Source organism: Aquarana catesbeiana, linkage group LG10 (genome assembly GCF_042186555.1).
Source record: "Aquarana catesbeiana isolate 2022-GZ linkage group LG10, ASM4218655v1, whole genome shotgun sequence".
NCBI classification, from domain to species: Eukaryota; Metazoa; Chordata; class Amphibia; order Anura; family Ranidae; genus Aquarana; species Aquarana catesbeiana.
In genome coordinates, this window is record NC_133333.1 from 17,685,686 (window position 1) to 17,808,176 (window position 122,491).

The 122,491-nt window shown below is 42.9% G+C and overlaps 2 protein-coding genes and 1 long non-coding RNA gene across 5 annotated transcripts; 2 read left to right on the forward strand and 1 right to left on the reverse strand.

The window, feature by feature from the left end:
- The first annotated feature begins 43,102 nt into the window (after window positions 1-43,102).
- LOC141110405 (phospholipase A2 inhibitor and Ly6/PLAUR domain-containing protein-like) lies at window positions 43,103-78,871 on the forward strand. 3 transcript variants are annotated; one of them, XR_012236288.1, is made up of 6 exons: window positions 43,103-43,260; window positions 56,704-56,817; window positions 69,992-70,132; window positions 70,834-70,980; window positions 73,374-73,514; window positions 78,579-78,871. XR_012236288.1 is itself a non-coding variant. In XM_073601741.1 (5 exons), exons 1-5 carry the CDS (start codon window positions 43,206-43,208, stop codon window positions 78,770-78,772), a joined length of 651 nt encoding a protein of 216 aa, XP_073457842.1. In that variant the 5' UTR covers window positions 43,103-43,205; the 3' UTR covers window positions 78,773-78,871. The 3 variants fall into 3 exon arrangements, 1 of the variants encoding a protein (XP_073457842.1); XR_012236287.1 differs by having other exon boundaries at window positions 69,996-70,132; XM_073601741.1 differs by lacking the exon at window positions 69,992-70,132.
- LOC141110406 (uncharacterized) lies at window positions 76,762-91,699 on the reverse strand. Its single transcript, XR_012236289.1, has 3 exons — window positions 91,334-91,699; window positions 83,008-83,164; window positions 76,762-77,048 (listed from the first exon to the last, which is right to left on the reverse strand). It is a non-coding gene; the product is annotated as an uncharacterized lncRNA (long non-coding RNA).
- LOC141110404 (phospholipase A2 inhibitor and Ly6/PLAUR domain-containing protein-like) lies at window positions 90,683-110,670 on the forward strand. Its single transcript, XM_073601740.1, has 5 exons — window positions 90,683-90,806; window positions 99,559-99,681; window positions 102,738-102,887; window positions 105,676-105,816; window positions 108,870-110,670. Exons 1-5 carry the CDS (start codon window positions 90,755-90,757, stop codon window positions 109,061-109,063), a joined length of 660 nt encoding a protein of 219 aa, XP_073457841.1. The 5' UTR covers window positions 90,683-90,754; the 3' UTR covers window positions 109,064-110,670.
- Window positions 110,671-122,491: the final 11,821 nt, after the last annotated feature.

The window sequence follows — 122,491 nt, forward strand, 5'->3', positions numbered from 1 at the left end:
CTTCCCAGTGAAACCCAGAGCTTCAGTTCGCACCGCACATGTGTGAACCCAGACTTATAGTTAGTTATTATTTAGAATTTTCAGATTTTTGAATTTTCAAATTTCTGAATTTTCGATTGAATTTTTAAATTCTTTTGAATTTTCGAATTCTGAATTTCCAAATTTCTGAATTAATAATTTTCAAATTTTTACGAATTTTCAAAAAAAAAACAATAAATGAATGAAAGGAAAACAAACAAATTTTTCAGCAGGGCACATGTCTAGATGGCGGTGTGCTCAGAGACATGCGGGCTACAGCTGACCTGGCACAGGGAAGCACATAGACAATGATCTTGGAAAACAAGGAATACATGACTCACAGGAATGGCAGGAGTATTATGCAGCACCGGGGTGCTGGTCTTATAGGCAGGCAGGGTAGAGCATACTAGTAAGAGACTCTTACAGCAATGGGGTGCAGAGGTTATAGGGAGAAAAGAGTATAGGAGTAACCTATAGTGGGATGCTAAGCTTAGAGGAAAACAGGGATAACTGTATAGTACAAAACTATCACTTCCAGTGCTCGGGGGTCCTCCACTGTTGAATAGGACTGCGCAACAATTTCAAATGCTATGAAAAATGAGGGGAAGGTTTGGGACTTTATATGAAGCATGCAGCCAAGGGAGATGACATGATAACACTGGATCTTTCTGTTCTTATAGGTATAATTGTGGTAATTTTACCCTTTTTTGCTTTCTTTTTTTCCTAATTTTTTTTATTGTTCTATCCTCACACCCGTGCCCTTGGTATTTGGCCTGACTCCATCCACATTTTATCCCCTTTGTTGGGGCACATTATAATAATATATTATTTTATTTCACCATTTCCATACACTATTCAATTCTTGGCACAGTTCTACTTTCTACTTTTTATTTACTTTACTTGGTCACAGCACTATTACATTGTCCTTTAAGAAATAGTCACCTTATCTTATACCCTACATATTTTCTCACATAATTAAATCTAAATATTTTAGAGGTATGATGTTACAATTAACAAATGGGGGTTCACTCCCGGAGACTGCTGTTTATTGCTGCCAATTTCCATCTACTGTGCCATGGGGTTGCTACCTCCGCTCCCGGGGCTGATGACCTTTCCAGCCGGCCTCCAGCTCTCCATGCTTGCACCCAGATCCATAGTTGGTCTCTAAGTATGATTGGGTGTATATATTTTTCCATCCTTTTCTCCCTTCTCTTATAGATAGACCCATTTTTACAGTCTCCATATCATAGGAATTTTCAATATTTTTTAGACTCCTATTTTACTTCTTGCTCCTGATGAGTGGCAGTAGCCACGAAACGCGTCAAGCTATAAAATGCCCCTCTTGGTTATTTTTCAAGATTACTAATAATACACTGATTATGCCTACTGGAATGTACTGATTTATTCATGAGTCTATTATTATACTAAGGAGACACACGATAATGAGTTTGGTGTTTTCTAATAATGTTTACAATGTGAACTAATATGTTGTTATGCTACTGTATTATCATGTTACTTTTTATTCTGTATGAAATTAATTTATGTACTTTATCTCTGTTATGCAAATTGCTATTATGTAACATATGTGGTTCTCATATATATACTTATTACCCACCAGACACTGTTGTACCCCACCCCAAAGCACCTTGTCCCCATGTTGATAGGGACCAGTGCCCCTTCTCAACAACCCTGGGCTGTGGTTGTCGGGGTCTATGGGCGGGGGGCTTATTGGAATCTGGAAGCCCCCTTTTACAAGAGGTAAATCCCACCCCCCCCGCAATGTAAATGGGTATCCAGTACATCGTACCCCTACCCAGTCCCCAAAAAAGTGTCAAAAAGTAAAAACCACAAGAAACCGTTTTTGACAAATCCTTTATTAAAAAAATAATAATAATGTCCCTCGATTTACATCTATCATCAATCACGCCGCCCGCCTCCTGGGAGGCTGTCTGCCCACTCTTCGCTTTGGCAGTTCTTATATAGGCAAGGGGTGGAGCCACCCAGCTACATCACCCGGTGGCACCGCCCCTTCTAAAGTCACGTGATGGCATGTGACATCAGAAGGGTGTGTTGCCACTTGGTGACATAGTGGGGTGGCCCGCCCCTTGCCTATATAATAACTGTGAAAGTGAAGAGCGCGTAGACGGCGGGTTCCCCTTAAAATCAATACCAGACCTGAAGGGCCTGTACATTTGGGCAGGCTAGTCTGAGTTGGAAACTCTACGCATTTCATGGCTTACAGCCACTCATCAGGAGTAAGATGCAAGATTATAAAATCAATTTATATGTATTTATTAAATATTTATTCTTATCATATTTGGTATGTTAATTAATCTTTTGTGGCTTAATGCAATTATATTATTATTGTTTATAATGCATTATGCAAGTCTCAGTCTTGGATTATCTTATTTGATTGTGTTATCAAATTATATATATAATTCATGTATCATCATTGCAATGGCACGCCTCATGTAAAGTCCCATCACCTTTCCTTCCTTTTGTACGTATGAGGAACATGGAGGGTTACAGGGAATGCAGGTATACAGGATACAGTGAAAGTATAACTAAAGGTAAAACTTTTTTTAGTTTTGGATAGGGTGTAGACGGACTAGAACACCTGTCAGTTTTTATTGCTGTCTGTACAAGGAGATTCATCCTCTCAATTTGCCCTGTTTACCCTTAGCATTGAAAGTGAAAGCGAAAGAAAGTTCAAAATTCTTTCCCTAGAAAATGAATAGAAATCTTTCAATGGGGACACTAGTTCTGGTGAGCTGGGGGTCCCCAAGGAATTTCCTTTAAATTTGCAGGGATTTCCTCTTACTTCCTGTTTGGCTATGGGGCAGGAAGCGAAGGGAAATCAATGCTATATAGAGGGCACAAAAAGAAAAAACTGTCAGGGGTTATAACCCTCCCTTGAAATATCGAAAATGAAAAAAAAAATGTTGCCTATAGTTTAAGTTTAAGATTGCTACGGAGTCTGTAAGCAGGGCCCTAATTCACCACCAGCAATAGTCATGCTGGCCAAAAACCCTTCCCACTGTCTTCCTGACACGGGAACAACATAGGGTACCACTCCTTGGAATGTGGAGGAACTCTTAGTTACTCACATTCTCTTGGCCTGAGGCCCTGAAGAATTCATGATTGTCTACACAATCAGCCTTTTCAACTTTTTTTACTTTAAACATGATCAGAGTGCACAGTTCCTTCCAACCCACAAATGTGCCTCTTTCACTTTGCAAGAATACACTGTACAGTCCAAGCTCAACTTTAACACAAGATACTGACCAGACTTTCAGTTTCCTCACTGTAGGTCCCCTTTTAGATGGGGTTCTCCAATGGAGCCTATACTTAACTCGTTGGATATTCTTCGCTTGGGATGTAACCTTACATAGTGATGTTCTGTAGGCCACTTTTTCCCACCAACCTCTGCCCCAAAGTTCTTCCGACCCCAGATCCATTATTGCCCGGGTTGCTTCCAATGATGACCCAACTGCAGGGAAACACCTCTCCAATGAAATTCTGCTCTCTGGACCCACAGAATCTCTTGACTTTTCTCTATGGTATAGCTCCTCATTTACCGAAGCAGTACAGGATGCCACTACTCCCACTTCAGCTGTCACACCCAGAGTCAGTTCTTAAACTGGAAGTAACAGGGGCTCCCCATGGATGGGCTCAACCCCAGTGGTAATGGGGAAACTGTCTGCGGCTCACTCACCCTATATTGGCAGCGGCAGGCAGAGCCTGGGTATTCTGCCTCTAGTTGCTTCACCAAGTCTTCCTCTTCACACAAGACCTCCTCCCAGGCTGCATCCTCTTCCCAAGGTACTTTCATATCTGATGACTGCTCACATTTAGGGAGGATCTCAAAACAGGAAGATGCAACACCTTCCACAACATGCCCAGGGTGCAATGACTACCATTAGCTTTTTACAGTTCAGGCAAATAGGCGCAATGGTTTCGCTCACACCGTAGCAACCCTTTTTGTGGCACCACCCACAGGAAATTAATTATTCTTGTCCCCCTATAGATGGGTACTGATATTCAGGGCTTAGCCACCTCCTCTGGGGCCTTCTTCCATGGCAACTGGAACATGTCTGCAGTCTGTTCACATCTTTGGGCAACTATTGTGCCTACCAGCTATCATGTTCTCTCCACTCCTTTTTGGCTCCAGTTTCTGATCAAGGCACATTCTCCTCATGATGACTTACCCCAATTCTGCCAACTACACCAAGTGTAAGCAGGGCCATAGGCGTGCGCACAGGGTGTGCTGGGTGTGCCTGGGCACACCCTAATCACCCAGTACGGTGCAGATTCCCCCTGCTTCAGGTGCCCCCTGTCTCCCCCCCTGCAGTGATCCAAACTTCCCTCCTCTCATCCCCTTGCCGGCTGCTGCGAGGGATGTTTCAGGATGGAGAGCAGGAAAAGGGGCCAGTAAATATTTTATTTACTGGCCCCTTCCTTTTCTGAATGAATACAGTGAGTGATCTGTACTGATTGCGCCCGTGTTCCTTCTGCACTGAAGCATAGTAAACCATGGGGCTCCTAAAAAAAAATTGAAGAATAAATAATAAAAAATAATATTGTAAAAAATTCAAAAAGTTATAAAACTGAAAAACTACACACACCATCCACTGGCCTACTGACACCAATCTCTGCTCTACTGACACCGTCCACTGCTCTGTTGATATACATGCATGTGTGTTTGTGCTCTGGGGTGCACACCCTAATGCAATAGGCTGCTCACACCTATGGCCTGGGCCCTAATTTGCCGACAGCAACAGTCATGTTGGCAGGTGGTTAACTAGTCTTAAACATTTAGAATTAAAATGGAAAGACACTTATATGACGGAAGAAAAAATAGCTGCACACCCCGGGTAATGATATAGAATGAAAGGATTGTCCCCCATGAGGGGTTTTCTAGGCAGCAAAAAAGGTAGAGAGGTGCTGTATGAAATTGCGTTAATGGCATTTTTTATTTATAACAAAGTATCAAAAAATGCTATAGACATAATTAGTCAAAACATGAGCTGTGGTACAAAAGATAAAAACAACATCATTGACATGGCAGTACACAAAAATATACAGTGCTCAGATACTATAAAGAAAACTGGTACATGAATCTTGTATATGAAACTGACGCGTTTCGACCCCACTGGGTCTTCTTCAGAGGATTTTTGTAAGCTGTAGGAATGTTAACATATGTTAGAATTCATAATTCAGGAGTAAAAAGAAAGAAAAAACTGTAATAAACATTTTCATATATAATTACCAATCACATTGTGTTAAGCCATGTTTAATAGCCTCTAAAGGGGAACCCCCTTTGCTTGATCCCAGCGTCCCCGAACGGCCCGCACAATCACAGAAGGGAGCCAACTGTTCATATGTGCCTTGCGAGGAGTCACACTACAGGCAATCCCAAAGGCTCAGGGAGGCAGCGGAGGGGGATAAGTAGTGCATGCAGTAAGAATATTATCTGTAATGAGTGGACGGGTAAAGAGGATGGTCAAATAGTTTGTATATATGTGTATATATATTATTTATGTATATACACTCTATGTATACTAAAATATCAGTTATTGCAACCAAATGTGTCTAAGTAGAAAAGGAGGGAGGGAGGAAAGGAGGGGAAGGAAAGACATGAGGAAGGTGAGGAAAGAGGGGGGGGAGGAAAAAAAAAAAACAAAACAAACTAAAGGGAAGGAGAGAGAAGAAGGAAGGGAGGGGAAGGAAAGAGGGGTGGGGATAGGGGATTTAAAGGGGGAAGACCAAGGGGGGTCCAGATACAGTGGATTGAATGGTATGAAAATTGTGCTGAGTGTGAGATAGTGAGTGTGAAAACAGTATGAGTGTGAAAGTACCAAGTGATGAAAAATAAGAGTGAAAGTGAAAGTAAAAGTGAGAGTGAAAGTAAAAGAGTACAAATATTAAGGGGGAAAAACCAACCCGTGACAAAACACACTAAAAACAAACACAACCAAACAAAAACAGACAAAAACAAACAAAACACAAAAGCAAAAACAAAAGCAAAAACCGACAAGGAAGAAAGTGATATGGAGGATAAGAGTAGGTGAGTGCCATGAGTGAAAAAAGTGAACTGTAGTGAAATTACCTTAAGTGGTGTAGAAAAACTGGTTCCAGCAAGGGAAGAAAAAGTCACCCTATAGATATTCCGACTGGATATATGCACGGTATAGAAGAATATATAATGTCAAAAGTTGTGTCAGTGAATCAATCAAAATTGTCCATAGTGTTGTGATATAAAAGGACATCCATGGTGTGAAGCACACACCATGGGGTCTAATAGAGCTGTAAAAGTAATCTTACCAGTCCTCAATTAGCGCAGCAAAAGTGTAGACATCCGGGTGGAACATTGGGGATCAAGATAAGATCCCTAGAACGTTCCATCTCCTTAAGTAGGGAAACATATCATTGATAAATTACCCCAATGGTGTGCAGGTGTTTCAGATCCACCCTCCAATTAGTCCTCCCTGATGGGGATAGTGTCGCTTAGTGTCACTCCATGTATGGCTCCCCTGGCGTTCCAGAAGAAGGGAGTCCCGGCTCTGCCGTCATTTCCGTCGCAATCGCGTGAACGTCGTGACGTTACGCGTTCGCGCGCGCAGGCATGGACACCGCGTCTGGAAATGATCCGGAATGCCGCTGGCAGGGAACATTTGCACCCCAGGTGGTGCTACAACCTAGTGGGTGCATAGGGAAGCACAGGGCCCTTGTGCCTTCCTACCCTGCCAGGAAGACACGCTGTGGCAGAGACTTCACATCACATGAACCGGCAGACCGGGGATCAAGGATCAAGCTAATCAGGGGAAAGGGGAAAAAGAAGAAACAAATGATCAAGAATGCATAAAACGTAGATGCCATTACATTGTACATTAATACATGTTGCATGAGCATTAACAGTGACAAATATTCATGAGTATGATGATAAAAGTAAATATAAATCTTTTAAAAGGATCTTTTTAAGCTGTGAGCTGTTAAAATGTAGCAGGGCGTCCACATATTACCTCACTAAAGGTGATTAAATATGTAGCTGGTGGTATTCCAAGTAAATTGGCATTGATATTATAACAAACAAACTGGGACTACATCAATTAATGTCGTCCTAATTGTCCAATTGAGAAAAGTATGTGGGGACATCCAGAAAGTCAATGGACAAAGATATTGGGTAGGGAGTTTGTCTTGGCAATTTATCCAGAAAGTACCTGCACCAGTATGTTTTTATTACAAAATAGGATAGAGAGGAGCATATAGTACCAGAAAGGCGAAAACTGAATAAAATAAAAAATTAAAAGTTAGTTGAAACATTAATTATATTAATTAAAATGACATATCTATCCCTAGATGATAATCCCCAGCCCTAGAGATGTTCAGATATAGAAATGCCATTTTTAATGTGTTTTGCCTGAGGAAAATCCTTGTAAGAAAGAAGCAAATGAAATAGATTCCTTGAGGCCAGGAGGTGACGTGGCCTGAAACTGGAAGATCCATTTCTGTTCTTTTTGTAATAGGACCTTATTCCAGTCACCTCCTCTATCTGGTATGTGCATCATGTAAAGAGCTGCGAAAGTTACTTTGGGTAATGTGTAGCCATGTGCAAAAACGGCATGTCTCCCCGCGGGGAGATATGGATTGCCTATTTGCATACTGTACATATGTTTGGATATACGTCTCCAAAATTCTTGCTTCGTTTTGCCTATATAATAGGCGCCACACTTACGCTCCATGAAGTATACCACACCTCGGGTCTGGCAAATCAAGAAGTGTGAGGGCTTGAATATTTCTCCATTAGGAAGACAAAAGGTCCTTTCTTTTCTTATTAGTGGGCAGTGAGAACAGTGCCCACATGGAAATGAGCCAGCAATAGAGCAATGTTTGGATCTTTTATGTTCGTTTTTATACTCGCTTTGGACAAATCTGTCCTTAATTGAGGTGGCTCATTTGTAAGTTATGACTGGTTGGTTGGGAACAAAATGCTTTAGTTTTTAGTTTTTGCTGTAATATTTCGCAGCAGGGCACGTTCCTGCGCTCAACTAGAGTATCTGTGAGGGGTTGTAGTGTTGTGGCACCAGCACCAGTGCCTAAACCCAATTTTTCTGCCCCGGCGTGTAATTACAATTTTTGCTGTAATATTTCGCAGCAGGGCTCATTCCTGCGCTCAACTAGAGTTTCTGTGAGGGGTTGCAGTGTTGTGGCACCAGCACCAGTGCCTAAGGCCCAATTTTTCTGCCCCTGTTTAACAGGGGCGTGCAATTACAATTTTTGATATATTATCTCACAGCAGGGCCCGTTCCTGCACCCACCAAGAGTAAATGTGAGGGTTTACAGTGTTGTGGCAACACCACACCACCACCAAAAGCCCCATTTTTCTGCCCCTGTTCAACAGGGGCATGCAATTACAATTCTTGATATAATATTTCACAGCAGGGCCCCTTCCAGCACCCACCAAGAGTAGAATCAATAAAAGAGGGAATCACCGCGCTATATGATGTAAACAATGAACAATCAAGTAAATAAACAAATGACAAACAATTGAAAAGAAAAGCAGCCGCTTATATGTGAGATACACACATTAAACAGTAAATAAACAAAAGAAAGCAGCGCTGTAATTTGAAATAAAATAAATCACAAATAGTGAATAGTGATAAATAAAAGTCCAAAACAATCAAGTGCCAAAAAAAGTCCGATAGGTGAAAGGAAATCTTCAAAATGCAATGGATAAACCGGGCAACTGAGCCCCTTGATAGGCAAATAAGGTGGAACTGGATGGACCTTCACCACACCACAGTGTTAAGTATAAAATGGGCGCTTACCAAATGGCAAGCTTAAAGAGCTTGTGACCTTAACCCGGTCGGGGCCTTTCTTGAGAAGGGGACACCGTTTGGACACTTCCTCAGACCGTGGATGGCTCACTATCCTCCGCAAAGGAAACCAGGATGCAGGGAAGGCTATGCCCATAACCTGGAGTTAATCTCACAAACAATGCCCCAAAAAAGAAGGAAGAGCAACATAGCGTAATCCTGGATGGATATTTATTCAAAGACTTTAAAATTACACTTACAGTGTGTTGGATAAAAAACAGCATGGAAAGCCGGCCGGCTAGCACGAACACCCGTCCTACAGACGGTGGATACGGCACGTCAGCACGTCAGCACGCCCGACGTACGTTTCGTCACACTTCTGACGTCGTCTGGGGCACGGGCGACGCACTGACGTGTCGCACATATATACCAAACAAATACAACCAAGCCTCGAAGTCAACAAAGGCCGGAAATCATCTTGCGCTCCGCCAAGTAAGGGCGGAAGATATAAAAACGCCATCTTAGTTAGGGGATCCCATGCTCTAACGGATAACGTTCAGTTAATATAGTAAACGTTGCAAATTAATGGAAATAGAAGGGAAAACGGGAGCAGACAAAGAAGGAACACAATAAGCTCATCGGTAACATATATGGAAACAGATGCCAATTTAAATTAAGTCAGGCTAAATACAAATTGGATTCAATTATATTGGTTTTACGGGGGCCCAGCTTACACCAGTGAGGGGCATACCTGGGCACAGTTACGACGTCAAGATCAGTAAATATATTAATTAATCCCATTGATGTTGGCATAATCAAGGACAAATTCCAGATAGTACAGCCGGAGGGAAAGATGATTTCTCGGCCTCATATACCGAACAGTTCGAAATTGGGGTACTATTAAACAGTAACTATATTATTACATATTAATTGAATACATATGAAAAGCAGGAATAGAAATATATATAAACATAGTAAATGGCAAAAAAACCCCATCACTTAAAATTTGAAATTGGGGACAGAGCTTATGGTAAATTCATAAACAGCAGAACCAGCTCATTGAGATGTGAACCAACCCAAAGAGAGCTTGAACCACACACATAAAATATATAGGGGGTCAAAAGAAATATAAATATATAGAAAGAGTACACAAACACCAGAACCTGCCTACTTGGGATAAGTAACAACCTAAAAAGTCAATCAAGGGAAGTATAAGCCCATAAGAATAAAAACAGCAATAGTTATTAATCGATATTAGAACCAATGAGCTAAACAAAGGAGTATTGTTAGGAGTTGTCGATAAAGGCATTGGTGTCAGTATCGACATTAAGTCCATATGGGACGTAACACCTGATTTTATGTATCCACAGCATTTCAAGTTTAGAAATGCTTCTGGTCAGGGAACTCCCCCTCCAATGGGGCCGATACCTATCGATCCCTAAAAACAAAGTTTTAGAGGGATCTTTATTATGAGAAATCAGATAGTGCTTTGAAACAGAATGTTTGGGAAAGCCATTGATAATGTTGGTAATATGCTCATTCAGGCGAACAGAAAGGGGTCGTCTAGTCCTACCCACATACTGTAGGCCACAAGGGCACTGTAGTAGGTAGACGACCCCCTCCGTGGTACAGGTGATGAAGGGTTTTATGTCATGCTCCTCTTGTGTACTAGAGGAGGTAAATTTGAGGGTACGTCTTGATGGCACAGAATTTAACTTACAGACCCGGCACCTCCCACATTTGTAATACCCCTTCAGATTATCAAAAAGGCCTTGAATCCCCCTAACGGGGGGGTCAAGAGCATTTGGGGCTAATCTATTCCTGAGGGATGGTGCTCCCTTAAAGATCACTTGTGGCTTATCTGGGATAACCCCTCTTAAAATGGGGTCATTGCCCAATAAGTGCCAGTGTTTATTAAACAAGCTTTTAATGTTATTATGTTGGATAGAATAAGTGGTAATAAAGGGCAAGGTGACAGAATTCTCTCTAGGGCCCACCCTCTCGCTCAATAGTTGTCTCCTATCTATAGCTTTAACCCCCTCCAAAGCATGAGTCAGAGATTCTCTGGTGTACCCCTTTTCAATAAACCTATTGGTCAAAATTCCGGCCTGTTGTAAAAACTGGGAATCGTCAGAACAGTTGCGTTTAAGTCGCATAAATTGACTCTTAGGTATAGACCGAAGCCAGGACCTATGGTGGCAACTACTTAGAGGGATATAGGAGTTACGATCCGTTTTCTTAAAAAACGTAGAGGTCATAAACTGGCCGTCCTGAATGGTGATATTGAGGTCTAAAAATTGAACATTAGATTGGCTGGCCTCAAAATTGAGTACAATACCCCTATTATTCTGGTTGAGTTCCTCCATAAAGAGGTCAAGATCGCTGCGATTCCCATCCCAGAGGAGGAGGATGTCGTCGATGTACCTAGCCCACAGCTTAAGCTGGGGCCTCTGGCAAACATGGACGACATCCTCCTCCCACAGGGCCATAAACAGGTTCGCAAGACTGGGGGCATATTTAGCCCCCATTGCGACACCACGGTCCTGTCGGTAAAAACATTGGTTGAACCAAAAATAATTATGGGACGCAGCGTATCTTAAAAGTATCATGATGAAATTGATTTGTTCATCATATAAACCTGAATCCCTTCTTAAGTAGTATTCTACTGCATAAAGACCTAACTCATGGGGAATGATCGTGTATAGGGACGTTACATCCGCTGTAACTATCCACATGGTAGGGGTGGGGGTATAATTGGTAAGTAAATTGATAATATATTTAGAATCTCTAACATAGGAGGGCATTTTTCCCACCAAGGGTTGTAGGAAAAAATCGATATACCTGCCCACCCGGGACGTAAGGGAATCAATTCCACTTACAATAGGGCGTCCCGGGGGGCAGGTAGGGTGTTTGTGTACTTTCGGTAGGTAGTAGATAAGGGGAGTGCGGGGGGCCTTGGGTACCAAATAGGTCTTTTCTTTTTTATTTAGAATCCCTTGGCTATACCCATACTCAACCACCTTTTTAAGTTCTCTAAGATATGGAATTTTGGGGTCTGATCCAAGGGGGGTGTACGTCTCCCTATCTCCGAGAATCCTATACATCTCCTGAAAATAATCTTCTCTGTTAAGGACCACAATACCACCCCCTTTGTCCGCGGGTCTAATAACCAAATTTTTGTTATTGCAAAGGGAATCAAGGCCAGTAAGGAGTTCACGATCTAATTTAGCTCTTTTGACGGGCATCTTTTCTAGATCTCTCAATACCACCTCCTTAAAAACTTTGATGGAAGGTGCCAGGGCTCCTGGGGGATTAAAAAGGGAGGCATTAGCCAATCCTGAATGTTGGTAATCGCTGGGAAATGTATTTCTCTCTTGGATTGGATTAGATAGCATATATCTCTTGATATTAATTTTCCGAACAAATTTGTGGATATCCATATAGGTCTCAAACTTGTTTAGCTTCCTAGGTAATGCAAACTTTAAACCTTTATCTAGCACCAGTTTCTCTTCTTGACTGAGAACCACGGTGCTTAGATTAAAAATTCCTGTCCCTGCTAGAGCTTTTTTCTTTTTTGCTCGATTGCGTTTGCCTCCTCTGGTACCTCTCCCCGCTCTGCTAGTCGTTTGGTACCTTGACCTGGCCTGTGAAAACCCTGGGGGTTAGGAACTGGGGGGCCTGGATAATAGGACGAACCCATCCTGTCAATCATATAGGCTGATGATAGACCAGGGGTACCTCCTTCCCCGGGGTAGGGGGAATCAAGTGGACCTACATCATCCTCTGAAGGACCAACAAGATCCCGTAAGGGGTAAAACCGATTCTGGGTAGTACCCCCATAACCAAAATAGTTATCAGTAGTGGGACCCACCAAAGGACCATTTGTAGGAACCCCTGACATGTGAGAGTACTGATCATTATGGTAGATAGAATAATCAGTACTATTATGGGGGGGAGGAGCCTCTGACATTCTCCCACCAGAGTAATTCCCCAATCGGGGTGGGGGACCCCCCCTGGGGTTATACCCACCACTCGATTGTGGGGTGTCTAAAGGGTAAGAACCCCAACTATGATTGTAATTGGGTCCCCACTGTGTATTGGGTGGATTCCAATGAGAATTACGCTGAGGGGCATTGTAATTTCGACCACTTCTCTTATTATTGTAGGGTTTGAAGGAACCCTTGGGGGGTCCTGATTGGTAATAAGGGGGTGGTGGTGGTCCCCCTCTAATGGGGTATTGTTGTCTCTGAGGGGACTGACGAAAACCTTGTGAGCTAGTGTCTCTAGTCCTCTGTACATTATTAGGCACAGGCAATTTATTTACATTGGAGTTGACAGAAGTGGAGACTTCCATGGCGGTACTGTCTGAGGTGGTATTATCAGCATTGACTGCCAGTAATTTTTTCTGCCATTCAAACACAATCCCACCCTGATAATCAGCAAGATCTCTATTATATTTTTTCTTTTTTTTATATGTTTGTTCCCTATCTTCCTTCTCTAGGAGATTTAATAATGACTGGGACTTATCTTTGTATTCTGTTGTATCCTGTAGAGGAATAAACTTTTCTCGAAGAGTTTTTATCTCTTCGTCTAACCTGGATAATTTGTGTAACTTCCTATCAATGAGGAATCTGAGGAGCCCGACCCCAGCCTCATTGAAATATTTATACCATTCATCCAACTGGATGTCACCCTTCTGGGGACTAACCTCCCATCTAAGGCTCCGAGGTACCATATTAGATTTGACATAGGTCTCCAGGTAGGCCACATCCCATTTGGTGTGAATTTCTGAGATGGTGAGGTTTTTTAATCTAATGAAGAGGCCACCCAAGTCCCCTTCTTCATTTTTGTAGGGTTCAAAAACCCCACTGGTGTTGACCTTCTTGGAGACCCTATAGTCAAAGATATCCATTAAATAAATGTAATGAATAAAGCAGCAGTGTTGAAGTATCAAAGGTAACAAATAGAATCAATAAAAGAGGGAATCACCGCGCTATATGATGTAAACAATGAACAATCAAGTAAATAAACAAATGACAAACAATTGAAAAGAAAAGCAGCCGCTTATATGTGAGATACACACATTAAACAGTAAATAAACAAAAGAAAGCAGCGCTGTAATTTGAAATAAAATAAATCACAAATAGTGAATAGTGATAAATAAAAGTCCAAAACAATCAAGTGCCAAAAAAAGTCCGATAGGTGAAAGGAAATCTTCAAAATGCAATGGATAAACCGGGCAACTGAGCCCCTTGATAGGCAAATAAGGTGGAACTGGATGGACCTTCACCACACCACAGTGTTAAGTATAAAATGGGCGCTTACCAAATGGCAAGCTTAAAGAGCTTGTGACCTTAACCCGGTCGGGGCCTTTCTTGAGAAGGGGACACCGTTTGGACACTTCCTCAGACCGTGGATGGCTCACTATCCTCCGCAAAGGAAACCAGGATGCAGGGAAGGCTATGCCCATAACCTGGAGTTAATCTCACAAACAATGCCCCAAAAAAGAAGGAAGAGCAACATAGCGTAATCCTGGATGGATATTTATTCAAAGACTTTAAAATTACACTTACAGTGTGTTGGATAAAAAACAGCATGGAAAGCCGGCCGGCTAGCACGAACACCCGTCCTACAGACGGTGGATACGGCACGTCAGCACGTCAGCACGCCCGACGTACGTTTCGTCACACTTCTGACGTCGTCTGGGGCACGGGCGACGCACTGACGTGTCGCACATATATACCAAACAAATACAACCAAGCCTCGAAGTCAACAAAGGCCGGAAATCATCTTGCGCTCCGCCAAGTAAGGGCGGAAGATATAAAAACGCCATCTTAGTTAGGGGATCCCATGCTCTAACGGATAACGTTCAGTTAATATAGTAAACGTTGCAAATTAATGGAAATAGAAGGGAAAACGGGAGCAGACAAAGAAGGAACACAATAAGCTCATCGGTAACATATATGGAAACAGATGCCAATTTAAATTAAGTCAGGCTAAATACAAATTGGATTCAATTATATTGGTTTTACGGGGGCCCAGCTTACACCAGTGAGGGGCATACCTGGGCACAGTTACGACGTCAAGATCAGTAAATATATTAATTAATCCCATTGATGTTGGCATAATCAAGGACAAATTCCAGATAGTACAGCCGGAGGGAAAGATGATTTCTCGGCCTCATATACCGAACAGTTCGAAATTGGGGTACTATTAAACAGTAACTATATTATTACATATTAATTGAATACATATGAAAAGCAGGAATAGAAATATATATAAACATAGTAAATGGCAAAAAAACCCCATCACTTAAAATTTGAAATTGGGGACAGAGCTTATGGTAAATTCATAAACAGCAGAACCAGCTCATTGAGATGTGAACCAACCCAAAGAGAGCTTGAACCACACACATAAAATATATAGGGGGTCAAAAGAAATATAAATATATAGAAAGAGTACACAAACACCAGAACCTGCCTACTTGGGATAAGTAACAACCTAAAAAGTCAATCAAGGGAAGTATAAGCCCATAAGAATAAAAACAGCAATAGTTATTAATCGATATTAGAACCAATGAGCTAAACAAAGGAGTATTGTTAGGAGTTGTCGATAAAGGCATTGGTGTCAGTATCGACATTAAGTCCATATGGGACGTAACACCTGATTTTATGTATCCACAGCATTTCAAGTTTAGAAATGCTTCTGGTCAGGGAACTCCCCCTCCAATGGGGCCGATACCTATCGATCCCTAAAAACAAAGTTTTAGAGGGATCTTTATTATGAGAAATCAGATAGTGCTTTGAAACAGAATGTTTGGGAAAGCCATTGATAATGTTGGTAATATGCTCATTCAGGCGAACAGAAAGGGGTCGTCTAGTCCTACCCACATACTGTAGGCCACAAGGGCACTGTAGTAGGTAGACGACCCCCTCCGTGGTACAGGTGATGAAGGGTTTTATGTCATGCTCCTCTTGTGTACTAGAGGAGGTAAATTTGAGGGTACGTCTTGATGGCACAGAATTTAACTTACAGACCCGGCACCTCCCACATTTGTAATACCCCTTCAGATTATCAAAAAGGCCTTGAATCCCCCTAACGGGGGGGTCAAGAGCATTTGGGGCTAATCTATTCCTGAGGGATGGTGCTCCCTTAAAGATCACTTGTGGCTTATCTGGGATAACCCCTCTTAAAATGGGGTCATTGCCCAATAAGTGCCAGTGTTTATTAAACAAGCTTTTAATGTTATTATGTTGGATAGAATAAGTGGTAATAAAGGGCAAGGTGACAGAATTCTCTCTAGGGCCCACCCTCTCGCTCAATAGTTGTCTCCTATCTATAGCTTTAACCCCCTCCAAAGCATGAGTCAGAGATTCTCTGGTGTACCCCTTTTCAATAAACCTATTGGTCAAAATTCCGGCCTGTTGTAAAAACTGGGAATCGTCAGAACAGTTGCGTTTAAGTCGCATAAATTGACTCTTAGGTATAGACCGAAGCCAGGACCTATGGTGGCAACTACTTAGAGGGATATAGGAGTTACGATCCGTTTTCTTAAAAAACGTAGAGGTCATAAACTGGCCGTCCTGAATGGTGATATTGAGGTCTAAAAATTGAACATTAGATTGGCTGGCCTCAAAATTGAGTACAATACCCCTATTATTCTGGTTGAGTTCCTCCATAAAGAGGTCAAGATCGCTGCGATTCCCATCCCAGAGGAGGAGGATGTCGTCGATGTACCTAGATTTCCTTTCACCTATCGGACTTTTTTTGGCACTTGATTGTTTTGGACTTTTATTTATCACTATTCACTATTTGTGATTTATTTTATTTCAAATTACAGCGCTGCTTTCTTTTGTTTATTTACTGTTTAATGTGTGTATCTCACATATAAGCGGCTGCTTTTCTTTTCAATTGTTTGTCATTTGTTTATTTACTTGATTGTTCATTGTTTACATCATATAGCGCGGTGATTCCCTCTTTTATTGATTCTATTTGTTACCTTTGATACTTCAACACTGCTGCTTTATTCATTACATTTATTTAATGGATATCTTTGACTATAGGGTCTCCAAGAAGGTCAACACCAGTGGGGTTTTTGAACCCTACAAAAATGAAGAAGGGGACTTGGGTGGCCTCTTCATTAGATTAAAAAACCTCACCATCTCAGAAATTCACACCAAATGGGATGTGGCCTACCTGGAGACCTATGTCAAATCTAATATGGTACCTCGGAGCCTTAGATGGGAGGTTAGTCCCCAGAAGGGTGACATCCAGTTGGATGAATGGTATAAATATTTCAATGAGGCTGGGGTCGGGCTCCTCAGATTCCTCATTGATAGGAAGTTACACAAATTATCCAGGTTAGACGAAGAGATAAAAACTCTTCGAGAAAAGTTTATTCCTCTACAGGATACAACAGAATACAAAGATAAGTCCCAGTCATTATTAAATCTCCTAGAGAAGGAAGATAGGGAACAAACATATAAAAAAAAGAAAAAATATAATAGAGATCTTGCTGATTATCAGGGTGGGATTGTGTTTGAATGGCAGAAAAAATTACTGGCAGTCAATGCTGATAATACCACCTCAGACAGTACCGCCATGGAAGTCTCCACTTCTGTCAACTCCAATGTAAATAAATTGCCTGTGCCTAATAATGTACAGAGGACTAGAGACACTAGCTCACAAGGTTTTCGTCAGTCCCCTCAGAGACAACAATACCCCATTAGAGGGGGACCACCACCACCCCCTTATTACCAATCAGGACCCCCCAAGGGTTCCTTCAAACCCTACAATAATAAGAGAAGTGGTCGAAATTACAATGCCCCTCAGCGTAATTCTCATTGGAATCCACCCAATACACAGTGGGGACCCAATTACAATCATAGTTGGGGTTCTTACCCTTTAGACACCCCACAATCGAGTGGTAGGTATAACCCCAGGGGGGGTCCCCCACCCCGATTGGGGAATTACTCTGGTGGGAGAATGTCAGAGGCTCCTCCCCCCCATAATAGTACTGATTATTCTATCTACCATAATGATCAGTACTCTCACATGTCAGGGGTTCCTACAAATGGTCCTTTGGTGGGTCCCACTACTGATAACTATTTTGGTTATGGGGGTACTACCCAGAATCGGTTTTACCCCTTACGGGATCTTGTTGGTCCTTCAGAGGATGATGTAGGTCCACTTGATTCCCCCTACCCCGGGGAAGGAGGTACCCCTGGTCTATCATCAGCCTATATGATTGACAGGATGGGTTCGTCCTATTATCCAGGCCCCCCAGTTCCTAACCCCCAGGGTTTTCACAGGCCAGGTCAAGGTACCAAACGACTAGCAGAGCGGGGAGAGGTACCAGAGGAGGCAAACGCAATCGAGCAAAAAAGAAAAAAGCTCTAGCAGGGACAGGAATTTTTAATCTAAGCACCGTGGTTCTCAGTCAAGAAGAGAAACTGGTGCTAGATAAAGGTTTAAAGTTTGCATTACCTAGGAAGCTAAACAAGTTTGAGACCTATATGGATATCCACAAATTTGTTCGGAAAATTAATATCAAGAGATATATGCTATCTAATCCAATCCAAGAGAGAAATACATTTCCCAGCGATTACCAACATTCAGGATTGGCTAATGCCTCCCTTTTTAATCCCCCAGGAGCCCTGGCACCTTCCATCAAAGTTTTTAAGGAGGTGGTATTGAGAGATCTAGAAAAGATGCCCGTCAAAAGAGCTAAATTAGATCGTGAACTCCTTACTGGCCTTGATTCCCTTTGCAATAACAAAAATTTGGTTATTAGACCCGCGGACAAAGGGGGTGGTATTGTGGTCCTTAACAGAGAAGATTATTTTCAGGAGATGTATAGGATTCTCGGAGATAGGGAGACGTACACCCCCCTTGGATCAGACCCCAAAATTCCATATCTTAGAGAACTTAAAAAGGTGGTTGAGTATGGGTATAGCCAAGGGATTCTAAATAAAAAAGAAAAGACCTATTTGGTACCCAAGGCCCCCCGCACTCCCCTTATCTACTACCTACCGAAAGTACACAAACACCCTACCTGCCCCCCGGGACGCCCTATTGTAAGTGGAATTGATTCCCTTACGTCCCGGGTGGGCAGGTATATCGATTTTTTCCTACAACCCTTGGTGGGAAAAATGCCCTCCTATGTTAGAGATTCTAAATATATTATCAATTTACTTACCAATTATACCCCCACCCCTACCATGTGGATAGTTACAGCGGATGTAACGTCCCTATACACGATCATTCCCCATGAGTTAGGTCTTTATGCAGTAGAATACTACTTAAGAAGGGATTCAGGTTTATATGATGAACAAATCAATTTCATCATGATACTTTTAAGATACGCTGCGTCCCATAATTATTTTTGGTTCAACCAATGTTTTTACCGACAGGACCGTGGTGTCGCAATGGGGGCTAAATATGCCCCCAGTCTTGCGAACCTGTTTATGGCCCTGTGGGAGGAGGATGTCGTCCATGTTTGCCAGAGGCCCCAGCTTAAGCTGTGGGCTAGGTACATCGACGACATCCTCCTCCTCTGGGATGGGAATCGCAGCGATCTTGACCTCTTTATGGAGGAACTCAACCAGAATAATAGGGGTATTGTACTCAATTTTGAGGCCAGCCAATCTAATGTTCAATTTTTAGACCTCAATATCACCATTCAGGACGGCCAGTTTATGACCTCTACGTTTTTTAAGAAAACGGATCGTAACTCCTATATCCCTCTAAGTAGTTGCCACCATAGGTCCTGGCTTCGGTCTATACCTAAGAGTCAATTTATGCGACTTAAACGCAACTGTTCTGACGATTCCCAGTTTTTACAACAGGCCGGAATTTTGACCAATAGGTTTATTGAAAAGGGGTACACCAGAGAATCTCTGACTCATGCTTTGGAGGGGGTTAAAGCTATAGATAGGAGACAACTATTGAGCGAGAGGGTGGGCCCTAGAGAGAATTCTGTCACCTTGCCCTTTATTACCACTTATTCTATCCAACATAATAACATTAAAAGCTTGTTTAATAAACACTGGCACTTATTGGGCAATGACCCCATTTTAAGAGGGGTTATCCCAGATAAGCCACAAGTGATCTTTAAGGGAGCACCATCCCTCAGGAATAGATTAGCCCCAAATGCTCTTGACCCCCCCGTTAGGGGGATTCAAGGCCTTTTTGATAATCTGAAGGGGTATTACAAATGTGGGAGGTGCCGGGTCTGTAAGTTAAATTCTGTGCCATCAAGACGTACCCTCAAATTTACCTCCTCTAGTACACAAGAGGAGCATGACATAAAACCCTTCATCACCTGTACCACGGAGGGGGTCGTCTACCTACTACAGTGCCCTTGTGGCCTACAGTATGTGGGTAGGACTAGACGACCCCTTTCTGTTCGCCTGAATGAGCATATTACCAACATTATCAATGGCTTTCCCAAACATTCTGTTTCAAAGCACTATCTGATTTCTCATAATAAAGATCCCTCTAAAACTTTGTTTTTAGGGATCGATAGGTATCGGCCCCATTGGAGGGGGAGTTCCCTGACCAGAAGCATTTCTAAACTTGAAATGCTGTGGATACATAAAATCAGGTGTTACGTCCCATATGGACTTAATGTCGATACTGACACCAATGCCTTTATCGACAACTCCTAACAATACTCCTTTGTTTAGCTCATTGGTTCTAATATCGATTAATAACTATTGCTGTTTTTATTCTTATGGGCTTATACTTCCCTTGATTGACTTTTTAGGTTGTTACTTATCCCAAGTAGGCAGGTTCTGGTGTTTGTGTACTCTTTCTATATATTTATATTTCTTTTGACCCCCTATATATTTTATGTGTGTGGTTCAAGCTCTCTTTGGGTTGGTTCACATCTCAATGAGCTGGTTCTGCTGTTTATGAATTTACCATAAGCTCTGTCCCCAATTTCAAATTTTAAGTGATGGGGTTTTTTTGCCATTTACTATGTTTATATATATTTCTATTCCTGCTTTTCATATGTATTCAATTAATATGTAATAATATAGTTACTGTTTAATAGTACCCCAATTTCGAACTGTTCGGTATATGAGGCCGAGAAATCATCTTTCCCTCCGGCTGTACTATCTGGAATTTGTCCTTGATTATGCCAACATCAATGGGATTAATTAATATATTTACTGATCTTGACGTCGTAACTGTGCCCAGGTATGCCCCTCACTGGTGTAAGCTGGGCCCCCGTAAAACCAATATAATTGAATCCAATTTGTATTTAGCCTGACTTAATTTAAATTGGCATCTGTTTCCATATATGTTACCGATGAGCTTATTGTGTTCCTTCTTTGTCTGCTCCCGTTTTCCCTTCTATTTCCATTAATTTGCAACGTTTACTATATTAACTGAACGTTATCCGTTAGAGCATGGGATCCCCTAACTAAGATGGCGTTTTTATATCTTCCGCCCTTACTTGGCGGAGCGCAAGATGATTTCCGGCCTTTGTTGACTTCGAGGCTTGGTTGTATTTGTTTGGTATATATGTGCGACACGTCAGTGCGTCGCCCGTGCCCCAGACGACGTCAGAAGTGTGACGAAACGTACGTCGGGCGTGCTGACGTGCTGACGTGCCGTATCCACCGTCTGTAGGACGGGTGTTCGTGCTAGCCGGCCGGCTTTCCATGCTGTTTTTTATCCAACACACTGTAAGTGTAATTTTAAAGTCTTTGAATAAATATCCATCCAGGATTACGCTATGTTGCTCTTCCTTCTTTTTTGGGGCATTGTTTGTGAGATTAACTCCAGGTTATGGGCATAGCCTTCCCTGCATCCTGGTTTCCTTTGCGGAGGATAGTGAGCCATCCACGGTCTGAGGAAGTGTCCAAACGGTGTCCCCTTCTCAAGAAAGGCCCCGACCGGGTTAAGGTCACAAGCTCTTTAAGCTTGCCATTTGGTAAGCGCCCATTTTATACTTAACACTGTGGTGTGGTGAAGGTCCATCCAGTTCCACCTTATTTGCCTATCAAGGGGCTCAGTTGCCCGGTTTATCCATTGCATTTTGAAGATTTCCTTTCACCTATCGGACTTTTTTTGGCACTTGATTGTTTTGGACTTTTATTTATCACTATTCACTATTTGTGATTTATTTTATTTCAAATTACAGCGCTGCTTTCTTTTGTTTATTTACTGTTTAATGTGTGTATCTCACATATAAGCGGCTGCTTTTCTTTTCAATTGTTTGTCATTTGTTTATTTACTTGATTGTTCATTGTTTACATCATATAGCGCGGTGATTCCCTCTTTTATTGATTCTATTTGTTACCTTTGATACTTCAACACTGCTGCTTTATTCATTACATTTATTTAATGGATATCTTTGACTATAGGGTCTCCAAGAAGGTCAACACCAGTGGGGTTTTTGAACCCTACAAAAATGAAGAAGGGGACTTGGGTGGCCTCTTCATTAGATTAAAAAACCTCACCATCTCAGAAATTCACACCAAATGGGATGTGGCCTACCTGGAGACCTATGTCAAATCTAATATGGTACCTCGGAGCCTTAGATGGGAGGTTAGTCCCCAGAAGGGTGACATCCAGTTGGATGAATGGTATAAATATTTCAATGAGGCTGGGGTCGGGCTCCTCAGATTCCTCATTGATAGGAAGTTACACAAATTATCCAGGTTAGACGAAGAGATAAAAACTCTTCGAGAAAAGTTTATTCCTCTACAGGATACAACAGAATACAAAGATAAGTCCCAGTCATTATTAAATCTCCTAGAGAAGGAAGATAGGGAACAAACATATAAAAAAAAGAAAAAATATAATAGAGATCTTGCTGATTATCAGGGTGGGATTGTGTTTGAATGGCAGAAAAAATTACTGGCAGTCAATGCTGATAATACCACCTCAGACAGTACCGCCATGGAAGTCTCCACTTCTGTCAACTCCAATGTAAATAAATTGCCTGTGCCTAATAATGTACAGAGGACTAGAGACACTAGCTCACAAGGTTTTCGTCAGTCCCCTCAGAGACAACAATACCCCATTAGAGGGGGACCACCACCACCCCCTTATTACCAATCAGGACCCCCCAAGGGTTCCTTCAAACCCTACAATAATAAGAGAAGTGGTCGAAATTACAATGCCCCTCAGCGTAATTCTCATTGGAATCCACCCAATACACAGTGGGGACCCAATTACAATCATAGTTGGGGTTCTTACCCTTTAGACACCCCACAATCGAGTGGTGGGTATAACCCCAGGGGGGGTCCCCCACCCCGATTGGGGAATTACTCTGGTGGGAGAATGTCAGAGGCTCCTCCCCCCCATAATAGTACTGATTATTCTATCTACCATAATGATCAGTACTCTCACATGTCAGGGGTTCCTACAAATGGTCCTTTGGTGGGTCCCACTACTGATAACTATTTTGGTTATGGGGGTACTACCCAGAATCGGTTTTACCCCTTACGGGATCTTGTTGGTCCTTCAGAGGATGATGTAGGTCCACTTGATTCCCCCTACCCCGGGGAAGGAGGTACCCCTGGTCTATCATCAGCCTATATGATTGACAGGATGGGTTCGTCCTATTATCCAGGCCCCCCAGTTCCTAACCCCCAGGGTTTTCACAGGCCAGGTCAAGGTACCAAACGACTAGCAGAGCGGGGAGAGGTACCAGAGGAGGCAAACGCAATCGAGCAAAAAAGAAAAAAGCTCTAGCAGGGACAGGAATTTTTAATCTAAGCACCGTGGTTCTCAGTCAAGAAGAGAAACTGGTGCTAGATAAAGGTTTAAAGTTTGCATTACCTAGGAAGCTAAACAAGTTTGAGACCTATATGGATATCCACAAATTTGTTCGGAAAATTAATATCAAGAGATATATGCTATCTAATCCAATCCAAGAGAGAAATACATTTCCCAGCGATTACCAACATTCAGGATTGGCTAATGCCTCCCTTTTTAATCCCCCAGGAGCCCTGGCACCTTCCATCAAAGTTTTTAAGGAGGTGGTATTGAGAGATCTAGAAAAGATGCCCGTCAAAAGAGCTAAATTAGATCGTGAACTCCTTACTGGCCTTGATTCCCTTTGCAATAACAAAAATTTGGTTATTAGACCCGCGGACAAAGGGGGTGGTATTGTGGTCCTTAACAGAGAAGATTATTTTCAGGAGATGTATAGGATTCTCGGAGATAGGGAGACGTACACCCCCCTTGGATCAGACCCCAAAATTCCATATCTTAGAGAACTTAAAAAGGTGGTTGAGTATGGGTATAGCCAAGGGATTCTAAATAAAAAAGAAAAGACCTATTTGGTACCCAAGGCCCCCCGCACTCCCCTTATCTACTACCTACCGAAAGTACACAAACACCCTACCTGCCCCCCGGGACGCCCTATTGTAAGTGGAATTGATTCCCTTACGTCCCGGGTGGGCAGGTATATCGATTTTTTCCTACAACCCTTGGTGGGAAAAATGCCCTCCTATGTTAGAGATTCTAAATATATTATCAATTTACTTACCAATTATACCCCCACCCCTACCATGTGGATAGTTACAGCGGATGTAACGTCCCTATACACGATCATTCCCCATGAGTTAGGTCTTTATGCAGTAGAATACTACTTAAGAAGGGATTCAGGTTTATATGATGAACAAATCAATTTCATCATGATACTTTTAAGATACGCTGCGTCCCATAATTATTTTTGGTTCAACCAATGTTTTTACCGACAGGACCGTGGTGTCGCAATGGGGGCTAAATATGCCCCCAGTCTTGCGAACCTGTTTATGGCCCTGTGGGAGGAGGATGTCGTCCATGTTTGCCAGAGGCCCCAGCTTAAGCTGTGGGCTAGGTACATCGACGACATCCTCCTCCTCTGGGATGGGAATCGCAGCGATCTTGACCTCTTTATGGAGGAACTCAACCAGAATAATAGGGGTATTGTACTCAATTTTGAGGCCAGCCAATCTAATGTTCAATTTTTAGACCTCAATATCACCATTCAGGACGGCCAGTTTATGACCTCTACGTTTTTTAAGAAAACGGATCGTAACTCCTATATCCCTCTAAGTAGTTGCCACCATAGGTCCTGGCTTCGGTCTATACCTAAGAGTCAATTTATGCGACTTAAACGCAACTGTTCTGACGATTCCCAGTTTTTACAACAGGCCGGAATTTTGACCAATAGGTTTATTGAAAAGGGGTACACCAGAGAATCTCTGACTCATGCTTTGGAGGGGGTTAAAGCTATAGATAGGAGACAACTATTGAGCGAGAGGGTGGGCCCTAGAGAGAATTCTGTCACCTTGCCCTTTATTACCACTTATTCTATCCAACATAATAACATTAAAAGCTTGTTTAATAAACACTGGCACTTATTGGGCAATGACCCCATTTTAAGAGGGGTTATCCCAGATAAGCCACAAGTGATCTTTAAGGGAGCACCATCCCTCAGGAATAGATTAGCCCCAAATGCTCTTGACCCCCCCGTTAGGGGGATTCAAGGCCTTTTTGATAATCTGAAGGGGTATTACAAATGTGGGAGGTGCCGGGTCTGTAAGTTAAATTCTGTGCCATCAAGACGTACCCTCAAATTTACCTCCTCTAGTACACAAGAGGAGCATGACATAAAACCCTTCATCACCTGTACCACGGAGGGGGTCGTCTACCTACTACAGTGCCCTTGTGGCCTACAGTATGTGGGTAGGACTAGACGACCCCTTTCTGTTCGCCTGAATGAGCATATTACCAACATTATCAATGGCTTTCCCAAACATTCTGTTTCAAAGCACTATCTGATTTCTCATAATAAAGATCCCTCTAAAACTTTGTTTTTAGGGATCGATAGGTATCGGCCCCATTGGAGGGGGAGTTCCCTGACCAGAAGCATTTCTAAACTTGAAATGCTGTGGATACATAAAATCAGGTGTTACGTCCCATATGGACTTAATGTCGATACTGACACCAATGCCTTTATCGACAACTCCTAACAATACTCCTTTGTTTAGCTCATTGGTTCTAATATCGATTAATAACTATTGCTGTTTTTATTCTTATGGGCTTATACTTCCCTTGATTGACTTTTTAGGTTGTTACTTATCCCAAGTAGGCAGGTTCTGGTGTTTGTGTACTCTTTCTATATATTTATATTTCTTTTGACCCCCTATATATTTTATGTGTGTGGTTCAAGCTCTCTTTGGGTTGGTTCACATCTCAATGAGCTGGTTCTGCTGTTTATGAATTTACCATAAGCTCTGTCCCCAATTTCAAATTTTAAGTGATGGGTTTTTTTTGCCATTTACTATGTTTATATATATTTCTATTCCTGCTTTTCATATGTATTCAATTAATATGTAATAATATAGTTACTGTTTAATAGTACCCCAATTTCGAACTGTTCGGTATATGAGGCCGAGAAATCATCTTTCCCTCCGGCTGTACTATCTGGAATTTGTCCTTGATTATGCCAACATCAATGGGATTAATTAATATATTTACTGATCTTGACGTCGTAACTGTGCCCAGGTATGCCCCTCACTGGTGTAAGCTGGGCCCCCGTAAAACCAATATAATTGAATCCAATTTGTATTTAGCCTGACTTAATTTAAATTGGCATCTGTTTCCATATATGTTACCGATGAGCTTATTGTGTTCCTTCTTTGTCTGCTCCCGTTTTCCCTTCTATTTCCATTAATTTGCAACGTTTACTATATTAACTGAACGTTATCCGTTAGAGCATGGGATCCCCTAACTAAGATGGCGTTTTTATATCTTCCGCCCTTACTTGGCGGAGCGCAAGATGATTTCCGGCCTTTGTTGACTTCGAGGCTTGGTTGTATTTGTTTGGTATATATGTGCGACACGTCAGTGCGTCGCCCGTGCCCCAGACGACGTCAGAAGTGTGACGAAACGTACGTCGGGCGTGCTGACGTGCTGACGTGCCGTATCCACCGTCTGTAGGACGGGTGTTCGTGCTAGCCGGCCGGCTTTCCATGCTGTTTTTTATCCAACACACTGTAAGTGTAATTTTAAAGTCTTTGAATAAATATCCATCCAGGATTACGCTATGTTGCTCTTCCTTCTTTTTTGGGGCATTGTTTGTGAGATTAACTCCAGGTTATGGGCATAGCCTTCCCTGCATCCTGGTTTCCTTTGCGGAGGATAGTGAGCCATCCACGGTCTGAGGAAGTGTCCAAACGGTGTCCCCTTCTCAAGAAAGGCCCCGACCGGGTTAAGGTCACAAGCTCTTTAAGCTTGCCATTTGGTAAGCGCCCATTTTATACTTAACACTGTGGTGTGGTGAAGGTCCATCCAGTTCCACCTTATTTGCCTATCAAGGGGCTCAGTTGCCCGGTTTATCCATTGCATTTTGAAGATTTCCTTTCACCTATCGGACTTTTTTTGGCACTTGATTGTTTTGGACTTTTATTTATCACTATTCACTATTTGTGATTTATTTTATTTCAAATTACAGCGCTGCTTTCTTTTGTTTATTTACCCACCAAGAGTAACTATGAGGGCTTAGAGTATTCTGGTACCACGAACACCTAAGACCAAATTTCTGCAGAGTATATAGGGCAGGCCATATAGTATATACAGGCGGTCCCCTACTTTCAAACATCTGACTTACAAACGACTCCTACTTACAAACGGAGGGAGACAACAGGAAGTGAGAGGAAATCTACCCCTAGGAAGGGAAATTTTCTCCTGTAAGAGTTAATATGGGAAAAAGGTGTCTGATGCTTTATCACCAATCCTTGTTTCCCTAAAAAACCCAAATTTTCAAAATCCAATTCTCATTGGGACAGAAAGTGAGGTGAAATCTTCTGAACAGGGACACAGACAGAAAAACAAATGTTACAGGGGTGATGATAACCCTTCCCTATGTTATCCAAAAAGCTTAAAAATAGATTTTTTGGCTGGAGCTACACTTAAAAAATGTACCTGTTCCAAACTACAAACAGATTCAACTTAAGAACAAACCTACAGTCCCTATCTTGTTTGTAACCTGGGGACTGCCTGTATACTGCTGTTCAGAGTATATAGGGCCTGGGGGCCCACGCCTTTTCCTTTTTTAATTTGGGTGCGGGGTTCCCCTTAATATCCATACAAGACCCAAAGGGCCTGGTAGGCTGTGGGGTTACCCATGCCGTTTTTCTCAATAATTTTCATCCATATTGCCAGGACCCGACATTACATTACAGCCGCAAGCAGTTTTAAATTACTTTTATTCCTTTAGAAATGACATTTTGTGCAGGGACTGTTCTAAACACGGGAAACACGCGCCACTTTACAGGCATACTATAGACACCCCCCAGGTACGATATTTAAAGGAATATTTCACTTTTATTTTTTCACTTTAAAGCGGGGGTCCACCCACACCGCCAAAAAAAAAAAATATTAAAAGCCAGCAGCTACAAATACTGCAGCTGCTGACTTTTAATACATGGTCACTTACCTGTCCCAGGGTCCAGCGATGTCTGCAGGGGACGGCGAGAACCCGCTCGGTTCTCGGCAGCTGCCGCCGCCATCCTGGGTGAGGGAATCAGGAAGTAAAGCGTTGCAGCTTCACTTCCCGGTTCCCTACTGCGCATGCGCGAGTCGCGCTGCGCGTCCCTAGTGGTCCCCGCTCTCTCCTGGGAGCTGTGTGTTCCCAGCAGACAGCGCGGTCGGGACAGGAAGAGGCATAGACTCCCATGGGAGTCTATGCCGGAAGTGGGTGCAAATACCTGTCTTAGACAGGTATCTGCACCCCCCTCCCCCCTGAAAGGTGCCAAATGTGACACCGGAGGGGGGGGGGGGTTCCGAAAAGCGGAAGTTCCATTTTTGTGTGGAACTCCGCTTTAAGCATCATTAAAATCACTGCTCCCGAAAAAATGTCCGTTTTTAAAACTTTTTTGCATTGATACATGTCCCCTGGGGCAGGACCCAGGTCCCCAAACCCTTTTTAGGACAATAACTTGCATATAAGCCTTTAAAATTCGCACTTTTGATTTCTCACGCTCGAGTCCCATAATTGTAATTACGCTCCCCTGTTAAACAGGGGCATAAAAATTGGGCCTTAGGCGGTGGTGGTGGTGGTGGTGGTGGCACAACACTGTAAAGCCTCACAGATACGTTTGTTGAGCGCAGGAACAAGTCCTGCTGTGAAATATTAGATCAAAAATTGTAATTACGCGAGGCTTTACAGTGTTGTGCCGCCACCACCACCGCCTAAGGCCCAATTTTTATGCCCCTGTTTAACGGGGGCACGTAATTACAATTTTTGATCTAATATTTCACAGCAGGACCTGTTTCTGTGCTCAACAAAAGTGTCTGTGAGGCTTTACAGTGTTGTGCCACCACCACCACCTAAGGTCCAATTTTTATGCCCCTGTTTAACAGGGGCACGTAATTACAATTCTTGATATAATATTTCACAGCAGGGCCCTGCGCCCACCAAGAGTAACTGAGGGCTTACAGTGTTCTGGTACCACCAACACCTAAGTCCCAATTTTCCGCAGAGTGTATAGGGCAGGCCGTATAGTATATACAGGTGGTCCTCTATTTTCAAACATCCGACTTACAAACGACTCCTACTTACAAACGGAGGGAGACAACAGGAAGTGAGAGAAAATCTACCCCTAGGAAGGGAAATTCTCTCCTGTAAGAGTTAATATGGGGAAAAGGTGTCTCTACTGATGCTTTATCACCAATCCTTGTTTCTACAACAACCCAAAATTTTCAAAATCCAATTCCGATTGGGACAGAAAGTGAGGTGAAATCTTCTGAACAGGGACACAGACAGCAAAACAAATGTTACAGGGGCGATGATAACCCTTCTCTATGTTATCCAAAAAGCTTAAAAATAGTTTTTTGGCTGGAGCTACACTTAAAAAATATACCTGTTCCAAATTACAAACAGATTCAACTTAAGAACAAACCTACAGTCCCTATCTGGTTTGTAACCCCAAACACTTTTTATGACAATAACTTGCATATTAGCCTTTAAAATTAGCACTTTTGATTTTTCACGTTCGAGTCCCATCGACTTTGACGGTTTTGCGTGTTCGCACAAATTTTTGGTCTGTTCGCATGTTCTGCCGCAAACCAAACCGGGGGGGTGTTCGGCTCATCCCTAATATATATTCTATAGTGTCAAAAGTATTGGGACATACAGGGGTAGTGGCGCAAAAACTGTGACATACAATGTAAATGTAAGTCCAAACTGGAGTCCTTTGAGCTGTATTGCTCTGGTGTTAGAAAACAGTCTTTTGTACTTAGGGCTGCCTTGCAAAGGGAGTTGAATAAAACTCCAAAACATGTAGAGAAGGGAACAAAGAGAATCTTCCTGTGGAACCATGTGCAGCCGAGCCAGTGTCCTGTTTACCAGGTTACTTCGTCTTTGAAACAATGGTGAACAGGGCGTCGGCTCGGCTGCACACGATCCCACAAGAAGATTCTGATGTTTCCAGCTAGTACAGGAGATTGACGTTCCACTGGACCTCATTATGCCGTTATAAAGATACCTCCATGTGAGCATTTTTTTTTTTGAAAAATGTTTATTGGCTTTTTACAATACATTAGTACATGGTAAATGTAGTACAAAAGATAAAAACAACATCATTGACATGGCGGTACACAAAGATATACAGTGCTCAGATACTGTTAAAGAAAAATGGTACATGAATCTTGTATATAAATAATGACGCGTTTCGACCCCACCGGGTCTTCTTCAGAGGATTTTTGTAAGCTGTAGGAATGTTAACATGTGTTGGAAATCATAATTCAGAAATAAAAAGAAAGAAAAAACAGTAATAAACATTTTCATATATAATTACCAATCACATTGTGTTAAGCCATGTTTAATAACCTCTAAAGGGGAACCCCCTTTGCTTGATCCCAGCGTGCCCGAACAATCACGGAAGGGAGCCAACTGCCCCTGTTTAACAGGGACTCGTAATTACAGTTTTTGCTGTAATATTTCGCAGCAGGGCATGTTTCTGCACACAACTAGAGTATCTGTGAGGGGTTGCAGTGTTGTGGCACCAGCACCAGTGCCTAAAGGCCAATTTTTCTGCTCCTGTAACCACTTAACAAGCGGCCCATAGCCGAATGATGGCTACAGGGCGGTTTCTTAACCCTAAGAGGGCGTATAGTGACGTCCTCCAAGAATTCCGCTCTCGCGTGCCCCCTGGGGTGCGCACCCGAGAACATCTGTGACTGCCGGGTACAGAGGACCCGGCATATCACAGTAAACGGCCGCTGATCACGGCCGTTTACCATGTGATTGCTCCGTCAAATGACGGAGAGATCACATGTAAACAAACCAGCGTCATGTCATGACGCCGGTTCCTCTCTCCCCTCTCTGTACTGATCGGTACAAAGAAGGAGGGATCGGATGGCAGCAGCGCTGTGGGCTGGATGTGTAGTGCCCACAGCGCTGCTCTGTGACATGTGCAGTCACATCCAGCCATCCATCCATCCATGCTCAGCCATCCCTCCATGCTCAGAAATACCCTGTGCAAAACGCTGCAATACCCCGTGCAATATCCTGTGCAATACTCTGCAATGCCCTGTGCAATACTCTGCAATATCCTGTGCAATACTCTGCAATTCCCTGTGCAATACTCTGCAATACCCTGCAATACTTTGCAATAGCCTGCAATACTCTGTGCAATACTCTGCAATACCCTGGGCAATACCATGTGCAATACTCTGCAATACCCTGTGCAATACTGTGCAATACTGTGCAATACCCCGCAATACCCCGCAATACTCTGCAATACCCCGCAATACCCAGCAATACCCTGCAATACCCTGCAATACTCTGCAATACCCCGCAATACACCGCAATACCCCGCAATACCCTGCAATACCCTGCAATACACTGCAATACTTTGCAATACTCTGCAATACACTGCAATACCCTGCAATACCCTGCAATACCCCGCTATACCCTGCAATACCCTGCAATACTCTGCAGTACACCGCAATACCCTGCAATACCCTGCAATACTCTGCAATACCCTGCAATACAACGCCATACCCAGCAATACTCTGCCATACCCAGCCATGCTCGGCCATACTCGGCCATGCTCTGCCATACTCGGCCATGCTCTGCCGTGCTCTGCCATACTCGGCTGTACTCGGCCTCTGTATGTGGCCAGGCTGTGGAAGTCTCACACATGTGGTATCGCCGTACTCAGGAGGAGTAGGAGAATCTATTTTGGGGTGTCATTTTTGGTATGTACATGCTATGGGTTAGAAATATTGTATAAATGGACAACTTTGTGTTAAAAAAAAAAAGCGTTTTAACCACTTCCCGCCTGCTGTCATATGACGTCCTTGACTTTGTGCGGGGATATCTGAATGATGGGTGCAGCTACAGGCATCATTCAGATATCAGCTTTTTCAGCCAGCAATTCTCTGCACCATAACAATGATCATAGCAGCTGTTCCGCTGCTTGATCATTCACACGGGAGGCAAGAGGGGACATCCCCCCCCTCCCGCCACCCTCCGGTGCTTCTACCGACTCACCGCTACAATCAAAGCCAGGATCGTTTTTTTTTTTATTATTTCAGGCTTCCCAGCCTAGAGGTGAGATGTGGGGTCTTATTGACCCCATATCTCACTGTAAAGAGGACCTGTCATACCATATTCCTATTACAAGGGATGTTTACATTCCTTGTAATAGGAATAAAAATGATCAAAAAATAATTTTTGGGAAAAAAGTGTCAAACTAAAATAAATAAAGTAAAATGAACAATAAGAAAAAAAAATTTTTAAAGCGCCCCTGTCCCCGTGTGCTCGCACGCAGAAGCAAACGCATACGTAAGTCCCGCCCACATATGAAAACGGTGTTCAAACCACACGTGAGGTATCACTGCGATTGGTAGAGCAAGAGCAATAATTTTGGCCATAGACCTCCTCTGTAACTCAAAACATGTAACCAGTACAAAATTTTAAAGCATCGCCTATGGGGATTTTTAAGTAGCGAAGTTTGGCTCCATTCCAGGAGCATGTGCAATTTTGAAGGGTGACATGTTAGGTATCTATTTACTCGGCATAACTTCATCTTTCACATTATGCAAAAACATTGGGCTAACTTTACTGTTTTGATTTTTTTTAAAGCACAAAACTGTTTTTTTTTTAAAAAAACGCATTCGAAAAATTGCTGCGCAAATACCGTGCGAGATAAAAAGTTGCAACGACCGCCATTGTATTCTCTAGGGTCTTTGCTAAACATATATAATGTTTTGGGGTTCTGTGTAATTTTCTAGCAAATAAATGATGATTTTTACATGTAGGAGAGAAATGTCAGAATTGGCCTGGGTGCTCCAGAATGCCTGAAGGTGCTCCCTGCATGTTGGGCCTCTGTATGTGGCAACGCTGTGTATAAGTCTCACACATGTGGTATCGCCGTACTCGGGAGTAATAGCAGAATGTGTTTTGGGGTGTAATTTGTGGTATGCACATGCTGTGTGTGAGAAATAACCTGCTAATATGACAATTTTGTGGAAAAAAAAAAAAGAAAAAAAAAATCTTGATTTTGCAAAGAATTGTGGGAAAAAACGACAACTTCAAAAAACTCATCATGCTTCTTTCTAAATACCTTGAAATGTCTTCTTTCCAAAAAGGGGTCACTTGTAGGGTATTTGTACTTTTCTGACATGTTAGGGTCTCAATAATTTAGATTCAGGTGTGATCAATTTTCAGATATTGGCACCATAGCTTTTGGACTCTATAACTTTCACGAAGACCAAATAATATACACCAACTTGTACTTATTTTTACCAAAGATGTGTAGCAGTATAAATTTTGGCCAAAATTTATGAAGAAAAATTACTAGTTTGCTAAATTTTATAACCGACACAAAGAAAAATTCATTTTTTTACCGAATTTTCAGTCTCTTTTCTTTTATAGCGCAAAAAATAAAAAAACCCAGCAGTGATTAAATACCACCAAAAGAAAGCTCCATTTGTTTGAAAAAAAGGACAAAATTTTCATATAGGTACAGTGTTGCATGACTGAGTAATTGTCATTAAAAATGTGAGAGCACCGAAAGCTGAAAATTGGTCTGGTTATTAAGGGGGTTTAAGTGCCCAGTGGTCAAGTGGTTAACAGGGCGTGTAATTACAATTTTTGCTGTAATATTTCGCAGCAGGGCTCGTTCCTGTGCTCAACTAGAGTATCTGTGAGGGGTTGTAGTGTTGTGGCACCAGTGCCTAAGCCCAATTTTTATGCCTCTGCTTAACAGGGACACGTAATTACAATTCTTGATATAATATTTCACAGCAGGGCCCGTTCCAGTGCCCACCAAGAGTAACCGTGAGGGCTTACAGTGTTGTGGCAACACCACCACCACAAAAGGCGCAATTTTTCTGCCCCTGTTCAACAGGTGCATGTAATTACAATTCTTTATATAATATTTCACAGCAGGGCCCGTTTCTGCTTCCACCTAGAGTAATTGTGAGGACTTACAGTGTTGTGGCAACACCACACCACCACCAAAGGCCCAATTTTTCTGCCCCTCTTTAACAGGGGCATGCAATTACAATTCTTGATATAATATTTCACAGCAGGGCCAGTTCCAGCGCCCACCAAGAGTAACTGTGTGGGCTTACAGTGTTCTGGTACCACCAACACCTAAGGCCCAAATTTCTGCAGGTATATAGGGCAGGCCGTATAGTATATACAGGCGGTCCCCTACTTTCAAACATCCGATTTACAAATGACTCCTACTTACAAAGGGAGGGAGAGAACAGGAAGTGAGAGGAAATCTACCCCTAGGAAGGGAAATTCTCTCCTGTAACAGTTAATATGGGAAAAAGGTGTCTCCACTGATACTTTATCACTAATCCTTGTTTCCCTAAAAACCCCAAATTTTCAAAATCCAATTGTCATTGGGACAGAAAGTGAGGTGAAATCTACTGAACAGGGGCACAGACAGAAAAACAAATGTTACAGGGGTAATGATAACCCTTCCCTAAGTTATCCAAAAAGCTTAAAAATAGATTTTTTGGCTGGAGCTACACTTAAAAAATGTACCTGTTCCAAGCTACAAACAGATTCAACTTAACAACAAACCTACAGTCCCTGTCTGTATACTGCTGTTCAGAGTGTATAGGGCCTGGGGGCCCACGCCTTTTCCTTTTTTAATTTGGGTGCGGGGTTCCCCTTAATATCCATACAAGACCCAAAGGGCCTGGTAATGGGCTGGGGGGGACACATGCCGTTTTTCTCAATAATTTTCATCCATATTGCCCGACCCGACATTACATTAAAGCCGCAAGCAGTTTTAAATTACTTTTATTCCTTTAGAAATGTCATTTTGTGCAGGGACTGTTCTAAGCACTGGAAACACGCGCCACTTTACAGGCATACTATAGACACCCCCCAGGTACGATATTTAAAGGAATATTTCACTTTTATTTTTTCACTTTAAGCATCATTAAAATCACTGCTCCCGAAAAAACGGCCAGTTTTAAAAAATGTTTTGCATTGATACATGACCCCTGAGGCAGGACCCGGGTCCCCAAACCCTTTTTAGAACAATAACTTGCATATAAGCCTTTAAAATTCGCACTTTTGATTTCTCACGTTCGAGTCCCATAATTGTAATTACGCTCCCCTGTTAAACAGGGGCATAAAAATTGGGCCTTAGGCGGTGGTGGTGGCACAACACTGTAAAGCCTCACAGATACTTTTGTTGAGCGCAGGAACAAGTCCTGCTGTAAAATATTAGATCAAAAATTGTAATTACACGAGGCTTTACAGTATTGTGCCGCCACCACCACCACCTAAGACCCAATTTTTATGCCCCTGTTTAACAGGGACACGTAATTACAATTCTTGATATAATATTTCACAGCAGGGCCCGTTTCAGTTCTGGTACCACCAACACCTAAGTCCCAATTTTCCACAGAGTGTATAGGGCAGGCCGTATAGTATATACAGGTGGTCCCCTATTTTCAAACATCTGACTTACAAACGACTCCTACTTACAAACGGAGGGAGACAACAGGAAGTGAGAAGAAATCTACCCCTAGGAAGGGAAATTTTCTCCTGTAAGAGTTAATATGAGAAAAAGGTGTCTCCACTGATGCTTTATCACCAATCCTTATTTCTACAACAACCCAAAATTTTCAAAATCCAATTCTCATTGGGACAGAAGTGAGGTGAAATCTTCTGAACAGGGACACAGACAGCAAAACAAATGTTACAGGGGCGATGATAACCCTTCTCTATGTTATCCAAAAAGCTTAAAAATTTTTTTTATTCGCTGGAGCTACACTTAAAAAATATACCTGTTCCAAAATACAAACTGATTCAACTTAAGAACAAACAGTCCCTGTCTTGTTTGTAACCCCAAGCACTTTTTATGACAATAACTTGCATATTAGCATTTAAAATTCGCACTTTTGATTTTTCACGTTCGAGTCCCATAGACTTTGACGGGTTTCGCATGTTCGCACAAATTTTTGGTGTGTTCGCATGTTCTGCCGCAAACCAAACCGGGGGGTGTTCGGCTAATCCCTAATATATACTCTATATTGTCAAAAGTATTGGGACACACAGGGGTAGTGGCCCAAAAATTGTGACATACAACGTAAATGTAAGTCCAAACTGGAGTCCTTTGAGCTGTATTGCTCTGGTATTAGAAAACAGTCTTTTGTACTTAGGGCTGCCTTGCAAGGGGAGTTGAAGCAAACCCCAAATCATGTAGGAGAAGGGAACAAAGAGAATCTTCCTGTGGGACCGTGTGCAGCCGAGCCGGCGTCCTGTTTACCAGGTTACTTCGTCTTTGAAACAATGGTGAACAGGACGCTGTCTCGGCTGCACGCAGTGCCACAGGAAGATTCTGATGTTGCCAGCTAGGTTACTTTCGTCTTTGACACAATGGTGAACAGCACGCCGGCTCGGCTGCACACAGTGCCACAGCAAGATTCTGATGTTTCCAGCTAGTACAGGAGATTGACGTTCCACTGGACCTCATTATGCCGTTATAAAAATACCTCCATGTGAGAGTTTTTTTTTTTTAAATGTTTATTGGGTTTTTACATTACATTATTACATGGTAAATGAGTTTTGACTCATATACAGTTACGTAAAAACAGAGAGAAAAATCTATAGCACAGTAACTACCTGTATAACAATATTAAAGCATCAGGATGATGTGACGGTACAAACCTTAGTGCCTTTAGGAGCAGAAGCAACGTTTGGAGTATTAAAATAAAGATAGTAACTTTGGATATTAAACTGGCTGTATAAGTGGCGGTGGGTGAAGTTTATAGGTGAGGGTATGGAAGAATCACGGCCGTCAAGGAGCTTCAAAGATTTGTTTTCATGGGTCAGGGCGGCAGAAATGCAGAGGGGTCAGATAGATTGGATAATTTGAGGTTGCCTAAGGAGTTTGTAAGGTCTCGTTTGAGATAATCTGTATAGCAGAAAGGTTGCATGAGTTTTTGTAGAACCTTTTGGGTAAACGTACGTTCCATGAATTTCCGCCATCTTGTGAAGAATCGTGAGGTGGAGCGAAAGTTCAGTACAATGGTGTCCTTCCAGCGTTAAGAGGGCTTTTTTCACCGCCGGTAAATTTGGCGGTGTTGATTTGATTCAATGGGACATGATAGTCCTGCGGGCCACCAGGAGGCAAATATGCGTCCAGTGGGAGATACGAAGCGGACTCTTTATTGGTGGCGTGGATAAGGGTGGTTCACATCCAAATAGACATATAAGGTAATGTCTTGGGATCCGTATTTTAGTGATCTTGTAGATAAAGTTCATTGCAGAGTCCCAGTATGTAATGATGGGTTGGCACTCCCAGAGTTGGTGGAGCAGTGTTAGATGTGGTGTGGAACACCAGGGGCACCGCTCTTGGGCTGGTTCTGCCTTGTTGAAAGGGTAGTATGCCCTGTGGATAATTTTGAATTGCGCCTCACGCCATGTTTCGGGTATGGTAAGTTTGTACACTTGTCTGTATCCTTCAAGATTTTTCTCCAAAAGGTCTTTGTCCTCAAATATTTGGGACCACTTTTGGAATGGTTTAAGATGAAATTTGGCAGTCTGATGGGCAATAAGGTGAGAGTATAGGCTGGAAATGGAGTACTCATCTCTGCATAGTACAGTATCAATAAAGGACTTTTGGAGGGGATCCATACAAGGTCCATAGCATGAGCGTAAATAACTGACCAATTGGTGGTAGAAGAAGGCGTGTGTCTCTGGTAGAGAGAATTCCCTTGATAGGGTTTGGAAGGATTTAAACTCGCCAGGGGTATTAAGGTACATTGAGGTAATGCTGGTAAGACCCTTAGCGCTCCATTGTTCAAAGGCTTTGTGTAGCGTGGATGGGAGAAACATAGGGTTGCCTTGGATTGGCTGGTGGCAAGAAATACTGGAGGTTAACCCCAGCAGCCTCCACACCTCTCTCCAGGCTATAATTGTGTCCTTGATGAGTACACTCGATTTGAGGTATGTTAGTAGTTTGTTAGGATTTGACTGGAGAATGGCTGGTAGAACATGTGGAAAGGTTGAGGCACCCTCGAGTACGGTATTGGAGTATCTAGATCTGCCAGATAACCAGTCAAGGCCTTGTCTGAGTAGGCAGGCAAGATTGTAAAAACATATATTGGGCAGGCCCACCCCCCACCCCCCCTTCAGACTTCGGGGGACACAGTTTTTGTAGGGCAATGCGTGATTTTTTGCGAGACCATAGAAAGGCAGACAGTGCCCTATGAATTTCTTTTACATCCGAGTGCTTTAATTAAAGAGGTATGGTCTGCATAGGGTAGAGTAGGCGTGCAAACGACACCATTTTAAAAAGGTGACATCTTCCAAAGAGCGAGAGGGGGAGGGCTGCCGAAGCTTCCAGCTCCATTACAATTTTTGATATTAACGGTGGGAAGTTAAGTGTATATAAAGTGGACGGTTCTCGGTCGATGTGAATGCCCAGATAAGTTATGTGTTGCTCTGCTATGGCAAAAGGAGACTGGTGTCGCCATTTGGCAGACATCCTGGGATGGAGTGATAGAACTTTGCTTTTGTCAAAGTTAATTTGAAAGCCTGAGCACAGTTGGAAAGTATGAAAGAGTTTTTGGAGTCTATCAAAGTCTGCAAGGGGTTGTGTGGAGAATAACAATATGTCGTCTGCAAATAGTGCGGAACGGAGAGTTTGGTTACCTTTTGTGATGCCACTGACCCCATCAGGTGAGTTGAGTAGTCTGGATAAAGGCTCAATAGCGATGTTAAAAAGTAGAGGGGAGAGGGGGCATCCCTATCTAGTCCCTTTTGTTAGGGGGATCAGATCAGAGATAAAGTCGGGGGTGACCAGACAGTTGGGGATTCATACATTCGCACAATTGGGCCCCAAAAACCAAAGTCTGCCATCACTCTGAATAGCCAGGACCAACTGATATTGTCAAAAGCCTTTTCAGCATCTAGTGACATTATGGCGATGTCTTGTTCAGGGTTCAATCTAGCATATTCTAATGCCATCAGAACCTTGCGTATGTTTAGGGTGGCCGATTGTCCCTGAACAAATCCTGATTGAGCCGAGTGTAATAAAGAGGGGAGTAGGTGGGCTAAGCATGACGCAATTATCTTGGATAGTATTTTGACGTCTACATTGATTAATGAGTTTGGGCGATACGATCCTGGAAGTGAGGGGTCTTTACCTTTTTTAGCGATTAGTTTATAATGTGCCTGCGTCCCTGTAGGTAGATAGGGGCCCCCGTGCCACATGGCTGCATGTACATGTTTCAAGGTATCAGGAATAAAGTCTTTAGCTAGCTTGTAGAATTCAGCTGTGTAGCCGTCCGGGCCTGGGGCTTTAGCAGACGCTAAAGATTTGATCGTCAGTTGGATATCCTCAACGGTGATGGGCACGTTAAGAGCAGCTAAATGGTCCTCCTAAAGCTTAGGCAAGCGGATCTTAGCAAGGAGGGCTTTGACAGTAGGTTGGTCATTCGGGTCCGCCGAGTATAGAGTAGTGTAATAGCCTGCTAATTTCAGTAGGTGAGGTAACCAGTGCATTTTTCATGGCAGAGATATGGGTGGGTTGTCTTGGTCCCGTGCAGAGTTTTGCCAGCAGTTTGCCCGCCTTGTTACCATATCTATGAAAGTGTAAAGTAGAATAGGACGTCTTAGCCATTTCTTGTTGCTCAGCCCATAGGTCAAATTCTCGTTTGGCTTTTCTCCAGACGTGTATGCTGTCGGGTGTACTGTTAAGTGTAAGTAGCTTGCGTGCTGAGCGTAGAGCTTCACTAGCTTGCATGTAGTGTTTTTTGGCATTCCTCTTAAATTGGGTGGTGTAAGAAATAATTTTCCCTCTCATGAAGGCTTTCCCAGCCTCCCAGAAAAGGTTTGGGTCTGTAAGGTGCGTCACATTGGTAGAGGCATATTCAGTCCACACTCCATAGAGCATGTGGCGGAAGTCCTCATTATCCGCTAGGTAAGAAGGGAAGTGCCATATGTGTGAGGGAGAAGAGGGTTGGGTATTGATCAATTGTATTGCGATGGGGATGTGGTCTGAGATTCTGGCGTCGTTGATTTCCGGGTCGCATAGCATTGGTAGAAGTGCGGGAGAGGCAAAAAAATAGTCGATTCGAGAGAAGGAATTGTGGGGGGGGGGGGAGTAGAAGGTATAGTCCCAGTCCGTTGGGTGTGTTAATCGCCATACATCTATTAAGTGCATGGAATCTATCTATTTTAATTGGACACTTACCTGTCCCAGGGTCCAGCGATGCGGGGGATCGAAGCCCCGCTCGTCTCCCCCTCCGTTCAGCGGCGCCGGCATTGCAACTGTGGGTGCCGGGCTGTGGCTTCACAGCCTGGCACCCACCGTGATTGGCCGCTCAGTCACCTGGGACCTGTAATGGGTCCCAGATGATTGACAGGAGGGAGGGAGCAGAGCTGAGCCCTTCCTGCACCGAGGGGGAAGTGATGTCACCAGCCCAGGCACTGGAAGAGGCAGACTACGAGGGACCACCTAGCAACAGGCATTTAGAGGTAAGTTTAAAAAAAAAAAATATCCAAATTTTTTTTTTGTTTTTAGGATTTTTCATGTATTTTTTTTTTGGGTGGAACCCCACTTTAAGTAGCGCTTCTTCTCTTTGTTCCCTTCTCCAAAAGTATTGGGACACCTGCCTTTACACGCACATGAACTTTAATGTCATCCCAGTCTTAGTCCATAGGGTGTGTCTATGGGAATGTTTGACCATTCTTCCAGAAGCTCATTTGTGAGGTCAGGCACTGATGTTGGACGAGAAGGCCTGGCTCGCAGTCTCCGCTCTAATTCATCCCAAAGGTGTTCTATCGGAATGAAGCCAGGCCTTTGTGCAAGCCAGTCAAGTTACTCCACCCCAAACTTGACCCATCCATATCTTTATGGATCTTGCCTTTTGCACTGGTGCGCAGTCATGTTGGAACAGGAAGGGGCCATCCCCAAACTGTTCCCACAAAGTTGGGAGCATGAAACTGTCCAAAATGCTTGGTATGCTGACGTCTTAACCACTTAAGGACCAGGCCTATTTTTCAAACTCGTTGTTTACAAGTTAAAATCATTTTTTTTTTTTGCTAGAAAATTACTTAGATCCCACAAACAAACATTCTATATTTTTTTATCAGACACCATAGACAATAAAATGGTTGCAATCATTGCAATACTTTCTGTCACACTGTATTTGCGCAGCGGTCTTACAAGCGCACTTTTTTTGGAAAAAATACACTTTTTTGAATAAAAAAGAAAAAAGACAACAGCAAAGTCAGCCCAATTTGGTGTTTTATATTGTGAAAGATAATGTTACGCCGAGTAAATTGATACCCAACATGTCATGCTTCAAAACTGCGCCCGCTCGTGGAATGGCGACAGACTTTTACCCTTAAAAATCTCCAAAGGCGACGTTTAAAAAATTACAGGTTAACATTTTTGAGTTACAGAGGAGGTCTAGAGCTAGAATTATTGCTCTCACTCTAATATATATAGATATCTATATATATCTATATATATCTATATATATAGATATATATAGATATCTATATATATTTTTATATATATATATATATATATATATATATATATATAGATATATATATCTATATATCTATATATATAGATATATATATATAGATATATATATATATCTATATATATAGATATATATAGTATATTTATATATATAGATATAGATATATATCTATATATATATATATAGATATATATAGATATAGATATATATATATATATCTATATATATATATATATATCTATCTATATATATATATATATATATATATATATAATATTTATATATATAATATATTAGGGTTGCACCGATACCAGTATCGGTATTGGTGCTGATACTAAGTATTTGTACACATATCGGTACTGGTTCAAATGCACCAATACCTAAACTAAAAAAACGGCTATTATCTGTTGTTAAGGAGCGGGGCCGCCACATCCTTAACAACCGATGACTCATTCAGCTGTCAGTGGGATTCCCCTGTTGGCAGCTGAAGTGTTAAAGAAGTCCGGTAATTGGAGCTGTAAAAAAAAAAAAGCAGCTGGCAATGTTTATCAACAACATTGCTCAGGCGTTGAAACATTGTTTCTTTTTGTATCTTTCTGTTTTTTCATCTGCAGATCAAAGAGATGAACTTCCATCTGCAGATAAAGTCAGTTTAAAGAAACCTGTCAAGTAAAATTAAGTTAAAAATTATTAAATGTTCTTCTGTTTAACCCCTTATTAACCCTTCATTTACTCTAATCAGCCTTAATTAAATGCCCTATTCTCCTCCATTTAATTATTTTCCTGCCCTTTTTTTTTCACGTCTATTTTGTAAACAATAAGCAATTAAAACATTTTTTTCTGTTTGCTTTGTTCATTAATATTCTTACACATTTAACATATATTTGCACATTTCACATTGAAAAAGCGCAAAATTAAAAAAAAAAAAATCAATTTATTTAATTTGTAAATAACTTTTCAATGCTTAGTTCCATTGCTGACAGCCACATTGAAAACAAAACAGTTACGGTAGGTATCGGTAATTGGTATCGGCGCGTATTAGAAAAACAAATATCGGTACTCATACTGGTTGTACAAAAAATGGTATGGGTGCCTCCCTAATATATATATATAGACTCATTTTTTGGGTTGTGAGGTGCTTTGGACCTGGTTGCGCCTCCAGTACATTCTTTCCTTCCTTGTATTGTTTCGCAAACTTCAAGTCTTCAACCGCTTTGCTGTGGTAATCATTTCCCTTCATATATCCCCCCTCCCCCCTCCCCATCACTGTCTCTGCATTCCGGAACACAACCCAGAGAGAGCAGAACATAAAAAACTCCCATCCTCTCCTCTCATCCCATTCCCAGCTTCTCCATCCAGCAAGTCACCATCATGACCAGATATCTTCTTCTCTTTACTGGGATACTTTCAGCGCTTTCCCGGCATAGTAAGTCAATTCTTTCTGTTATTGTACTTATTTATTAGTTTATTAATTAATTGTTATAAAGTCTCAAAGACAAATCTAATAGTTGTGGGATTTGGAAACATTATTTATTTATTTTTTTTAAATATGATTTCTTAACAGATGTGTATTACTTAGGCTGCCCATAAATGGGTGGGAAAGATTGTACTATACTATACAATACTATACTATACCATATACTGTACTATACTATATACTATACATGAAACAATACTATACAGTATACTATACTATACCATACTATACAATACTATACTATACTTTACAATATACTATAATATATACTATACATGACACTATACTATACAGTATACTATACTATATACTGTACTATAATATACACTATACTATACAGTATACTATACACTATATACTGTACTACTACTATATACTATAATATATACTATACATGAAACTATGCTATACAGTATACCATACTATATACTGTACTATACTATACAATACTATACTTTACTATATACTGTACTATACTATATACTAAATACTATACTATACACTATATACTGTACTATACTATACAATATACTATACATTAAACTATACTATATACTGTACTATACTATACACTACACAATACTATATTCTATAATATACTTTACTATGCTATATTCTATACCATACTATATACTGTACTATACTATATACTAAATACTAGACATGTGCATTCGTTTTCGTCCGAATGCGCTTTCGTCCGAATTTCGAGTATTTTCGTTATCGTTTTAATAAACTATTACGAATGAGCAGAATCCGAAAACCGAAAGATCCGACATAAACAAATGCTTTATTTTTGTTTTCGTTGCGACAACAGTTCAATATAGATAGGAGATTCGACATGACGCTGACAATAGTGATCTGTGTCCATCGAACCTGTGGTCGAATGTGCCTAACCTTAGCTCAATTAGTCCAAGATTATTCTACATAGAGAGAAAAGATTCGATATTATAGAGACAATAGCAAAAAAAGGTTGAATGTGCCTAACCTAACTCCAAGATTATTTGACATAGAGAGAAAAGATTCCACATGAAGATTCGACGAAGCAGTCGCCGCGAGCGGACATTTATGGTCAAATGTTCCGCCCATAGGCTATAGAAGAATTCTAATGTTGGTTGACTAGTAATAATAATTAATAAATATAATTATTACTAGTGTCATACAACATTAGAATTCTACTATAGCTTGTAGGCGGAACATTCGACCAGAAATGTACGATTGCGGCGTTGTACAGTTTAGCTGCTCCTTCGAATCTTCTTAGAACATTCGACAGACACCATAAGCCTTCAATGACAGATTCGACCTTAATTATTTTGGATTTTCGGACGAATGCATTTTTTAACGAAACAAAATAAATAAAAACGAATTTCGGGAGTAACTAAATACATTTATTTTTCGGACGAAAACGAAATTCCGAAATGAAATATTTCAGTGTGCACATGTCTACTAAATACTATACTATATAGTATACTATACTAAATACAATACTGTACTATACAATACAGTATACCCACTTGCCACCCTGGCCAATTCTGCCATTTCTCTCCTACATGTAAAAATCATAATTTTTTTGCTAGAAAATTGCATAGAACCCCCAAACATTATATATGTTTTTTTAGCAAAGACCTTAGAGAATACAATGGCGGTTGTTGCAACTTTTTTATCTCGCACGGTACTTGCACAGCAATTTTTCAAACGCCTTTTTTTGGGAAAGAAACAGTTTTGTGCTTTAAAAAGAAAAACAAAACAGTAAAGTTAGCCCAATGTTTTTGCATATTGTGAAGTTACGCAGAGTAAATAAATACCTATGTCACACTTGTGAGATGTAATGCCCTGTACACACGGTCGGACATTGATCGGACACACGGTCGGACATTGATCGGACATTCCGACAACAAAATCCATGGATTTTTTCCGACGGATGTTGGCTCAAACTTGTCTTGCATACACACGGTCACACAAAGTTGTTGGAAAATCCGATCGTTCTGAACGCGGTGACGTAAAACACGTACGTCGGGACTATAAACAGGGCAGTAGCCAATAGCTTTCGTTTCTTAATTTATTCTGAGCATGCGTGGCACTTTATGCGTCGGATTTGTGTACACACGATCGGAATTTCCGACAACGGATTTTTTTGTCGGAAAATTTTATAGCAAGCTCTCAAACTTTGTGTGTCGGAAATTCCTATGGAAAATGTGTGATGGAGCCTACACACGGTCGGAATTTCCGACAACAAGGACCTATCACACATTTTCCATCGGAAAATCCAACCGTGTGTACGGGGCATTACTCTGGTATACTGAAGTATAATTACAAGCATTTCATAAGTGTCAAATGCTTTTATTGACAATTACATGAAGTTTATGCATAGAATCAATATTTGCAGTGGTGACCCTTTTTTTTCAAGACCTCTGCAATTCTCCCGGGCGTGTTGTCACTCAACTTCTGGGCCACATTCTCACTAATGGCAGTCCATTCTTCCATAATCAATGCTTGCAGTTTGTTAGAATTTGTGTGTGGGGGGGGGGGGTTTGTTCACCTGTCTCTTGAGGATTGACCACAAGTTCTCAATGGGATTAAGGTCTGGGGAGTTTCCTGGCCATGGACCCAAAATGTCAATGTTTTATTCCCCAAGCCACTTAGTTATCACGTTTGCCTAATGGCAAGGTGCTCCATCATGCTGGAAAAGGCATTGTTCCTCACCAAACTGTTCTTGAATGGTAGGGAGAAGTTCCTCTCGGAAGATGTTTTTGTACCATTCTGTATTCATGTCTGTGTTCTTAAAGCGGTGTTCCACTTAAAAAAAAAAAAAAAATAAAAGTCAGCAGCTACAAATACTGCAGCTGCTGACTTTTAATAATCGGACACTTACCTGTCCCAGGGTTCAGCGATGCCGGGGAATGAAGCCCCGCTCGTCTCCCCCTCCGCTCGGCGGCGCCGTCATTTTAACTGTGGGCACCCGGCTGTGGCTTCACAGCCGGGCACCCACTGCGCTGGCTGCGCAATCATCTGGACCTGTCACGTGTCCCAGATTGCCTAGAGGGAGGTGGGAGAGGTGATCTCCCTTCCTGCGCCAAGGGAAGTGATGTCAGGAGCCCAGGCACTGAAAGAGGCAGATTTCGAGGGACCACATAGCAACAGCATAAAAAGGTAAGTAAAAAAAAAAAATTTTTCCAAATGTGTTTTTCTTTTTTGTTTTCATGCACATTAATGAAATTTATTTTTTTTTTGGGTGAAACTCCACTTTAAGCAAAATTGTGAGTGAGCAGCTCCCTTGGCTGAGAAGCAACTCCACACATGGATGGTCTCAGGATGCTTTACTGTTGACATGATACAGGACTGATGGTAGTGCTCACCTTTTCTTCCCTGGACAATTTTTTTTCCAGATGCCCCAAACAATCAGAAAGGGGATTCATCAGAGAAAAAGACTTTATCCCAGTCCTCTGCAGTCCAATCCCTGTACCTTTTGCAGAATATCAGTTTGATGTTTTTCCTGTAGAGAAGCGGCTTCTTTGTTGCCCTTCTTGACACCAGGCTTTCCTCCAAAAGTCTTCTCCTCACTGTGTGTGCCGATGTACTCACACCTGCCTACTGCCATTCCTGAGCAAGCTCTGCACTGGTGGTGCCCCAATCCCTCAGCTGAATCAACTGTAGGAGATCCTGACGCTTGCTGGACTTTCTTGGGTGCCCTGAAGCCTTCTTCACAAATGCAGTGGAAATGTTTTTTTTATGGGATTAAAGCGGTGTTCCGGCCGAAATTTTACTTTTTAGATAAAAATACCCCTATAATCCTCATGCTTAATGTATTCTAGTAAAGGTATGCTGTAAACTAAGGTCTGTTTTGTATTTTTGCACCATTGATTTCTTACATTTGTAAGTCCCAGCAGGCTGTGGCCTTCTCATGTGTGGGCATCTGAAGCCAGACTGTCTAGAGAGGAGGATATATTGGCAAGGAGGGTGGGACTTTTTTCACTCCCCCCCTCCCCTTTCTCCCAATTGCCTCCTCCTTTTCCATTACCCTTTCTCACACAGTACGCCCTTTTTTTCCCTCCCATTTTGTGCTCAATTGCCGTGCCTGCCCCTGGTTAGGGATGAGCCGAACACCCCCCGGTTCAGTTCACACCAGAACACGCGAACAGGCAAAAAATTTGTGCGAACACTGTTAAAGTCTATGGGACACGAACATGAGTAATCAAAAGTGCTAATTTTAAAGGCTTATATGCAAGTTATTGTCATAAAAAGTGTTCGGGGACCTGGGTCCTGCCCCAGGGGACATGGATCAATGCAAAAAAATGGCGCGGGGACCCCCACTTCATTTTTTTTTTACATTTTGGTTCGGGGTTCCCCTGTGGGGAATTCCCATGGCGTTTTTATCAATTAACTTTTATGTGTATTGTCGGACCGACAATTCATTAATAGCTGCGAGTAGTTTTAACCACTTGACGACCACCTCACGCTGATATACGTCAGCAGAATGGCACGGGCAGGCAAAATCACATACCTGGTACGTGATTGCCTTCCCGCGGGCGGGGGGTCCGATGGGAGCCCGAGGTGCCCGAGGCGGTTGGCTTTGGTCTGGGAGCGTTCAGAGATGAGGGGGAGGCCATCCATTCGTTGCCCCCCCCCTCGCGATACGCTCCCAGCCAATGAGAATCTTCCCCTGCCTCTGTGTAGTACACAGAGGCAGGGGATGTGATGTCATCTCTCCTCGGCTCAGCATTTTCCGTTCTGGCGCCGAGGAGAGAGAAGACTGCAATGTAAGTGCACAACACCCCCCATTACCCCCCGACCCCCCCGATCACCCCGTAATCACCCCTCCCCCCCCCTGTCACACTGACACCAAGCGGTTTTTTTCTGATTACTGCATGGTGTCAGTTTGTGACAGTTATGCCCTGTACACACGGTCGGATTTTCCGATGGAAAATGTCCGATCGGAGCGTGTTGTTTCCGACCGTGTATGGGCTCCATCGGACATTTTCCATCGGATTTTCCGACACACAAAGTTGGAGAGCAGGAGATAAAATTTTCCGACAACAAAATCCGTTGTCGGAAATTTCGATCGTGTGTACACAAATCCGACGGACAAAGTGCCACGCATGCTCAGAATAAATAAAGAGATGAAAGCTATTGGCCACTGCCCCGTTTATAGTCCCGACATACATGTTTTACGTCACCGCGTTCAGAACGATCGGATTTTCCGACAACTTTGTGTGACCGTGTGTATGCAAGACAAGTTTGAGCCAACATCCGTAGGAAAAAATCCATGGATTTTGTTGTCGGAATGTCCGAACAAAGTCCGACCGTGTATACGCCCTATAAGTGTGGTAGGGCTGTTAGTATTAGCCCCCTTTAGGTCTTGGGTACCCCCCTAACCCCCCCTAATAAAGTTTTAACCCCTTGATCACCCCCTGTCGCCAGTGTCACTAAGCGATCATTTTTCTGATCGCTGTATTAGTGTCACTGGTTCCGCTAGTTAGGGACGTAAATATTTAGGTTCGCCGTCAGCGTTTTATAGCGACAGGGACCCCCATATACTACCTAATAAATTTTTTAACCCCTTGATTGCCCCCTAGTTAACCCTTTCACCACTGATCACCGTATAAGTGTTACGGGTGACGCTGGTTAGTTCGTTTATTTTTTATAGTGTCAGGGCACCCGCCGTTTATTACCGAATAAAGGTTTAGCCCCCTGATCGCCCGGCGGTGATATGCGTCGCCCCAGGCAGCGTTAGATTAGCGCCAGTACCGCTAACACCCACGCACGCAGCATACGCCTCCCTTAGTGGTATAGTATCTGAACGGATCAATATCTGATCAGATCTATACTAGTGTCCCCAGCAGTTTAGGGTTCCCAAAAACGCAGTGTTAGCGGGATCAGCCCAGATACCTGCTAGCACCTGCGTTTTGCCCCTCCGCCCAGCCCAGCCCAGCCCACCCAAGTGCAGTATCGATCGATCACTGTCACTTACAAAACACTAACTGCATAACTGCAGCGTTCGCAGAGTCAGGCCTGATCCCTGCGATTGCTAACAGTTTTTTTGGTAGCGTTTTGGTGAGCTGGCAAGCACCAGCGGCCTAGTACACCCCGGTCGTAGTCAAACCAGCACTGCAGTAACGGTTGGTGACGTGGCGAGTCCCATAAGTGCAGTTCAAGCTGGTGAGGTGGCAAGCACAAGTAGTGTCCCGCTGCCACCAAGAAGAAGACAAACAGGCCCGTCGTGCCCATAATGCCCTTCCTGCTGCATTCCCCAATCCTAATTGGAAACCCACCGCTTCTGCAGCGCCCGTACTTCCCCCATTCACATCCCCAACCAAATGCAGTCGGCTGCATGAGAGGCATTTTCTTTATGTCTTCCCGAGTACCCCTACCCAACGAACCCCCCCAAAAAAGATGTTGTGTCTGCAGCAAGCACGGATATAGGCGTGACACCCCCTATTATTGTCCCTCCTGTCCTGACAATCCTGGTCTATGCATTGGTGAATGTTTTGAACGCTACTATTTACTAGTTGAGTATTAGTGTAGGGTACAGCATTGCACAGACTAGGCACACTTTCACAGGGTCTCCCAAGATGCCATCGCATTTTGAGAGACCCAAACCTGGAACCGGTTACAGTTATAAAAGTTACAGTTACAAAAACAGTGTAAAAAAAAAAAAAACACAAAAAAAAAAAAATATAAAAAAAAAAAAAAAAAATAGTTGTCGTTTTATTGTTCTCTCTCTTTCTATTGTTCTTCTCTTTTTTACTGTATTCTATTCTGCAATGTTTTATTGTTATTATGTTTTATCATGTTTGCTTTTCAGGTATGCAATTTTTTTATACTTTACCGTTTACTGTGCTTTATTATTAACCATTTTTTTGTCTTCATGTACGCCATTCACGACTTTGAGTGGTTATACCAGAATGATGCCTGCAGGTTTAGGTATCATCTTGGTATCATTCTTTTCAGCCAGCAGTCAGCTTTCATGTAAAAGCAATCCTAGTGGCTAATTAGCCTCTAGACTGCTTTTACAAGCAGTGGGAGAGAATGCCCCCCCCCCCACCACCGTCTTCCGTGTTTTTCTCTGGCTCTCCTGTCTCAACAGGGAACCTGAGAATGCAGCCGGTGATTCAGCCAGCTGACCATAGAGCTGATCAGAGACCAGAGTGGCTCCAAACATCTCTATGGCCTAAGAAACCGGAAGCTACGAGCATTTTATGACTTAGATTTCGCTGGATGTAAACAGCGCCATTGGGAAATTGGGAAAGCATTTTATCACACCAATCTTGGTGTGGTCAGATACTTTGAGGGCAGAGGAGAGATCTAGGGTCTAATAGACCCCAATTTTTTCAAAAAAGAGTACCTGTCACTACCTATTGCTATCATAGGGGATATTTACATTCCCTGAGATAACAATAAAAATGATTTAAAAAAAAAAAATGAAAGGAACAGTTTAAAAATAAGATAAAAAAGCAAAAAAAAATAAAGAAAAAAAAAAAAAAAAAGCACCCCTGTCCCCCCTGCTCTCGCGCTAAGGCGAACGCAAGCGTCGGTCTGGAGTCAAATGTAAACAGCAATTGCACCATGCATGTGAGGTATCAACGCGAAGGTCAGATCGAGGGCAGTAATTTTAGCAGTAGACCTCCTCTGTAAATCTAAAGTGGTAACCTGTAAAGGCTTTTAAAGGCTTTTAAAAATGTATTTATTTTGTTGCCACTGTACGTTTGTGCGCAATTTTAAAGTATGTCATGTTTGGTATCCATGTACTCGGCCTAAGATCATCTTTTTTATTTCATCAAACATTTGGGCAATATAGTGTGTTTTAGTGCATTAAAATTTAAGAAAGTGTGTTTTTCCCCAAAAAATGCGTTTGAAAAATCGCCGCGCAAATACTGTGTGAAAAAAAAAAAATATGAAACACCCACCATTTTAATCTGTAGGGCATTTGCTTTAAAAAAAATATATAATGTTTGGGGGTTCAAAGTAATTTTCTTGCAAAAAAAAAATAATTTTTTCATATAAACAAAAGTGTCAGAAAGGGCTTTGTCTTCAAGTGGTTAGAAGAGTGGGTGATGTGTGACATAAGCTTCTAAATGTTGTGCATAAAATGCCAGGACAGTTCAAAACGCCCCCAAATGACCCCATTTTGGAAAGAAGACACCCCAAGCTATTTGCTGAGAGGCATGTCAAGTCCATGGAATATTTTATATTGTGACACAAGTTGCAGGAAAGAGACAATTTTTTTTTTTTTGTGCACAAAGTTGTCACTAAATGATATATTGCTCAAACATGCCATGGGAATATGTGAAATTACACCCCAAAATACATTCTGTTGCTTCTCCTGAGTACGGAGATACCACATGTGTGAGACTTTTTGGGAGCCTAGCCGCGTACGGGACCCCGAAAACCAAGCACCGCCTTCAGGCTTTCTAAGGGCGTAAATTTTTGATTTCACTCTTCACTGCCTATCACAGTTTCGGAGGCCATGGAATGTCCAGGTGGCACAACCCCCCCCCCCCCCCCAAATGACCCCATTTTGGAAAGTAGACACCCCAAGCTATTTGCTGAGCGGTATAGTGAGTATTTTGCAGACCTCACTTTTTGTCACAAAGTTTTGAAAATTGAAAAAAGAAAAAAAAAATTTTTTTCTTGTCTTTTTTCATTTTCAAAAACAAATGAGAGCTGCAAAATACTCACCATGCCTCTCAGCAAATAGCTTGGGGTGACTACTTTCCAAAATGGGGTCATTTGGAGGGGGGGGGGGTTGTGTCACCTGGGCATTCCATGGCCTCCGAAACTGTGATAGGCAGTGAAGAGTGAAATCAAAAATTTACACCCTTAGAAATCCTGAAGGCGGTGATTGGTTTTCGGGGCCCCGTACGCGGCTAGGCTGCCAAAAAGTCCCACACATGTGGTATCCCCATACTCAGGAGAAGCAGCTAAATGTATTTTGGGGTGAAATTCCACATATGCCCATGGCCTGTATGAGCAATATATCATTTAGTGACAACTTTGTGCAAAAAAAAAAAAAATAAAATTTGTCACTTTCCCGCAACTTGTGTCAAAATATAAAATATTCCATGGACTCAACATGCCTCTCAGCAAATAGCTTGGGGTGTCTACTTTCCAAAATGGGGTCATTTGGGGGGGGGTTGTGCCATCTGGGCATTTTATGGCCTTCAAAACTGTGATAGGTAGTGAGGACTACAATCAAAAATTTACACCCTTAGAAATCCTGAAGGCGGTGATTGGTTTTCGGGGCCCCGTACACGGCTAGGCTTCCAAAAAGTCTCACACATGTGGTATCCCCGTATTCAGGAGAAGCAGCTGAATATATTTTGGGGTGCAATTCCACACATGCCCATGGCATGTGTGAGCAATATATCATTTAGTGACAACTTTTTGTAATTTTTTTTTTTTTTTGTCATTATTCAATCACTTGGGACAAAAAAAATAAATATTCAATGGGCTCAACATGCCTCTCAGCAATTTCCTTGGGGTGTCTACTTTCCAAAATGGGGTCATTTGGGGGGGGCTTTGTACTGCCCTGCCATTTTAGCTACCTCAATAAATGACATAGGCAGTCATAAACTAAAAGCTGTGTAAATTCCAGAAAATGTACCCTAGTTTGTAGACGCTATAACTTTTGCGCAAACCAATAAATATACGCTTATTGACATTTTTTTTACCAAAGACATGTGGCTGAATACATTTTGGCCTAAATGTATGACTAAAATTGAGTTTATTGGATTTTTTTTATTACAAAAAGTAGAAAATATAATTTTTTTTCAAAATATTCGATCTTTTTCCGTTTATAGTGCAAAAAATAAAAACAGCAGAGGTGATCAAATACCATCAAAAGAAAGCTCTATTTGTGGGAAGAAAAGGATGCAAATTTCGTTTGGGTACAGCATTGCATGACCGCGCAATTAGCAGTTAAAGCGACGCAGTGCCAAATTGGAAAAAGTCCTCTAGTCTGGCAGCCAAATGGTCCGGGGCTGAAGTGGTTAAATTACTTTTCTTCCTTTGAAATGTCATTTTGCTGTCAGACTGTTCTAAACACGGGAAACATGCGCCCCTTTACAGGCATACTATAGACACCCCCCAGGTACAAAATATACAGGAATTTTACACTTTTATTGTTTGACTTTAAGCATTAATAAAATCACTGCTCCCGAAAAAACGTCCGTTTTTAAAACTTTTTTTTGCATTGATCCATGTCCCCTGGGGAAGGACCCAGGTCCCCAAACACTTTTTATGACAATACCATGCATATAAGCCTTTAAAATGAGCACTTTTGATTTCTCCCATAGACTTTTAAAGGGTGTTCCGCGGCTTTAGAATTTGCCGCGAACACCCCAAATTGTTCGCTGTTCAGCGAACTGGCGAACAGCCGATGTTCGTGTCGAACATGAGTTTGACCCGAACTGGAAGCTCATCCCCACCCCTGGTATCGCCCCTTCCTTGTCCGCGGGACTTTCCACTTCAGCTCCCGGTTGGGAGTTACTTCCGGACTGCCTGTGTGGCCCTACCACCATATCAGCAATACATCAAACTTCAGCAAGTAAGCCCTGGTAATGGGGGATAATACTCTACCCCCAACCTTGTCTTTCTTTATATTTGCTATCTTTCCCCTTACCTCTACATTAATTTTTCTAGACATTACACGTGCTTGCTCCTGATGAGTGGCGTAAAGCCACGAAATGCGTAGAGCTACTGGTTGCCGTGTCCTTACTAATCCACCAAGATCCTTCAAGATATTATTCATTTTTACCTTTTCAGGCTTAGTGAGGCCATAGGTCCTGCAGTTTATACCACTTGTACTATTGTATATACCCCTTCTTTTGAGAGGAATTAAATGTGTTCATATCATGAGAGATTACCATTAATTTCAGCATGTTGTTCAGTGTTTATCATTGTTATCATTACAAGTTTATATGGACTGTACATAATGGTCTATTCAGTATATGTATGTTATTTTGTACCATTGTTACCAGTATTATGTATGCTTTTTATCCAGCCTTTTAATAAAATTCATTTTTATTTATCTAAAGTACTCTCTTGCTGTCTGGTGCTTCATTTAAGGTCCCACCCTCCTTGCCAATATATCCTCCTCTCTAGATGCATATGGGATGGATATTCATGACCTCACCAGATCATGATATCATTCAAAGTCCCTAGGGATGGAAACACATGACCTTACCATGTCATGTATTCCTGAAAGTCCCTACCCCTCCAAAACTTCTCTTTTTATTGAACTGTATCTCTTCCTGTATTCCATACATGCTGGTTACCCAGCATGCACCTCCAGATCTCGCACATGCTCAGAGCAGCACGAGCAGCGTAATAGGTTGTAGGTCGGGTTTACATAGCAACAGCAGTGTCAGAGGAAGTTGCCGCCCCTTAGCTATGGAAACCTCTCCTCCCCCTCCAGGAACCAGGAAGATTATCTACATTTACAAAGATTATAAATCTAGAAATATAAAAAGCTCTTGCAAAAGGTAATTACATTTTTAAAAGATGCTAATTGTAAATGATATCCCTTGTTTCTGTGCAGATTTTATATATATAATCAATCTCTTGTATATATATATATATATATATATATATATATATATATATATATATATATATAATTTATTTTTATTTATTTATTTCAGGTACTTATATAGCGCCGTCAATTTATGCAGAGCTTTACATATACATTGTACATTCACATCAGTTCTTACCCTCAAGGAGCTTACAATCTAAGGTCCCTAACTCACATTCATACATACTAGGGACAATTTAGACAGGATCCAATTAACCTACCAGCATGTCTTTGGAGTGTGGGAGGAAACTGGAGCACCCGGAGGAAACCCACGCAGGCACAGGGAGAACATGTAAACTCCAGGCAGGTATATAATCTCTTGTTATGTGTGTATGTATATATATATATATATATATATATATATATATATATATATATATATATATATATATATATACACACACACACACAGAAACAAGGGATATCATTTACAATTAGCATCTTTTAATAAAGCAATTACCTTTTGCAGGAACTGCCCCATATTGCCCCCATCAAAATTGCCCCATCACAACTGCACAATCATACTGCCCCATCAAATTGCCCCATCAAAATCACCCCATCAAATTGCCCCATCATACTGCCCCATCAAAATTGACCTCATCAAAACTGCACCATCATACTGCCACCATCAAAATTGCCCCCATCATACTGCCACCATCAAAATTGCCCCCATCAAAACCACCCCCATCAAAATTGTCCCATCATACTGCCCCCATCAAAATTTCCCCATCATACTGCCCCCATCAAAACTGCACCATCAAAATTGCTCCATCATACTGCCCCATCAAAATTGCCCCATCATACTGCCCCATCAAAACTGCCCCATCAAAATTGCTCCATCATACTGCCCCATCAAAATTGTCCCATCATACTGCCCCCATCAAAACTGCCCCAATCAAATTGCCCCATCATACTGCCACCATCAAAATTGCCCCATCAAAACCACCCTCATCAAAATTGTCCCATCATACTGCCCCCATCAAAATTGCCCCATCAAAATTGCTCCATCATACTGCCACCATCAAAATTGCCCCATAAAAACTTCCCCATCAAAACTGGCCCCATCTAGTTGCCCTCATCAAAACTGCCCCCATCATACTGCCCCTTCAAAACTGCCCCATCATACTGCCCCATCAACTGCCCCCATCAAAATTGCCCCATCATAGGAACACTGAGATCGCAGCTCCTTCAGCTCGGATGCTCAGACTAGGTCTAGGACATCCACATGTGTTCTGGCAACAAAGGGCTTTCTTCCCTTTTTAAAAATGGCACTGTGGTCCACCTTAAATCGCGTGATTTCCTGTCAGGGAATAATGCGATTTTAGAGCACAGTACTGCCCACAGGAACATAGGCGAGGGAGGAAGTCTTGAGGAGCTCCTCGGACCAGGAATGGGCAGATTAGGAGGACTGCATAGCAACAGGGCATTTAGGGTAAGTATAAAAAAAAATTTCCTCCAAATGTTTGTTTATAGGTTTAAAGCAGTGGTCATCAACCCTGTCCTCAGGGCCCACTAACAGGCCAGGTTTGCAAGATAACTGAATTACATCACAGGTGATATCATTTGCTGCTCAGTGATTGCAGTATTCTAGTCTACATCTCCCCCAAGGTAATACATAAAACCTGACCTGTTAGTGGGCCCTGAGGACAGGAGTTGAGAACCACTGGTTTAAAGGAGTCATTTAAAGAAAAAAATTTGTTTAGGGTGGAACTCCGCTTTAACAGATGCTGCTAAATTTGCTCTGGACATCTAGGCTTCAAATACACCTGGCCATGAAAGGGTTAATCCTCTGAATGTCAGTAACAATTTATCTTCTCACATTGCAGGTTACGCCATCAGCTGCAGGGAATGCTCATCCACAGGTTCTACTTCATGCACTGGTACCATCGTGTCCTGCGCTCCAAACTTTGTTTGTATGTCTTTATCTCGCACTCATCCAGGTAAGGTACATGGAAAAGGATTGTAGGAGATATCTGCTTAATTAAAAAAAAGGTAGCGTGGGGGGTGCAGGGGGTGCCGTGGCCCCGGGTGCGACATTTAAGGGGGCGCCAGTATGTGTCACTGGCTGCCTTCTCCTAATTTCTAATTCCTGTGTCCCCGGGCTCCAGCCGCCATGTTAAGTGTCCGGCGCCCTGTGATTGGGCGTATGGGGGTCATGTGAGGCGTAGGGCTGGCCTGTCCTCAATCACTCCTGAAGTCCCGCCTCCGCACATGATCCCCCATATGCCCAATCACAGGGCGCTGGATACTGAACATGGCAGCAGGCAGAGCGCAGGGGAGAGAAAATACAATGTGAGCCGCCGCTGTCTTCTCCTCCTCATCCGGAACGATGCAGGCCAGGATAAGAAGGTGAGTGAGACTCCCTCGTATTACTGGCCGGGGGGGGGGGGAGAGAGAGACTGTAGGCAGGACAGTGTAGTGTAGTATAGTATGGAGGTCAGTGTAGTGTAGTGGTCAGTATGGGGGGGCAGTGTAGTGTAGTATAGTGGACAGTGTAGTATGTTGGTCAGTATAGTGTAGTATAGTGGACAGTGTAGTATGTTGGTCAGTATAGTGTAGTATAGTATAGTGGTTAGCATAGTGGTCAGTATAGTGTAGTTTAGTATGGAGGTCAGTGTAGTGTAGTATAGTGGTTAGTATGGTGGTTAGTGTAGTGGACAGTATAGTGTAGTGGACAGTGTAGTGTAGTATGGTGGTCAATGTAGTGTAGTATGGTGGTCAGTATAGTGGACAGTGTAGTGTAGTATAGTGGTCAGTGTAGTATGGTGGTCAGTATAGTGTAGTATAGTGGTCAGTTTAGTGGTTATGTAGTATAGTATACTGGTTAGTATAGTGGTCAGTATAGTGTAGTTTAGTATGGAGGTCAGTGTAGTGTAGTGGACAGTATAGTATAGTGGGCAGTGTAGTATGGTGGTCAGTGTAATGTAGTATAGTGGACAGTGTAGTATAGTGGTCAGTGTAGTATGGTAGTCAGTATAATGTAATATGGTGGACAGTGTAGTGGACAGTGTAGTGTAGTGGACAGTGTAGTATAGTGGTCAGTGTAGTGTAGTATAGTGGTCAGTATAGTGGTTAGTGTAGTATAGTATAGTGGTCAGTATAGTGTAGTTTAGTATGGAGGTCAGTGTAGTGTAGTGGACAGTGTAGTATGGTGGTCAGTATAGTGTAGTATAGTGGACAGTGTAGTGTAGTGGTTAGTGTAGTGGACAGTATAGTATAGTGGACAGTGTAGTATAGTGGACAGTATAGTGTAGTATAGTGGTCAGTGTAGTATAGTGGACAGTGTAGTATGGTGGTCAGTATGGTGTAGTATAGTGGACAGTGTAGTATAGTGGACAGTGTAGTATGGTGGTCAGTATGGTGTAGTATAGTGGTCAGTGTAGTGTAGTATAGTGGACAGTGTAGTATAGTGGTCAGTGTAGTATAGTGGTCAGTGTAGTATGGTGGTCAGTATAGTGTAGTATAGTGGACAGTGTAGTGTAGTATAGTGGACAGTGTAGTATGGTGGTCAGTATAGTGTAGTATAGTGGTCAGTGTAGTATGGTGGTCAGTATAGTGTAGTATAGTGGTCAGTGTAGTATAGTGGTGGTCAGTGTAGTATAGTGGTCAGTATAGTGTAGTATAGTGGACAGTGTAGTGTAGTATAGTGGTTAGTATGGTGGTTAGTGTAGTGGACAGTATAGTGTAGTGGACAGTGTAGTGTAGTATGGTGGTCAGTGTAGTATGGTGGTCAGTATAGTGGACAGTGTAGTGTAGTATAGTGGACAGTGTAGTATAGTGGTCAGTGTAGTATGGTGGTCAGTATAGTGTAGTATAGTGGTCAGTTTAGTGGTTATGTAGTATAGTATACTGGTTAGTATAGTGGTCAGTATAGTGTAGTTTAGTATGGAGGTCAGTGTAGTGTAGTGGACAGTATAGTATAGTGGGCAGTGTAGTATGGTGGTCAGTGTAATGTAGTATAGTGGACAGTGTAGTATAGTGGTCAGTGTAGTGTAGTATAGTGGACAGTATAGTATAGTGGACAGTGTAGTATGGTGGTCAGTGTAATGTAGTATAGTGGACAGTGTAGTATAGTGGACAGTGTAGTATAGTGGTCAGTGTAGTATGGTAGTCAGTATAATGTAATATGGTGGACAGTGTAGTGGACAGTGTAGTGTAGTGGACAGTGTAGTATAGTGGTCAGTGTAGTGTAGTATAGTGGTCAGTATAGTGGTTAGTGTAGTATAGTATAGTGGTCAGTATAGTGTAGTTTAGTATGGAGGTCAGTGTAGTGTAGTGGACAGTGTAGTATGGTGGTCAGTATAGTGTAGTATAGTGGACAGTGTAGTGTAGTGGTTAGTGTAGTGGACAGTATAGTATAGTGGACAGTGTAGTATAGTGGACAGTATAGTGTAGTATAGTGGTCAGTGTAGTATAGTGGACAGTGTAGTATGGTGGTCAGTATGGTGTAGTATAGTGGACAGTGTAGTATGGTGGTCAGTATGGTGTAGTATAGTGGACAGTGTAGTATGGTGGTCAGTATGGTGTAGTATAGTGGTCAGTGTAGTGTAGTATAGTGGTCAGTGTAGTATAGTGGTCAGTGTAGTATAGTGGTCAGTGTAGTATGGTGGTCAGTATAGTGTAGTATAGTGGACAGTGTAGTGTAGTATAGTGGACAGTGTAGTATGGTGGTCAGTATAGTGTAGTATAGTGGTCAGTGTAGTATGGTGGTCAGTATAGTGTAGTATAGTGGTCAGTGTAGTATAGTGGTCAGTGTAGTATAGTGGTCAGTATAGTGTAGTATAGTGGACAGTGTAGTGTAGTATAGTGGACAGTGTAGTGTAGTATAGTGGACAGTGTAGTATGGTGGTCAGTATAGTGTAGTATAGTGGTCAGTGTAGTATAGTGGTCAGTATAGTGTAGTATAGTGGACAGTGTAGTGTAGTATAGTGGACAGTGTAGTGTAGTATAGTGGACAGTGTAATATGGTGGTCAGTATAGTGTAGTATAGTGGTCAGTGTAGTGTAGTATAGTGGACAGTGTAGTGTAGTATAGTGGTCAGTGTAGTATGGTGGTCAGTATAGTGTAGTATAGTGGTCAGTATAGTGTAGTATAGTGGACAGTGTAGTATGGTGGTCAGTATAGTGTAGTATAGTGGTCAGTGTAGTGTAGTATAGTGGACAGTGTAGTATGGTGGTCAGTATAGTGTAGTGGTCAGTGTAGTGTAGTATAGTGGACAGTGTAGTATAGTGGACAGTGTAGTATAGTGGTCAGTGTAGTGTAGTATAGTGGTCAGTGTAGTGTAGTATAGTGGACAGTGTAGTATGGTGGTCAGTATAGTGTAGTATAGTGGACAGTGTAGTATGGTGGTTAGTATAGTGTAGTATAGTGGTCAGTGTAGTATAGTGGACAGTGTAGTATAGTGGTCAGTGTAGTAGGGTGGTCAGTATAGTGTAGTATAGTGGTCAGTGTGGTATAGTGGACAGTGTAGTATGGTGGTCAGTATAGTGTAGTATAGTGGACAGTGTAGTATAGTGGACAGTGTAGTATGGTGGTCAGTATAGTGTAGTATAGTGGACAGTGTAGTGTAGTATAGTGGACAGTGTAGTATAGTGGTCAGTATAGTGGTCAGTGTAGTATAGTGGTCAGTGTAATGTAGTATAGTGGACAGTGTAGTATAGTGGTCAGTGTAGTGTAGTATAGTGGACAGTGTAGTGTAGTATAGTGGTTAGTATAGTGTAGTATAGTGGTCAGTATAGTGTAGTATAGTGGACAGTGTAGTATGGTGGTCAGTATAGTGGACAGTGTAGTGGTCAGTGTAATATAGTGGACAGTATAGTATAGTGGTCAGTGTAGTGGACAATGTAGTGTAGTGGTCAGTATAGGAATCAGGTAGGTCAGTACTATTGTATTTGAAGGGACTCAGGGATAGCTAAAAGTCCGCAGGTTGGGGGGGGGGGGGCGCAAATTACTTGCCTTGCCCCGGGTGCTGACAACCCACGCTACGCCACTGGTCCAAACAAGCTCATTTGACTTCTCTTTGTGGGTTGGGCTAGCAGGGATGACTCAGAGTGCATTAGTAATCTCCCGAAATAACAAATTAATGTTAAAACAAATTTAAACAATCTTCTGAAATACATTTTGAAAATACGAATTGATTCGGAACAAATATACGAAACTAATTCGAATATACAAAGCAAATGCTGAAAAGGAATCAATTTAAGGTAACGAATATGACAAAACAAAACTAACTTTTCCATGATGCACATCCACTTTAGAGGCTTATCCCACCTACAACAAACATTTTCAGCTGAAAACCAAAACTGAAAGTGGCCTCGCACTCTTTTTGTACCAATTCAATGGTGATACTGTCACTTTAACCAATAAACTATAACCAAAAAATGATTGAAAACAATTATTGTGATATCAGAATGTCAGAAAAAGGTGTACATGAACAAATGAATAAATACCTTCAAGCCCTTCTACTATATAATAAGATCATCAGCTATTTAAGTGTGGAGTCCATCCAAGAGACAAGTGCTACAGTCTTTTGTTGTATGACAACCAGCAGAATATAGAAATATAACTATGATTTTCTAGGAATTACCACCGGATGTGCTCTCTCTAGTGGGATATGACCAAAAAATGGTCACTATGCGCCTTTTCCCCACCACTGGGGATATAATTGATGTGGACACCTCCAGAGGAGATAAGAGCCTGGAGGTGTCCACATCATTGGATCAATTATATCCCCAGTGGTGGGAAAAAGGCGCATAGTGACCAATTTTTGGTCGTATTCCACCGGTGAGGGCACATCCGGTGGCGGAAAAGTCACTGCTGTTTGAGTTGATGAGTTACACAAAGCGGTGGTAATTCATAGAAGATCACGATTATATTTCTACATTCTATATTTCTATATTCTGCTGGTTGCCATACAACAAAGGACTGTAGTACTTGTCTTTTGGATGGACTCCACACTTAAAAAGGTGATGATCTTACAATATAGTAGAAGGACTTTTTTGTTCATGTACACTTTTTTAAAAGTTGTATGTCACTGGGTTTTTCTGACATTCTGATGTCGGGATAATTGTTTTCAATAGTTTTTGGTACCGTTTATCACTTAAAGTGACAGTATCGCCATTGAATTGGTACAATAGGAGAGTGGTACCACTTTCAGTTTTGGTTTACAGTATACACACATTTATGAGAGGGTGTTTGGTAGTGATCCAAATAATAATAAGATATTTTCACATTTTTTTTGAGCATAGCAGAGCGCAAGTACACACATTGTTCTGCATCACAAACATTTTCAGCTGGTTATGTCTTTTGGACCTCATACAGCAGCAATACCAATAGTTGGCTTTATATGGCCATGGTGGAAGTGTGGAGGCAGGAATTAGTGGGCAGAACATGACCTCAAAAAGTCAGTGGGTGGCTCACTACTAGTATCCATCAAATCCAATAATACCAGTGTAAAGCTGTAGTATTTTTGCCTAATTCCTTTGTATGCTTTTCATAGCCAGTAGTGTATTCAGTCTAACTGAACTTCAACAGGAGAGATTCTCTAAGCATGGAGTGCATTTTTCTTTGCCACATTCTGTTTAAGCTTGCTCCAGCAGGGTGTGCTAGAGAGGTATCATTCTGTGTTATGGATGTTTGATGGTCTAGCTAGCCCAAGGGTCTCCAAACTTTCTACACAAAGGTCCAATTTACTGTCCATCCAACTTTATAGGGGCCGAACTGTGGCCACTGGGAGTAGAACATATCCTGGTATCAGTGGGAGTAAACAATGTCCCATCTTTGGTATTAGGGCAAGAAATAACGCCCCATCACTGGTGTCAATGAGAGAAATAGCACCCCATCCTTAGTGTCAGTGGAAAGAATAGTGCCCCATTGTTGGTATCAGCAAAGAAACCATTGCTGGTGTCAGTGGGAAAAAAAATACCTTGTATTAGTGGGAGGAATAATGTCCCAAGAGCTAGATAAAGGCAAGCAAAGGGCCGCATCTGGTCCCGGGGCCACATCGCAGTGCATTGCTGTCTGATGATTGGACAAGCATGCACTATGACCCGCATGCTTTGGCCAATCACAGTGCCGTCAGCAAAGAGAGCCATAATTGGCCAAAGGCAGGGTGCCTTTGGCCAATTATGGCTCAGAGGAATAAGTCCACGCCCCAACACTATATAAGGCTGCCTGCACGTCGGCCCTGTGTAGTGTATTGCTGGTGTTGACCGAGAGAGTGTCATTTCATTTAGATTGAGCAGGCAGGCGATTCAGTTAGCTGCAGTGTATGATAGATAGATAGATAGATAGATAGATAGATAGATAGATAGATAGATAGATAGATAGATAGGATACAGAGAGAGAGAAAATTGGATGTAGGTGCGGCAGCTACACTGGATACAGTGGTTATTTATATATATATATATATATATATAAATAACCACTGTATCCAGTGTAGCTAGATCTGACTGCAGGCTGTTCCTGGTGTACTTTTTCTAATATACTGTCAAGCAGGCAGGTGATTCAGTGAGCTGCAGTGCATAAAATATATATACTGTACAGTCTCCTACATATATATATCCACTGCATTCCAGTCTAGCCAAGCCTATATTTGACTGCAGGCCATTCCTGGTGAACGTTTTCAAATATACTTTTAGGCAGGCAGGTGATTTAGTGAGCTGCAGTGCATAAAATATATATACAGTCTCCTACATATATATATATATTCACTGCATTCTAGTCTAGCCAAGACTATATCTGACTGCAGGCCATTCCTGGTGTATGTTTTCAAATACACTTTCATGCAGGCAGGCAGGTGATTCAGTGATCTGCAGTGCATTAAATATACAGTGGGGACGGAAAGTATTCAGACCCTCTTAAAGTTTTCACTCTTTGTTATATTGCAGCCATTTCCTAAAATCATTTTAAGTTCATTTTTTTCCTCATTAAATGTGCACACAGCACCCCATATTGACAGAAAAACACAGAATTGTTGACATTTTTGCAGATTCATTAAAAAAGAAAAACTGAAATATCACAGCTGAAAAACACCCCCACAGCATGATGCTGCCACCACCATGCTTCACTGTTGGGACTGTATTAGACAGGTGATGAGCAGTGCCTGGTTTTATCCACATATACCGCTTAGAATTAAGGCCAAAAAGTTCTATCTTGGTCTCATCAGACCAGAGAATCTTATTTCTCACCATCTTGGAGTCCTTCAGGTGTTTTTTTAGCAAACTCCATGTGGGCTTTCATGTGTCTTGCACTGAGGAGAGGCTTCCGTCGGGCCACTCTGCCATAAAGCCCCGACTGGTGGAGGGCTGCAGTGATGGTTGACTTTCTACAACTTTCTCCCATCTCCTGACTGCATCTCTGGAGCTCAGCCACAGTGATCTTTGGGTTCTTCTTTACCTCTCTCACTAAGGCTCTTCTCCCCCGATAGCTCAGTTTGGCCGGACGGCCAGCTCTAGGAAGGGTTCTGGTTGTCCCAAACGTCTTTCATTTAAGGATTATGGAGGCCACTGTGCTCTTAGGAACCTTAAGTGCAGCAGAAATTTTTTTGTAACCTTGGCCAGATCTGTGCCTTGCCACAATTCTGTTTCTGAGCTCTTCAGGCAGTTCCTTTGACCTCATGATTCTCATTTGCTCTGACATGCACTGTGAGCTGTAAGGTCTTATATAGACAGGTGTGTGGCTTTCCTAATCAAGTCCAATAAGTATAATCAAACACAGCTGGACTCAAATGAAGATGTAGAACCATCTCAAGGATGTCAGAAGAAATAGACGGCACCTGAGTTAAATATATGAGTATCACAGCAAAGGGTCTGAATACTTAGGACCATGTGATATTTCAGTTTTTCTTTTTTAATAAATCTGCAAAAATGTCAACAATTCTGTGTTTTTCTGTCAATATGGAGTGCTGTGTATATATTAATGAGGAAAAAAATGAACTTGAATGATTTTAGCAAATGGCTGCAATATAACAAAGAGTGAAAAATTTAAGGGGGTCTGAATACTTTCCGTCCCCACTGTATATCAATGCTGGTGTTTAGAATAGATTAATAGTGTAAAAAACGAACATATGCAACATTTATATTATGTCATCCTGATTGTCCACTTGGAGAGAAATATAGAGACTTCCAAACAGATGACAAAAAAGGGTATCTTATCAAAAGAATATCTTATAAAGAGCAGACAGGAGCATAAGAATAACCAGAAAAGCAAAAAGAGAAACATTAAGATGGCAGATGTAAAAATAGGAATAGGCGATAGCCACCAGCCCTGAAGATGTAACAATATAAATGCCATTTTTAATGCGTTTTGCCTGAGGAAAATCCTCTTAAGAAAGGGGCGAACGAAATAGATTCATTGAGGCCGGGAGGTGACATGGCCTGTAACTGCAAGATCCATTTCTGTTCTTTTTGTAACAGGACCTTGTTCCAGTCGCCTCCTCTGTCTGGTATGTGCATTCTGTAAAGTGCTGTCAAAGTTACTTTGTGCACTGTGTAGCCATGTGCAAAAACGGCATGTCTCCCAACAGGGAGGTATCAATTGCCGATTTGCATGCCATACATATGTTTAGATATACGTCTCCAAAACTCTTGCTTGGTTTTGCCTATGTAATATGCGCCACACTCGCACTCCATGAGGTATACCACCCCCCCGGGTCTGGCAATAAAATGTTTCATTTCCCTTGAGAAAGTCACGTGACCTGTGACACAATGCATTGGGAGGAGCCAGTGGCGTCATCCTCGGTGTTTCACTACACCGGGCGTGTAATGAGGAGGAAGATGGCGAGCATTACTGATCGTTCAAAGAGCGTGATTTACCCCGCTAAATGTGAGTGAACACAATAATTGGGGGTGTATTAATTATACAAGCAATCTTGCGCAATGATATGTTTCTATTTCTGCAAGCAACTTTTTAGAAAGAACCAGCTGGGAGAAAAACAGACCCTCTGAACCACGGGAATCCACAAGCTCATCGGAGTGGGGATATAAGCTCTGGAGAGTATGACTGTGACTTGGTGTTTGTTTTATTTATTCGAAGGTGTTTTGGACTATTCCCTTTCAGGTGGTAATTTATCTTTTTTGGGACCTTTTTATAGACACACATTTTCTAGTTTATGCAATATATTGTGTGCATATTATTGATTATTTCTGTTCATAGAGGAGGAAGCACGATCATTTAATAATCTTTGGAATGCAATTTTAAGATTATTGAATATTGTATTGTTGTGCGACATTTATTGATATTTGGGCTCAAGTGCACTGTTATTTTTTGTATTATTTTTCATGCGGTAACAGAGCACGTCTAATTAGCTGCAGCTGAACCAGTTTTTCACATTAGGTTCATATCAGCGCTTTAGTATCTTTGCATTTTATATTACAACTTTCTAGGTGACAACATCGTCACAACTAGGGATGTGCCGAACCCCCCCCCCGGTTCGGTTCGCGGCAAACCATGCGAATGGACCGAAAGTTTGCGCGAACATTCCAACACCATTAAAGTCTATGGGACCCAAACGTGAAAAATAAAAAGTAAGATTTTGAAAGGCTAATATGCAAGTTATTGTCCTAAAAAGTGTTTGGGGACCGGGTCCTGCCGCAGGGGACATGTATCAATGCAAATAAAACTTTTAAAAAAACGTCTTTTTTTCGGGAGCAGTGATTTTAATAATGCTTAAAGTGAAAAAATAAAAGTGAAATATTCCTTTAAATATCGTATCTGGGGGGTGTCTATAGTATGCCTGTAAAGTGGTGACTTGATAGACGTCACTTGACAGAAAAACACTGGGGTCCAGTTGTCCTAAGGAGAAATGGAACACATCTATGCATACGAGAAAGATCTTGGACTTTAATGTCCATAAAAAATTTGAAAAGATCGTCCGTAGGCATTGGCCCATCCTTAAACAGGATAGAGTACTGGGTCCGGCACTTCCCGAGTATCCCGAGTTCGTATACAGGAAGGCCCCTTCCCTGAGAGATAAACTGGCCCCAGGGGTCATTAATCCTCCTGTTCTTTTTGAAAATAGGATCTTCAGTTTTCTGACAGGGTTTCACACCTGTGGCCGCTGCCCCTCATGTAAACAGGCTAGGGGTAATGTAAAGAAACGTAAGGAATTTTTCGCTACTGCCACTAACAAGGTGTACCAAATCAAGGAATTGATAACATGCTCAACATCTGGAGTAGTAAACATCTTGGAATGTGAATGTTGGCTCCAATACGTAGGAAGATCATCTAGACCACTACATGTAAGAATTGGGGAACATGTGAGTAATATTAAAAAGGGCCTGGTTACTCACAATGTCTCCAAACGTGTTTCGCGATCGCAGCCCCGCCAAATTGAAATTTTTTGGGGGGGGGGGGGGGGGGGGGTTGAGAAGGTGACTCAACATTGGAGGGGGCAATTTCATTCGACAATTGAGCCGCCGTGAGTCCTTCTGGGTCTATGAGACCAAAGTGGGGGGTACCCACGGGGCTCAATGTCGAATTCGATTTAAATTGTTTCATTTCGGATCGTTGAATGTATTCTCCCCTTTATGGAATTTTATATATAATTTTCTTTTTTGGTGCATATCTGTGATTTTATCAATTGACGTAATTGAGTGATGATATTTATGAGGATGTATGTTGAGCATTTATAAGTGGTACTGTTATTGGTAGAGGTGGCTGCATGTCATTTTAGCAATTTTAAAAAATTGATACATTTTATTTGCTGATCACATATCATTTCGGTACAAAAATACTGGCTCTTGTCTGTGTGTTTTTTGCTGGAATCCCTAGTGCGGGTTGCACATGACCATGTGCACTGTCTGGCTTTGGTGCCCCCTATTGTAAAGCCGGATGTGTGCTGGTGGAGTGCATAGCCGCACAGGAGTTGTATCCAGGCAATGTTTTTTACATAGAGGGCTGGTTCACTTTCTGATCATCCCAGTGTGAGGTCTGAGCCATGTGTTAGTTGTCACATGACCTGGCGTTGTGCCGTTGTTGATGCCGATGTTACCATGCCGATGGATTGAGCTAACAGGAAGTGAACACTTAACCTTCGGGTGTCTTGAAGCTGATTGGTCTGAGTCATGTGTCAGCTGACTTGAGCTAACAGGAAGTGAATACTTAACCTTCGGGTATTTTGAAGCTGTTTGGTCTGAGTCACGTGTCAGCTGATTTGAGCTAACAGGAAATGAATACTTAACCTTCGGGTGTTTTGAAGCTGATTGGTCTGAGTCACGTGTCAGCTGACTTGAGACCCCGCGTCGTGCCATTGTTGATGCCAAGGTTGCTATACCAACGGACGGAATGAATAGGAAGTGAACACATAACCTCCGGACATTTGAAGCTGATTGGACAGTGCACGCCTTAGGAGGAGGAGTGTATAGGTGCAATTACATAGGTAGCTTAATATATAAAGGATAGATGTATGGGCCTCCATTATCACTGAGGAAGTCCCGCTTAGGGACGATACGCCTGCGAGAGGACTTTATGACGTCACTGCAGCCACCTTATCCACCTATGTATACCGACAATATTACATGCCATTCATCCTAGCACTGGGGTTACAGTGCTTTTTATGTGAGTACCTGATTTTTATGAATAAAAAGAAAGTATTTTAGCCACACAGTGTGCACTATATATTTTTTCATTGGTTTTTACATGGTACTATGGATAGAATTTAAGAGTGACAACGTGCGGTTGTTAAAAGTGGTTGCACATCGTATCTTATTCATCTGTACATGCAAGCTTCCATCTGTGACCACTGTAGGTGGCGAACGCCTGTTTGACCCATCTGTTAGCTCAGGGGCCCAGTGATTGAGGTGAGCGGTTTGGCTAGCTGGTGAAGGAATCACTGATTAGGAGATATCACATGAATGTCTATGAACACCCTTATCACCGCTGAGGAGATCTTATCTGTAAACTTTAATATCCATCTTTTTATACCAAAGGGGACTTTTTAACATCTTATGCTATGAGCAATCTGTTATTTTGTTTCTGTATATATTCTTACTGCTGCACTGTTATTTACCTATTACACATCCATTTACCATTCCCAGTATTCAGTATTGGAAGTATATATCATATCCCTACTAGCGTTAAACAAAAATACACTCATAGCATGGTGATTTGATGCCCCAAATGTAGGTGCTGCCCATCCGCCTCCGCGCCCCTCCTAGGCTATTGTGTGACTCCTCACAAGTGTGACTCCTCACAAGACACGCATGAGCATTTGGCTCCCCCCCCCCCCCTTGTGGATGCACTGGCCGAACGGGCACTCTTGGATCAAGTAAGGGGGTTTCCCCTTTAGAGGCTCTTGAGACATCGCACAATACAATGTGATTGGTAATTATATAAAAATGTCTATTATTGTTCTTTTTACTCTATGATTATAACTATGAATGCCAACACATGTAACACATCCCTACAGCTTACAAAATCCTCTGAAGAAGACCCGGTGGGGTTGAAATGCATCAGGATTCGTATATCATCTCTACTTTAGTGTTTGAGCACTGTGTATCATTGTGTACAGCTATATTAGGCCCCTTTCACACTGGGGCGGGGGCGTGGTCGGCGGTAAAGCACCGCTATTGTAAGTGGCGCTTTACCGTCAGTATTGGGCCGCTGGCCTGGCGGTTTTACCCCCCTGCTAGCGGGCGAGAAGGGGTTAAAACCACCGCAAAGCGCTTCTGCAGAGGCGCTTTGCCGGTGGTATAGCTGCGCTGTCCCATTGATTTCAATGGGCAGGAGCGGTGAAGGAGCACTTCGCTCCTTCACCGCTCAGAAGATGCTGCTGGCAGAACTTTTTTCCCATCCTGCCAGCGCACCGCTCCAGTGTGAAAGCCCTGGAATTAAAGTAGCGGCACTTTCGGGTCGGTTTGCAGGCGCTATTATTAGCGCAATAGCGCCTGCAAACCGCCCCAGTGTGAAAGGACCCTTAGTGATGTTGTTTTTATCTTTTGTACCACAGCTCATGTTTTGACCGATTCTGTCAAATTTTTGATACTACGTCATAATAAAATCTTAATGAATTATACTTCATGTAGTATTTTCTCAACCTTTTGCTGCCTAGAAAACCCCTTATAGGGGACAATCCCTTTTCTAATTTTCCCAAAACATTTTATTATTTCCCTTGAGAAAGTCACGTGACCTGTGACGCAACGCGTCTGGAGGAGCCATTGACGTCATCCTCGGTGTTTCACTACACTGGGCGTGTAATGAGGAGGAAGCCCGCGAGCATTACCGATCGTTCAAAGAGCGTATTTTAGCCCGCTAAATGTGAGTGAACAGTCCACATTAATTGGGGGTGTATTAATTGCACAATGATATGTTTCTATTTCTGCGAACAACTTTTTAGAAATCAACAGCTGGGAGAAAAACAGACCCTCTGAACCACGGGAATCCACATGCTCATCGGAGTGGGGATATATGCTCTGGAGAGTATTACTGTGACTCAGGTTTTGTTTTATTTATTCGAAGGTGTTTTGGACTATTCCCTTTCAGGTGGTAATTTATCTTTTTTGGGACCTTTTTATAGACACACATTTTCTAGTTTATGCAATATATTGTGTGCATATTATGGATTATTTCTGTTTATAGAAAAGGAAGCACGATCATTTAAATATTCTTTGGAATGCAATTTTAGGATTATTGGATAGTGTTGTGTGACATTTATTGATATTTGGGTTCAAGCGCACTATTATTATTTTTTTGTATTAGAAAGTTGTAATTTTGTACAATGAAAACCTGTGGCTTTGTGCAAATAAAAGGCAGACTTGATCCACCTACTGGTTTGTATACAATTTTGGGGTATTTTTCCAAGGCACCTCTGAAAAAAACTTAAAGGCTAGTCTAGCCAATAAGAAGGCCTGCTGATGCATGATGGGAGAAATGTTAAATATCTGGGATAGAACCTCTAAAAGTAGAGAAAACAATTTACATTTCTAAAAAAAAAAAATATTTTGCTTTTTTTTTTACAGAGGAGAAGGAAAGAACTGAATTCACAAGAAAGTGTGGAGATAAGCATCTTTGTGGAAAATCTGGAGTGTTTGCTATCACAAACCAAAAACACAAATTCAGCATCACATGCTGTGAATCCGATGGTTGCACACCGCCCATTCCTAATTGTATGTATATAGCAGCATTGATGTCATCTACCTAAAGTATGACTGGTGTGTGTGTGACTGGTGTTACCCCTGCATCTCTAAAGGCTGGGTTTACAATAGTGTGAATTGGATGCGAGTTTACCCGCATCCAATTCGCCCAGCAGGAGATTGTGTGTTTTACTAGTAATAGCGGCGATCTGCGATTTTTATCGGGGCTGCGATATTACGGCGGTCAGATCGGAGACTTTTGAAACTATTTTGGGACCATTGACACTTCTACAGCGATCAGAGTGAAAAATAGCCATTGATTACTGTATAAATGTCCCTGGCAAGGAAGAGGTTAACTGTGTTCCCTGGATGTGTTCTAACTGTAGGCGGGATGGGACTGGTTAGGAGAGGAGAGAGATCGGTGTTCATACTTAGTATGAACACACAATGTCTCTCCTCTCTCCTGAGAGAACCGGATTTGTGTGCTTACACTCACAGATCCCGGTTCTCACTCTGTCACGAGCGGTCGCAGGTGCCCGGCGGTCATCGGGCACGGGCATCGGCTCCAGGGACATGCGCCGTCACCGGTGCAGTACAGCATCATAATATGACTGGTGGGTTGGTGATCAAGGATACTGTGACGGAACTATCCAGCTCGGGTGCTTCCGTCAAGATAAACTGTAGCTTCCTCCAGTCTGGGCCCAGGAACCAGGTAATATAGTGGAAAATTGCATAGCACTCAAGAATCTAGCTGACATTAGCTTAGGTGCTCTAGGACTCGAACCCTTTATTGAACAGAAATACAATTTTTTTTATACACTTTAGAAATAGGGGCAGTCCCCACATGAACTATAAAAACAAATATTACACTTTGGGATAAACACCCCACACTGATTAGGTAATGAGGTATAGTTAACAAAGGACTAAGCCCATCATGTAGGACCCTCCATGAAGATTAGCCAACAGGCAGAAACAATAGGTGACTCAATTAACAATGTGAATTCACATCTAGACAAGGCTTTACCTTAATCAGGGGTCCCAGACTGTCTGGCTCCTACAGTGGAGCTCTTTCAGTGAACATGTATAGTTCCAAATCAAACAAACCAGGAATAGTCTTCAGGGCAAATACAAGAAATAAGTCCCTCAAAAATGTAACAAAAAATAGAAATATAGCAATAACAAATAACAGGTTGAATGTGGGCAAAAAAGGTCTGTCAGTGACACATACCGACTGGTGACAGTATGTAAAAAAAATGTAAATAATTTGCATTCCATTTTTTAAACATTTTTTATATATATAATTTTTTTTTATGTATATAAAAAATGTAAATGATTTGTATTCCATTTTTTTAAACATTTTTTTTTCTTTTTATTAATGTATATATAAATGTATTTTATTTTTTATTTTTTTACATACTGTCATCAGAGTGGTTCAGTACTACTCTGGGGGGATGATCAGGGATTTTTTTTTTACACTATGATTGTTTATAATCGTGATGATGACTTATATAAGCAAAGGCTTTACTGTCATGAGTGGCTTCCATTCATGACAGCTTGTTTACTATTGTGATGCTGTGATTGGCTAAAGCTAATCACATGGTACAGGGTGCCAGGTACCACGTGATAGTTGTGGACCAATCACAGCATCACAATAGTAAACAAGCTGTCATGAATGGAAGCCGTTGATGACAGTTTTGCTTACATGTTATCATCATATGATTTGTTATAGCGATCACATGATACTCTGGCAGCTCACAGCAGTCAGATACCAAGCAACGTGATCTGCTGTATCCATCAGACACAGCAGTCACAGGATCGCACCTCTGCACACCCCAGAGGGCGCGCCAGTGTGCATGTGAACCGCGACATACAGTATGAGTATGACTCGGTGACTGGGGATGCTTGACCAGCTTAAAGGGACATTTTTTTCAGGACTTACGGGCCTTATAGGTGGGGGTCACTTTTCAATGTAACACCCTTCCCTTACTTTTTGGAGAATTACATTAGGACATTTTAGAGGTCTGACGCTGTGCTCCCAAATAAACATTGGGAGAAAATGTGATTTTATTTTTTTTTTGTACTCAATATAAAGTATTTTCATTGGGGGACACAGAAGCCACCCATTGTTTTTGTGTTTTCTGAATGTTTGGCATAAAGCCATAGTTAAAAATATGCTTTTTGAAGGTTCTGCGTTCCATTGTAACCTTTTTTTACTGCTTGCTCTGTTTGCATTCTGTGTGTTGAAATGGACACTTGTGGTCTCCACAAGATGCCTTCACAAGGACCTTTATGGCAGAAGATTAGTTTATTGAAAGCTGCGGATTTAAAAATATTGAAAGTAACTTTTGAAATGACATTATCATGTTAAAGCTTATATGAGATTTTAGAGATTGGGTTTAGATATATGTTCTTTCTGTTAATTCTAGTGCCACTTTCGAACAACACAGAGAATGGTAAAAACTGTCCATACTGTGTGTCCACTAATGACAGGAGCTGCAGTGACACTGGGAACATGGTCTGCACAGGGGATGAGAATATATGCGGATTGTTCAAAATGGAAGCATCAGGTGAAAATTAATTAAAATTTTTCTAATTCTTTAAGTCAGGTACATTTAAATTATTGCATATGAGCATTTAATACTTACAGCCAGCAGGAGGAGCTCTAGGTTAAATTTTCCGCATGTCTGCCCATCTGTTCTTAGCTGCTCTGCTGATAAAAGTCTGCTTTTTACTCAGTAGTTCAATCTCAAATTACACACAGAAAGCTGAGGAGTGACTCAGTAAATCAGGCCCACTGTGTAAACGTTTAAGATTTTTTTTTTATCCTTTCCAGATGTGAGTTTAGGTTATACAAACTCTGTATCCCCTCTCACCGTTTCTCAGTCCTTCTCTTTTTTCTCTGTTCTCCATTATTTCACCCCTCTTTCTATGTCATTCATTCAACTGTCTCTCTGTTTGTATATCTTATTTTCTCTTTCTTCATCTCCTCTCTCTTTCTTTCTGCCTCATGTTTTCCTTCTCTTGTCTGTATGATTGGGAAGGAGAAAAATTGTGCTAATTACAGTCCCTGTATCAAATTACAGGGCATAAACAGTTCCAATGGTTGCACAAGTGGTTGAAAAACTTCAAAGAAGGACACCCCAGTGATATATCCACAGATAAGTGTACCGCCACCTCATAGAAAACACACTTACAGGATAGCAAGCAAATTGGGCAAGTGGCTTAAACCCAGCCCAGGCCTTTGCTTTCCACAAATTCACAGGAATACTGCATACATGATGATATACAGTGGGGTGACGGAAAGTATTTTTTTTTTTTTACATATATAATTGGCACTTGATGCAGGATAACAGCAATTGTCCCTTTTCCCCTTCTTTCCCCTTTCTTTCTCATATACATAGGGATGGAGACCTGTGTACTGGATGGTCATGGTCTCATATAAAGTCCCAACACATTTTTCTTGTTTCAAATGTTAATAGGAATGGAAACACACACTAATTATCTTATCTACTTTATTATTGCTGTTGTCCTGCATCAAGTGCCAATTATATATGTTACTTGTTATTTCGGAATATCTTTGTTTTACCTTAGTCTATTTTTTTTAGGTCAACACCCGGGGGGTGGATCTTTTGCATCCCCGGGAGCTGCGACGCGCACCATTGCTATCCCCCGATCCCCCTGATCCTTTGGTCACGGGATTGAAGGCGTGTTTCCGCTGTGCATCGACGCCACGCCCCGCACGCCGGCACGTCTGACGTCACTTGATGCCACGTGCTGACGTGACGCTGGTTTCATCTGGCGTGCAAACTGACGGAGGCAGAGGTTGCCTATATAGGCGCTAGTCGCCTGTAGGAGGCTGCTTCCCTTCCTCCCTCACAGCACGTCCTAGCGTGACGTTGGCGGTACCTCGCTGGCTGGCCGGCTGGTATTATGTCATCTCAGGTAACCACGGACTTCTTATTCTATGCACCATGCTACTAATATCCCCATTTCACTTGCTTTCTTTCACATTCACTGCTATGCACTGTCTCTTCACTCTGTCTACTCTGTATTTTTGGTGGGCTTTCCCTTTTCTCCTGTTTCCTCCCTTGTCACACTGGTTCCCTTGCTATCACTTGTCTGGTCTCCTTATGCCTTTTCAACTGTTGCTACACTTCAATCTTACACTATATCTTCCATCTCGTGGTCATCCAATATAATACCCGTTTTTGCTTACCACTATACACCTATTTAAATTATATTACAGCTACCTTTGGGTTTATGTTCTATTCTACACTACCATGTTGGAAACAAGGGGGGACTTTCCTGCTATCTATCTCTCTACGTGTATCCTGATTTGCCCCGCCTTACCGCCGCTTGGTTACCTCCTCAGCTCCCGCGGGGATGCTATATTCACCCCTGACTATCTCCTACCACCATGAACATTATTATATATGCTCTACCATCATTATACTGCATATCCACAGGTAAGAGTGCTAGGACCGGCGGTTCTGCTCCCCCTCTTCCTGTTGTAATTAATTACCATTAATTACTATTTTACACTATATTCTAGATACTTCCAGATAGCTCCTCCTGATGAGTGGACAAACTTCCACGAAACGCGTCGAGCATTTACAGCTGAGCATTTACAACTTTTGACATGTCACAGCAATTATGCATCTACCATGGGCATTTTAGTGTTTTAGTCATCAGCTTGATTTTAATACAATATTGATTATGTATACACATGTTGGGTGTAATGTTGATGATACTGTTACTTACCTTGTGCTACAGTGTTTAACATGTTACTATGTTACTATAATATGTTTTATTATCATGTTTTACTTACTCTGTACCATATCTATTGATTTTATGTGAGTATCATCTATTGCACTTTGCTTTCATGAGGTATCAATAAATCTAATATTTTTTCTATACTTGACGACTCAGCCTGCCCCAGTATTGTGTTTCATATAAAGTCCCAATTATCCCTTTTCCCCTTGTTTCCCCTTTCTTTCCCATATACATAGGGATGGAGACCTGTGTACTGGATGGTCATGGTCTCATATAAAGTCCCAACACATTTTTCTTATCTTCCCTTAGCTCAGCCTTTTCTTCTCCCACCCCCTTCTGTCCTTTTCTCCTTCTTTTTGTCTCTCTTTACCCCTCCTCTCTCTCTCTCTCTCTCTCTATTTCTTTTCTTCTCTTCACCCTTCCCCCGTCTCATTACCCCCCCCCCCTTTAACCAACCAACCAATTTCAGTTTTTCCTCTCAGTTCCCTATTCTCTCTCTTTCTCCTTTTTCCTCTTTTTCTGTTTCTCTCCTTCCCCCAGTCTTCTTCTTCTTCTTCTCCTTCTCCTTCTCCTTCTCCTTCTCCTTCTCCTTCTCCTTCTCCTTCTCCCATCATCTTCTTTCTATTGCTCCTTCTCCTCCTATCTTTATCCCATTTTTTTGTACCCCTCCCCTTCTCTCTTTCTATATATCCCTTAACCTCCTTCTCCCCTTCTCTTTACCGTGGGGTTGCCACTTTTTCTTCAAGCCAAACCCGGACACTTTAGCAGCGCACAGTAAATTTGTTTTGTTTTAGTATACACTATAGGATTGCCACGGACCTGGGACATCTTTGGGCGCTCCAAAGAGAATAGCAAGGCAGAGCACATAGTGCCCCCTCCCCCTCCTGTCAGGCCCTGTTCTGAGCTACATTCTTGTCTGAATAATGTGTCCGGGTTTCAGGTGGACTGAAACCTGGACACATGATTCAAAACCCGGACTGTCCGGGTGAATCCCAGGTGGCAACCCTATTCCCCCCCCCACACACACACACACACACACACACTCTCTCTCCTCAACCTCTTCTTCCTGTTTCTGTTTGTCTCCCATTCTATTTCTCTCCTCCCCTCCCCATCTCTCTTATTCTCTGCCCCTTGACTCCCTCCACTTTCTCTCATTCTTCCTTCCTCTTTATACCCCCATTTCTCCTTAAGGGGATTGTAAAAGTACAAAAAAGTAAAAATTAAAATAAAATAACAAAACATGTCTATGCTTACCTATTCTTCTCGGGTCCCCCACCGACACTCCTGGCCCCTCCCCTCTGTCCAGTGCCCCCATGGGAAGCCGCTTCCTATTGAGAGAGAGAGGGGAGGGAATCAAGTGGCAGAGAGAAAGAGAGGGGGAGGGGAGGAGAGAAATAGAATGGGAGACAAAAAGAAAGAGAAAGAGGGGGTTAAAGAGAATGGGGGGTAAAGAGAAGGGGAGAAAGGGAGATCAAGGGATATAGAGAAAGCGAGAGAGGAAAAAAGAAAATAGGACAAAATGTCAAAAATAAGTCCTTTATTAAAAAAAACAAAAACAAAAAACAAACAATGCCCCCCCGATGTAGATCGAACGTCAATCACGACACAGACTCCGCAACCCGAAAAAAGAAAATAAAAGCCTGCTTTGCCATTTGACAGTTCTTAAATAGGTAAGGGGTGGGGCCACCTGGTGATGTCATCTGGTGGCCCTGCCCCCTTGTGACATCACTGACCAGTGCATGCTGGGTTGGTGATGTCACATAGGTGAGGGCCAGGGTCTGGGGCTTCCAAATTACGATAAGCCCCCTGCCCACGGACCCCCACAACCACCAGCCAGGGTTGTGGGGAAGAGGTCCTTGTCCTCATCAATATGGGGACAAGCTGCCCCAAAGTACCCCCACTCCATGCTGAGGGCATGTGGCCTGGTATGGTTCAGGAGAGGGGGCACTTGCTTTCCCACCCCCTTTTCCTGGTCTGCCAGGCTGCATGCTCGGATAAGGGTCTGGTATGGATTTTGGGGGAGCCCCTCGCCATTTTTTTTGTAAATTTTGGCGTGGGGTCCCCCTTAAAATCTATACCACATGGTATGGATTGGGGGGGACCCCCATGCCATTTTTTTCTTACGTTTTTTTTCCATTTAGCTGTTAGCAGGGAAGCCCGTTGACAGCTGATGACTCATTCGTTAAGGACATGGCGGATGGCCTCCTGGCCTGCTCCTTAACAACCAGCTATTCACTGATTGGGCAAAGCTTTGCCCAATCAGGGCTTAGAATTTACTGTGCAGCACACAGCGCATTGTGGGGTGCTCGGCGGGTGAACATCCTGCCAAGCGCCCTGAAAATTTGGGTGTTCATCGAACCGGCCGAACATTTGCTTGGCCTAAACCGTTTGCCCCACTATACTGCTGGCTGCTGGGAGACACCCATTGGTGACTCCGGAACTGCAACCTCCCACTTTGGAAATCACAGTGCCACCATCAGGTGAATCAGGTCCTCACATCCTATATCTGTGTCTCCCTTTCTTTTTCTCCCCTTCCCCCTTCTATCTTTCTCTCTACCCAATGGCCCCCTCTCCTCTTTCCCTTTCCTTCTCCCCTTCTACTTTTTTCTCCCCTTTCTCCTTCTCCCTAACCCTTCCTCACCCCATCTCTGTCTCTTCTTCACCCATCCACTCTTTCTCCTTCTCCTCTCTGTTTGTGTCCCCTTTTTTTTTTTTTTTTAATATATCCACTACCTCTCTCCCATCCCTGCCTCTTTTGGTGATGATTATTTTTATTTTTATTACGTAGAGACTCGTTATGTACCTCCCGATTTTTTTTTTTCTGCTTTGGATTAATTTTTTTTTCCTTTATATTTCAGTTGAACCATACGGTACCACAGATATTGTCCGTGGTTGTGTCTCTAAAGGTTTCTGTGACCTGGGAACATGGACTATGAAATCTAAGCATAATAACGTTAAAGTGGAAGCTATATGTGATGCCAGCACAGCATTATATTCTGCCTTAACGCTGCTGATATTGCCCACCGCCTCACTGATATTGAATGTCTTTTAGGTTCCTCCCTTTTTTGATGTCAGATATTTGTCTGCTCAAATATTAAGTTTGGAGGGGGAGCCCCAAAATACAGTAATAAAAAGTATAAGTGGAATACTATTCATGTGTCTCTCTGTGTATTTTTGTGAACCGGTTGAACATTAAATTGATAAGACTTCATACATTTTTTTGGGCGCCTGAGATGAAGCCATCTTGTTAAACTTGGTACTTTTCTGACAACAAAATTTAAGTCAGCCCTTCCCAGTCTACTTGCCTTGGTGATGCTATTGAGTAGCCCTACCTATAACTAGCCATAAGCCAAACTTCCCTGGGTTTGGTTTGAGCGTTTTCCGGTGAACTTCAGGTGCCAAAAAACTGAACCCCCTTGAAATCAATGGGAGCTTAACCTGTCAAATTAAAAATATCCAGTTTCTGGGCTAATTGGCTAGAGGGTGTCAAGAAATAACATGAGGGTGTGGGCGCTGCCCTGGGGAACATGTGCAAAAAAAAAAAAAAAATTCAGCCAGGAGTAGTATTTGTTTTTTAAATGCTTAAAGTGAAACAGTAAAAAATAGACATGTGCACAGCCAAAAAATTCCTTCATTTTGGTTTTCGTTTCATTAGTTTTTTTTTTTTTTTTCGTTTTTCAGGTCATTCGTTATGATCGCTATTCGTAAATTCGTTCATTCGTAAATTCATAAATTCGTACATATGTAAATTCGAAATTTGAAAATCCAAAAACCCGAAAATTCAAAAATCTGAAATAGTAACTAACTACTAAATTATAGGTATTGTAGTTTCCTTTCAAATTTGGCTGTCAGTGAACGTAACAAATACGAATTTATCCGAAGTTACGAATTATCCTAAATAATGAATGCTGCATCTAAACAAATGGAACAAATTAATAATAAATAATAATAATACAAAGTTTATTATTATTGTTATTTATTATTATTAATTCATTACGTTCCATTCGTTTGGATACGGCATTCGTTATTTCGGATCATTCGTAACCTTCGGATAAATTTGTATGTGTGTTACGTTCACTAACAGCCAAATTTGAAAGGAAACTACAATAACTATAAATGTTAATAGTTACTAGTAATAGTAGTTAAGTTATTATTATTTCAGATTTCCGAATTTACAAATTTACGAATTCACTAATTTACGAATGTACGAGTGTACATTCGTAAATTGCGAATGTATGAATTTACAAATTTTTCGAATTTACGAATATTCGGAAAAATTTGTTAAACGGGTTTTCGCTAATTCGGATATTTCCGAATTAACGAATTTATCGAAATTCGTTGAATAAAACTAATTCGGAACTAAACGAATTGCACATGCCTAGTAAAAAATGCTCAGTTCCTTTTAACCCCTTCATGACCTGGCCACTTTTTGTGCACTGCGTTACTTTAACTGACAATTGCGCGGTCGTGTGAAGCTGTACTCAAATATAATTTATATACTTTTTTTTCCCACAAATAGAGATTTCTTTTAGTGGCATTTGATCACCTCTGCGGTTTTAATTTTTTTTGCGCTATAAACAAAAAAAAAAGACAATTTTGAAAAAAAAGAAACACTATTTTTTACTTTCTGCTATAAAACATATGCAATAAAAAAAATGTCTTCAGAAATTTAGGCCAATATGCATTCTGCTACATGTTTTTGGTAAAAAAAAAAAATCCCAATAATAATAGTAATAATGGTGGCGATCAGCAACTTATAGTGGGGCTGCGATATTGGATAATCAAACACTAACTGACACTTTTAACACTTTTTGGGGACCAGTGACACTAATACATTGATCAGTGCTAAAAATATGCACTGTAACTGTACTAATGACACTGGCTAGGAAGGGGTTAAACATCTAGGGTGATCATAGGGTTAAATGTCTGCCTAGATGTATTTTTTTCCCTTCCCACCTGCCAGAACAGCGATCTGCCTTACATGTAAACCTTGCAGATACCCATTCTGTGAAGTTTACCGATGATCGGCAGGTGCCGGAGGACATCGAGTGCCTGGCACCTGCAGATCAGCTTTTGTTGTGAATATTGACAGCAGAAGCTGCACACTGGCTGTGCGCACACGCCCCCTGCAGGCGGAAGTGTGGGATCACATATACTGTAGCAGTAAAACTGCTATAGGGCGGTCAGCAAGTAGTTAAATGCCTGGGGGTGCCTTAATCCTTCTAGTGAAAGGGCACATCTCTGTGATGTATAGAAAGTGCCACAGCAGCACTGACATTAACAAAGCGAAAAAGGTGTTTAAAATTGAAGGCAAATTATATTCCATTGCTGGCTTATTTAACCGGTTCCCGACCGACTCACGCAGATAAACTGCGGCAGAATGGCTCTCCTGGGTGAAATTATATATATATATATATATATATATATATATCTATCTTTGCCCAGGAGAGCCACCAGAGAGCGCGCGAGCGCTGCCAGGGGCACGAGCGTGCGGCCGCTGCACAGCGGGGGGCCCGATGCGTGTGGCCGGCGGGCGCGATCGTGTGCACGAGTTTACACACACAAATCCCTGTGCCGTCAGAGGAGAAGAGACAGATCATGTGTCTCTACAAAGTAGAAACAACGATCTGTCATCTCTCCTAGTTAGTCCCCTCCCCCCCCTCACAGTTAGAACACAGTCAGGGAACACACTTAACCCCTTGATCGCCCCCTAGTGTTAACCCCTTCCCTGCCAGTGTCATTTATACAGTAATCAGTTCATTTTTATAGCACCGATCGCTCTATAAATGTCAATGGACCCAAAAATGTGTCAAAAGTGTTTGACGTGTCCGCCACAATGTCGCAATACTTCTAAAAATCGCAGATCGCCGCCATTACTAGTAGAAAAAATAATAATAAAAATGCCATAAATCTATTTCCTATTTTGTAGATGCAATAACTTTTGCACAAACCAATCAATATACGCTTATTGCGATTTTTTTTTTTTTTACCAAAAAAAATATGTCATATGACGCCCAGTCAGGATAACTGAACCACCACCCGGCCGTCAATCTGCTATTGGCCGGGTGGGAAGTGGTTAAAAAGGAAGTAAACCCTGATGGGTTTTACTTCCTCTTTATTTCCCTGCAAAGGTAAAGCATAATGGTCTACTATGCATCGCATAGTAGCCCATGATGTGTCACTTACCTGACACAGGAGCCTCCGATGTCACCGCTGTCCCCTCTTCCACAAAGCATCCATCTTTCTTCCGGGTATCGCGGCTCCGGCACTGTGATTGGCCGGAGCCGCGATGACGTCACTCCCGCGCATGCGCACGGGAGCCGTCACTAACGGCACGATCGGTGCCAGTATTTTGCAAATATCTCCTAAACCGTGTAGGTTTGGGAGATATTTCTTGCACCTACAGGTAAGCCTTAATCTAGGCTTACCTGTAGGTAAAAGTGGTCTGTAAGGGTTTACAACTACTTTAACACATTTATGATTACCCAACACTGACCTGACTCCCCCCCCGTGGATTTTCATTCACCACGCCCAAAACCTGTGCGGGGAGCGATGCAAAATGAGTCAAACAACGACCAACATTCAAAAAAAAAAAGGAAAAGTAAATTTGGGACTTTAAATGAGGCTGGCACCAAAGGGATGCTCCATCCTCCATCCCTGTCATTGGTTTAAAAAAGAAAAAAAAGAGAAGAAGTGGAACTTTAAATGAGCACACAGCAGCACAAAAGCAGGTCAAGTGACCAAAATTCATTTATTTGGTATAATCCATGGTATGTAAAAAACATTTTGGGCATCCAACATCTAAAATGCTGTGGGCATCAAGCCTCTATATAATAAACCATGGATTAATTATACATAAATTACACATAAATTACACAATAAGTCATGATCCATTGTCACACAGAGAGCAAAGATAACAATCAATATACATGTGTACATTTGTTACTATAATTGGACCCAAAAAGAGCCATAAAAAATAAAGACAAAAAATTAAAATAATAAAAGAGACTTAATGCCATAACAGATACTTATAGAGGTAAGTGGAATTATTGAAATCTTTGTATTCCATGATAAAGGAAGATTGATAATATTCAAAGCTCTACACGTTTCGCGGTATAACAACCACTCATCAGGAGCATACGTCATGTAATGATTCTAAAAATTATATTTAAAAAAAAAAAAAATTAAAATTTTTTTTATATTCAATAAATAAGCAGGAAATGAAAAAAGGTTTTTTATAAGAATAGTTTAGTTGTATAGAATTAAAAGTTGTGCGTCCAAACTCACGTTTGCATCAACGATCCAGTAAAACAGCATCCAGAATCGCAGAAAGCTGCAAAGCAACGCCGTCAGACGCCAGGGTGATCTGCGGGAGTGAGAACAACCGCCATAGGCAAAACCATAGCTGGTGGGTGCAGTGAGTGCGGACCTCCATGTGGGAAACCTAGATGGGGAAAAAAAAAAAAAAAAAAATCGCAGTGATGTGTGATGACCCACGTTGATACAATGCTCTCTTAATTTCCGGGTATAGCATGTCATTATATAGAGTATACAAACAGGATATAGTCGAGATTGCCCACCCAATCCTGGACGGACTAAACATCTCCTTCATATGTATATAGCAAAAAGAGAAAGGTTGGGACTTTAAAATGAAGCATGCAGCGGGAAAGCAAAAGGACACTATGGGGGTTATTTACAAAAGGCAAATCCACTTTGCACTACAAGTGCAAAGTACAGGTGCAAAGTACGCTTGAAATTGCACTGAAAGCGCACTTGGAAGTGCAGTCACTGTAGATCCGAGGGGGACATGCAAGGAAAATGAAAAAAGCATTTTAGCTTGCACATGATTGGATAATAAAATCAGCAGAGCTTCCCCTCATTTCAGATCTACCCCTCAGATTTACAACAACTGTATTTCCAAGTGCAATTTCAAGTGCACTTTGCACTTGTAGTTTGTACTTGGATGCGTGTGACCTATGTGCTCAGGCAAAAAGGGAGAACAAAGGTGACTTGTTGCAGGCCAGTCTGTCTCCCTGAAATCCTGAAATGACCTAACTGTATAAGCCTGGTACCACATGCAAACAATATCAACTTTAGGATAGACGTTACAGTTCCTCTTTGTGGGTATAAGTGTGACACCAAGTTCCTGCTAAATGAAGAAGAGACGTGTCCGCACAGTGAACATGTTCAGTATCTTCAGCTAGCTCTTTGGTGGTGCACTTTAGGTGTTCTGACAAGCAGGGTGGAACAAAGTAAGTTTAAGGTGTCCTGGCCGTCAGAGCGATGCAAATTATGCTTGCGGAGTTCTGGCAAACAGGAGGAATCCTGATGCTGCTCAGCAAAGAGTAAGCGTAGCACAAGGTCTCCCTCTAGTTTAGTTAAAAGGTACAATTTATTATGAGAGGATGGGCAAGTGCCCACTCACCAAGCCTGTGAGAGAAGGCCTAAAGTGGAGATGTCCTGGAACAGACTATTGCAGGTTGCCCGACTGGCGATCGGAACACCTGGCAACGTCTGTACAGATGCGCCTAGTGATGAGCTGGCAAGATGTCTGCGACCGAGCATGGAGCTGTTGGCGGAGTAGTCACACCGACCCTGAAGAGCAACACCCTTCTTCTGCGTCCGTTCTTCTCCCTTGCCTAGTGGTAGTTCCCCCTCTCCTAGGCAGCCTCCTGGTGTCCTTCCTCCTCTTGTCCCCCTCCCCCCTGCTGGGGATTGTAGTCTACCCCCCCCCCGGGGATTAACAAAGGGGCCGCTTGTCTTCGAGACTACATGTCCCAGACTCCTTTACTCCTGCTGCTGTAGTCCCTGATTGGCCATGGCCAGAACCAGCACAGGAATAGAGCAGGCGGCAGTCCTGATCCGCCCCGCTCTCTCGTTTGTGAAGAGGAGAGGGAAGGGGAAGAAATCAGCTGCTGAGAGACTGTCTCTCTTCAGAGCCTGTCTGTCTCTGCGCCACTGTTTGGGGTGAAGGAAAGTGACTGGCCTGCACAGAGTCCTGACCCCAACCCGATAGAACACCTTTGGGATGAATTAGAGCGGGGACTGCGAGCCAAGCCTTCTTGTTCAACATCAGTGCCTGACCTCACAAATGCACTTCTGGAAAAATGGTCAAACATTCCCATAGACACACTCCTAAACCTTGTGGACAGCCTTCCCAGAAGAGTTGAAGCTGTTATAGCTGCAAAGGGTGGGCCAACTCAATATTGAACACTACGGACTAAGACTGGGATGCCATTAAAGTTCATGTGCGTGTAAAGGCAGGCGTCCCAATACTTTTGGTAATATAGTGTATATCTTGCTTCTAGGTTTTGTTACCACCGAAGGTCTATACCCTCTCATATTCACCCCCAGTCTGTTGCACCATGAAAGAAAGTGCCGCACCCTCGGAGGTAACCTGTGAATGGCAACATTGTGTTACAGCACTGACAGCTGTATCCCTAACCTGCTCTTTAAGGCTAATGTTTCCACTATTGCGTCCCCAAAGTTGCGCAATTTTCCTGCGATTTTTTGCCGCGACTTTAAGCTATGCCTGTGTCTATGGACCTCAAGTCGCATCAAAGTGGGACCAAAAGTAGTGCAGGAACTACTTTGAAGTCGCTGCGACTTGAAGTCGCACAGATATGAACGGTACTCATTGGAAATCATGGGGTATGACTTGTCATGCGACTTTTTCAGTCCCAAGTCAAATAAAAAGTCGCACTAGTGGAAACATAGCCTTATAAGTGATTCCCGCTGTTTTTTTTTTTTCTTGCTACAAAATATTACATAATTGATAACAAGCATTCAAAGTAACCCAAAAGAATATACATCACAAAAGAAACAAAAACAAAAGGGAGATAAGAACTGAAACCTAAAGACCCCTTTCACACTGCCGGCGCTCGGGAGGCGCTATTTTTAGCGCCGCTTTACCATCACTTTAGCAGCGCTGTTCGGGGGTTAAAACCTCCCCGGCTAGCGGCCGAAAAGGGGTTAAATCCGCCCGCAAGACGCCACCGGAGCAGCGTTTTGCTGGCAGTATTGCAGCACTGCCCCATTGATTTCAATGGGGAGCAACGGTGGAGGAGCAGTGAGTTCACCGCTCCAAAGAAGCTGCTGGCAGGACTTTGTCTGACGCCCTGCCAGCGCACCGCTCCAGTGTAAAAGCCCTCAGGCTTTCACATTGGAGTGAATGGAGCAGCTGTTTTAGGGCGGTTTGCAGGCGCTATTTTTAACGCTATAGCGCCTGCAAAATGCTCCAGTGTGAAAGGGGTCTAAAAGAACATTTTCTTGTATCTGTACCCACCTACTTCTGCATCTCATGGTCTTTTATATCAGTCTCAGCTGGGGACAGGGACGGGGGGGGGGGGGGGTGTAGTTTGGAATTTTCAACTTGAGTACCAGAAAACCTTGTCCTGGCACTGCTCCTGTGTAATAGATTTTGGAAGCGAATATAAAGACTGATTCAGTTTTTTGGGTTTTTTTTAGCTGCATTTAGAAGCACAATTACACGTTTAGTTTTTCTAATTAATTGGCCAGCACTTGATAAAATAAAATGCACCTGGTAATACTCAGCTCTGTCCCATGCAAAAAGTCCACTAGGTGGAGCTCTTCTTCTGAGTTGAATAACAGCCGCCATCATCCACTTCCACTTCCTGTTAGAGAAAATTGAGTACTGTCCCTTATTTTATTTGCACTAACAGATCATTGTTCATGGACGAGCTTTCGGGGTGCGTCCCCTTCTTCAAGGTCCAAGCAGTAAAGTTTTAGCAGAAGATAAAATGTTAAAAAAATAAAAATCTGAGGGAAAGGAAAAAGAAAAACAATCACATACAAATCAATAGTATGGCAATGGTAATAAAGCTATCAGCAAGTGAGAGAAGACAGAGGGAAAGCTATAGACTGGAGGGGGGGGGGGGATTATAGTCACAGAGGGGGGTCATAAAACTTTAGTATAATGGGTGAGGAAACTATAAATGAACTATAAAAGAATATTGAAATTTAGGCCATTGTTACTGCTTGGACCTTGAAGAAAGGGACACACCCCGAAAGCTCGTCCAAAATGATCTGTTAGTGCAAATAAAAAAAAGTATCACGGACAGTACTCAATTTTCTCTGTCACAATTGCACTAATACGGCTTCAATAACCTCGAGCACTTTCTGTTAGTAATGGACACGTCTGTGGGCTCATAGCACAACACTGCAAAGAATGGCTCTGACCACCCACCACCGAGGACGGGTGTGGGAGAGAATGGAGGAGGTGATGGAGGCAGAGATGGATGGGAAAACTGGAGATGGACCTTGAACAAATGCATTCACATACTTAAAGTGAACTGTAAATCATAACATCTGACCTGTAGTTTATATAACCTTAGAGTTCAGATAAAAATGTCTTAAATGTTTCTTTAATTTTTGTTTCAGGAGGCCTATCCTCAGCCATGAGTGGGCGTACCCCCAAAATATATCTGTTATTTTTCATTGGCAGTGGCATAACACCACACCTCCCAACTTTTTGAGATGAGAATGAGGGACACCTATCAGCAAAAGTATGCAGGCATAGGACACACCCCCTGCCACGCCCCCTTAAAGGAGAATTGTACAAAAAAACAAGATTGGTTAAACCCACAAGTGCTTTTTTTTTTTACCATTACTATTTCTTTATATTGGCTTTTGGAATTTACAAATGCAGCAATTTAGAAATCAGGTTTAGCGCTGGAAAACACTTTTTGATAGATAAAAAATGCATTTTATATACATCTATATAGATCAGACCAAAATGAGGGACAGGGGGACATTGTTGCCAATCAGGGACAGTCCCTCGAAATCAGGGACAGTTGGGAGATATGTAACAGGCCACTCTTACTTTATCTGCTCTTGCTGAACACTGTTTACATTTGCGGGCGCGGCTTACGTATGCGTTTGCTTCTGGAGGGATGGGGAACTTTACATTTTCTTAAAATGTGTTTATTTTTTTACACTGTCCCTTTAATTTTTTTTTTTTTTTTTTTTTACTTTTATAGCTGTCAGAAGGAATGTAAACATCCCTTGTGACAGTAAAAGGCAGTGACAGGTACTCTTTATGGAGGGATCTGGGGTCTATAAGACCCTAAATCTCTCCTTTGAACTTAAATGCATTCAAAACGCCAAGTTTGGCTGTTTTGAATGCTGTCATTCTTTCAAATTTTGGTGCCTTTAAGTCTTCTGGAAACCAGAAGTGATGTCATGACAGGGTTACTAGATCCGAGACCTGATCGAAGCCAACTCCGACATCACCCCGGTACAACCCCTTTAAGCCGAGGCCACATATTTGCGTACGGTCAGCGTGAAGGGGTTAATTACAGCTTGCATCATTACATCCTGTTTTCGCTCCTCTAAAACCTCACTGAGTCTGAATGAAACCTGACCCTGACCACTTAATTCTGCATCTGTTAAAGGAGAAGTACAGCCAAAGCTCATTTGGCTGTACTTCTGTGGATCACAGGAGCACAGATCATTCTGCACTCCTGTGACCCGTTTTCAGCAGACAGCGGGCTGAAGTCCGCTGATGTCACAGAGCCGGTCCAGGCTCGGGTAAGATCGCGCCCATAAAGTCGGGATCCGCCCACATGCCTGGGCGAGCTGCTGAGAGCCTGAGACGGCTGCTCCCGTTCCCTCCACAGCCTAGTGCTCCAGTGATATCGTTTTGTTTCACACAAATAGAGCTTTCTTTTGGTGGTAAAGTATCACCACTGGGTTTTTTTATGTTTCGCGATATAAACGAAAAAAGATCCAAAATTTTGAAAAAAAAAAACAAACAAAAAAAATGTTCTACTTTCTGCTATTAAACATATCGAATAAAAAAGAAAAAAAATCCAATTTCTTCATAATTTTTTTGCCAATATGTATTCTGCTACAGGTCTTTGGTAAGAAAAAAAATCCCAATAAGTGTATATTGATTGGTTTGCATGAAAGGTATAGCATCTACAAACTATGTGTGTTTGCCAGTTACAGTGGAAGTAAACCCTCCTATTGTTTTCAGCCAAGGAAGCCGCCATCTTGGCCTCAGTTTAATCTACAACTGCCATGCTGCTGCACATGTGCACATGTGATCAGTCATGACACCAGCCATTGGATGGTTTGACAGTTTGGTTGAGAGCACAACCAATGGAAGTGTTACATTTCTGGCACGTGCCGGAAAGGTAACTGTTTCATGGATGGGTTTACTTCCGCTTTAAATTAGCACAGTACGGAATAGCAAAAAATGGCCTGGTCATGAAGGGGGGGGTAAAATCTTATGGTTAAAGGCTGATGTCATAAAAGGTTATTACCTGATGTTATCAATTAAAATACCACATATAGTACGTTAACTATCAATACTATCTAATAGTATGTAAGGGCAACTTTAAAAGTCTCAACTGATATCAATCCTTAAAATACTATAAGCTTTTGACTTGTAAGATCGTGACGTTCTATGGGAGCTACAGTAGATATTGGGTATGGGTGAAACTTGGTTATGAACTACTGCCGCTAAATGACAGATTTCTGACTGCTGTTTGTAAACACACAATGTCACATTTAACCACTTGTGCTCCAGGAGATTTACCCCCTTCCTGACCAGGCCATTTCTTGCGATACCACACTGCGTTACTTTAACTGACAATTGTGCCACCACGCTACACTGTACCCAAAATAAAGCTTTCTTTTGGTGGTATTTGATCACCTCTGCGTTTTTTATTTTTTGCGCTATAAACAAAAAATGAGCGACAATTTTGAAAAAAGAACGTTTTTCACTTTCTGCTTTAATACATATCCAATTAAAATAAATAAATATAGCATATATTTCTTTATCAGGCCAATATGTATTCTGCTACATATATTTGGTAAAAAAAAAATCCCAATAATATTGATTGGGTTGCGCAAAAGTTAAAGCGTCCACAGACTACGGAACAGTGCACCCATACCACCCTCATCATTTACAAGGGGCTGGTTTGGGGTCCGCACCGTGGTGACCATGTGCTGCCGGCCCAAAGCTAGCCTGCCCAGCTCCCTGCAGGACACTGTGGCAGACTAGACAGGAGTCTTCCTGATTCTCCTCCCGGCCTATCAGGAAGTGGGTCCTGAGACCCATCACCTGATTGGCCGAGAGGAAAAGCGATCCAGTTGGCCGCCGAGGAGGAGTTGCAAGGGAACCCACCGTGAAGCACCAGGAGGAGGAGACATGGGGTGAAGTCGCCGCCTGGAAGAAGTGCTGCCCGTGACCTAGATGGGGTAAGTGCGGGACTGGTGACCGACCGACTGACCCGCCGGGGGGGGGGGTGTCTTGCCTGTGACCCGACCGACCCAACAGGGGAGGTGGCAGGGTCACAGGCAACCGCAACCGCCAGCCGCCACTGTTTGACATGTTAAATAAACCTTTGAAGAAGTAAATCCACATTTTAAAAATAGTGGGTGTGCAAGGTCCACTTTATTGCTTTAGAATTTTTCCTCTAAGTTTAGATTTTTTTTTCTGAATTTGCACCTAAACCTGACCCAAAAGATGCACAGGACCATTTTGTGGACCGTGGCCACCCCGGACATATGTGAACCGGCTCCATTGTGAGCGGGGCACACTCGCATGTTATGCTAATTGGATGCGGGGAAGTCCGAAATCAATATGCACATATGTGAACCCAGCCTTAGGGGGACAGCAGGGGTTCAGATCTGAGATCTCACCAATAGAGTCCGGAGAGATAAATAAAATTGTCAGAATCTACTGAAAATTGAAATAAATTATTTGGGTTAAAATTAAAAAAAAAAAAAAGTTCTAAATTTCACTTGAAAAAAGTTACAATAACACTTTTTTCTTTAATCATGTTTTATGGCCAATTGTTTCACACACACTTGTTTTATAACCAATTGTACTAGACTGAAATATAGGAACAAATATAAACTAAAAGCTCGTTCCAGGGACACGCCCAACCTCAAAATGTGCTGTTTAAACATAATACGCCTTACATGTTTTATTAGAAGTTAATCATTTACCACCTTTGTATAAACCAGCCCGTATCTGGTTGATTTTTGCCTATTATCTTTCGCCATGAATTCATTCCTCGCAGTCGTGTGCCTAATTTCAGGTCTGGTGACACCAGGTGAGTCTGTTTTCAATTAATTCATATTTATACATTTCATCAGTTTATTTCCTCGATCATTTTAGACATCGTTCATATATTATTTTATTTAAAAAATGCTTTCTTTAATCATATTTTTCCTTTTAACTCAACTACTCAATTTGAAAGCAAATAGAATTTAATCTTAAATTTAAAACGCATTACAAAAGTAAACAGATTTTTTATTTCCAGTTCCATTTTGTAAACACAGATAGGTTCGTGATTTTGAAGTCCAGATGGATTCTTTTTTTTTTTTTTTTTGAATGGACAAAAATAAGAACTCTTGCAATTTTTTTTTTTTTACTGCTGCTGTCTGAGATCTCTTACTTCCAGTCTATATGACAACAAGAGACAAAATTGGAGGAAAGGGGGTCACTGTCACCAAAAGAAACTTGTTTGGACTTTTCAATAAAAAGCTATATTACTTTTTGATATATCCTACAAATATTATTAGCAATGTACTTGATTACAACAAAGAATAAATAAAACTTTGGTAAGAGGTTACTTACGGTTTTATTCTTCCAACTTCTTCATATAAGGGCAGAGGAATGAATGTGTATGTTGTTTAAATATTGTGGGCGATTAGCTTCAAGTGAAGAGTTCTCAGAAAGCAAACAGAAAAAGTTTCCCACGCAGGGGTAGAAAACATAGTCCCAAAGCGAATTCCATCAAATGAATATAAGCCTCCTGGCTAACAGAGACCTCACTGGGTCTGCTCCAGTCCTGCAGGCACGTTCCCTCACAGCCTGCCTGCTCCTCTCTCAGCACCACACTGATTAAGCCCAGTTAAGGCAAAATTGGCAATACAGGTGGGAAGCAAGTTGTGGCCAGTGCTTAACAGCTTGCTGCCTACAGACCTCTCGCTGACACCCATTTACCTTAAGAATTTCAAGATTCTGGCAAGATTCATGATGTGGCAGATATACTCTATCAATAACCAACAGGGGCTGTTTGTCACATACCTCCCCCCCTCTGTTTGAGCCAATGGGTTTGAACACCAGCTATTAAACAGCGGGTTCCAAAAAGGGCATCCGCATTTTTGTGGTTACAACCAGCCCTGTGCTCCACGTTTAAGCAAAAAATCTTGGAGGGCCAGGAACCAACAGGTAACCCTTGCATTACAATCCTTAGCCTGGGCCATCCACTTCAAGGGAGCATGGTCTGTTATGAGTCGGAATGGGCGCCCCAGCAAGTAGTACCATAGAGCCTCCAAGGCCCACATAATGGCCAAGCACGCTCGCTTTGCACAATACTATAATTTCCCTCTGCTGGGGTCAGCTTCCAACTCAAATAGACCACCGGGTGTTCGTCTTTGCCTACCACTTGTAACAAAACAGCCCTCAGACCTATACTCGAGGCATCGGTCTCACAAACTCCTTCCTAAAGTCTGGGGCCACCAACACAGGCTTTTTACACAATGCCTCCTTGAGAATTTGGAAAGCTGCTTCAGCTTTGGGATTCCACTTAATTACTACAGAGGAGCTTTTTCCCTTGGTGAAGTCAGTTAAGAGTACTGCCATTGTGGCAAAGTTTGGGATGAAACTCTGATAATATCCAACCATGCTTAGGAAGGTTCCCACTTGTTTTATGGTGGCTGGAGCAGGCCAGTCTCTAATGGCTTCTACCTTATGGACTTGGGGTTTGATTAGGCCCTGGTCAATAGTGTCCTCTTCTAACGGTCCATTGCAACTCTTTCCACTATTTGGGGCCCTGTGAGTATCTCATTCTGCAGTCACATCACTCTTCAGAGGAGAGTCAAAGAGAACAACAACTTGCAATTGGCCACCTTAAATACCTTTTCTCATGCTTGGATGCACTTATCTATGAAGTTCAAGGCTTAATGAGCTCACCAAACCAATTTTGTGTTCCAATTAATCAGTGCTAAGTAGTTACAGGTATTCAAATCAACAAAATGACAAGGGTGCCCAAATTTATGCACCTGTCTAATTTCGTTTTGATGCATATTGCACATTTTCTGTTAATCCTCGTATATTAATCCTCAATAAACCTCATTTCACTACTGAAACATTACTGTGTCCTTCAGTTATTTGATAGATCAAAATGAAATTGCTGATCCAAACAACCAAATATTTATAAATGACAATCGTGGAAATTGTCAGGGGTTCCTAAACTTTTGCATACAACTGGAGATTGAGCTATTTATCCCATCCTCTATATCATTTATAAATAAAACTGAAATGGTCCCGGGACAGAGCCCCTGGGTACCCCACTTACCACCCTAGACCATTCTGAGCACACGTTATTTACCACCACCCTTTGGACGTGCCCCTGCAGCCAGTTTTCTATCAAAGAGCAAACCATATGATTCATGCCTACAGACCTCAGTTTATAGATTGAGCGTTTCTGAGGAAATATATCAAATGCTTTTGCAAAATCCAGATACACCACATCTACCAGCCTACCTTTGCCCAGGTGGCAGCTCACTTCTTCACAGAAGGTTAACAGGTTGATTTGGTAAAAATGACCTTTTGTAAACCCATGCTGATTACTACTAATCATACTGTTTTTATCAGAACATTCTTGGATATAGTCCCTTGTCATCCCTCCAAATAAGTTACATACTACTGATGTTAGGCTGACAGGCTTGTAGTTTCCAGGAATATACCTCTACCCTTTTTTGAATATTGGTACCACATGGGCTTTTTCGCCAAAGATTGGGAATAGCGGTCTGGCTATAATCTGATTAATTTCCTTGAGGACGTTTTTCTAGTCTTTTCTGGACACCAATTTCTGTAAGCCACAAGGTTACATCCTGTGACGTGTCACTAACAGTACAGTCATGGTTGTCATACCCTTCCTTTTCCTGTGTAAAAACTAAGGAGAAGAAAGCATTTACAGTTGCCTTCTCTTTGTCATCTGTAACCAAGTTTCCCTCACCCCCCTTTATGGAGCCAATGTGCTTTGATCTCACTTTTTACTGTTTATATATTTAAAGAAATTTGGGGGATTTTTTTTTTTACTCTTCTCCGCTATATTCTCTCGTGCTCTATCTCAGACATCCTGATTGCATTCTTGCACTTCTTGTTGCATTCCTTGTAGTGTTGGAATGCTGACAGTGACCCTTCCCCTTTATATTTTTTTAAAGGCCATTTTTTGTCATTAGTAAGACTTTTTACGTTACAGTTAAGCCACCCTGGTTTAACCTTTGTTCTTCTATATTTATTGCCCATTAGAATGCACTCGGCAATACCTTTAATTAATATGTTCCTAAAGCACTCTCATTTTTCTTCTGTGTTTAATGTATCTAAGATTTGGTCCCATTTAATATCTTGCATTATTGAGCACAGTTTTCAAAAATTGGCTCACCTGAAATTTAGTGTCCGTGTACTACCCCTGTGCCTCCTTTTCCTTATGATTTATGCTGAAAGTGATCATCCTGTGATCGCTAGATCCCAAGTTGTCCCGTATTTCCATATCTGTGATTAGATCTGAGTCACTTGTAATTAATAGATCTAGTAATACATAATTTCCAGTCTTGGAATCCTCCAATTGGGACAGGGAGTTATCCTGTAGGATATTTAAGAAATGGCGGACATTTATTGAAGTGAGCTGTTCTTGCTGCCCTGTCAATATCAAGATAGTTGACGTCCCCCATTATGATGACATTCCCCTGATTCAACTCTATTTCTAACTATGAAAGGACATCCAACTCCTTTTATTATTATTATTATTATTATTATTATTATTATTATTATTATTATTATCATTCAGGATTTAAATAGCACCAACAGTTTATGCAGCACTTTACAACTTGAGGGTAGACAGTACAAATACAATACACTTTAATACAATAGGAATCAGAGGGCCCTGCTCCTTAGAGCTTACAATCTAAGAGGGACGGTCAAGAGATAGAAGAGGTAACAGTGAGGGATGTGCTGATGGAGAAAGTAAATGTACAGTTGTTAGGTGGGGGCCAGATAGGCTTCTCTGAAGAGATGATTTTTCAGGTATCTTTTGAAAGTGGACAAAGTAGGAGAAAGTCGGACAGATTGGGGTAAAGCATTCCAGAGGATGGGAGAGGCTCTGGAGAAATCCTGGAGGCCAGAATGGGAGGATGGCTGGCTAGATTGTATGGCTGAATTGGCATCGCATTTGGACCACAGTCGTGCAGGACCCTTTTTTGGTCCGCACCAGAATTGTATTCATGTCTGAATTAACAATTCTCACGGCAATACTTGAACCTGGGGGGTGTCATTAACTTTGTATTGACACTCCCAGTGGTTCGCATAAGGCAGTGTGAACCGCCTGTGAGCCAGGTGCGATGCGGGAACCCGAAGTGGATTCGCAGGGTCCTCGCATCGCACCAGTGTGAACAGAGCCTAAGTGCTGGTTCACACTGCAGCGATGTGGGAACCCTGCAAGTCCACTGCGGCTTCCCGCATCGCATGTCTCCCGGTGGCAGTTCACATTGACCTATGCAAACTGCTGGGAGTGTCAAGGCAAAGTTAATGACACCCCCAAATCAGTTCGCATATCGCAGTGCGAACTGCAAACTCGGACAGAAATCGGATCGCATGGGTGTGAACACTATCTGTATGGCTGAAATCGCATCACACAGAGATCGTATGTGATTTGCACTGCCGTGTGGTACAAATCACATCCGATGTCGGACATCGTTGCAGTGTGAACCAGCACCAAAGTCCTAAATCTTCATCTCTAATCATTGGTGCATGTTGCAGCTGTGAATAGGGCCTGCAAGCAGTATTAGGGACAAAGAATAACAGGGTGGGCAGTTCCTATAGATGGCAGTAGATAATGGCCGACCTGCCCTCTTACCAGACCAGATACAGCAACAATGGTTCCTCTGATCAGGAGTTAGCTCATTCTGGGTTGTTGCCTGTGGTGACTCTGCTGGGTAACACCCAGATCTGTATTCTGGAAATAACTTCATGTCTTTTTTCACAAGGGATGGTGCTAGGCTGTGTGGCTTTCCCTCCGGTGGTGCAGTGGGATTCTCTCTCTCTGATGGAGTCCTGGGTGCACTTCCCCAAAAGCTCTCCCGGGCTCCTGACTCTCTCCCTCCTCTTCAGCTGGGCATGCTGGGGGCTGCAGTTTCTTCCCTAAGGCCCCATTCACACCTGGAGCGTTTTGTAGCTTGAAGCCTGAAGGGGGAAAAAAACAATTATTCTCTAAGGAGATGGTTCACATCTCCACTCCAAAACGCCTGAAGCCAGACCCCACCATCTGAATGTCGCAGCTGAAATCGAGACTATCCTGTTCCAATCTGCTATTGCCCAATTTTGGCGAACCTGTGCAAACTGTAGCCTCAGTTTTCTGTTCTTAGCTGACAGGAGTCACACCCGGTGTGGTCTTCTGCTACTGTAGCCCATCTGCTTCAAGGTTCGATGTGTTGTGTATTCAGAGGTGGTATTCTGCCTACCTTGGTTGTAACGAGGGGTTATTTGAGTTAGAAAAATGTGGGTTGACTATGGCGCCTAGAGTGATGGTATTATGATGTAGCTGCCCCTCTAAAATCGTAAAACTATAAAAGGGAATAAGCAAAGGTAAAGGTGTTGGCGCTGTAAACCATCATGAGTAAATAATTAAATACAACATAAAAACTGGTAAAAATGAACCATGTGCAAACAAAAGCAAACAATAAAGTCCAAAGTGCCAATCCCAACACCATAAACATGTGAGATCTTCTGGTTTGACGTTCTTTCAAAAATAAAAGCTTCCCCACAAGTGCTCATGACGTAGATGGCAACTCACCAGAAGTGATGACCACTTTTTATAGTAGGTCAAATTGCTCTTAGATTGAATGGACCAGATGGATCCCAGGCAAATGTCTCTCCGCTGCGGGAAGGGCTGAGGACAAGGGAACAGACTCCAGCAAGGACACAAAGAAGAGCTCTTATGGTGTAGTATATTTTATTAAACTGGTATAAAATTTAGATAACAAAAGTTGCACTTACTTGTGACTGTGCTATGCCCAGCACTAGGCAGTGGTGGCCCGTGTATTACGGGCACACGGGCGCCGCCCCCTCTCTCCTGCCACCCCTCTATCACCAATAGCTAGATCTAGCTTTGGCCGCCGCTGCCACCCCCCTACTCAGGCGCCCGGCCCCTTTTCGGGCGCAGGGCGCCTGATATAAAGCAGCGGCAGTTTTTGAAGCACCTGATTAGAGCCATAGGCCATAGGCTCTAACAGGCGTAAAAAAAGGTGACCTGCAAGCGCCATGCTGGGCGCTCGCAGCTCACTCAGCTATGTTAGAAAAGCTAATGGCTATATCTTAACACTGAACCGCCTCTCCGCCAATCAGGTGCTCGGGTCTGGTACCTGTCACCTGATTGGCTGAAACTACAGGCGCCGCTATTGGACACCTATCAGGAGGAGAGGACAGGAGATGAGGACAGCAGGAGACGCATGGAGGACCCCGCTCGTTGCCGTCACCCGCTGCCCCACCAAGAGTGCCGGGCAGACGGCGAGCGGGCTGGGGTCACACTGGGGGCATTCAAGGGCACACTGGCAGCATTTAATGGGCACAGTGGCAGCGTTTGATGGGCACACTGGCAGCATTTGGCACACTGGCAGCATTTGATGGGCACACTGGCAGTGATTGGCACAGGGGCAGCGTTTGATGGCCACAGTGGCATCGTTTAATGGCATAGTAGCAACGTTTGAGGGCACAGTGGCAGTTTCTGATGGGCACAGTGGCAGCATTTGATGGGCACAGTGGCAGCGTTTGATGGCACAGTGGCAGCCTTTGAATGCTGAGTGGCAGCGTTTGATGGCACAGTGGCAGCGTTTGATGGCACAATGGCAGCATTTGATGGGCACAATGGCAGCGTTTGATGGGCACAGTGGCAGCATTTGATGGCACAGTGGCAGCATTTGATGGCACAGTGGCAGCGTTTGGTGGGCACAATGGCAGCGTTTGATGGACACAATGGCAGCGTTTGATGGGCACAGTGGCTGCAACTGATGGCACAGTGGCAGCATTTGATGGCACAGTGGCAGCATTTGATGGCACAGTGGCAGCGTTTGATGGGCACAGTGGCAGCATTTGATGGCACAGTGGCAACGTTTGGTGGGCACAATGGCAGCGTTTGATGGACACAATGGCAGCGTTTGATGGGCACAGTGGCTGCAACTGATGGCACAGTGGCAGCATTTGATGGCACAGTGGCAGCCTTTGAATGCACAGTAGCAGCGTTTGATGGCACAGTGGCAGCGTTTGATGGTCACAGTGGCAGCATTTGATGGCACAGTGGCAGCGTTTGATGGGCACAGTGGCAGCGTTTGATGGCACAGTGGCAGCATTAGATGGGCACAGTGGCAACATTAGATGGGCACAGTGGCAGCGTTTGGGACAGTGGCTGCAATTGATGATTTTTCTTCAAAAGTGTTGAGCACCAGCCGCCACTGGCACTAGGTGTCTACAGCATGTGCGGATGGGTATATCAAATCGTGGCGCCGTGCAATCCACGCCTCGTTCTGGATATACTGGTAAGATGGATGTCACATAGAGGACCCGTAAGTGACGAGTCCACGCTTCATTTGTACCAATTTTTATGTTGTATTTAATTATTTACTCATGATGGTTTACAGCGCCAACACCTTTACCTTTGGTCATTTGAGTCACTGTTGCCTTTCTATCATCTGGAACCAGTCTGCCCATTCTCCTCTGACCTCCGACATCAACAAGGCATTTTCCTCCACACAACTGCCGCTCACTGGATATTTTCTCTTTTTTCCACCATTCTCTGTAATCCCCGAGAGATGGCTGTGTGTGAAAATCCCAGTAGATCATCAGTTTTTGAAATACTCAGACCAGCCCATCTGGCACCAACAACCATGCCACGTTCAGAGTCACCTAAATCCCCTTCCTTCTTCATTCTGATGCTCGGTTTGAACTTCAGCAAGTTGTCTTCACCACATCTAGATGCCTTATTATGGCGGACACATCAGACAATTTTGACACATTTTTTGGACCATTGGCATTAATACAGCAATCAGTGCTATAAAAATTGTATTGTTTACTGTAAAAATGTCACTGACAGTGAAGGGGTTAACCTCTAGGCGGCGCTTAAGTGTGTCCTAGGGAGTGTTTCTAACTGTGGGGGGGGGGGGCGTGGCTACGAGTGACACATCACTGATCACCGCTCCCAATCACAGGGAGCAGAGATCAGTGACAGTGTCACTAGGCAGAACGGGGAGATGCTTGTTTACATTAGCATCTCCTCGTTCTTCCTCTCCGTGAGACGATCGTGGGTATCCCCGCGGACATCGAGGTCCGTGGGACCCGTGATCACTGAGCTCCCGGCGGGGGTGTGCGCACCCGCAAACCGCCTCTTAAAGGGCAACGTACAGGTACGTTAATCTGCCTGTATGCGCCCTTCTGCCGCAGTATATCCGCGTGAGGTCGGTCGGGAAGCGGTTAATAATGTTATTTGAATAGGATTGAGAATAAATGAGGACATATCAGCATTTGTGTAGGATTTGTGAAAAAAGGCTATTAGATACAAATTGAAGCCCTATATGTGTATATATATGTTTAAGGGATATGAAATATGACTGTTGAATGATTTATTTATATAATTCCCTCCTTTTTATTTTCCTTTATCTTTTCTGTATCCTATTTATATTAAAATTTAAAAAAAAAAAAAAAAAAAAAAAAAAACATAGATAAAATAGATTGAGTAAAAAATACTGTGAATGTCAGTTACAATATTTCTTTTCTTATTGTTTATTATTTTTCTTATGTTACAGGTTACGCCATCCTCTGCACAAATTGCTCAACCGGACACACAAATTTAACCAATTGCACCGGTAACACCGTAACCTGCATTTCAAACCTTGTTTGCGTAACTCTATATCGATTTTCAAATATAGGTAAGCCTCTTGGACCGTTATTAAATGATAATTTCTACTTCATTCTAAAAGAAAATAGAGAAATATAAAGAAAAAAAAAATACTGAAAAAAAAGTATTAATAATAATATGGCGTATACAATTGCTACACAAGTCATATTGTAATTGAATGTTATTAAAAATTCCCTTTCCTTTTCTATCTGCAGCCGCTGTCATTTTTTGTAAAAATGCAATATGGCGTCCTGCACACAGATGGCGTACGGAGCGCCCCCCCTGAAAATGTAATTTCCTGCTTGTGTGATTGGCTCACTGATTTTCCCAGAAGTCTGCACAAGTCAGATTTTGGGCATCCCCTGCCACAAAAATTAAATTTTTGGTGAGACACTTCCAAAGGGAAATCATCATCTAAAGGGATGCAGGCCCAGCAGCTTTCCTCATTAGAGCCCTGCAGGTGCAGCAGCTGATTTCTAAATAAAATAATCACCCCCATTCGCTCTGAACATGGATACAGACAAACGAACAGCTATTTCTTCAGAATAACAAAAGGATGGAACCTGCAAAAAAAGTTTGTTAAAATCCCTGCAATGTAGATCACCCAGAGGGGAGGGATTATTTCTCAACAAAAGTGAAGTTACGCTTTGAGCGCAGCTGCATTTTTTTTTTAAAGTTGTTTAAATCAGCTAATAGCATTTCAGGTGCATCAAAAACAAGAGGTGTTCAAATCATTTTTTGTAGAAAGTAACCACAACCTGAGTAGAGAATCCTGTTTCCTGCCAGCATGCAGCAGTGAAGGACCTTTGCTCTCTGTGTGGAAGCAGTGGTCTCTCTTCGGAGGTTCGGCACACACCTACCGAGTCAGATCTATAGCTAATGGCAAAACTCATGTTCCCTGCTGATTGGAAAGCTCTAGCTCTGATGTAGCAGGGGTCATGTCATACCTCTACAGAGAGACCACTGCTTCCACACAGAGATGAAGGGTCCTTCGCTGTAGCATGGCACCTGCAACACTAAGGCTCCGTTCACATCTGAGCGATCCGAATGGCAGGCGGAATCGTGGCGATTCTGCCCCCGTTTCAAAATTGCGGCAAATCGTGGGATGCATGCGCAATGCCATTACTTCTTAATGGCATCCAAATTGCAGCGTGATTTCGCTGTGATTGTCGTGCGATAAATTGCGCAGGAGCTGATATTCGCGTAGGAGCTTCTTTTGAGCGACAGCATCGCACGTTGCGTTTTGCTTCGATTGGGGTGACATTTGGACGTAATGGCATCGTACGCGCATCCCACGATTTGCTGCGATTTGGAATCAAGGCGATTCCACCTGTGATACGGATCGCTCAGATGTGAACGAAGATTTATAAATGGATGTGGTTGAAGGATTACATCCCCTGGCACATTGATTACTCTCTATTAAAAGAGATTTCCCCTCTCTTGCTGCCCCGGTTATAATGGTCTCACCGGACAGGAAGTGAATGATACTCCCCCATAGCCGCACCAACAGAAATAGGACAAAATAACAGAAAAAGTCAATGTGCATAAATATTCATCCCCCTAAAGTCAATACTTCGTAGATCCACCTTTTGCGGCTATCACAGCTCCAAGTCTCTTTGGATAAGTCTCTATGATCTTGCCACATCTTACCACTGGGATTTTTTTCCCATTCCTCCTTGCAAAACTGCTCCAGCTCCTTCAAGTTGGATGGTTTGCGCTTGTGAACAGCAATCTTTAAGTCTGACCACAGATTTTCTATTGGATTGAGGTCTGCGCTTTGACTAGGCCATTGCAACACATTTACATAAATTTACATAATTTTCCCCTTAAACCACTCAAGTGTTGCTTTAGCAGTGTGTTTGGGGTCATTGTCCTGCTGGAAGGTGAACCTCCGTCCTAGCCTCAAATCACACACAGAGTGCTACAGGTTTTGCTCAAGAATATCCCTGTATTTAGCACCATCCATCTTTTCCTCTTGACCATCCATCTTTAATTCTGACCAGTTTCCCAGTCCCAACTGCTGAAAAACATCCCCACAGCATGATGCTGCCACCACCATGTTTTACGGTGTGGATGGTGTTCTTTGGGTGATGTGATGTGTTGGGTTTGCACCAGACATAGCGTTTTCTTTGATGGCCAAAAAGTTCAATTTTAGTCTCATCAGACCAGAGCACCTTCCTCCATACATTTTGGGAGTCTCCCACATGCCTTTTCACAAACTCAGAATGTGCCATTTTGTTTTTTGCTGAAAGTAATGGCTTTCTTCTGGTCACTCTGCCATAAAGCCCAACTCTATGGAGCGTACGGCTTATTGTGGTCCTATGTACAGATACTCCAGTCTCTGCTGTGGAACTCTGCAGCTCCTCCAGGGTTACCTTAGGTCTCTGTGCTGCCTCTCTGATTCACCGATCTTATGCTGACAGCCGCGATCGCGGCTTCGTTTATTTCCGGGTACCCGGGCGTCATAACATCGCGCCCGGGCCTCAGACGGTCATAGAGATGACTGGTGACCATCTGGTCACCAGTCATCTCTATCGTCCTCATCCGGCGCCGGACGATTCTTTCTCCGGGCCTCCGATGGCACGGGAGAGCCCGGAGAAGCACCGGATGGCGGCGGGACGTCCCCTCCCGTCGCCTATAAGAACGATCAAGCGGCGGAACTGCCGCTATGATCGTTCCTATCGTGCACAGAATCGCCGGCTGAAAAGAATGATATCTGAATGATGCAACTAGCTGCAGGCATCATTCAGATATCCCCCCTAAAAGTAGAGGACGTCATTTGACTATAGCCGGGTATTGAAGTGGTTAATGGGGCGTGGCAGGGGGTGTGTCCTATGCCTGCATACTTTTGCTAATAGGCGTCCCTCATTCCCATCTCAAAAAGTTGGGAGGTGTGCACACTTATTATTGAAGACCAGTTTAATATGCGTTACAACAATTTTAGATTTTAGGGGGTGTTCCCAAAAAATTAATAGATGGGGAATTATTTCCACAAGTTTACAGACCCTCTAAAAGAAAAGAAAACAAAAAAAGCTTTGCCTCCACTTCTTCATTATTAATGCATTTTTTTTTTTTTTTTTTTTACAGGATCGGATGGAGAACATTATTTTGCCAGAGGTTGTGGAGATAAGAGCATCTGTGGAAAATCAGGAGCGCTTGGTTTCCCAGAGGCAAAAAAATACAGATTTAGCGCCACCTGCTGTCAATCAGACTACTGCACACCGCCCACTCCTGTCTGTACGTATACAGCTCCATCAATGTCACATACCCAGAGTATGACTGGTGTGCATACCTCCCAACACTTTGAGATGGGAATGAGTGACACCTACTACCAAACGTATGTAGGCGTAGGACACGCCCCCCTGCCACACCCTCTTAAAGGAGAATTAACCAAAAAAAAAAAAACTAAATCCACAAGTGCTTTTTTTACCACTGCTATTCCTTTATATTGGCTTTTGAAATTTACAAATGCAGCAATTTAGAATTTTGATAAAAGGAGTAAAAAGCACTGGGAAACACTTTTTGAAAGATAAAAAGTGCATTTTATATACAACTATATAGATCAGACCAAAATGAGGGACAAATGAGGAGGGAAGAAGGACAGGGGGACATTGCTCCAAATCAGGGACAGTCCCTCAAAATTCTTTTCATGACATGTTTTCTTAACCACTTCAGCCCCGGAAGGTTTTACCCCCCCCCCTTCATGACCAGGCCATTTTTTGCGATACGGCACTGCGTTACTTTAACCACTTCAGCCCCTGGAAGAATTTACTCCCTTCCTGAACCAGAGCACTTTTTGCGATTCGGCACTGCGTGGCTTTAACTGACAAATTGCGCGGTCGTGCGACGTTGTATCCAAATAAAATGAAGGTTTCCCCCACAAATAGAGCTTTCTTTTGGTGGTATTTGATCGCCTCTGCGGTTTTTATTTTTTGCGCTATAAACAAAAAAAAGACAATTTTTAAAAAAAAAATTAAAAATTTTTTTTTACCTTCTGCTATAAAATATATCAAATAAAAAAAAAAAAAAGGGTAAAAAAAAATCCAATTTCTTCATCAATTTAGGCCAATATGTATTCTGCTACATGTTTTTTGGTAAAAAATAAAATAAAATCCCAATAGGCGTATATTGATTGGTTTGCGCAAAAGTTGTAGCGCCTACAAACTATGGGATATATAGTTTTTGGACTTATTTATTTAGTCTTGTGACTTCTATCAGTGTCTGGTTAAAGCTTGTAGGAGGAGTTTTCATTTTCCCCTGATTGTCCTATGAGGATGCAGGACCCCTGACCCTCTGTCTGGCCCTGTGCTGATCACATGCACTCTCCCAAAAAAAGAAAAAAAAAAAACTCTATCAATGCACACCAAACTGAGCATGTGCTCAAGGCTCTGTTCTATCAGCAGATAGATCGGGGACAGTAAAAGAAGGGGAGGGTCAGAGAAGACAGGATCGCACAGCCTTTTTACACAATGCAGATGATTAACCCCTTAGGTTCCACAGTGAGTATAACAAGCATGCTTCACTGCATATACAGACTGATTTTCCAGTTGTGAGTTTAGTAACACTTTAACAGTGGACAGTGCAGTCTCCACCCAGTCTGTTAGCTTTGATAAGGGAGGAGGGAGCAGGGGAGTGCCTTGCCATCCTAGGCTATGGGGATGTGTGTTTCTATTGATGTACACAGTGTATGGAGACACAATGGCCAGGGTTGTCGGGAAGAGGCCCTTGTCCTCATCAACATGGGGACAAGGTGCATTGGGGTGGGGCGGCTGCAGGGCACCCCCCCTCCTCCAAAGCACCCACCCCCCATGTTGAGGGCATGCGGCCTGGTATGGCTCAGGAGGGAGGGGTGCTCGCTCGTCCCCACCCCCTTTCCTGACCGACCGGGCTGCATGCTTGGATAAGGGTCTGGTATGGATTTTGGGGGGGACCTCTACGCCGTTTTTCGGCGTAGGGGGTTGCCCTTAAAATCCATACCAGGCCTAAGGGCCTGGTATGCCCCTGGAGGGGAACCCATGCCGGTTTTTTATTTAAAATTTGGCCTGGAGTCCCCCCTCATGATTCATACCAAACACAGTGCCTGGCATTGGCGGGGATCCAAGTCGGATCCCCACACCAGTGTGAACCCGGCTCACAAGGTGTCAATCTCGCCAATAAAAGTGGTGAGATTGACACAATATCAGACGAGAAGTTGACCAAAGGGGGGGTGGTAAAGAGCTGAAAAACCACGTGATTTGGTGAAAGTTGGCTGAAAAAGTTCTGCCGTGTGTATGCAATACAAACTTATGGCCAACGCCCTTTGTACAAAAATCCACGGGAAAGTTTGTACAAAGTCCGATCGTGTGTACGAGGCTTTATACTCTCTATTTAATGGATCAAGTTTATTCTTAATTCTTTTTTATAACTTCCTTTTATATGTATTTAAGCTCCTTTTTTTTATATGATTTTAGGCTCCATTCACACTAATGCGTTTTTTTTTATGCATTTTGCAGAAATGCATGGGAATTTTTTAACATGGGTTCCTATGGAACATGTTCACATCAATGCATTTTTGTTCCTCTGTATTTTTTGAAAGGATCGGGGACTTTTTTTCATGCAAAATGCAGCGTTTTGCATGTAAAAGAATTCAATGGACCCGCATCCAAAACGCAAGTACTGCGTTTTTAACGCGTTTTTGCCACGTTTTGCTTTTTTGTTTCTTTTTTTTTTTTTACACTGTATACAGTATAAAAAAAAAAACACTGTAAAAAAAAAAAAAAAAAAAAACACGCAAAAACACATGTTAAAAAATGCGGCAAGCACCGCAAAAAGCATTGCAGAAACGCTCAAAAGCAACACGCATAGATGTGAATCGAGCCTAAAAGGGATTGTATTATCAAATTGTTTCTCAATTCTCTAATCTTATGTACATGTCAATACTCTGTTATATTCTTTTTTTTATTGTAAATTTCACTAAACATTTTGAACAAGATTTTAGTGATTACTTTTAGGTATAGTTAACATTTTTATTTTTTTGTTATTCTAGTGCCACCTTTGAAATTCAATGAGAACGGTAAAACCTGCCCATTCTGTCTCTACAGATATGGCATTGACTGCGTTCATAGTGAGAATATGACTTGTACAGGGGATGAGAATATGTGTGCTTTATACAACTTAACAGAAAGAGGTAAAAATAAATGTAAAAAATAAATGTAAATGTATCAAAATGTTTTGTTTTTTAGGCAGCTATATAGGAAGTATTGCATCTAAATATTTTAAAGAAGTTTACCTTTTGGAACATGCCACGTTCCAGTAACTGCCACCTCTCCCCCCTCACTGACAGTGAGCGGACAATCTTCTCCCAGCGTCCTCTGTCACTATTTGAAAGTAATGTGGCCTGCGAGGCTCCACCCACACATCTGCATTATTCCTTCACAGTTTCCTGTGAATGACTACAATTACCATCATCCTTTGCGGCTGATGGATTGTATTTCTCTATGGACTGTGAGGTTGCTGATAAATGGCCTTGTAGTTCATTCACAAGCGGGACTGCTTTTAGAAACCACGACCCCCCATATGGACAACCTGACACGGGGGGGGGGCATACAGCCAGTGCTTCAGTTATGAATGAACACAGTGACTGATCGGTACGGATCACTCATTGTGTTCATTCAGGAAAGGAAATATATATATACACTGTATACCCTGTTTCCCCGAAAATAAGACCCAGCGTGATTGTCAGTGATGGCTGCAATATAAGCCCTACCCCCCAAATAAGCCCTACCCTGTTTCCCCGAAAATAAGCCCTACCCTGAAAATAAGACCTACAAGGACTTTAACTAGGGCTTATTTGGGGGGTAGGGCTTATATTGCTGCCATCACCGACAATCACGCTAGGTCTTATTTTTGGGGAAACAGGGTATATACAGTGCCTTGAAAAAGTATTCACACCCCTTGAGATTCTCCACATTTTGTCATATTTCAACCAAAAACGTAAATGTATTTTATTGGGATTTTATGTGATAGACCAACACAAAGTGGCACATAATTGTGAAGTGGAAGGAAAATGATAAATGGTTTTCAAACTTTTTTACAACTAAATACATGAAAAGTGTGGGGGGGGGGGGTACATTTGTATGGCGCCCCCCGGAGTCAATACTTTGTAGAACCCCCTTTCATTGCAATTACAGCTGCAAGTCTTTTTGGGGATGTCTCTACCAGCTTTGCACATCTAGTGAAATTTTTGCCCATTCTTCTTTACAAAATATCTCAAGCTCTGCAGATTGGATGGAGAGCGTCTGTGATCAGCAATTTTCAAGTCTTGCCACAGATTCTCAATTGGATTTAGGTCTGGACTGTGACTGGGCCATTCTAACACATGAATATGCTTTGATCTAAACCATTCCATTGTAGCTCTGGCTGTATGTTTAGGGTCGTTGTCCTGCTAGAAGGTGAACCTCCACCCCAGTCTCAAGTCTTCTGCAGACTTTAAAGCCGCGTACACACAAGTGGAATTTCTGCTGATGTTTGTCTTCAGATTTACCAAAACCATGTAGTACAAGGGCCTGCCTGATTGCATCTTCTCTCCCTACTTAACTCCTCTCTCATTCTCTTGCTCCCTTTTGACCCCCCCCCCCCCCCCATTTCTCTCTTCTTTTGCTCTTCTCTTTCTATCCCTTTTTCTTTCTCCCTACCCCCTTCTCTCGCGCTTTCCTCCCCCTCTCTCTGTTTTTCTCTTTCTCTCCTTTCCTCTAACTCCTTTCTCCTTCTCTCTATTCTTTGACTCCCCCCATCTCTGTCTCCTCTTCTCCTACATCGTCTCTCTCTTCCTACTTCTCCTCCGGTCTCTTCTTCTCTCCACCCAATGGTCCTCTCCCCTCTCCTTCTCCCTACCCCCACCCCATCCCTGTCTCTCCCACCCCCCCTCTTCTCTTTCATCTTTTATCTGTTTAACCAGCCATAGATGGATCGAATCTCAGCCAGTTCAGCAGGGACGAGATGAATTTCATCCCAACGATGGGCAGGCTGGTTGTACTGAAGTCAATCTGTTGATGGGCAGGCTGGTTGTACTGAAGTCAATCCATCTATGGGCAGGCTGGTTGTACTGAAGTCAATCCATTGATGGGCAGGCTGGTTGTACTGAAGTCAATCAGTCAATGGGCAGGCTGGTTGTACTGAAGTCAATCCATTGATGGGCAGGCTGGATGTACTGAAGTCAATCAGTCAATGGGCATGCTGGTTGTACTGAAGTTAATCCATTGATGGGCATGCTGGTTGTACTGAAGTTAATCCATCGATGGGCAGGCTGGTTGTACTGAAGTCATCCCATTGATGGGCAGGCTGGATGTACTGAAGTCAATCAGTCAATGGGCATGCTGGTTGTACTGAAGTTAATCCATTGATGGGCAGGCTGGTTGTACTGAAGTCAATCCATTGATGGGCAGGCTGGTTGTACTGAAGTCATCCCATTGATGGGCAGGCTGGATGTACTGAAGTCAATCAGTCAATGGGCAGGCTGGTTGTACTGAAGTTAATCCATTGATGGGCAGGCTGGTTGTATTGGAGGCAATCCATCAATGGTCAAGCTGGTTGTACTGAAGTCAATCTGTCAATGGGCTTCAGTACAACCAGCCTGTTGGATTCTTTCAAAATAGATTAAAGTGATTGTAAACCCTCACATATACCCAGTGACTGGCCTCAGGTGATACACAGAGATGAAACAAATCCTCCTACATGAGTTGTACCTGTTTTATCTGCAGCCATCTCTTCTCTATACCTGATCAAAGTGTAGAATATTTAAAGCTTGTCTGAGCTTTCAGAAAAAAGGGGACAGAGAGCTGAAATTACACTCTGCATAGCTCAGTAAGGAGTGGCCTGAGAGCTGATTGGAGGGAAGGGACACCCCCCCCTCCCCCTTCACAAGGCACACAGGAACAGAGCTGATGTGTCAGAAGAGACTCATGCAGATAGCAGAAGAAGGAGGCAGCAGACAGAAATGACACTCAGTGCTCTGGGCAGAGACAAGTACACACTATAGAAGGATATGCTTTGTTCATATTTCATGTCTGAGGTTTACAAACGCTTTAATGTAAAATGGCCATCCTTTATCTCCCTTTCTTTTTATATCCTCCACCCCCTTCCCTGTGCCTCTGGGGGACGATTCTTTGTATTACACAGAGACTCTTTACATGTGATTTGTTTTTCCTGTTTAGATAAGAGTTTATTTCTTTTATATTTCAGCTGGATCAGCTATAGACTCATCAGTATTGAGTGCTTGCGCTACGGAAGGTTTCTGTGACCAGGGATCCTGGAAGATGGAAGCCGGTGGAATTGAGATGGAAATATCCACTAAATGTGGAGCCAGCGCAGCATTATATTCTGCCTTAACGCTGCTGATATTGGCCACCGCCTCACTGATATCAAATGTCTTTTAGGTTCTTCCTCTTTTCATGATGTCAGATAGATGCTTGCTGAAAAATTAGATTAACCACTTCAATACCCACCCATAGTCATATGACGCCCGCAGGTGGGGTCTTCAGCTGCCCACCGGCATAAGGGGTGCGCGCGCGCCGCCACGTCAACGAGGAGCAGATGCGCATGCCTCAGCGGCCGTGATGTCCGCCAGGGCACCCGCAATCGCTCGTGACAGAGCAGGGGAGAGGAGTCAGATCGTATGTTCCTAGTATACAGCAACACCGATCGGTCTCCTCCCCCAGTCAGTCCCCTCCCCCCACCACAGTTAGAATCACTCCCTAGGTAACACATTTAACCCCTTGATCGCCCACTAGTGTTAACCCCTTCCCTGCCAGTGACATTTATACAGTAATCAGTGGCTATGAGGTCCTCAGCTTCCCGCCGGCATAAAGAGGGCGTGCGCCGCCACGTCGCCGAGGAGCAAATGCGCATGCCTAAGCAGCCGCGGTGTCCGCTGGGCACCCGCGATCACTCATGACAGAACAGGGGAGAGGAGACAGATCGTATGCTCCTAGTATATAGCAACACCGATCGGTCTCCTCCCCCAGTCAGCCCCCCCCCCACAGTTAGAATCACTCCCTAGGTAACACATTTAACCCCTTGATCACCCCCTAGTGTTAACCCCTTCCCTGCCAGTGACATCTATAGAGTAATCAGTAGCTATTTATAGCACTGATCACTCTATAAATATCACTGGTCCCAAAATAGTGTTAAAAGTGTCCGATCTGTCCGCTGCAATGTCACAGTCCCGATAAAAAAAAATCGCAGATCGCCACCATTACTAGTAAAAAAAAATAATAATAATAAAAATGCCATAAATCAATAACCTATTTCGTAGACGCTATAACTTTTGTGCAAACCAATCAATACACGCTTATTGCGATATTTTTTTTTTTTTACCAGAAATGTGTAGAAGAATACATATTGGCCTACACTGAAGAAATTATATATATATATATATATATATATATATATATATATATATATATATATATATACTTTTTTTTTAAATTGGGATATTTATTATAGCAAAAAAGTAAAAAAAAAAAATTATTTTTTTTTCAAAATTGTTGCTCTTTTTTCGTTTAAAAAATATAAAAACCGCAGAGGTGATCAAATACCGCCAAAAGAAAGCTCTATTTGTGGGAATATAATTATCAAAATTTCATTTGGGTACAAATAAAAAGTGAGAGCGCTGAAAGCTGAAAATTGGGCCTGGGCAGGAAGGGGGGTGAAAGTGCCCCGGCATTGAAGTGGTTAAAAATATGTGAAATGACTTGCGCATAGCATAAGATGGTCAGCGGACAGCAGCTAACATTACAAATTGACAAATTGAATAGATAAATAAATAAAAAAAAGTGCAGCGCTATTTAGCAAATAAATTATACTTTATATAATGAATATATCTATATGAATAGTGCAACATGTGACTTGATACACAGAAGATATACAATAAAAATCTTAATGAATGTGATCATACAAAACCAATAATAAAGTGCATCTGTGCCAAAACAAATGTACATCAATATGTGCAAATAAATGCGTGAAAACATTAAAGTGCATTAAACTGGTAATCACTGTGAAGTAAATACAGAAAGTAAACGCAATTAGAAATCCAAATCCATTTTTTTTTTTTTTTATTTTGATATGCGCGGACTTTCGTGTCCGTTTGTTATCGTATAGAATTGTGTACATATTAAACGAAAATCGGTAGTGCTGTTGACGGGCGACAAACGTTTTGCTGTTTGTCCCTCCTTTTTTTTTTTTTTGTTCGTTGGATCAGAATCGGCCGTGGAAAGTTGTGAACGCGCTAGTCGAAAATGGTACGATCGTTCCTATGGCGGAAATTAAAGATCTAGATGAGAGGTACTGACTGCCAAGGGGTGAGTGAGCTCACCATCCATCCCTGTTTGTGACTGAAGCCCCCCCTCTTCTCTCTCCTACCTCTGAGTGAGTACACTAAGGCAAATCGGGGTTCTCAGAGCACCCCTTACATCAGAGTTCCCCTTTACACCAGAGGCCACAGTGTCCCCCCTTACATCAGAGTCCTCTCCGTACATCAGAGTTCTCAGTGTTCCCCCTTAAATCAGGGTTCCCAGAGCATCCCTTATGTCAGAGTCCCCAGAGTTCTCCTTTACAGTGAATGGGAACTCTGCGAGTTTAGATGTAAAAGGGGAACTCTGTGGCCTCTGATGTAAAGGGGAACTCTTCTTATTAATATGATTAGAAATGTTATTTAAAGTGGTTGTAAACCCTTTACAACAAATTTAACCTACAGGTAAGCCTGGATTAAGGCTTACCTGTAGGTGCTTGAAATATCTTCCAGACCTGCACGGTCTAGGAGACATTTGCAAATCGCCGTACGGCGATTTCTTCTGCGCATGCGCCGGAGTTAGAAAGGGTGCGGAGTGACGTCACGCGCCGTCATGCTACTCCGGCCAGTCACAGAGCCGGAGTTCGCGGCCCCGGAAGGAAGAGGGGTGAAGAATGGACGCTCGCTACTAGCGAGGAAGACGGGGACATCGCGGGCTTCTCTTGCAGGCAAGTGACACATAATGGGCTAGTATGCGATGCATACTAGCCCATTATGCTTTACCTTTGCAGGGAAACAAAGAGGAAGTAACACCCATCAGGGTTTACTTCCTCTTTAATAGCAAAATATATGTATATTTTATGCTACAAAAAAAAATTGCTGTGTGCCACTAAAGTGTTCGGGTTTGACTTGGAAAAAAAGGTGGAAACCCTAACCAGGTGTGGACTGTTCGTTGCAATAGTTGGAGGTAATTGTGGACACAGTTATGCCGCGTGCAGACGATCAGACATTCCGACAACAAAATCCATGGATTTATTTCCGAAGGATGTCGGCTCAAACTTGTCTTGCATACACACGGTCACACAAATCTTGTCGGAAATTCCGATCGCCAAGAACGCAGTGACGTACAACACGTACGACGAGCCGAGAAAAAAAAATGAAGTTCAATAGCCAGTGCGGCTCTTCTGCTTGATTCCCGAGCATGCGTGGAACTTTTGTGCGTCGGAATTGTGCACACACGGTCGGAATTTACGACAACGGATTTCGTTGTCGGAAAATTTGAGATCTAGATCCCAAATTTTGTTTGTTGGAAATTCCGATTGGAAAATGTCCGATGGAGCCTACACACGGTCGGAATTTCCGACAACACGCTCCTAATCGAACATTCCCCTTCTGAAAACAGAAGAAAGTAAGTCTAAAAAAAAAAAAAAAAAAAAAAAACGAATGCCGGCATCACATCTAAGAACTGATAAGCTGCAATATAATAACTAAACAGGCAGTCGGGGGTTTCACTATCACAGTTCCTTGCCTGACTTCCTGGTAGTGATGCCAACTTCTCTGAACTTCTCTTGATTCAGGTGCTCAAGTGATCCCGCTGTATCAGGTCTTCTTTAACAAACATCTAAAGTAGATCTAAGAAATGCAGCTCATAGATCCCACCAATAGACCTCGGCATCCCCGTCCCCTCACACACACACACAACATCCCCCCCCCCCCACAAAAATAGCAGAGGGGGTGACCCATAGGGGATTGGTTTTGTATCACTGGCATTTTATATTGCTAAATGTCCCAATGTTAAAGCGATAATAAAACACACATGGTTTCATTTACATTGTCCCTTCTATTTCTGTATGTGGATGATGGCACTGTAATTATTTTAATAAATAAAATAAAAAAATCGATGAAATCCATGCATTCTATGCATTGAGATAAAAAAAACTTCTGTGTGCAGCAGCCCCTCTCAGCCCCTCTCAGCCCCCCCAATACATTACCCGATCCCGATCTTCCTCCAGCGATGTGCGCGAGTGCCTAGGCTGTCTGGGGCTCTCCCTCCTGATTGGCTGAGACACAGCAGTGGCGCCATTGGCTCCCGCTGCTGTCAAAGTCAATTAGCCAAACAGGAAAGAGAGAGGGGGTGGGGCCGAAGAGCGGCTGCGTGTGTCTGATTGGACCAGCGGAGCTGCGGCTCGGCTTGGGTGCCCCCATAGCAAGCTGCTTTCTGTGGGGGGGCACTCGACAAGAGGGAGGGGCCAGGAGAGTCCAAGAGGGACCCAAAAAGAGGGGGAGATGGGCTGCTCTGTGCAAAACCATTACTCAGAGCAGGTAAGTATAACATGTTTGTTATTTTTTTTTTTTAAAAAGACAAGACTTTAGTATCACTTTAAGTACAGGAGGAAATATGAACCAAAAGCTAATTTCAGGGACACGTATAAATCTCAAACTGTGCCAATCTCATGTTATTATTATACAGGATTGCGCAGCGCTTTACAACATGTATTGTGCAGTTACAATACAATAAAGGAAGAATCAGAGGGCCCTGCTCATTAGAGTTTACAATCTAATGCCGCGTACACACGATCGGAAATTCGGCCAGCAAAAGTCCGATGAGAGCTTTTGGTCGGAAAATGCGACCATGTGTATGCTCCATCGGACTTTTGCTAGCGGGAATTCCAGCCAGCAAAAGATTGAGAGCATGTTCTCAATTTTTCGGTCGGAAAAAGCTCCGAACTCGGAAATTCCAATTGTCTGTAGCAATTCCGACGCGCAAAATTCCTACACATGCTCGGAAACAATTCGACACATGCCCCGAAGCATTGAACTTCATTTTCTCGGCTCGTCGTACGTGTTGTACGTCACCGCGTTCTTGACGGTCGAAAGTTCAGGGAACTTTTGTGTGACCGTGTGTATGCAAGGCAAGCTTGAGCGGAATTTCGTCGTAAAAACCATCCAAGATTTTTCCGACGGAAATTCCGCTCGTGTGCGGCATAAGAGGATCAAGTGATACAAAAGGTAATAGCTGGGGGGGGGGGGGGGGGACGAGCTGATGAGGAAAATAAAAGTACAGTTGTTAGGTGGAGGCAGAATAGGCTTCTCTGAAGAGGAGGGTTTTCGGGGATCTTCTAAAAGCTAACAAACAGACTGGGAGATAATCGGACAGAGTGGGGTGAGGAGTTCCGTAGGATGGGAGAGGCTCTGGGGAAGTCCTGGAGTTGAGTATGGAAGGAGTTGACGAGGGAGCTAGAGAGTAGGAGGTCTTGGGAGGAAGAGAACAATTAGGTTGGTATTTTGAGACCAGGTTAGTGATGTAGCTGGGGGGCCAAATGGTGAATGGCTTTATAAGTTACTGTTAGTATTTTGATTTGTTGGGTGAGTGGAAGCCAATGGAGGGATTGGCAGAGAGGAGTAGCAGACACAGAACGGTTGGTAAGGGTTGATGAGTCTGGCAGCAGCATTCATGATGGACTGAGGGGGGGATAGCCTATGTAGAGGTAAGCCAATGGGAAGGGTTGCAGTAGTCGAGGCGAGTGATGACCAGCGAGTGAACTGGGAGCTTTGTGGTTAGGAAGAGACGTAGTTTGGAGAGGTTGAGGCGGCAAGCTTTGGACAGTGATTGGATGTGGGGCCTAAAGGAGAGTTCAGAGTCCAGGATAACACCTAGGACCTTGGCATGTGGGGACGTGTTGATGGTTGTGCCATCGATCTTGACAGAGAGATCAGGGGAAGGGGCACGTGGGGGAGGAAATATTATGAGCTCGGTTCTGGATACATTGAGTTTGAGGAAGTGATGTGACATCCAGACTGATATGTCTGTTAGTAGGTTAGTGATATGTGCAGGGCGCATGGGCGCCGCCCCCTCTAATCCATGCGCCTGGACCCTAATTTTTATGCAGGGCGCCAGGTGCATGGAAATGAATTTATTTTTTATTTTTTGGAAGCACATGATTAGAGTCTGAAGCTCTAATTGGCTTCAAAAAGGGTGGGGTTGGGGCACAGAGCACTGCACCCCCAAGCCCACCCAGTTGTGTGACAATAGCGAATTAATATTCACTATTGTCTTCCTGTTTCTCCTCCCGGCCAATCAGGAATTGGATCCTGAGATCCGATTGACCGAGAGGAGAAGCGACTGCATTGGCCAGGAGCAGAAGCAGGGAGGAAGAGACGCAGGGGGAAGGCACTGAGGAGGAGACGCAGGGGGAAGCCGCCGAAGCTGACCGGGACCTGGATGGGGCAAGTGGGGGGCTGGCGGAGGGACGGACAGACGGACAGATGGGCCAGCAGGGAGGGTAACCAAGAGACGTGGGGGGGGGGGGTGAGAGTTTTGACTAACTGACTGACCAACTAACGGGGGGGTGGCTGGGTGGTTTGATTGCTGACCCCCCCCCAATATGGAGCACCAGCCGACACTGGAATACGCCAGGAGACTGAAGGAGTGAGCTGAGGGGTAGAGAGATAAATTTGGGCGTCACCGGCATAGAGATGGTATTGGAAGCCATAGGAGGTTATCAACTGACCCAGGGAAGAGGTGTAGATGGAGAATAGGAGAGGTCCAAGAACAGAACCTTGGGGGACCCCGACAGAGAAAGGAAGAGGAGAGGAGGAAGTAGAAATGTAAGTACTGTAACGCTAAATGTGTGGTTGGATAAGTAGGAAGAGAAAAAGAGAAGAGTACCGTCACAGAGACCAAAGTCAGAGTTTTTTGAGTAGGAGGAGGGGATGGTCATCTGTATCAAAGGCAGCAGAGAGAGGATATCAAATGCTCTTATTTTTTAATTGAAGTTAATCATTAATCACCTTGGTATATATAAGCCCGTATCATTTCTGGTTGATCTTTGCCCATTAACTTCCGCCATGAATTCATACCTTGCAGTCATGTGCCTTATTTCAGGTCTTGTGACACAAGGTGAGTCTGTTTTGAATTAAATATATATTTATATATATTATATATATTAAAGGGTAAGTTCACCTTTTTAGAAAAAATTATACATGCACATCATGGACCCACCCTCGCAGTTCATTCAGAACTACAAGCCATCAAGTGGAGGTACTTGTAGTTCATTCATTCACCGGAAAATGTGAATGAATGACACGGCCGCGTGGGGCTGTTTTTGAATTGTGACCGCGGGTGCGGGAAGAAGACCCCCAACATAGGTGTGCGCAGCCCATTGTAATAGGGTGTGCACCCCAAAGCTTAAACATGCATGTGTGTGTATGTATATGGTGTATACGGGCATTGGATGGTATGAGTCAGTAGAGCTGTGGACGTGTCAGTAGAGCGTTGAATGTTGTCAAATGAACAGAGATTGGTGTCAGTAGGGCAGTGGATGATGTCTGCAGTTTTTTATATATATATTTTAATTTTTTAATTATTTATTACGATACTTGTTTTTCTGGGGGTCGGCAAGGAGGATTCACGGTCTACCCGTCACCTGCCCATGATTGACTGGCAAGCGTGATTGACAGGTTGTCCAGCCCTGGATTAGGGTGTGCCCAGGCACGCCCGGCACACCCTGTGCACACGCCTATGATCCCCTACCTGCTGTCGCACTGAGGGGGGATCGGGAGGACTGGCCTATCTGAGTAATAAAAATTCAACTTTTTTTGTTATAAAAGTAATGTAATTGTATTGTAATATTTTTTATTATAAAAGTAAAAGAGAGCAACATTCGGCCACATGGCTGTATCTAGGGGGGTGCTGGGGTAGGCCCCCTGTGCCAGATGTGACAGTGGAAGAGGGAGGGTTATCACACTTTATGTTATAATGACTAAGCCCCTCCCCTTCATGACATTGTCAAAAGGGGCAGGGCATCGGTGACCCCCCCTAAAAAAAAGTTCTGCGGACACACATGGCTGTGTCCCCCACATGGCTTCTCGTAAACTGCAAACAGGACTTCTTTTGGTTTTCTTTCACCAATGTCTTTCTTCTTGTCACTCTTCCATAAAAGGTCAGATTTGTGGAGAACATGACTAATAGTTGTCCTGTGGACAGATTCTCCCACCTGAGCTGTGGATCTCTGCAGCTCCTCCAGAGTTACCATGGACCTCTTGGCTCTTCTCTGATGAATGCTCTCCTTGCCCGGCCGGTCAGTTTAGGTGGACGGCCATGTCTTGGTAGGTTTGCAGTTGTGCCATACTCTTTCCATTTTCGTATGATGGATTGAACAGAGCTCCGTGAGATGTTCAAAGCTTGGGATATTTTTTTTATAACCTAACCCTGCTTTATACTTCTCCACAACTTTATCCCTGATGTGTTCCTTGGCCTTCATGGTGCTGTTTGTTCACTAAGGTTCACTAACAAACCTCTGAGGGCTTCACAGAACAGCTGTATTTATACTGAGATTAAATTACACACAGGTGGACTCTATTTACTAATTAGGGGACTTCTGAAGACAATTGGTTCCACTAGAGTTTAGTTAGGGGGTATCAGAGTAAAGGGGGCCGAAACAAATGCACACCACACTTTTTATAATAGAAATTACATGGGCCCAATGGCCTAAAAGTATACATGAGCAACATAACTAGAACAGTGGTTGGTCGAATTAACCATATGTAGTGAAAATTCAGAACAAAACTGTGATGTGAAGAGTACACTTTTCACATATTTATTTGTAAAAAAATTGGAAAACCATTTATCATTTTCCTTCCACTTCACAATTATGTGCCACTTTGTGTTGGTCTATCACATAAAATCCCAATAAAATACATTTACGTTTTTGGTTGTAACATTATTATTATTATTATAATAATACATGATTTATACATGATGTAACATGACAAAATGTGGAAAATTTCAATGGGTGTGAATACTTTTTCAAGGCACTGTATATATGAGGTGTGACAAATTATTTCCTGGAATAGACTGTAAAAGTTGCTCCCAACTTTGTGGGAACAGTTTGGGGACGGCCCCTTCCTGTTCCAACATGACTGCTCACCAGTGCACAAAGCAAGGTCCATAAAGACATGGATGAGCGAGTTTGGGGTGGAGGAACTTGACTGGCCTGCACAGAGTCCTGTCCTCAACCCAATAGAACACCTTTGGGATGAATTAAAGTGGAGACTGCGAGCCAGGCCTTCTCATCCAACATCAGTGCCTGACCTCACAAATGTGCTTCTGGAAGAATGGTCAAACATTCCCAAAAACACACTCCTAAACCTTGTGGACGGCCTTCCCAGAAGAGTTGAAGCTGTTATAGCTGCAAAGGGGGGGCCAACTCAATATTGAACCCTACAGACTAATGCCCCGTACACACGATCGGATTTTCCGATGGAAAATGTGTGATAGGTACTTGTTGACGGAATTTCCGACCGTGTGTGGGCTCCATCACACATTTTCCATCGGATTTTCCGACACACAAAGTTTGAGAGCAGGCTATAAAATTTTCCGACGACAAAATCCGTTGTTGGAATTTCTGATCGTGTGTACACAAATCCGACGCACAAAGTGCCACGCATGCTCAGAATAAATTAAGAGATGAAAGCTATTGGCTACTGCCCCGTTTATAGTCCCAACGTACGTGTTTTACGTCACCGCGTTTAGAACAATTGGATTTTCTGACAACTTTGTGTGTATGCAAGACAAGTTTGAGCCAACATCCGTCTGAAAAAATCCTAGGATTTTGTTGTCGGAATGTCCGAACAAAGTCCGACCGTGTGTACGGGGCAATAGACTGGGATATAAATAGGGAGAACCGCGCTAACACAAAAACAAAATAAAATAAGCAGCAGCATATAGTGCGATTACACTAAAGCCCCCCATTGACAACGTCAGATGATGACGAAACGCGTCTGGGAAGGTACGCACTGACGTCACCACGCTTTCGGAGTGAGAGAACGGGCTCCGTTTGTTTGCATGCCGGCCAGCTTTTTTTCGTATATACAACTTTGCTAACTTGAATGTAAGTGACTATTTGTTTTCTTTAATAAATATCTGGAGGATTTTATACTATGGCGAGTTCTTTTCTCCTTCTGGGTCATCCGGGTTTCTCGTGTTGAATGGTGATATGTGGACAACCTAAGGGAGCCTGGAGATTTACCCCCCATAGGAACACCGGGAGCGCCAGCAAGCTAAGAGGCCTTGGCTAGGCTAAAGCCACTTGCCCTTTTATGCTTGCCATCTGGTAAGCAGGCTCAACTACTAGGGTGGATTGTCACTACTGCTTAGAAGTGCACGGTGGTGGTGTTTTCACTTGAAAAGGATTTGGAGAAATCCACTTGATGTCATTTATATGGACTTTTATTAATTTTTAGCGCAGCTTTTAATAGACTGGGATGCCATTAAAGTTCATGTAAAGGCAGGTGTCCCAATACTTTTGACAATATAATGTATGTTATGGAGGAGAGGACAGGGGGAGGTCATTGTAGTCCTGTCCTAGGGTGACAACGCTGCTCATCCATAGATAGGGTAAAGATCAGCATTACCATAGGACAGAACGTGTGTTACTGGCAGGCTCACCAGGTGAACGTAAAGGAAAAAAACGCCAGAAAAAAGAAAACTACGGTCACATTTAGGGACTGGTAAACTGCGATATATAACACTTTTTGTTTTTTGGGTTTGGATACAACTAAACTGATGCTCCCAGAGGTTGTTACATTGGCTCTGGTCAGAAAAGGGTGAATCCTCCGAATGTCGGTAACAATGTATCTTCTCACATTGCAGGTTACGCCATCATCTGCACTAAGTGTGTGAACTCAGATCCCTCATGTACCGGTAACAACGTAACCTGCTCTTCAAACCTTGTTTGCATATCTGTATATCAATCTATATATCCAGGTCAGCTCCATGGAAAGACATTGTATGAGAATTTCTGATTTACTGTATTCTATTAAAAAAAAAAAAAAAAAAACTTAAAGGCTTAACTGAGCTTTTTCAATCTGTTAAATCAACCAGGTGCAGCAAAAACAAGAGGTTTTCATTGTCTTACAGATCCTTTTCTGTAGCAAGTAACTGCAGCCTTGAGTAGAACAGTCAACACTGTGCTTTGAAAAAGTATTCATACCCCTTGAAATTTTCCACATTTTGTCATGTTACAACCATCAATACTTTGTAGAACCTCCTTTCTCTGCAATTACAGCTGCAAGTCTTTTTGGGAATGTCTCTACCAGCTTTCCAATCTAGAGAGGGACATTTTTGCCCTTTCTTCTATGGACAACAGCTCAAGATCTGTCAGATTGGATGGAGAGCATCTGAACAGCAATTTTCAAGTCTTGCCACAGATTCTCAATTGGATTTAGGACTGGACTATTCCAACACATGAATATGCTTTGATCTAAACCATTCCATTGTAGCTCTGGCTGTATGTTTAGGGTCATTGTCCTGCTGGAAGGTGAACCTCCGGCCCAGTCTCAAGTCTTTTGCAGACTCTAACAGGTTTTCTTCTAATGCTACGTACACACGGTCGGACTTTCCGGCGGACTTGGTCCGGCACACTTTCTGACGGACTTTGTCCGCCAGGTGCGCCGGACTTTAAAACGGACGGACTTGCCCACACACGACCGGACTTTTCCGGCAGGTTAAGTCCGCCCGTCTTTCCGTCGGACTTTCGCCGGAGGTACGGCGGACTTTCAGAATGAACGGACTTGCCCACACACGGACAGGTCCGTTCATTTTGAACGTGACTCATGTGCGACGGGACTAGAAAAGGAAATCAATCTTGCCGCTTTTATCGGCAAGATTGACACCTTGCGAGCCCCGTCGCGGGTCATACCAGGCCCTTAGGTCTGGTATAGATTATAAAGGGGAACCCCCTACGCCGAAAAAAACGGCGTGGGGTTTCCCCAAAGATCCATACCAGACCCCGATCCGAGCATACAGCCCGGCCGGTCAGGAAAGGGGGTGGGGACGAGCGAGCGCCCCCCCCTCCTAAACCGTACCAGGCCGCATGCCCTCAACATGGGGGGGTGCTTTGGGGGAGGGGGGCGCCCTGCGGGGCCCCCCACCCCAAAGCACCTTGTCCCCATGTTGATGAGGACAAGGGCCTCTTCCCGACAACCCTGGCCGTTGGTTGTCGGGGTCTGCGGGTGGGGGGCTTATCGGAATCCGGGAGCCCCCTTTGATAAGAGGGCCCCCAGATCCCGCCCCCTTACCCTATGTGACTGAGTATGGGGTACATGGTACCCCTACCCATTCACCTAGGGAAAAAGTGTCAATAATAAAACACACTACACAGGTTTTTAAAATAATTTATTAAACAGCTCCGGGGGGGGTCTTCCTCCGGCTTCGGGGGTTCCTCCGGTTCCTCTTCTCCCGGCGTCCGGTTGGTTCTTCTCCGCTCTCTTCTCCCGGTGTTCCAGTTCTTCGGCCGGCTCCTCTGCTGTCTTCAGGTAGCTCTCTTGCCAGCAGAGGTCCGGGCTTCTGGGCTTCTGGGCTTCTGGGCTTCTTGGCTTCTTCCCTCTTCTCTTCTCCAGATGTTGACACGACGCTCTCTCCGGCTGGACTGCTCTCTGAGGGCTCCGTTGTGACTTATATAGGCGGAGACCCCGCCCCCTAATGATGTCACAGTCCCTGGGCATGCTGGGACTGTGACGTTTTAGGGGGCGTGGTCAACATCGCCCGGTGACCACGCCCCCTAAAACGTCACAGTCCCAGCATGCCCAGGGACTGTGTCATCATTAGGGGGCGGGGTCTCCGCCTATATAAGTCACAACGGAGCCCTCAGAGAGCAGTCCAGCCGGAGAGAGCGTCGTGTCAACATCTGGAGAAGAGAAGAGGGAAGAAGCCAAGAAGCCCAGAAGCCCAGAAGCCCGGACCTCTGCTGGCAAGAGAGCTACCTGAAGACAGCAGAGGAGCCGGCCGAAGAACTGGAACACCGGGAGAAGAGAGCGGAGAAGAACCAACCGGACGCCGGGAGAAGAGGAACCGGAGGAACCCCCGAAGCCGGAGGAAGACCCCCCCCGGAGCTGTTTAATAAATTATTTTAAAAACCTGTGTAGTGTGTTTTATTATTGACACTTTTTCCCTAGGTGAATGGGTAGGGGTACCATGTACCCCATACTCATTCACATAGGGTAGGGGGACGGGATCTGGGGGCTCTCTTATCAAAGGGGGCTCCCGGATTCCGATAAGCCTCCGCCCGCAGACCCCGACAACCAACGGCCAGGGTTGTCGGGAAGAGGCACTTGTCCTCATCAACATGGGGACAAGGTGCTTTGGGGTGGGGGGCCCCGCAGGGCGCCCCCTCCCCCAAAGCACCCCCCCATGTTGAGGGCATGCGGCCTGGTACGGTTTAGGAGGGGGGGGCGCTCGCTCGTCCCCACCCCCTTTCCTGACCGGCCGGGCTGCGTGCTCGGATTGGGGTCTGGTATGGATTTTAGGGGGGACCCCACGCCGTTTTTTTCGGCGTAGGGGGTTCCCCTTCATAATCCATACCAGACCTAAGGGCCTGGTATGCCCTGTGCTCACCGCAATAGGAAAATCTGTTTTTCCTATTGCAGCGAGCGCGAGATGCAATACCCTGCCCTCGCGTCGTATCTGGTCCGTCGGACCAGCATACACACGAGCGGGCTTTCCGTCAGACCAGCACACAGACGAGCAGACCTTCCGCCCGAAACTGAGTCCGGCGGATAAATTTAAAACAGGTTT

Coding starts and splice junctions, on each gene's coding strand:
- LOC141110405 (XM_073601741.1), top strand. CDS start 43,206: ATGACCAGATATCTTCTTCTCTTTACTGGGATACTTTCAGCGCTTTCC. Junction 43,261..56,703: donor TTCAGCGCTTTCCCGGCATA/GTAAGTCAATTC, acceptor CTCACATTGCAG/GTTACGCCATCAGCTGCAGG. Junction 56,818..70,833: donor TTTATCTCGCACTCATCCAG/GTAAGGTACATG, acceptor TTTTTTTTACAG/AGGAGAAGGAAAGAACTGAA.
- LOC141110404 (XM_073601740.1), top strand. CDS start 90,755: ATGAATTCATTCCTCGCAGTCGTGTGCCTAATTTCAGGTCTGGTGACA. Junction 90,807..99,558: donor TTCAGGTCTGGTGACACCAG/GTGAGTCTGTTT, acceptor CTTATGTTACAG/GTTACGCCATCCTCTGCACA. Junction 102,888..105,675: donor CACACCGCCCACTCCTGTCT/GTACGTATACAG, acceptor TTGTTATTCTAG/TGCCACCTTTGAAATTCAAT.